General features: G+C 38.3%; 1 protein-coding gene across 1 annotated transcript; it reads left to right on the top strand.

Annotated features, from left to right (window-relative positions):
• Window positions 1-38,323: 38,323 nt before the first annotated feature.
• Window positions 38,324-38,818, top strand: LOC149146080 (uncharacterized). Its single transcript, XM_089452650.1, has one exon. The coding sequence runs from the start codon at window positions 38,324-38,326 to the stop codon at window positions 38,816-38,818; it is 495 nt and encodes a 164-aa protein (XP_089308776.1).
• The last annotated feature ends 105,361 nt before the right edge of the window (window positions 38,819-144,179 follow it).

Genomic DNA, 144,179 nt, shown 5'->3' on the forward strand with positions numbered 1-144,179 from the left:
AAGTTTATATGCCTTCATTTAAAAATAAAAATAAATAAAAATCAACGCCACATGTTCCTAAATGCTTAATTTTACATGCTTTGAAATAAATGATTAACTGGTAAAAATATGATTAATTTCATGAATTTAATAAAACGATAAAGCTATAATTTCAATAATGCTATTACCAACGTGGAAGTTTGTAAAAGTAATAATCGCCTCTTACTTAGCTCCCCAAACTAAAAAATAAACCTTGAAAATATTTACTAGACTTGTGGAGCTTTGCTTGTGTAGAATTTTTACTGTATGGAAAGCTTTGCACAAGAAAAGCTCCACGTGCTACTTCACATGCAAAGCTTCACATACTATTTAAAAACTTTAAACACTAGGTGTTAATGAATGTTTATGTTTACATGTCTTCCTTTAAAAAAGAAAAGAAAAGAAAAAGCAATGGCACATGTTCCTAAATGCTCAACCACCTTTCCATTTTTAAGATTTGATTGTTATATTCGACCTTCTAATTTATGAAACTTAATAGCAATTGATGTCATGATTTTGAATGTCCACTTTTAATTAATAATTTAATATATTGGAATAGAATTTGTTTTATGAGATGACGAAGATCCACGTGGACAAATAATGAGAGAAATGACGAGGTTTTTGGATTATTGGTTTTTATTATTATTGGAGTCGTTAAATGTTTTGGTTTTGTTTTTTACATTGTATTACCATGCCTATTCATGGCACTCAAAGTAGCAACAAGTTTAGCTAGTAAAAATATGATTGATTTCATTAATTTAATAAAATGTTAAAGCTATAGTTTCAATAATGTCATTACGAGCGTGGAAATTTGTAAAAGTAATAGTTGTCTCTTACTTAGCTCCCCAACACTAAGAAATAAGCCTTAAAATATCTACGAGACTTGTGCAGAGCTTTGCTTGTGTGGAGCTTTCATTTTGCGAAAAGCTCTGCACAAGAAAAGCTTTGTTATACTGGACCTTTTAATTTTTGAAATTTTACAGCAAGTGATGTCATGATTTTGAATGTCCACTTTCAATTAATAATCTAATATATTGGAATAAAATTTATTTATGAGATGAAGAAGATCCATGTGAACAAATAACGAGAGAAACAACAAGGTTTTTGTATAATTGGTATTTTTTATTATTGGAGTTCTTAAATGTTTTGATTCAACACTTTTTACATTGTATTACCATGCCTATTCATGAAATTCAAAGTAGCAACAAGTTTAACTCGTAAAAATATTATTAATTTCTTGAATTTAATAAAACGTTAAAGCTATAGTTTCAATAATGTTATTACCAGTACAATATATAATGTGGAAATTTGTAAAAGTAATAGTCATCTCCGCACAAGGAAATATTAATTAGAGATTTCTTTAGTCGCCCCCCTCTCGCCTATATAGAGAACATGCAACCGCATTAGTTTTGGTATCATTGGCATAGCAGTACCATAACAGTGTCAGTGTCAATGTTAGTGACGGAATGGCCAATCATAAAACTAGTTTTTTTTTAATGAATTGTTAGACACTGACAAATACCAAAATTAAAACACTCTCTAGCAAGGGAATTATGTCCCATCAGAGGCTAAGCCAATTGAAAATTAGAAATAATATTTCCAAAAAATTAGAAAATTATTTTTCAATTTATGAAAAATAGAAATATTCCACATTTTCCCGAAGCTTTGGTTAAAATTGTAAAAAAAAACAAAATAATCCAGAGTCAATGCACTTTGATCGTGAGGAAAATTCTATAGTCCCTAGTGAGGTAGGGACTAATAACTATTAAATACCATTAAACCATTTTTAACGATTTAAGTATATTTTCATTACTTATGGAATGGTCTTTCCATAATTGTGCAACTAGTTAATCATACCTTGAACTAGCCCAAAAAAAAACAATTATATTTATATTTCATTTAATTATTCTTAAATTATATTTAAATATTTACTAATCAAACCAATTTTAACTTATCTATATCTTGATAATCATATTGTCACATTCTCTAATATTTTTCATTATAATGATTAAAAAATGCTTCCAAATTATGTAAAATGTTTTGATAGAAAATCATTCAAAGCATTATTTGGTAGGATGTTATCACATGAACATATATCAACAATAGTACATGATAAAAAATTCTATGGCATACTATTAGAAATTGTTTTTTTATTGAAGCCTTGGGGTAGCTCACTTGGCAAATCATCTAAAAGTATTATGTAAAATATTATGAGATACTAATGTATTTGGTTCTATACCCTAATTAACCCATGTTCATGTGCACCTAGTGATTATAGTGCTATCTAATGGAATCAACCTCATGTCATGCAAGTATGAATCCCCAATTTTCCATTCCACTAGTTATATTAGTAGATGTGGTTGATATTGTTGATAAATCTAAGAGCAACAAGCATAGGTGGTTTCACTCCTTTGATAATTGCTTGTGAAGTCCTTTTGATTATCTTGATTATATTCTTCTTTGTCTTGATTATTATTATGTTATTTTCATCAAACATCTACCAAACTATAAATAACACTGAGACAATAGGGCACAATATGTAGACGATCAGCCAAGGTCAAAACCTCTCCACTTGAGAGGAAAACCCACAAGAAGTCTTCTTCTTATAGAATCTTTAATTAATGAATTCAAAGACCTATAACCCTTGAACAAGACCCTCCGAGACCAAGTCCTTTGATGAGATTTCCTTCTCAGCAACTCTTGAATTTTGACCTCTAGCAAATTCTTCTACCCAACAGATTATTCTGCAACTTTGACCCCTTCGGCATATTCTTCTCCAACTTCATCCAACATATTCTTCTAAAAAAATCCTAGGTGACATAATAATGAGGTAGACATTGATCTTCTTTTCTTCTTCGCTTGAGATGAGACCTCATTCTTATCAACTCAACTTTCAAGATATATTTCCTTTGACTAGAAAATCAGCCTTCTTGAAGTGATTGCAATTCAATTTCTATTGCTACAAGATGATTCGCTAACCTTCGCACGTATGGAGAATATAACCCAAAACAAATTAGGAAATTTTGCTTTTCTTATCTTCTTTTCAACTCTCTCCTCTTTGCACTTCTTACTCTTCCTTGTACGAATTGGTGAGTGAATTTTTCTCCTCCAAGTGAGGTTGAAGTCTTCATTATATAGGTCTTCCACTAGGTCGAATTGCATCTTTTAGGCCAACTTGTCCATGTGTGTAGGACGATTTGATATTTACATCATGACGAGGTCTTGGAGGGTCTTTTGACTTTATTTTGACTCAAATAATTTTATCCTTACCATATGTAACATGTCCAAATGGGTCTTCAATACATGACAATGACTCAATTTACTTTATGACAAACCTAGAAACACTCAATGGGTGCTTGACCTATAAAATAAATTTCCTTGATCATGAAACCCATGCCTCAAAGATATCAATAATAAATTTATTTTTCTCATTACATCAAATACATAAAATAATGATTACATATGTCATTATGAAGACTGAACCTAGTTACATATTTCCACACTCCCTCTTAACTAGGGAGGTATTCATAATCCATACCAGGTACCTGGACATTCTCAATGTGAAGAATTCTCATAAGAAGAGTCTGATTGGTAAGCCATCTGTTTAGAATCATACCAACCAACATTGTCACATAGAAATGTCTTGAATAACAACTCGATCTCTCCACAAGATCAGAGCACAATGCTAGCGAGATCAATGACTGATAGAAACCATCATCATTGTCTCTGAAGTCACGTACCCCAATCGGGTGTTCACAGGGTATGTCCTTCTAGGACTATTCTTATCTTGAATTCCTAGTCCTCAAAGAATATCGGTCCTCTACGACTACTCTTATCTTGGATGCACTATCTCATCCTCAAAGAGTATCAGAGATCATGTGTTTATCCAAACCTCCATTCGTTTTTCTCAAAGTGAAGACAAGAATGATCTTTTTGTCTCTCCCTCTCAATTAGGGAAGATATACCCATTCCTACAAAGGAATGTACCCAAGTTGCCTCTTATCCAAGGACTTGTCCAAGCTCCCTCTTAATTAGGGACTTCCTTTCAACAACTTCCTACTCTTTGGTGGAGATCATGGGACCTTTAGTTGCTTGTAGAGCTCCTCTTTTCGATGTCATGAATTTCATCTTTTTCATTATGGACCCTTCATCTTTGAGCTCTTCTTTGTAGGGAATTGACCATCCATCACTTTCCTACAACGAATCATAGGAGTGAAATAATACTTATGTCATCCTTATTTTAATCAGAAAGTGATATTCTAATCCACATCTAGCTTTTCTTCATACAACTACCTCTTCCAAGTAATGTTTCCTTCAAGATATTCCATCTAACCACATGAGTGTTAGTTGTAGGTGACATCTACAAGTCTTTTTTTGGTAGCCCTGTATCAACCCATCCAGATTTTTTTCAAAAATAAAAAATGAAAATCAAATCAAAGTTACCTTTTGTGATGGTCTTTCATCATGACATAAGCTTGCCTACAACATCAACATCCTACACATTCATAAACACATCTCGAAGACTTTCAATGTCAAGGGTCTCCTTTCTTTATAGACCTTATCAAGGTCTTCATGTCTTCTCTAAGGAGATGCCATGGCAAATTTTTTTAGTCATCATATGTTGATTTCTTTTCATACGTGATCATACTTTCATCTTTCACAGTCTCTTATTTCTTTCTTCACATATTGCATCCTAGGAAGTTCCTTCATCTTTGTCAACCTCCTCATATTCCATATGAGGTAATATTATGTTGATTTTCTCTTTTCCATATGTGGACCAAGTATTCATGCACCTTTTCAAGGAAGAGATTCCATTTCTTTGATCATTTCCATGAGATAAATAATTTACCCATGCTATCTGCAACTATATGATGACATGACTTAATATGTCAAATATATGCATACCTCTTTTCTGTTTTAGGTCATCTAGACTTCCTTTGATAAATTCCTTTCCTTGATTGAAATTACTTCAACCATCTTGACCTGCTACACTTGTCTGCCACCATACCACCATCCTTCTAAACAATGTATCCCATACAAGGTGGAATGATCAGTGAGACACTTGCTTCTTCCAATTAGAGGTGAATCTTCTAATGAAGATTCCAACGGAGGACCTTGATTATCCTCATCTTGCAAATGCTCCTTCCTAATGATGATATATGATGATCTCTTTTTACCATGCTAGATGACTTTCTTTCAACCATATAAACTATCTATTAATGTGGTTACCAAGAGCTCCTTCCTTTTTATGATGAATTCTACATATATGTAGACTTCTACTTCAGCTATCTTTCAAGCTTCTATAAGGATGTCATGAGCTCTTGCTTCAATCATATGCTTCTAATATGATGCCATATCCTAATATGATGCATCTAGTCATTCTTATAATGCTTTATACCATGATGAAAACTAATAAAAGAACATAGTGAAGGTGATTATCTTAGTCGTAGTAGAGATCTCTCACTTCCTCCTTCTTTGATTTCTTCTTTTCAGCTTCTTCCACTTCTTCGGTGACATGGGCTTTCCCCTTCCTCTTTTGTTGTTTTCCTTCTTGAGTTTAGGATAATTTCTCTTGTAGTGCCCATATTCATGACATCTATAGCATTGGATCTTTGACATATTGATCTTCTTCTTTTTCTGAGGAGAAAACTTCCCAAACTTCCCTTTTCTCTTAGCCATGGCAGCAAATGCTTGAACTTGTTCGCTTGGTCCCACATCACTTTTTATTTTTAACCTAGTTTCTTCAATTTTACATAATCACCAAAGTTCACTGAATTGGGTGGCTTCCTTCTTTTCATATATACTTGATACAAAGTTAACCCATTCATCAGGTAGTGCATTGAGCACCATGATGGTCATTTTTTTTTATCAAACATTATTTCCCCCAACTCTTGCAATTGGTCTTGTATTTCTGATACTCTCGTAAAGTATGAGGCTATTCCTTCTTCCTTTGATATCTTCATCTTGTAGAGCTCGATTCTTAATGATATTACTTCCATTGCAGTACTTACGAAGAATATCTCTACCAATTTGTCATAGATATCTTTTGACTTTTCCAATTTTGCTACATATGGGATGAGAGAATCCTTGATTGATTCTATAAGGATTCTTTGAGCCCTTATTCTCCCCTTAACATATTTTGTTAGAGCTTGAGATTATTCTTTTGATGATTCGACAATTAAACCTTTAACATGATCAATGACTTCATTTTCTATGAGGATCAAATCTGTCCTCTTTTTCCATGCAATATAGTTTGTTGACCCAACTAATTTGTTGCTTCCCTTGCAAAATGAAGTCATTTTGATAGAAAATTCATACATAAATATAGAGATACTTACTTGTCAAGTGAATATTCTTCCTAATAGTGATATCTTCAACTTTATTCCTTTCTTGATAATGTGGATGATAGAAAATGTCTTCTTGAAGATAACTTCCTTCAAAAGTGATCCTTCAAAGAAAGGGAGATCACCTTGATTATTTGATGATGATGATAACAACTCTTCTTGCTTCAAGATTCTTCAATATGTAGTCCTTCTTTGTGTGAGCTTCTTAAGAATGCTTCAAGTGTATAACCTTTCTTCATATGAGATAGGGTTTTGAGGTATTCTTCTCTTTGAGATGTGATGATCCTTGAAATATGATTAATGGCCCTCCTTAATGATCCTTAGAGTTTTGTGGTCCTTAAGTATCCCTGCTTGATGGTTCATTTTCCTCTTTGATACATTGACCTTTATTGATACTCCTTTTGATGGTCCTTCTTCAAGATGCCATTCCTTTATGTAGTCACCTTAGCTCTGATACCACGTTGAGAAATCTAGGAGCAACAAGTGTAGGTGATTTCTCTCCTTTGATAATTGCTTGTGAAGTCCTTTTAATTATATTGATTATTCTTCTTTGCCTTAATTATTATTATGTTCTTTTCATCAAATAGCTACCAAAATATAAAGAATAATGACACAATAGGACAAGATGTAGGCAATCATCCAAGGCCAAAACCTCTCCACTTGAGAGGAAAACCCACAAGAATTCATCTTCTTATGGAATATTTAAATGATGAATTCCAAGACCTATAACCCTTGCCCAAGACCCTCCAATACCGAATCCTTTGATGAGCTTTCCTTCTCAGCAACTCCTGCAATTTCGACCCCCAGCAGATTCTTCTGCCCAACAGATTCTTCTACAACTTCGATGCCTCTAGCAGGTTCTTCTGCAACTTTGTCCAATAGATTCTTCTACATAAGCCCTAGTTGACACGTGTGAGATAATGATGGAGACTGTGTCGTTATTTTATTCTTTGCTTGAGATGAGACCTCCTTCTTATCAACTCTACTTGCAAGATAAACTTCCTTCGACTAAAAAACAACCTTCTTAAATTGATTTCTGTTGTTGCAAGATGATGCCCTAACCTTCACACGTGTGGAGAATATAGCCCAAAATAAATAAATAAATTTCTCTTTTCTTATCTTCTTCTAGTCTCTCTCTTCTTCGCACTTCTTGCTTTTCCTTGTACGAATTGGTGAGTGAATGTGTATCCTCCAAGTGAGCTTGAAGTCTCCATTATATAGGTCTTCCACTAGGTCGAATTGCATCTTTTAGGATGACTTGTCCATGTGTGTAGGCCGACTTGATCTTTACATCATGACGAGGTCTTGGAGGGTCTTTTGACTCAAATAAATTTTTCTTTACCATATGTAGCATGCCCAAATGGGTCTTCAATACATGATAATGACCCAATTGGCTTTATGACAAACCTAGAAGCACTCAATGGGTGCTTTACCTATAAGATAAATTTCCTTGAGCATGAAACCCATGCCTCAATGATATCAATAATAAATTTATTTTTCTCATTAGATCAAATACAAAAAATCATGATTACATATGTCATTATGAAGACCAAACCTAGTTACATATTTCAACATATTTATGCCAATAAACATAATCCTTTTAAAATTAATAGCTTGAATATGTTTTATAAGATCTCATCAACCATATATTTTATAAATACATGTATCCACCCGATTTCATTTATTATTTGATAATTTATATGTGAATTTCATTATAAAAAGATAAACACCAATTTAGAGATGAAAAATAATTAATATTTAAAATTCCCATTGCCTTACAGGGTATTACCAAATATACCAATATTTTACATTAAAGATTATAAAATAAAAATTTAGATTAGGAAAAAAAATCTATCAATATTCTATAATCTATCTATATATATATATATTTTAAACTAAAGAGGACATCATCTAATAACTAGTAACAGAACCAAGCTCAGGTAAGGAATCCTGATTAGTGATGGTCGTGTGATAAAAAACTTTGGTACCTAAAATTCTGTGTTCATGTCCTCCCTGAGTGAACAATGTAATGATATGTAAATATTATATCAACCTAAAAAAACTCGTAACAGAACCAAATGGCAACATAACCTTAAGTATAAAAACATAATTCATGTAGAATAAGAAATGATACCCAACACACGAAATACTTTGTCATAGGAGAGACGATGTAAAATTCATTACATGAAGTTGTAAACAATGGTGTTTATTTATTTTTTTAAATTGGAAGACAAGATGCTCATTAAGATAACAAGGCAGCCACTGTCGTAGCGGTAGTCACTGTCATAGCGGTAGTCCCTGCTGGGGTTGAGAAACTCGAGTACTTTGAGCTGCCACAATAACTCCAAAATAAAATATATGTACATGCAACTTGCTTAGCGGTAGTCACTATCGTAGCGGTAGTCCCTGCTGGGGTTGAGAAACTCGAGTACTTTGAACTGCCACAATGACTCCAAAAATAAAATATATGTACACGCAACCTGCTTCATTGGATAATTTAGCCTTGTTTAACTATTATTCCTCCTTTACAGAATAATGTTATGTTGTAAATTCATGAGTCTGTCCAAAGAAGTTATAAGAGCCAAAACTTCATTGAAATACATCAGTGTGGATCCAGACTCCACAAAGTATAAATATGGTTTTCATTTCATTAACACATACTTGACATCTCCTTACAGGGCATCTAGCTTCTCTGGATCTGATTTTACTTCAGCTACACCTGTCTATATCTTACTGACAACAATATTAAATGTACGGTTACGTGCATAATGCTTCAGCTTTTCTGAACTGTTTTTTAAACATTAAATGATAGTGTAAATCATTAAAATATGGTTTTCATTTCATACAAAACACTGGACTATCTCTCTACCAGACCTGGAATTTCAAGTATATCTTGTTATCTCCCTACCACACCTGGAATGCCAAATATATCTTGTTATCTATCTCCCTGGCAGACCTGGAATTTAAAAAATATCTTGATCGAAGATTTGATTAAGGGGAATTTTTTTCAGGCATGTCATTTCAGGTATTTTAAGTGTCATATTTTTTTGGTATTTTAAGTGATACTTTTTTAAAGTTGTTAAATGTAATTTTTTTATAGCAATTAGGAAGAAGGTTCGAATATAATTTTTTTAGAAGAAAGCACATGTTATTAATCTTATTCTACAAGATCAAAAAATTTGTTTATGGTTATATGTAATTTCTTTATAACCATAAGAAGGGAGGTTTGAATGTGTTTACTTTTAAAAGAAAAAAGGTATAATAGCTTATTAATTTAGCTCCATAACATCAAAAGAATTATTTAATTGTTTATAAAATGTATGTAACCATGATTCGTTACTAAAATATTTCTCAGCATTTACTTTTAGTTCTATAACATCAAAAAAATTATTAAATTGTTTATAAGATGTATGTAACCATGATTCGTTACTAAAATATTTCTCAGCATTTACTTTTATCTATAAGACTCTCATTTCCAACCAATTTACTAAAAAAATCTTGACAAGAAATAGATATTACACCAGTGTCTAACTTCGTTTCTGTTTAAAACCACTCATTAAACTTTACTACTGTTTGGTCATCAAATTTACTGTTTCATATTTTTTTTACCCGTCACCTTTAGATGTTTCAAAATTTTCCTTACCGTCAAAGACTCTTATAAAGGCAAAATTCCAGGCCTGCTCCCTCAAAGGTTACCTAGCTTCTCTGAATCTGAATCTGAAGCTACTGAAGTAGGTCCATATTACCGGCTAACAATAATAAATGCACTGCTCAGGTACTACTGCTGCGTGAATAATGCTTCAGCTTCTGTAAGTGCAATGAAATTTTTTTGTTGTTGCAGAGTAAACCAAAACTTCATATATACTCACCCCAGATACTGTTGAAGTTCCGACTTCAGCAGCCTTCACAAACATCTGTTTCATCAGAGATAAGCTATATAGTACTTCCAAAGATTGGAAAAACAAGAAGAACAGAATTCATGAAGCATAGAAGATATATCAGTAAACATCGCATTTGTTACCTGAAGAACAAATACAATGATCACAAAATATAGGACAAACCACCTACTTGCAGAAGCCATGGAAGCTGCTAATACTCAGATGGGGTATATACACAAGTGAAGAACTTAGATGTCTTGATTCAGCAGAGAAGATGGAGGCAGGTTGAGTCAGCGATCAAGGTTCATTTCTGCGAGAGACAGAGCTTTTAAAAAAACACCTGTAACACATGAAAAAAAATGTATAATACAAAAATATATTTCAAACACGCAAAATCCCGTGGGCCCAAATTTTATCACCTGCCTGCCTCTCGTCCTTATTGCATACCCAACGTCTTTACTTCTGTTTCTTTTGCATGTCCAACGTGTCGCACAGCCATAATAGGCGGGCTTTTGAGGAAGCTCTGCAGGGATCTGCCTCTCGTGTTGCCGTGGGGCGTGTCCATGCCGGAGACTAAGCAGTTGGGATCGTTCCGTCTACTCGAGCAATATCGCTTGGACAAAGGTGGGTGCGGTCCGCGGAGGGGGCGCAACTCATTAAGCAAAACCTCAGATGCAGCTAACTCCCTCTTTCCATCTTCCAATTCCTCTTTGAAAAATCTGAGCCACCCACTTGAGAAAATCCTGGTTTCAGTGGCTGTTTGTTGTGAAAAATCTCAGGTACCCACCTGAGACTAACCGGGTGGTTTCAGTGGCTGTGCTGAGATCTTTGGGACTTTGGGTTTGTGGGACTCTGTTCCACCATGTCGATGTATGGGCGAGATCCGTGGGGAGGAGCCCTGGAGATCAATGCCGATTCAGCCACGGACGATGACAGGAGCAGGAACTTGCAGGACTTTGACAGATCCGCTCTTTCCAGGCAGCTAGATGAGACTCAATAGAGCTGGCTGTTGGGGCCTGGAGAGCAGAAGAAGAAGAAGTATGTGGATCTGGGATGCATTGTCTGCAGCAGGACTGTTTTCAAGTGGATTGTTATATCAATTTTATTGTCGGGTTCAATAGCCGGACTGGTGACTCTTATTGTCAAATTGGTGCCCAGACATAAACATTCTGCTCCGCCTCCTGATAGTTATACCAAGGCACTTCACAAGGCTCTGATGTTTTTCAATGCACAGAGATGTAAGTTGGGAGACCCACTCTTTTACATCTGGCTTTAAATTTTATTTTTTTTCCAATGCAAGTCAATTGTTGTGTTACAGATTGTCCTAAAAGTCCAAATTTTGCAGTTTTTGCGTGGTTAGGTAACCTGGTTCTCTTTTCCTATATTGATCTTTGATTCTCTTAGTGAAATGGTTGTAGCGATGTGGCTACAGTATAGAATTCATTTGGCTATAGTATAGGACCGATTTGTGTCAAATTGTGGCCTGTGTGGTTGATGAAAACTGGTAGTCAATATAGTTCCTTGAAAGCTGGTAGCTAATGTAGTCTTATCAGGGTTCAAGGTTTCGTTAAAATAAAACTTTCATGTAGTACAGAAGAAAGAGAAATTTCCTGAAAAGGTGAAGAATGCAAACCTAGGCCTAGAGTCTCCAAACTGTAGTATATGCAACAACGGATTAGAAGGGTTTTAGATGCAGCATGCCCGGAATACAGGGCCATGCAACGATATGCAATTCAAGCAATGGATTAGTATTATTTGAATTCCTATATCTGAATAGAACCATGAAGACATTTGTAACTGTGCATGAACATGGTAACCACCTGGAGAATGAAAAATCCTGCCCAAGCAAGGCATGAGGCAATTATCAAGAGAGAGCCCTTAGTTCAGTCTTTGCTCATGAGGCAATTATCAAGAGAGAGCCCTTAGTTCAGTCTTTGCCAGGCTGAGGCAGACTTTACATATTTGGTATTCCATTCCGAGTAACAGGTTTCCATAAGTCTCTGAAGACTTACTCCTCTTGTCATACTTCATTTTGGTAAGTCCATTTGAATTAAGTAATTAAGAAATTACAGTTTAACTGAATTTCGAAATTCAAAATTGTTTTTTGAAGAAGCATAACAAAAACAAGCTACTGTAATCATTTTTATAACTTGTTTAACTGAATTTCGAAATTCAAAATTGTTTTTTGAAGAAGCATAACAAAAACAAGCTACTGTAATCATTTTTATAATGAAAAGTTATGGTTTTTTTAGGCTGACAAAAAAAAATAATTGAATTTCGAAATTGTACCTCCAGGCGCAGATTAACCGGATAAGATAGGCATTGGGTGAAGCCGTGGATCGATGAAAAAGTGCAAATTAACTAAAGAAGTGTTCAGTGAAATAGTGGATCAACGAAGAAGTGCATTGTTCAGTGAAATAGTGGATCAACGAAGAAGTGCAATTAGGCTCTTGTCTTTCTCTGCTTTTCTTCTGTGAATTGAACCCGCTGGCTCTGATGCAAATTGAATTGAACCGACTGTGCTCTGATGCAAATTGAACTGTCTAGCTCTGATGCAAATTGAAGTGTCTAGCTCTGATGCAAATTGAATTGAACCAACTGTATACAATCTATTGTAAGCCACATGAGGATGCCTCTATCAATGTGACTACATGCAAAAAAACTCACAGATGGTCACCACCTATCTCGTCATGCAGTTCACTGCTCTGAACAATCATGTCAGCACGCAACGGTGACAAGTGTAAAAAAGAAAAAACTTAGGATAAAATAACTTGCCCTCACTAAAATCACATCGGGGCAAGAGACGCTTGCAATAAGAGGGTGAAATCGAAAGTTTGGTTAAAATTTTTTGGAGCCAAATTGCCAGCAATAAACTTTGCTTAAAATTGCTTAAACACTGAAAATTTACGGTCAACAAAAGAACTAATACCTGGTCAACGCTCGATCAAACGCTATAGTCCCTGCTATGCTGGAGGCAGGGACTAATAATATTTGATTCTTTAAATTATAGTTTTGAAAGTAGAAATAAATAAATAGAAAATTCAAATTTTATAAAATTAATAACTTATAATTATAATATTTTCAATAGATAATTAGATTTTGAGTTAAATTGTGTAAATTTAATATATATATATATATATATATATATAAAGAGTAATTTTCCATTAACTTTGTGTTTAGTCACAACAAAATATTTGGGAAAATTTATGTTGCAATCTTAGAGCAAGTTTTTCGTGAGGGAAAAAAATAGAAGAACCAAGATCTTCAACGAGTATATTGTTTTGACATACATATGGCAAACTAGGCGACAACTATAGATATGACAAAACTAACCACAGAGAAATACAACATTGCAGATTGAGGTCATGAAACAAGGATGGAGTATACAAAGATATTATCAGATTGGTCCTCATGGGAACTACTTACATCTGGGGGAGTATACAAAGATATTATCAGATTGTTCCTCATGGGAACTACTTGCAAAGATGTGATGGTTTCCTTCTTTTCTCAGAGTTTTCAATTTGACCAATTGGTTGCAGAGGGCGCCAATCTCAATGCCCTAATGATTTACTTGAAGCCGTTGCATTTCCTCAATTAGGTGTAGAACAAAATAATATTGGATTGTTGGAAAATATTCCCTTGGAAATCACCATTTTCCACATGAAAATTGATAGGAGGATGTGGGAAGAGGTTTCAAACACTTTTTCCACGTGAATTCTCCAAGTTCTCTTGTTTATATCCTTGGTTTTCCATAGTAATCCAGGGAAACAAGTGAGAGTTGGTGTCCGAAAACTGATTTAGCTAGAGAAGGGAATCTTAGGAACTGGGGGAAGGGCTCATCGTTGGTGAGTGAGGGCCGAAATTCCTCAGTTGACCAAAATTGGTATGTAAAATCACCCGTGACAACTTCCTTCTGACATAGCCTCCACCATCCAATAAGAGAGGGGCAAGGGCACACTAAATGGTAGAGAGACTTGGATTGTTTTAGCCTAGAGAACCACTGACAAACCAATAGAAAACAAAACCCATCTCCAATCCAAGCAACAAAGAGACTCACTGGCAAATATGCAGAGGAGAAACACCAAGAATGAGAGTCAGAGAGTGTTGAACTAGACACCATTCAAGATACAAAACAAGAGACCCATGCCATTGTTGAATTTCTTTGAACCTCTAGAGATATTGACTGTAAGGGAGCCCCGGTGATCAACAAGAGAGACCAAGCTTCCAAACTAACACCAAAAGGCCATTTATTGCATGTTGAACTTAAGGCCAACTTCCATGAATACAATTTTGGAACCATAGGACACACACACTACAAAGATCGCATCACCCTTATGGTTCATTAAATTTCGCATCCCTGAATCCATGAATGAATCAAGTACATAGGAATGCAAATAGATAGGGGAATGACTAACTGTTGAGTTCACCTTAGGTAAAAAGTGTGGAGGCCCATAGCCCACCACCTCACCTTTGGCAATAAGCTTGTACCAGGCCACTAATAAACTCATATGCAAATTATAAAAAAAAATGTGTAACTTATGAAGACGGATCTTAATAACCCCTCTAAAACAAATATTTTTATTCTTAAACTCAAGAATAACAAAATAAAAAATAAAATAATATATATATATATATAGATATATATATAATTTATTTACCCCATACATATATATATAACCTAACAATTTAGGCTACACATACTTTTCATATAACTTTGACCTCTTTTGAATAATTTGTGTCGTTGAACTTTTAAGCGAATTATAAAGTGAAACTTGATAATATGTTCGATGTCTTCTATTCAGGATTTATGCATCGATCCATGGAACAAGTATGATGTTAAACTTAAAGAATAGTATGCTAATTTATAATTAATCTATCTTCCTAAGCTATCCATGGGCCAAGAGGCTTCCACATAAAAGCGGCCATGAGTAAACTTTAATTGTAACTATCAGATATTAAGTTAAGGGTTGATTTGGTTAAAGATTCATACAATAAGTTAAGGGTTGATTTGGTTAAAGATTCATACAATAATTTAATTATCACCTCTAAATAAGTCAAGGTTTGTTTTATTGAAAATGTTAGGTCTACATTTTTAATATTATGGCTTGTTTTATTGAAAATGTTAGGTCTACATTTTTAATATTATGGCCCACTAGATATTTTTGAAAATTTCTTTAGTTTTTAGGTGTCTTTTGTCATGTCTACAGTCGGATATACACTAATATAGAGACAAGTGTAGTTAGTAGACATACAGACAAACTCTCCGTTTTTAAGTCTATGGATTTATTTTCTATATAGACAACGCAAAATACGTAGGGAGGCTGGTCCATAATCCAACTATTTTCTAATATAACATGAATATTCATTTCACTAAAAAGAATTAGTGTGATGTGTAAAAAAAGGGACCAATATTAATATTTAAAAATTCTTATAATAAAATCCAAAGACATTTTTTAAATAATAATATGATGTGTTCAAAAATAATGTTATTCTCACAATTTTTAGTGGTAATATAATACAATCCAACATGGACACGAATTTCTCGGTGTTTAATTTTTTTTAATGAGAAAATAGAAAATAAACAGTAAGTTGAAATGATTCATTTCTTAATTAGATAATTATTGCAGTATCAGAGTCTAGTTTTTGTTGGGGTTGTTCCAATATAGAGAAGACAAAGAATTGTTAACGTTGCTTTAAAAAAAATTGCGAACTAACATGATATTTCAATTAAATTTATTTTTATTATTAAAATTTATATCAAAATGAATTATCACATATTATTATGTTATTGTTTGTGCACTGATATTTATGATCGAGTTGTGGTTATTAATTTGTATGTATTGTGGAAAGTTTCCAAATTTCTATAAGTAACATTAGCTTTTTGTTTGAATTTTTTGGGTGACGTCAGCTTGCCACCACATCCCTGGTTCCAGATTTTGAGGATAGACATCATCTTTCTATACACGATTGACTGGGTTGATTGGATAGTATAGAGGAGAGTGATTTTGTGTACAATGGGAGTTAAGTTGGACCTGCTTTGAGCTATGGTGCCATAAATTTGGTTTTAAGAGTGTTGGTGGACAATTTATTAACGGCTTATCGATAATTACATTTCTAATTAATTGTGAGTTGTTTTCTTGGTGTTGTGGCGCTCATTGAAGCTCGAATTCCCATTTACGTGCCTGCATTTTCTTTGTGGCATAGCTCTCGCTTCTGAGGCTTCCGTTGTTACCGAGGAAGCTACTTGTTGCATATTTTTTTTACTTCACCGGGTGCGAACAATAATTTTTTCTGTGAAACCCTAAGGTGTTTGGTTATGTGCTAGGTCACAGGATTACCGACCTCCTCGACGACCATCTGACATGTAAATGTATGAACATTAATCTCTGGTTTAATCGTCGTGGTGCATAGTTTGGACTTCTAATGGTTCACTGTTTCGCAGAATTTCTTTAGAATTTAGACAACAACAATTGTTCGGGTAAGCGGATTGCTGGATTCTAACAATAGAAACTTGGTGAGTTTTTGAGATCTCCCTACGAGAAAACTCTGGTTTAATGCGTGATTTTATTTCTTAACAAAAAATTATGGAGTTTGTGGGTAAATATAAAAATAACACCAAAGTTTCAGTGTTAAATGCATTGCGGGGTCGAGTTTCGATGCTTTGAGTGCAATGTTGTAGGAGTAAAGAAGTAGTAACTGGCCACAACTAAGTTGGAAGTTGGCCCATCTTTGCATTTTTGCAAGTCTTGTGAGCAAGGTGCCAACCTCGATTCCATATGGTTTGCTGACCTCGATTCCATGTTTTTCTATAGCAGTTGCGAATAAGTTTTCTAGGAATTTAACGCTTTGAAAGTTGTGAAGTCAGAAGTATACACATCTTTGCATTTTCAGAAGGCTCGTGAGCAAGGTGTCGGCTCCAACTCCATATCATGGTGTTTTAGATAGTCGGGGGGTTGGAGTTCTATTGACATAAACATCTAGATGAGGAAGAAAATAACTTTGAGTTCAGTCAGACGTGACACATAAACACAAGGATGTGTTAATTATTTACTTTCTAAAATTTGCGATGTCAGAAGTTGAGCATGTTTTCGTTTCCACAAGACCCACGAGTAAGGTCTTGACCTCGACTCCATATCGTGGCCTTTTAAACAATCGAGGAGTTGAAGCTTTGTTGGCATAAATATCTAGATGGTGAATAAAATAAAGCCGACCTCAATCAAGCTCGATGCATAGATGCAACGTTTTAAGTTTCTAAAATTTGAGTGTCGGAAGTTGGTCGATCTTTCCATTTCCACAAGACCCTTGAGCAATAAATATATGAACAAATAAATAAAAAACGCTGCATATGCAAGTTTTCTCATGGCTTTCACATTCACTCCACTATCCATAAGACACATTGTTGCTACTAATTTGTTTTTCAAAACACTAAATTTACTGAAATAAAAATTATAATTTAACTGACGAAAAATTACAATAATGTGTAATTATCAATTAAAAAAACAAAAACATAAAAAGAATTAACCAGAAAAAAATCTTTAATTGTAACTCTCGGATAAGTTAAGGGTTGATCTAGTTAAAGATTCATACAATAATTTAATTATCATCTCTAAATAAGTCAAGGTTTGTTTTATTGAAAATGTTAGGTTTAAATTTTTAATATTATGGCACAGGTTTTTGAAAATTTGTGATTATCAATTAAAAAAACAAAACCATAAAAGAATTAACAATAAAAATTCTTTAATTGTAACTCAGATAAGTTGAGGGTTGATCTAGTTAAAGATTCATACAATAATTTAATTATCATCTCTAAATAAGTCAAGGTTTGTTTTATTGAAAATGTTAGGTTTAAATTTTTAATATTATGGCACAAATTAAATTATTATCTTTAAATAAGTCAAGGTTTGTTTTATTGAAAATGTTAGGTTTAAATTTTTAATATTATGGCACAGATTTCTGAAAATTTCTTGTTAGTTGTTTATATAGACTTCGATGTTAGGTCATTATAGGGAGTTTTTAGGTGTCTTTTGTCATGTCTACACTGGGATATACACTAGGATAAGTGTACTTAATAGATATAGAGACAATTTTTTTTTTTTTTTGTTGAGTCTCTAGATGTAATTCCTATATAAACAATGCAAAATAGGTACGGAGACTGGCTCCGAATCCAACATTTTTCAAATATAATATGAATACTCATTTCCTTAAAAGAAAATGAGGTTTAAAAAAAAAAACCAATATTGATATTTGGAATTTTTTTATAATAAAATCCAAAGACATTTTAATAATAATATGATGTGTTTAAAAATAATGTTATTCTCACATTTTTTTTAGAGATAATATAATACCAGCCAAGACAAGCTAGCATGGACACAAATTTCTTGGTATTTATTTTTGTTAATGAGAAAATAGAAAATATACAATATGATTAATTTCTTTAACTCTATAATAATTGTATTTAATAGAGTATCAGATTCTAGTTTTGTTGGGCTTGTTCCAATATAGAAAAGACAAAGAATTGTTATGGTCGCTTAAAAAAATTGCGAGTTAACATGATATTTCATTTAAATTTATTTTTATTATTAAAATTTATATCCACACGAGTTATCACAAATTATTGAAATATATTCGTTAATAAATTTATTTTTTCAACTTCTTTAATGTATATAATTCAGAGACATTTAATATATAAGAATTTAATACATTTAAATGATACATAAAAAACAAATTAAGCACCATATATAAACATCATGATATGTTTATATATATGGTTTAATTTAATGAATATAAGGATGCATATTGGAAACATATATTCATTAAATTAAGCAACATATTTATTACGAATCATTAATGAGGCATCGCCACTGTATGAACCATTAATGAGGCATCGCCACTTGAACAATTCCTGCACCTGTTTCTTAATTTCCTTCATCTCAATGGTCGACATCCTGTATATGCCAATATTTGGCAAAGGAGCGTCATGCTGCAAATGGATTTCGCGTTGGATTTCCCTCTTCGGAGGTAATCCCTTCAGTTCCTGAAACATCTCATCATAATTAGAAATTAATTCAGATAGTTCCTGTTTATGTTTCTGATCATAACCCTGGAAAGCATCAACGAATTCTTCCTCTGTTTCCCTTACAACCATAAGCATGCAACCCTTACTGGAATTCACCAGTCTTTTCCTTTGTCCAGCACTTACAAGGCTGGCATTGATTTTATTTCAATGAGCCCTTACTATATATTATACCCCATCTTTTGTGATTTGGTATTTGTTTTCATGACGGAAAAAGATTGCCTTTCTATCATACAGATATGGACTCCCTAACACCATGCCACAGATATCCAATGGTATTACACCCAGTTCTACTTCATCTACTAGCTTAGAATCGATCACAAATTTTACTTTACATTGCTTAGTTACATTCAGTTTTGCTTTATCATGTATCCATCCAAGTGGGTAAGGTTTCAGGTGTGGTTTTGTTTCTTAGCCGAGTTTCTTTACCAGGGATTCTGCGATTAAGTTTTCTTGGGTTCTAGTATCAAACATAGTTTCAACTTTAGTATGATTTACAACAACTCTGATATGAAACAGTTCAATTCTCTTTCGATCCTTAGGAAGGGACTCATTTACAGAACCAGTGCCTTCATGCGATACAAAATTAACATGAGGTGTAGGAGTACCTTTTGTTCCTACGGCTATGATTAATGCTTCATCTTCAGAATCCGATCCAAGGTCTTGTTGTGCAGTTGCCACTGTCTTTTGCTTCCCTTTTCCTCCATACTTCTTTGGACACTTTTCTGGGTGCTTTTTCCAACAGTGATCGTCATCGTGGCCTTCCTTTTTGTAGTGATTGCAATACGACTTTTCTCCTTCTTTGGCTGTTGCTGTCTTCTTCTCCTTTCCTTTCCATTTTGCTTTAGATTTTCCATTGGGAGGTTTGAACGATGTTTTTATGGACTGATCATCTCTTTCATTTTTGCCCCTGTTATCAATATGAATTGCCTTTACGCTGGCTGAGTCAATAGTGGTTGGTTCAAACAACAACAATGAATGCCTAATGTAGCTATGCAATAAGCCAATATACTTAGTTACAACTTCAGGTGTATCAAGTGCAATACCCAGATTAAGTGCTTGCTTTCTAAACTCCTCTATAAAACTCTGAACATCCTGACCTTTGCCTTGTCTTAAATAATGCCAATTCATTAATGCTTTTTGCTTGTATCCTAAGGGATAAAACTGTTCCTTTAACGCAGAAACAAAATCAGGCCATGAGGAAAAGAGGTTACCCACATTCTTATTTCGCTGCAATTTGCTCTCCCACCAAACGAGAGCGGTGCTACTCAGCCATAGAGAGGCCAGCTGAATCTTTGCCTCACCCTCCACAATCTACTGAGTCCTGCAGTAGACCTCAATCTGCCTAATCCAATTATTAAGCTTCTCTATGTTACTTTCACCATTAAACATGGGAAGATCAAATTTAACATCTAATTTAAAGAAAAGCTTCTTAGATGCATCCTTTGAATTTCTACGATTATGGTGGTGAGAGGAAGGAGAACCTTCACTCCCGGAAGGAGAAGGAGGGGGTTCTTCTCCACCATTCCCATGTGTTGAACCTTGTCCTTCTGGGTTTCTCTCCTCTACTTTCTCTAGCCTTAAAACTAGCTGACTGATATTCTCTGCCATTGAATAGAAGGTTTTGTGGAAATTGCGCTCCTCTTCAAGATGAGCTTCATCTTCTGCCATGTTTCTCCTTCGATGTGCACACCCTACTTCGGGATCGAAAGGTTCTAATTCCCCTTTGGATCTTTGGAGTCTGTCTCTTGTTAGCATACAAACATGCAATTCACATCTAAAAAGACCTGCTTTGATACCACTTGATCCTGCGATGTTTTTCTTATAGATGTATGAAAATATTCACATGTAGAAGTTGCAGCTTAAAAAAGAAATCTAGTGTGCACACATAAAAGAAGAAGGAACACATACGACACAAAAATAAGAAAACAAGACTTGATAACAGAGTTCGTCCAACTTGGACTACGTCTCTGGGCCCTGCTCGATCAATGGGGAGGCCTTCATATATTAAATGGCATGAAAAGAAGAGAATTACATTCACTAGTTACATAAAAAGAGGCTTATACCTCCATTTGGAAAAATGGTTGTGAAATGGAGACCTCAGATGGAGAAATGGATAGTAGCAATATGCCCGTGGCATTGAGAGGGGCTGAAAACATATAAAACTTGTCCAAATCAGACAAAATGCACTATCGGCCACCTGAAAGCTCTCCTGCCTTGAACTGTGTGCTGAATATCCTCCCTCTCCATGCTTTCTTCATTCATTGGGCTTTATAATCCTTGTTTTGTTACAAGCATGCTTAAATCAGGGGTTGTCTGATTAGAATAGAAGGTTGTTCTAACGGATGGATCAATCAGGCACGATGAATCCGCCCTTCCCTCACAAAAACCCTAAAATTGGCCTTTTTCCATTTAAACGGATAATACATAGAAAACATTGGAAAACCCGATCGATAGCCTTTACCCAGATTTCAAATTATATGAAATCGAGCTTTATAACATAATCAGGTTTGTGCTGATCGCAAATCACAATGGCCCTGGGGTCGTTCTTCTGACTGTGCCGATCACCGATCATCGATACGCCGATATTGGCGTATCGCATCGCTGTGGTCTAGGGTCCCAGTCCTATCCCTTGGGTTTCGCTGACCCGATCCGTCGATCCGATGATCCTCCGATCGCCAATGTCGATCGCATGTCACCTTCCTTAAGTCCCGATATCGAAGATCGCTTGCCCCCCACCTCCAACTAATCGGAGATCACTGATCGGGGGTTTTAGAGGCCTTACCTTAAGTCCACCGCTTTGGACCCTTCGATTGCAATTTTTCCCTTTAAAGGCTTAAAGCCACTTTTAAGAGAAAATCCCTCAGTTTCAAAGGACCTAAGGCAAACTCTTTCTATCACAACTTCATCATCCAGACTCGGATTGGAGTGTCGTTCACACCGTTGGAATCATGGCGACGAGCACTTCGATCCGATGTCAAGATACTGGCTTTTCTGCCACTTTGAATTTTGAGATTTTCCATGCCACTGTATCTGAAGATCCACCTTTATTGGCTAAGGCTAGATTTTCTTCATCATCATGCTTAGATGAAGAACCATCTCTAGTGCTCCTCCTGATCTCCTCTTGCATCAGATCCGACCATAGTCGTTCCCAATCTGACAGTTTCTCTCTTCCATTCACTGAGTCCTGGTAGCTATGCCAACTCTTATGAAGACTGAGTAGAGCAAGACTCACCATATAATCATCGGTTGTCATGATTCCTACATTTCCAAGCTCATCTCTACAGGTGGTGAGCTTGTTTAGATATATAGAGATTGTGTCGCCCTTTTCACACTTGATTTTCTGAAGCTTGTCCTTCAGTGCCAGCTTCCTCTGGTTGTTGTTGTTCTGGTATAGGTCCTTCAATGTCTTCCAGATTGAAAATGGAGTCTCCTTCCCATGGAGACTCGAGACAATATGGTCTCAAATTCCCTCCAGAAGAATCCTCCTTGCTCTCTCCACAGATTTCTTCCATTCCGCCAATTCTTGGGCATTTGCTACTGTTGGCTTGGGGACTTCTTGATCAAAGAAGTCCTTCAAATCATTGTCTTCTAATATTGCTTCTGTGCGATTGTTCCAGGCTCTGTAATTTGATCTGCCATCCAGGGCATACTCGAGTCTCAAGCCATTGAACGCCATTGGTGAACTTTGAGATGTGATAAGAAATCGGTTTTTGATCCTAATTTAAATAGGAATGCAACGAATTATAGAGATAACCATAAACACAGAGATGCAGTGGAAATAATACTTCATTTCATTAATGTAAACTACTGAAATATGCTTACAAACAACAATGGAAATAAACTAGCTAGGGCAATGGTAGCTTATCTCTGAGAAGAGATGTGGCAGCTACATGCCTCTGAACTGTGTTACAATGAGGCTCAAAGGCCTATTTATTGTTGAGAAACAATGGAAAATCCTTAACACCCCAAAACCTAACCCTAGAAGATGAAACACCAAATTGTGGGCCCCGTTTTAGGTAAGTTGGCACATCAACTTCCCGGGGTCATAACTTTGGCACCTAATCTTTGTTTGATGTGTACAATAGCTCGTTAGAAAGATCTATCTGAGAACTAGAACTTTGGGAAGAACAACAACGGTCCATGGACCCATGTTTCTCCTAAATTTCCCAAAAAACGTCATTTAGGGCCTCAAAACGGCTTCGAAAGTTCAGGACCTAAAAAACTGCTAAAAATAGTAAATTGTGCTACAATTAAGGAAACTGAAAAACTGAAAGAGATAGTTGTGGGGGTCCAAATGGGATACGTGGGTGGCCACCAACGTCCACCTGGATCATTCCTCCCCCCCTTAGGAAGAAATGCACCCCATTGCGTTGAGTTCCTCCATCTGCTGAACTTGTTCTCGGGTGAGCTATTCTGCAATCTCAGATGTGTCTAGTAATGGTGGGAAGCATGGTCGAGGGTAGTACACACTGAAAACTTGGTGCAGGCGAAGAATGGAGGAATGTTGTGCTCCAAAGCATTATTTCCCATAGCCTTGGTAATGGTGTAAGGACCAATTCGGTGTGGTTGAAGCTTCTGATGGGATCTTGTAAGGTGTTATTTCTACAGATGCAACCAGACTTTGTTGCCGACCTGAAGTTTATGTGGTACCCCTGTGGGTGAGGGGAAGTTGTTTATGTGTTCCGTCATGACCGTATCCCTTTGTTGCTGTTGCTGCGTGGAGGAACCCTTCGCAGGGGTCATGGATGTGGTGACGATCTTCCCCTTAGTTTGGGAGTGAACTAGACAAAAAATGAATTTCCTAGTCTAGGAGATAAGCTTGCTGCCTTTCTTAGCAGTGATCAAAGAGGTGGTAGTAGGTGGGGCTACCTCCGATATCCTGTATAATGAATTACCCAAAGAAATAATGACAGCGTGAGGCCTTGACTAATACACAGTATGTCCCCTCCACAAGTATAGCTGGCCTAATAGTACATCACAAACATCCAGAGGTGTAACATCACACAATACCTCATCTGTGAAGGGCTTGATGCTGTAGGGAAGGCAGCACTACTGGTGAACTTTGAGATCTCGTCCTTCACGAAGCCACCCGATACTGTACGACTGCGGGTGTGGTGTAGTCGGTAGGCCCAACTGCTTCACGACCTCTGCTGAAATGAGGTTCTTTTGGCTACCACTATCGACAGTGAATTGCAGCGGCGAACCCTTCACCCACATTTGTGAGTGGAAAAGGCACTCCCCCTCCTCTGGGTCTTCGGGTTCATTCTTCTGGATCTTGGCGATGCTGGGCTCCATATCAATGATCTTCTTCCCTTTTCCATTCCCCTTGTCGGGTTTTGACTCAGGGTCAGAACATGCATTTGATTCTGAAGCCTTCAACTCGGCCACCAACGACTGCTTGGTCCAACACTCACTTGTGTTATGAGTGGGACTCTTGTGGAACTCACACCACTTTCCTGTGTCCTTCTTTGACTTCGTGGTGTTGTTATTTTCTTGCGGCTTCGATGGGTTGTCTTGGGTCACCCCGCCTTGGCTTTGTCCTTTGGTCTTCGGATTTGCAGATCCAAAGTCTCGCTTCTTCTGTTTGAACTTTTGCTCGATTTTGACAGTGTATCGGTACGCCGTGCCGAGCGAGGAGATGTTCAGGAACTCCATCTCTTCCTGGATGTATCTATGTAGGTAGCCATGGTATTTGAGTACCAAATGTAGCTTAGAGTCCTTGATACCCAACTGTGTGCAAAGGGTATGAAAAATGTTTGTGAACTCTAACACATCTTGGTCCCTTCCCTGCCGTAGTGTGGTCCATTTGATGTATTTGTCCTCATAGCTTTTGACAGGGTAGTATTGCTCCTTAATGGCATCTCTGAATGAATCCCAAGTGAGTATGGCTGAAAATAGTGAGCCCGTACTTTCATTCTTCTGCTCATAGTAGGTTTCCCACTAGTCCTTGACGTGGGGGGCTGCTTTGAGAAGAGTGAAAACAATCTTTTCCCGACTCGAAAATTCATGAACAGAAAAATACCCTTCTACTAGATTTAACCATTTATCTATGGCATCTGGGTCTATCTAACCCTCGAAGATGGGGATTTCAAAGTTAGCTTGTACCTTAAATGGTGTGGCATTTCTAGAGTAGTTGTTGGAAGTTGATGTGTTGCCTCTGGGTAGCCGCTGAAGGATCTGCGCAAAGTTGTACATCATCGTGTTCCTTTGTCACTCGAGGGCTTCTTCGAGAAAGATTTAGATAGGATCTCCTACCCCCTCGTCTTTCTTTTCATCCGCCATGGGAGGCCGTCAGGATTTGCGAAGCTTCTCTTGCAAAGGTTTGACCAGTTCAAGCCCTAACTCCTTATATCTCAACCTCATTGGGGACATGCAAAGAAAAAAATAGAGAAAAAGTAGACTGCTCTGATACTAATGATCCAGATTTAAATAGGAATGCAAAAAATTATAGAGATAACCATAAACACAGAGATGCAATGGAAATAATACTTCATTTCATTAATGTAAGACATTGAAATATGATTACAAACAGCAATGGAAATAAACCGATGGTAGCTTATCTTTGAGAAGAGATGTGGCAGCTACATGCCTCTGAACATGTACAATAGCTCATTAGAAATATCTATCCGAGCACTACAACTTTAGGAAGGGCAGCATCCATATGAACTGATTCTGCTCCTAGATTTCCCGAAAAATGTTGTTTAGGGCCTCAAAACGGCTCTAGAACTTCAGGACTCGAAAAACTGCTAAAAATAGTAAATTGTGCTACAATTAAGGAAACTGAAAAACTGAAAGAGATAGTTGTGGGGGTCCAAATGGTATAGGTGGGTGGCCACCAACATCCACTTGGATTAGTTTTGTACTTACAATCAAGAACTTCAAACTTTGAACTTCTCCCTTCTTCGTATACTGATCTCTGCTTTGATCACCTTTGCTCTGATACCATGTAGAAATTCTCACTGTAGATTAAATTGATTATGCAATGTACTAAAGAAAAATACTTAATTTACTTCTACTATCAAACTTGTGGAAGCTTAATCAATTTTTAGCAAGATCAAACAGAACACAGATAATAGAGAAGAAGATTCAATCTCACATGAAACACTAAAGAATACTCTAGGGAAAGCCTTAGCTAAAAACCCCACTACTTGTATTATCATACAAGTGGAAATATCTCAGGATTTCATAAAGCTTTAGCTCTCAAGCTATCCAACTTTCGGTACAATCCCTCATTGCTACTCATATACAAAATAGACAACACATATGCCTTCCTTTAGTCCTCTAAGCCTCCTATTTCCTTGCGCATTTTCTCCTGGGTCCTCCAGCTGCCACCTGTGTGATTCTCACCTCACACACTGCTCTAACCTTTGAAGTAACTGCGCAATCCTCAAGGAATGAGTTCCTTCTGCATGAAAGAGATATTCACATGGGAATATTCTAGCAACTGATGGTACATTGCCCCTGCCTTTAATCTCAACTGGGTCTTTGTCTGAACTGACATGCATGAATTATTTATGAGAGAATATTCAATTATCTAGAGAACACTAGTTTCATTCATGCATGCATTAACTCACTGAACTCACAATTAGTTCCACAAACTGTTGGGAACTAATTTAACTGGACTTAACTCAGTTAATTGAGATAACTAATTACAACTCAAATACAACTCATCCTTGTCTCCTTAATTAAGGGATAACTTCCTCAATCAAAGGGATAACTGTTGCATGTCTTCACAAAGACTTCATGTTTGAATTTCTCCAACTAATTAACTCAAGATGAAATAATTAATTATTTTTCAACAACTGGTGAGACTAAATTCGAATTTTAATTCTCAATTTTAATTTCAAGGACAAATTAAAATTGGAATATATCCTGAAATGCTATCTATAGCAATGCTATTTTTAGCATTTCTATTTTTATCATTCTTGTTGCTATTTTCAACAGCCACTCTAGAGACATTCTGAAGGATTGGGTAAAGGATCCATCTCGTTTCAAGATGACCCCCAATAAGAACTATAAGATGAAGATATTGAGGAAGGCATACCAATACATGGTCATATTTGCATGTTGACTGAGCGGCCAAGAAAGAACGGAGACCTTCCCTCAGAGTTGGTTGGTCACACTGGACCAACTAGCTAGAGAAGGAAGACCATGCAACTAGTCTGGGATACTGGCTCATTGGCTGAAGGAGCAAGTCACGAAGGCTCGACAGTCACCCAAAGGCATGCATGCAAAGATTTACATGTTTGCCTACATTCTAGATGCAGTCTATGCCCGACATGAGTTCTCGGGCTTAGCGTGGGCATGGTCACCAACAAATACTATTGTGAGCATGTATTTCAAGTTATTGTTTGAGTGCAGCTTCAGAGGAGTGATCATACAACTATCCAACCATATTTTCACCCTAGTGTATAGGTTGATATTTGAACAGGATCCACCCTGCATGTCAAAAGAAGCGATGAAGGCATTGTTAGGCAATGCAAATTGGTATGCCTCAATGGACGACACATTCATGTGAGTGTTCAGTGTGGAGAATCCTCTGCATGTTCTGCCAAAGTTTGCGTTGGACATGATTTTCATGCACGAAGTAACATATCATATCTCAACAGGATTAACAGTCAGGTTGCAGTGAAATAAGAAGGCATCTTGGCCCACTCTTCCATTGGGGATTGGGTTATACGAGATCCAAAGCATCATGCAAGCGGATGTTGAAGTTGAACAGATGAAGAAGTACCTGTTCCACCTCCGAAGTTTCAACCTATATGACCCACATTGCATTGTGAAGGATCACTGCATGAGAGTTTAGTTCAATTGGATCCATGGGGCATGTCATTAGGCTGAGGAGGACTCATGGAGGTATTTCTTCAATTCCTCCAGACCCACTGAACAAGTCGGTTTCGCCGTAGAGTGGCTAGAACAACAACGTGAAGCAGCATCACAGAGAACACCAACAATAACAACAACAGTAGAAACAATGGAGCCAAGCATACCTATGCGTGGCAAAGGGAAGAGAAATATTGTCGACCGCATGGAGGAGGAACAAAGCTGCAAGTTTCAAGCAGATCCACTTGTAGAAAAAGAAGCTATGGCTATTTAATAGAAGAGGCAACAACGTGACAAGTGAATCACGTGAAGGCAGAGGGATAAGAAGAGAATGGAAGAATCAGAGAAGGAGTTGCATGAGCTGAGGGAGAAACTCTAGAAAGAACAAGTGCCGCCCCAACATGAGAAGGGAGTGCAACAACAACAGATTCAGCAGGGGGTGCATCACGTGCATACAGACGAAGTGGCACCTGTACAAGTAATTTATTCTCTTGAACAGCTGGCATCAAGTGAATAGGGTGAACCCCCGCAGGGGAAAGAATTTTCTCATGAGATAGAACAAGCCCTTGAACAGTTAGATGCAGACATGGAGAAGCAGGAGTTGGAACATGATTCTGACCTCATGCCTCACCAAAGAGAGGTCGACTCACCTTCTTCAATGCATCCAGATGATGAGCAAGTCTCGGATGAACAAGGAGGTACTGAGATTCTTGGTGGTCAACCAAAAGCAGAGATGCACAACATCTCCTTTGATGAATCTCATCATAGAGTTGTGCAGTCTCAGAGAGTACCGATTCCAGAAGGCCAAGCATCCCCTACGCAATTTGAAGAGAAAGTGATTGTGACTGATGTGCACAAGCATCCAACTGTATTGGCCGATGCAACTAGAGTGTATGTCAAAGCCACTATCTCAAGTGTTCATTTTCTCATAGCTGAGAATGAGCAAATGACGAAGTAACTACAGGTGGCCAAGCAAGGAGGAGACCTCATGACAATGTCTGCCCAAACTGAACTGAAGAAGGCAATATTGGATGAAGTGTTGTCCTTGGACACATTTATGTGAGCATTGTACTCCAAGTTTGGTACAGCGCATCAAGCAGTCGTTCCCTGGGCCAGCAGTCCAACAGGAGCTTGACCAAGAAGTAGGGAAACTGGTAAACTAATGAGCAAGTTTGCTCAAATTTCACTGGGAGGCTGAGTGATTGGCTGCCATAACTACTTCTTGGTAGGCCACTTACCCGTGAATCCCATAGCACATCTAGGACTCTTCGACACATCCAACTCAACTATTCACGGGTAAGTGGCGAAGACCAAGAAGCAGGTCCAATAGGAGCTTGACTCGTACTTTGACGAGCTGATGCGCACCGTCACCAGCCCAGACTTGCCTATCAGTGCAGACATTATGCACAAGTACGTTGCTGGTCCAACCACACTAAAGAAAATGATGCACATGCTCATAGACGAGTTGGAAAAAGGAGCTCGAGCAATGTACCCAGATGCTATGGAGGCAAGGTTTAGGTTTCAGACAGATGTCACAGCAGAACACATAGACACTCTCAAGGACTACCAATCTTGGCATCAATATGTCACTGTTGATCAGCATGAGGATGTCGAGCAATTGGACTTCTATGGTTGTCTAAGTCCAAATGATGTCTAGTTTGGCTTGTCCAAGCCATTGTTCACATGGGTACATGTGCATTGTAATGTTGAGTCATGTCAAGTGTAAGTCAAGTGTCAAGAGTGGATGTAACATTCATAGAGTAGGTGAAGAGTCATGAGGGTAATTGAATGGTCACAAAGGGGAATGTCAAGGGTCACCCCACCCTTTGCTATAAATATTCCCTCATTACTCATTGTATAGCTTTTTGGTCATCCAAGCTTCTACTAAAACTACCTTCAAGAAGGCTTGGACAGTATTGTAACGCGCCTTGGCTTCTCCACTGCACGAAGCTAGTACATCTCTTTGGAGGAGTAGGCAGATGTGGCTGTAACATTCCACTGTAAAATGCAAACCCAAAATTCCTTGGAGATATAAAATTTGTTTTATAAGTTGGAATATGGAATTAGATATATGGTAAGTTTACTTATTTCATTTAAAGTGCAATTGAATAATATGCTAGGTTGTTTTCATGCACATAGATTTGGGATTTCATGTAAATTTGAAGGCAAACTACCTTAGAGTAAAATGCATGGCCCTAGTTAGTTTTGACCAAAATTGAGTGGTTGAACTTGAAAAATGTGTAATTTGTGATTTCATGCCTCTTTATAACCTTATATTTCCACTTGTAGACAAAACCTACTTGTGCATAAAGGCTAAATATTGCCTTGTAAAATAAAGGGGCCAAAATGTTAAAATTGACTATATGAAAATGCATGCCCAAAGTCTGATAAGTCTCCATAATTTGAAATTTAATTTGTAAATTGATGATTACAATATTGATAACATGTTTATACAATTCACCAAATCGGGTGCCCAAGGTGGAAAAAGGGAAAGAGGTGGGGACTGGGGGAGCATGTTTCCATTGCCTCAGTAGCCCACATACCAGTGGGATGTGGCAACAAACACCCCTAGAGAACATTTAAGTATTACATGATATTTCCATTGTTGTCAAAACACCACATGTGACAGGTGTCAAGTATAAATTAGGAATCTAAACTAGGACATGATTTTATAACAATTGGATGTTTGTAAACTTTGAAGGACACTACAGTATGCAATATGAGTTAAGTTAGATGGGTTGTCACTTCTAAGTCAAAATTAGAAACTAAATTTAGGAAGCATGAAAAAAAATTCTTAACCTATTCACATATACTTGAAATGCAATCACTCTTAATTGACCTAAGAATACTTCAAACTAGGCATATACTGGGATCTCTCACAAAAATCCAAGTTCTCTATGCAATCATGTCCAAAATGCCAAGTGTTCACTCAAATGATGGGAATATGGTCAAAGAGGTTTTCAATCAAAGAGGTTGACTAATGCACCGGGGCCTTCCTTGCTAGTGGAGGAAAGTGGACCCTCTAGTTGTATTTTAGTCAACTTAGTCAATCTAGAACTAATACTAGTTGTAGAGATGAGAATGCACTACGACCTTCTTGATCTATGAGAGTGAAGATGAAAAGTCACTCATAGTCTTCTACTCATCTCTTTAACTAGCATGTACTTGAATCATCATTCTATTCTTTGAAAGAGGTAAATGGAAGCATGAAACTATGGCCTTTGAAAGGTTTAAGGAAAAAATTCAAAGTCCTCAAGAGGTTGGGGCCTTCTTCTCCTCGCAAATTGGTGAATGGAACTCTTGATGCCTTGGTTACTTTTACCACTTAAGTTGATTTTTAGAAAATAACTCACCTATGATAATCAAGAATCGAAAACGAGACTAAAATATATGGCTATTGGAAGAAACACAAATTCAGCGATGCAATATAATTTCCACTTAACTCATTAAAATACAACTATGATCTCCATGATAGTCAAACCAAAGTATACCAAGCCAATGAAACCAAAATATATTTAAGCTAGTAAAACCTTAATCATATCAGAAAATTCTAGTCAAATCTAAGTATGTTTAATTAATATATAATCTAATAACTAATTTTTAATCAAAGTTTAAATGTCTAGGAACTAGGAATTAGTAGCTAGTATAACTAGTAACTATGGACTAATGACTAGTACTTAGTGTAAAATAACTAATAAATCTTTATTTTGGACTATAAAAATTACTAAAATCATTTAATTATTAAGTAATACTCCTTAAATGTATTTATACTTTGGCAAGTGATGCCTTGCATTGAGACAAAATTAAACAAGTATCGTTGCTTATTTAGTACTAAAAGACTAAGACTACTCTAATAACTATTGTACCAAATGACCAGCTAATAAAAAGAATGTTGGAACAACATTAATAGCTTTGATAAATGAAGATTACATTCAGAAAATAAGAAAGACAAACATATATAAACAACAACTTAGAAACTAGCCTTTAATTCTATGTACACACTATCTAATTAGCTAATTTATAGCTTGATTGAAATTTGAAAGTACATGAATATGGACAATAGATATAAACATGAAGATATGAAATAAATAAATAATAAATGAGAAGTATATACCATATATTTGCACAATGAAAGAGAAATTGCACTAACTCGAGATATGAGGGCCCTCCATGGTTCAAGCAAGCACATGCAATAAAAATTAGGAGCTAAGACTTCAACAACACTTCATTACTTGACGAAAACAACTATCAATTAGTTTAGAGCTTAATTTTAAACCTATAGGTCGAAATATGAGTCTTTGATCAAAATAAAAATATAACATGTGTTTTGGAAACTCAAGTCTCTTGCGTTTATAGGAATATTTCTAACAAAATATGTGTATATCGTGTTCATAATATGCATATATTTCTAATAGTCTATATTAAGTTATCTATTCTACATTTTAACAACCTATCTACCTTCATTGATTGTACATTAACTGGGAATTCGGGGATAGTTTTAGCTCGAATGAATATGTATTTCACCATCCTTAGATACCTATGAGAAAAACCCATGTCTCCATTTTAGCCAAGCTTTCCTCTAAATATGACAATGAATGATGAATTGCAAAATCTATGATTTGGTTTTCATGATGCATTTAATTATACAAAATTTGAAAAAATAAAAATTTAATAAAAATACCTTTTCAAGGCTTGCATTTCTTGGAAAGTATTTTTCAATTTCTTAATCCTTTTTTTATTTTCCTCAAGAGCTTGTTGTTGTGGAGATATGACCTATTTAGGTGAAGGTACACAAGGTATTTCAACTTGCCTTGGTGATTTATTTTTGATCAATTCTCTTATCTGTTCCTTCATGGTTGTATATTCTTCTTCCTCATCAACATAAGTGTACTTTTAAGCTAGTTTTCCCTTTTTTGTGGTATGTTGTTCCTCCTTTTCTTGAGTTTCCAATGATTCAATATAGTTGTATAGGGTCTACTAATCTTTATCAATATTGTCAATCATCCTCTACTTGAATCACAGGATGAATTTGAACTTTATCTTTCTTGTCCTTTTTGAGAGGTATAACCATCTCCTCCTCTCTATTTCCCTATATTGACATAAATATGTTTATTCTATTTGGAATTGATTGCCTCTCTGGTTTCTCCTGTCTATATACCCACTCTTGGATATGTACTTGTTCAGGCTCCTATTCTACCTATTCTAGCTCCTCTTGCACTTGTTCTTCATTCTCATTCTATTCTACAGTTTCTTTTTCATCTATTGTAGCAAATTGAAGCCTCTTGAGTAAAAATTCCCATGTTTCATGCATGTTAGTAAGCTCCCACTCAAAGATCATCTTTATGAGTCCATAGTGATAGATATGCTTATCACTGCTTGGGTTATTTTGTGCTATTTTAGACATCTTGGTCATTCTCAAGAAATAATAAGTTCAAAGTGGTTTCTTCCTTTAGATATTGAAATATTTTAATATGATAAAAGTAGATTGAGCTAAATATTCCATCCCACATGACATACCTTTATATTATTAATGCCATTTCATCCCAAGGATGCATTAGCCAAGTGTTGGGCATCTCTTTTTCCCAATCTAGCCTTGTTGTGGACCTTTTGATGAAGAAAGGCGAGGGTGTATCTTGCACATGTTGTGTCTTAAACCATTTCTCTCCCTATTCAGATAACCCTGTGATTTGGCACAATATATATTTAGATAAATGAATAGTCACCTGAGCACACTTACCATAAGATATTAACACAAATACTTTTGAGACATTTTTGTTGTGGCCTTGAAACTTTAGAAGAAAATCTACCCAGTTTCTCTGCTCCAATATTTTTAATTGTATCAATATGGTATTTGCTCATTTGAAAACCATAAGGTTCTATCTTTCTACTCATCTTGTTCCTCTATCTACTGCCCCTTTAATTCTCTGTTTTCTCACTGTCTTTTTAGCCTCGTGTGCACTACTCTTGTCATTCCTATAGGTTCACTGTTTTGTCAACATATTCTATTTACCCTCTTCTTTTATAGAATATGAAAACATGACATTCTTAAATGTTATGGCTTAAAGTCTTATCTCTTTTGAATTTTTAATACCTCTTTTGTTATAAACACTTGACTTCTAGAGTAAAAGGGAATTTTCAAGTCTAAGACAATGACTGTGAGATATTTCCCTGATATTCTAATTACAAGAACACAATGCTCTCTCTGTTGTTTGATTGTGCATGTATCCACTAAGTTGAAATAAATATAGGCTTTGAAACATTCTTCACATAAAAGTTTTCAAAATTTTCTCATTCCTTTCACACTAATAAAAAAAAATGATAGTTAAACCTCTGATATTTAAACCATTGTGTTGATCTTGATTTTTCTTAGAATTTCTTAAAAATGGAAAATTTCACTGAGAAATGGTCAATTTAAGGCAATAAATCATTTTTAGGGTTTTTCATTTTTGGTTTTTCCAAAATAAATTTAACCAATACCCTATGAGAAATGTATTTTTTTTCGGAAAAAATGTTCTTCTAAACTCTAACTTCAATCATTGAGAAGGAAATTTTGATTTTCAATTTTCCATGAATTGTTTTGCAAACCCTAATTTTATTTTTTGAGAATAGAGTACAATCCATTCCTACTTGATGAAGGGTTTAATGAGTGGTGAATGATTTCCTGAGTGGTCAATATAGTTTCATAAGGGGTCAAAAGTTTGTTCTTTCCTTCAAACTCCTTAGACTATAAGTTTATTGAGTATTTTTTCCATTGGCATACATATGGAAAAAAATGCAAATGCATTTTCAAGACAGTCACAAATATATGTTGTAAACAAAATAGAGGGTTTTTTCATAGTTACCTCTACCCTTGTATATTGTTTGTTGGGTGTCACTGTAGCCTATTTTATAACCAATTTCCTCATTAAAAAACTGAATTCGCATGTTGTAGGGTTTACTACAACATTTCACACTTGACTCATATATTTCTTGGAGTTAGACATCGTTTAAAATAGCAAGAAAACATAAATTTTTACCTCTGTATATGCATAGAATTGCTTGAGCTAAAATTATTCACATTCTCATACCTTTATGGGAAATATGACTAGATTCTCAAATATATTTCCTTTAGCTTGATTCAAATTAGTTTTTTTGGTTGACATGAAGACATATTTAGGTTGATATCTTTCAAATAAGGTCTTCTCTTATGACAAATATTTTGACAAAAATTTCACATACTCTTTTTAAAATAGAGCTTCAAAGCAATGTTTTGTGTCAATGTTGAAATGTTAGATCTCATGGAGATACTTCTACGTTTTTGACAAACAATTTGTTTTCTTTTTGTGACCATAAAATATTCAACACCTAAATTTTGTAAGGATTGTTTGTAACCTTATTCTCCCAAACAAAAAAAAGTATGTGATAGTGGTTTAAAACTCACTCATTTTGCTCTCAATTGAAGACCAATTCAACCTCAAACATCAGCCCTAGCACTTGAATTTACTAATCTCGATTTTTCTTAAGAGATGATCCTCATTTAAACATAATATAACATGTTTTTTTTTTTAAACTTAGGCTTTCAAAAATAATGGTGTATTTTTCAAATGCAAAGTAGTTTTCTCTTTTGAGTGAAGCTCAGTTCTCTAGCTTTAGTGCTATGTTCTCATGAAAAAACTTGTTTTTTCAAACTTGTCATATGTATGAGCTCTTCAATAAGTCATTATAACACCATTTCATTACCATTTCTTGTGTCATGATTAGGCTAAGTTCTTTATCTCTTAACTGATCTGTATTCTACTTTTCAAAAACTAACCTTGATACATGAAAACCTTATGATATCAAATCCTATTTTGAAAAAAATATTTTATATGTTCATAAGGTGAATTAATAAAGTAACAAAATATTGGCTTATGGATTTAGTAATAAAGTAAAGGAAAAATAGGAATGGTAATATAAGAATGAAAACAGTTTAGGGAGTATTTAAGGTTTTTAAGAGAAAGTATTAGGGTTTCTACAAAATTTTACATTTTAAACCACACAATTTTGCAGCATGGAAGATTTTGTTTCAAGGAGAAATGTATTCTTATTAAAAAAATTAATTCTAAAATTTAATGTAATAAACTAAGCATTGTAAAATAAATTTCAAACCATCAGTGTAGATGAATATGTATCATTTTTAGATCACGAACTTACTGCGAGGAAGGATTTTACTTCCTCTGAAGAGCGACGACAAGATTGAAACCCTGCAGAACCCTGAGCTCGGCTCGGCAAGCTAGCCTGCAACACTAACCATTACAAGACAGATCTGCAACGATGCTCTCACCTGATTCGCTCCATGCACAACTCCGGGGGGGGGGGGGTTCGACCCCCCCTTCTTTTACACCTTTCATTTCGGCAGCATCCATATGGAAACCCCCAACTTCTCTACTAGCTCCAGATCTGAGGGAATCAGCCACGAATCAGAGCCAAAAGGAAACTGCATCAGCGGGGCACAATCCCAATTAACACAACGAGCAAGAATCATCCCCATGCAAGCCCATCTCGAAGGAAATACCAAGACTAATCATTGAAGATCCATGGATAGATGAATATAGAGACCACATGAGCAAACACGCCCTGATCTATAGATTCATGGGGGTTCGACTGAACGAAAAGGCTCTATGCTGGTGGATAAACTAGAAATGGAAACCCAAAGGGGATTTCGAGCTTCAGCTGGGATCGAGGAGCTTTTTCACCGTCATCTTCGCCCACAGGGATGACCGAGATCATATCTTCGAAGGAGGACCATATTTCTACAACTCTGCCGGACTATACGTCACGTACTGGAGGCCAAACTTCGCTCTAGAACAGGAGGATTTCAAAGAAGTTCCAGTATGGATTCGCCTTCACTCTCTGCCTGTGGATTACTGGAACAAGCGAATCTTGGAGGCCATAGGAAACCAGCTGGGAGTCTTCATCAAAGCCTCAGATCTAACATCACAAGGTAAGTACACTGCTTATGCTAGAATCTGTGTTTACCTGGATATTTTAGGACCCCTCCCAGGCCATATGGAGCTGATCCACAGAGGAGTGCACTGGAAGCAAACCATTGATTATGAAAATATCCCATTCAGATGCCGAACCTGCCGCCAGCATGGACATCTCAGCCACGGATGCCCTGTCAATCAACCACAGCCCAAAGCACAACAAGAACAAGTGGATACTCCAGCACCTGGCTTCACCCTCGCTTCAAGAAAGAATAAAGGGAAGAGAAGCAAAAAGGCTCCAAAACAACCCACCAACACTACCCCCACTAATAAGACCTCCACCCAGCAAAATAGCTTTGAAATTCTGGGCAATCTTGACTCATCGGAGCACCCATCAGCTCCTCAGGCCCCCACTAATCATGATCTAACAGATTCAAGCCAACCCACGCCTACCACCAAAGCCCTAAGCTCAACCTCTGACCCAACCCATGCCCAGGCACCGCAACACCAACATGACTCCTCTTCCCTCCAGAATATCACCAGCCAAACCTCAATGCAAACCCAGCAACGCATAGAAATGCAATTAGATCAGCCCTCCACAACCCCCTCAAACAATCCTCTGGAGGAGATCCTTGGTGATCTAGATCTTCAAAAGGTCAACGAGCAATGGTCCAAATTAGGAGTCGATGCCATTCCTCAAGACCATTTGGAGAAGATAGAAATGGCCTACTTGCAGCTGGAATACATCAACCAGAATGCAGCCAAAAAGCAATGGGGAAATAGCAGCCAAACAGGTATACAAGCCAACATGGATCTGGATCAATATAAACCACAGGGACCAGGCAGAAAAAGAGGGCGCAAATCCACAAGACAGCAGATACAAGAGCTGGGCAGATGCCTAATCAATGAGGGGAAAATCAAGGCATTGGTCCTTTCTGCTCCAAAGACTGCTCAATGAAAATCACAACCTGGAACATCAGGGGGCTCAACGACACCTCCAAAAGAAGGATCTTGAAAAACCACCTATTCTCGCAGCACCCAGACATCGTCCTACTGCAAGAATCCAAATGCTCTTCCAAGAGCACGGAAACTCTCAAAAAACTTGTTTCCAATAGTCATCAATGCATCAACATAGATGCAATCGGGCAAGCAGGAGGGTTGATCACATTCTGGAACAAAAGCAAATTCATAGTACAAAATGCTTTGTCCACCAAGCACTCTCTATCGGTGATTTTTAACATGCCAGATTCAGGGCAATCGATCTGCATTACCAATGTATATGGACCCCAACGACTTCAGGAAAAGCTGGAGATGCTGCTAGACCTGGATGAAGTCAGACAACACCATGGGGCAGATCACTGGATTTTAGGAGGAGACTATAATATGATTACCAATCTAGCAGAGAAAAAGGGAGGCCTACGAAGACTGGATAAGGACTCGGAAGCATTCAACACTTTTATTGCTGCTTCCAAACTCATTGACATCCCCACCGTCAATGGTCTACATACCTGGAACAATAAGCAAGGAGGAAACCGACAGATAGCTTCAAGGCTTGACAGATTCCTCATGTCGGAATCCATTCTGTTGCAAAACATAGACATGGAGGCCAGCATTCTGCCCATAGGAGGATCGGATCACTGGCCAGTGCAGATCCACTTCACCAATTTGGATAAACCCCAAAACAGACCTTTCAGATTTGAGGCCTTTTGGACAGAGCACCCATCATTCATGTAGAATATACAAAACTGGTGGACTCAAGCCACCATAAGGAGCGACAACATCATGTACATAATCCAGCAGAAGCTCAAAACCATAAAGACCAACCTCAAACAATGGAACAAAGATACCTTTGGCGACATAATTCAAGCCAAAAGAGAACTTGAGGTAAAAATGGCAAACCTCCAGCAAACTTTGATCACAGAAGGGCCCAATGCGGAGCAGAACACTCAAGAATCGATTCTGCAAAGGCAATGGGAAGAAAGACTAAAACAGGAAGAGCTACTATGGAGACAGAAATTGAGAGTGAAATGGTTAAAACAGGGCGAGCGCAACACCAGCTTCTTTCACAAGTCTACCATCCAGAATAGAGCTTTTAATCGCATCCTATCCCTCAAGACTGCAGATGGCGATCAAGTCTTCTCAAGGGATCACATCGGATCTGAGCTCAACTCCTATTTCACCTCTCTTCTCAGCGAACCCCTTCAAGATCGATCCCAAGCCATAAAGGAAATTTTGGGGGCCATACCCAGCTTAGTTACAGAGGATCAAAATGCCCTGCTTCTAAGAGAGTTTACTGAGCAGGAGATTGAAGAAACCGTCTTCTCCATGGCCACGAACAAGGCCCCTGGACCTGACGGATTTACAATTGAATTCTTCAAGGCGTGCTGGCCCATTATTAAAGTTGACCTTCTTATTCTTGTAAGAAACTTTCACAGAACCAAGAAAGTCCTACCTACCATCAATGCCACTTTCCTTACCTTAATTCCCAAATCGAACCAGGCTGACTCCCCTGACAAGTTCCGCCCCATAGCCCTTTGCAATGTCCTCTATAAAATCCTTTCCAAATTGATGGCTGACAGACTTAAATCCGTCCTCCCCTCAATCATTTCTCAAGAGAAAACTGGCTACGTCGAAGGAAGACAGATCACTGACAGCATAATCCTCACCCAGGAAGTATTGCACTCTCTCAAAACAAACAGATCTCCAGGCATGTTAATCCAGCTTGATCTGTCCAAAGCCTTTGACAGAATCAGCTGGCAATACATGAAAGCAATCCTCCAAGCTTTTGGATTCAGTCAGCTATGGACAAACTGGATAATGGAACTGGTTTCAGGTGCCTTCTTCTCTATTCTACTAAATGGAGGACCCCTACAACCCTTCAGTCCATCTAGAGGTATAAGACAAGGAGACCCCCTGTCTCCTTTTCTCTTCATCATAATGGCAGAAGGGCTAGGAAGATCCTTAACCAAGGCAAAGCAGTAGAACCAACTCAAAGGCATCAAACTAGTACACCAAGGACCCACTATAACGCATCAACAATTCATTGACGATACCATGCTCATGGGCGCCCCCACAGTACAGGAAGCTCGCACCATCAGCAAGGTGTTAAAAACCTTCTCGGAAGCCTCAGGTATGGAAATCAATCTAACCAAATCCAAACTTTTTTTCTTCAACACATCCATTCCTGTGCAGAGAAATCTCAGCAGAATTCTGAATATTCAAAAGAACTCCCTTCCAACCAAATACCTTGGTATACCGCTCTCGGATCATGCCTACAGATCGAGCAACTGGGAAGCCCTTCTCAACAAAATGAGAGCTAGGCTAAGCAGCTGGACCCACCAGGCACTAAACATGGCCAGCAGACTGATATTGATAAAGTCCATCCTTCAAACCATGCCAGCCTACATGTTCTCAGCACTTGCAGCCCCTAAGGTGGCTTACAAGACCATCTGAAACATTCAACGCTCCTTTCTCTGGAATGGACCCTCTAAGAAATCCAAATGGGCCCTCCTCAAATGGATAGACATCTGCAAACCAAAAATGGAGGGAGGTTTGGGCCTCCGAGACCCTGAGATATTAAGCAAGGCCGTAGCAGCAAAAATCTGGTGGAGATGGGTTGAAAATCCTGACTCCCTCTGGGGCGCCCTGTGGAAAGCGAAGTATACAACCCAAATCAGGGACAAAGACCTCATCCGGCTTACAGGCACCACTCAAGGATCCCCAATCTGGAACAAAGCCTGGGAAAATAGACATATTGTTCAGCAGCATAGCTTCTGGGAAGTACACCAAGGCAACACATCCCTATTCTGGGAAGATGCCTGGCAGCAGCTTCCAACCTTGGAACACCTAGACTGGAACACTCTTAAAAGAGCCATGCAGGAGGAAGGAAAGATTACAGCAGTAGACTACTGGCAACCGACAAGCGAAGCAACCATATGGCAGAACTAGATTTCCAGAGAACAATGGCATACCCCAGCAGGCCCAAGGGATGTAGACCTTTTTCTACAAGACTTGGATAAAAGAAGAATCCTCAGATCCAACAAAGAGGACATCCTAAGATGGGGAAGTAACCCCAAAGGCACGTAATCTCAAAGAAGCTTATAAGCTCTTGGCGGCCTCCTCGGATCAGTAATCAGACCACAAGTGGCAAACCTTGTGGAGCAGAGGAACTTGGCCAAAAATCACACTTTTCTCTTGGCTAGTCTTGCATAACAGGGCTCTCACTTGGGACAACCTTCAGAAACGAGGTTTTGTAGGCCCTTCTCGATGTATGCTCTATGAGAATGGTTTGGAAACGCTCAATCACCTGCTCAATACCTGTCCCACGGCTTGCTCTCTGTGGGATGACATGGACATGGTCTTCAGACAATCAGATAGAGACAGAAACTCCATCCAAATTTCACTAATCCAGTGGAGATCTTCCATATCCTCCAACCCCCTGGTCAACAGTGCCTGGAATCTAGTTCCGGGCGCATTAGTTTGGATCCTATGGAAAGAGCGAAATGCAAGAATATTCAAAAACATAGCCACAGGAGTACACATGCTGATAAGGAAAGTTCGACTGCTCATCACAGAAACAGTCAATGCCATGGGCATACAGAAGATAGAGGGCAACGCTTCTCCAAACGAGGCAAGAATAATACAGATCCTGCATCTTCAAACAAGGACCAACTCTGCTGGAAGGAACCAGACCTCAACAGGAACGACACAGGACAAATGGACCCTGCCCCCCTTTAACACATTCAAACTCAATTTCGACGGGGCTTCAAGACAAAACCCGGGCATGGCAGGCTATGGGGGAGCAGTACGGGATCACACAGGAGCAATTCACCTCATCTATCACGACAATCTCGGAGTGAACACCAATAACATTGCAGAACTAATCGCTCTCCTCCAAGGCCTCACTCTGGTTGGTCGATACAAACTCCTACCTCTGATAGTGATGGGAGATTCAGAGATAATAATAAGGCTGATCGGGAAACTCCAGATGGGCTCACAGGTGCACAAAGTAACCCCAAGCTGGCGGCTGTCAGCAATACTAAAAGATCTCCAAGGCCAACTCTGCAACATGAAAGGGATCACCTTCCAAGCCGTTTGAAGGAAAGCAAACAAGCTAGCTGATGCATTGGAAAATGAAGGGATCGACTCCAATCTGGCAGAGTACCACAGCCTTTGGCAGGATCAGGAGGCGGGAGAACTCAAAGCCAACTACCACAATATCCAACAATCGGATCTGCAAGCACAAGCCTAGGCCACAAGGGATCCTCGTTACAGGAAACCATGGCAAACTCAATCAATGCCCGATCGATTATGAGCAAGTCATGCCCAAGGGAGAACACAACCAACAGGATCGGGAAAAATCAAGTAGCATCCCGTCACACCGGTCTCTGGAAACAAAAATCCGCTTTGCAGAATGCTCAATCACAATCTTCAGACAAAGCAGCTCTGTGCTGACCGGACTTTCTGGGTGCGCCAGAGCGTATTGAGCTACAAGGACAGTTCTACTGGCCAAGCGACCTCAATCTTCAGTGAATATATCCATTGGAAGCAATATCTCTGGGAGGTCACATTGACTCCCAAGAATCTATGTATTTTTATACAACAAAACTAATATAATCTGCTTAACTTTACAAAAAAAAAAGAATATGTATCATTTTGTTGCTTGAATTTGTTGTTTTCTTTTGGAAGGTCACTCTCTAATGTTGATTTGATGTTTATTGTAGGTCCTTCATAAATTAAAATATTAATGAATCAAGTCCCTCTGAATATGGCATTTTTCAGGTCCCTTTGAGGTTGGCTTGAGCTGAGAATACTATTATGTTTGATGATGAAATGAGGCAGTTTTCAAGTTCATTTGAAAAGAATAAATTGAAGTTAATGATGCTTCTATCAAATCCTTCCATGGCTAAGAAAATAGAGTTTCCAAGCCCCTCTGATGATAGAATTAAGCGGTCAAGTCCCTCTAAAGATGGAATTGTACAGTCAAGTACCTCTAAAGATGAAATTGAACTATCAAGTCCCTTTGATGATAGAATTGCTTATGTGCTTGTCATGTCCCTCTGTAATTTGAAGATTGTCTTTAGATTTTTGTTTATGAGCTTGAGTATCTTCTTTATTTGGTGGATATGTTGATTCTCTTTCTTCAATTGTTTATTTTATTCGCTAAGGTTCTCAATTTATTTGATGAAATCCAAGTTTTGCTAGGATATAATTTTTTTTTTTCTCGTTAAAATTTTGTGGAATACTCCCTATGATATCATTGAAGGTAGTGATCTCATTTAGAATGGAAGACAGAACTTAATGATCTTGTTTTCGTTAATGAATGATGATGCTTCTTTCTTCTATAGTCTTAGAAGGACTTTTCATTTTGATCAAGCCATATAGAGCTTTATTACAAGAAATTCAAATTCTTGAATATGTACAAATCCTACAGAATTTGCAAATGAAGATATATACAATAATTTAAAAAGAAAATTTTCCCCATGTACTTGGATTCTCCCAATGATCGTTAGAAATACGTACAAATTTTGAAACAAAATTTATTGGATGGATGTTTTATTTGGATTTTCATTGGTCAATTGTTTGGTTTTCCAATGAAAATGCAAGTTTAGGATGTGGTAGGAACCTATATTTTCACAATGAAACTATTTTATTTACTTTGTACTTTTTCTATATATTTTTTCTTCTTCTTCTTTTTTATTGGAAAATTAAATTTCCAGATGGAAGAGGGGTAGAATTATTGTTGTTGATACCCATAACCTGAATCTCGTCTTGCTGAAATATTAGGGAAATAAAATCATCTTGAATTAATAGCTTGTTGTAGAGCTTCAATTTGTGCCATTATCCACAAATGAGACTCCCTCCTCACCAATTTCCCTTATCTTGAGAGGTCCAATATCAAATACTTATTTTACTTCATAGGGGCATAACCATTGAGTGGTAGATTTTCCCTTGAAATATTTGAATTTGGATTCAAAGAGAAAATCCCAATCACCAACTTTGAATTCCTTTTTTCTTAATGATTTTTTCATGTCATTTTGACCTTTGTTGTTGGATAATGATGTTGTGTTGAAGTCCTTACTATCTAGTTTCATCAAGATGATTTAATTACACAATTCTTTCTTTTGAGCTTGATACAAATCTAAGCCTAATTATGCTGCTAGTCTAAATGTTTGGACTTGGAATTCAATAGGAAGAAGAATTTTCTTACCAAACACTAGTTCATAAGGGGTAAAATCGATAACACTTTTCCAAGTGGTTCTATATGCCCACCATTAGAGAAATTTTGATGTCTAAAATGGGCCTCCTCGGGGTTATTATAAAATAATAGTGGAAATGATAAAATAAGATTATATTACATCATCAAATTTTAGAGGAAAAAATAAAAGATTAGTTTTTTCAACTCATACTTTCAACTTATCTCCCTATAGTTTTACTCAAATTTCAAGTGGGATCACTTGTTGGATGAAAAATTTAATTCCTCATCCAAGGAGTACCCATGTTGCATAACTTTGATGGACCCTACTACACGAAAAATGAGAAATACATGAAAAACGTGATTGCAATCATGATTTTCATGTATTTCTTATTTTTTTTGTAGCAGGGTCCATTGAAAGTATGGAACAAGGGTACTCCTTGGACGAGGAATTAAATTTTGCATCCAACGAGTGCTCTCATTCAAAATTTGAGTAAAACCATAGGGATGTAAGTTGAAAATACGAGTTGAAAAAATAGTTTTTTATTTTTTAATCCTTTTTAAATTTTTACTCCAAAAATGGTGAATCATCCCCCGTGGTTGACATCATCATATTAAATCCTATTGGTTCTTATAAAGTTGATTTTGGTTGTAGATTTTTGTTTTGAGGCCCAATTTTTACCTCAAAATTTCTCTAATGAAATTGTTTGGAAGCCTATCTGCCTAGTCCTTGCTATGCATTTGGACTCTCTTGGTCATGATTTATTCAAGAATATTATTAGTTGATTCAAATTTTCTATTCTCTTGTGGGTGTTAAGGAGTGGATTTTATATGCTTGATCTTGTATCTTTCCACTATTTCTTGTACTAGCCTGGAAGCAAACTATGCTCCTTCGTTAGTAATAATTTCTCTAGGAATTCCAAGTCTAACAAAAATATCTTCAAAGAGAAAACCGACTACTTATTGTTTAGAAGCTTTGGATAATGCCTTAGCTTCTACTCATTTGGTAACATAGTCAATACATATTAATATATAACTAGTTCCTCTTGATTTAGGGTTCATAGGTCCAATAAAATCTAGAGCCCATTTTGCAAATGGATCTAAAAGAATTTGTGGCTACAATGGAATTTCATTAGTTGTTGTTCATCAACCCATCCTTTGACAATGATCACAACTTCAAACATATTTTCTTGTATATTTAAACAAGGATGGCCAATAATAGCCTTAATTAAGGATATTGTATGTCATTCTTTTTTCTGCAAAATTCCCATCACAAGGTTCATCATAACAATATTTAAGAATATAAAAAATGTCATCCTCTTTACCACATAGTCTAATAACAAAATCAAACCCTGTGTAGAAAATATTGCCATTAATCGAGTTGTAACTTGCACTTTGCTTGATTATTTTATTTTTCTCCTTAGAAGTAAAATAAGGGAGAAATTTCCCTAAGGACAGATTATTGGTTACATAAAAAAACCATGGTATTTTAATTTCCATAGAAAATAAATGTTCATATGTAAAATCATCAAATAATAGAACGATCTCACTAAGTTTTTTCAAGTGAGATAGAAAGTTTGCTACTTGATTTTCCCTTCTAGGACAATCAATAATAGTAATATTGAATTCTTACAATAGTAACAATTGTTATGTAATTCTACCATTAGTAATAGGTTTATTTATTAAATATTTAATAACAATGTGGTTAGTGTGGATAAAGAATTGATAACCCATGACATAGTGTCAAAATTTATTTATGGCATGCACAAATGCTAACATTTCTTTCTTAGAGACAATATAGTTTAACTCACCTGGGGTTAATTTTTTTCTAATGAAGTAAATAGCACATGTCTTAAGATCTTGTTTTGGACCTAATTCCATCCCTACTGTAGTATTAGATGCATCAATGGAAATATGGAATGGTAAGGACCAATTAGGTCCTTTTAAAATTGGTGCACTAGATAATTTTTCTTTGATGACTTCAAAGTAATTTGATAGTTTTCATTCGAATAAAATTCTACCTCTTTGGAAATCAATTTTTTTGGGTCCTTTGTTTTTTGGGTAGTTTTGACCAATTTTGGCCAGAAAATACTTGTAGAAGTGATTAGCGAAGCAAGAAACGAAAATGGCAAAACAAGTTGGAAGTAGAGGAAAAGAAAGAGAAAGTAGCAAGCGGAGATCAAAAGAAATTATCTTGGGACCTACTAAAGTCGGAAAAGAAGGATCAAAGCACTAGTTTTGAAAATATCAAGAGGATATGGGCCAAAGCACTTGGATTTCATCAAAGGGATCAAAGTGGACCGGATCAAGCGATCATGGATCGATGTGGAGAAGAAAATATATATAAGGCCACATGGAACGAGGTGAAGGAGAGAGAGATAGAGCTTATGCCGAAATGTTGTTGGAATAAATCTGAAGCTTCATGCCTGTATTTTGATTGTAATATGGCTTTGCCATGATTTAATCTAATATTCTCCTAAAAGATCTTGCGTATTTTCACAGATTTGTTATGTAATGGTCCCATGCTGATAATATGAAGAAGGTGTTACAGGGTATTATTTTGTGTTTCATGGAATGTATGTTGACCTGTTATGCTAGCTTTTAAAATTTTTATAATACTATGTTTTGTATCTATTATGGTTTTTTTTACTATGCACAAACTATTTATTTCCCTACATATATAAATTAATAATGAAAAATGTATGTTGTAATTCAAACATCGATGTTATCTATCATTTCACATTATCTTTAGATGTATCAACGTGCCTTGGGTGAGACATTTTTCCTTCTCAGAGAAATGAAAATGCTGATGTTGTGCTAGATTACAACGAAATTCTTTGTTGGCAACTTGAGGTCAAACCCACAGTTTGTGAAGTAAACATTTCCGCCAACAAATGGTTCTATTGCAAAGAATCGAGTATTCTGAGGGGATCTAGATCATGGTGTCAAGGATTCTTAAAGGTGATATTCAAGAGTGGTGGTACAAGAAGCTTGATTCGTTTATCCTACAACAAGCCCAGATAAGAAAAAATAACTTAGAGTGGATTAAGGAGGAAATCTTATTTGCATAACCTATAGGCGATTGGTATGAAATATTTTGGTGTAAGTATCCTAAGGAGTTATACAACTAGTTGAGTAGATTTTGGCATAAAGTTAGAATTGGTTGTTGTGGCTTCATAATCATAAATTTGACCATAGATGACTTGGCCACATTACATTAGTTAGAAACTAAGTTAACAAAAATTATTGACTTTTGGGTCCACACAACCTTGGAAGGCTATATTATTGAATTTGATGCGGAGAACCACTAGTCCTTTTCCGAAGTTGAAGTAATATTCAAGTACAGGTTGTAGGGAAGATTGTTGAAAGAAATCCCTCTATGGATCAAAGTTTTTATGGTTGAAGAGAGATCACTACCATTTCATTGAACTAACATGGCAGCTTAAAACCCTAGGTACTAAGGGTAGGGTTTAGGGGAAAGATGTTTCTTAGTTGTGGAATATGAGGGAAAGTTTTGATGGGTGCAGATGAGTTGGAGAGAGCTCGATATTTTAGGGCACTAAGAAGGACATGAGTAGCTAACAAGTGGTGAGAAAATAAGTTGTGAGAGATTAGAAGGAGAAGAAGTGAGTTGTAGCAGATAAGTGAATCTTTGAGTAGTTGGAGGTTATAGATAAGAGGAATGGCTAGCCTAGAGTTGCAGAATAGTGAAGGAGAAGGATCCCATTGTGGAGAAATAAGAGTAGTCATAGGAGGTGTGATAGGAGACCAAAATAGAAGTGGAGCCTACTAGGAGTCGGGAGGAATCTAGATGCCCGAAACACCTAACCAGCCAGTTGTGATGAGTGACGAGAATAATCTCGTAGATGATGAAATGCATTTTTTAATGTGACGGTTATTCTTTGAAGATGATTTAGTCCCCACAAGCAGAAGTCCACAAATTTGTAATGAAATTAACTCTCTCCCTAACCTCCCCCTGGTACTATATCAGAATCCTATTAATTTTCTTTCCAAGCTAGTCAAAATTTTAAAATTTTAGAATGTTTATAATAGATACACATTTGGTAGTTCTAGTGGAGGTGGCATTTTTTGTAGTAGTGTTCAAACAAATTTTCATCTTTTTCACAATCAGGTCTACAAGGTTTTGTGTTGGTTCCATTTAGTGAACCTGGCCAAGAATGTAGTAGGTTCATTCACTAGATACCCAAATATTTCGGGCCGAGGAGACGAAGATGTTGAGCAACAATGGTATCTATGTGAAGCCATCTAGAGGGCTAGATAAACCCTAGATTCTACTAAGATCATTGAATTTCATATGAATTTGAGGTATCACACACTCAAATGGTTTATTAAGTGGTCTGATTTGAACCCAAATCCAACTCTTGATGTGATTAAACAAGAGCTTATTAAAGAATTCAAGCTCCCTCATATAGAACAACAAGGCATATCAAATTTATGGGACATTAAACAACATGAGGGTGAGATTTAATGGGAGTGTATGTGATCCAGGTGCATGTTGGTGGCCACCCACCTATACCACTTGGATCCCCACCACTGTCTCTTTTAGTTTTTCAATTTCCTTAATTATAGAAAAATTTACTATTTTTGGTAGTTTTTTGGGTCCTAAACTTTCGGAGCTATTTTGAGGCCCTAAACAATGTTCTTTGGAAAACCGGGGCCAACATTGAATTGTGCACAAAAAATGAAGATCATATGCCAAAGTTATGACCACGGGAAGTTGATGTACCAATTTACCCAAATGGGGTCCATAACTTTGGCGCTTCATCTCTTAGGGTTAGGGTTTTGGATGTTAACGGTTTTCCATTATTTCTCAATAATAAATAGGGCCCCTCCAAGCCTCATTTTAACATATTTCAGAGACATGTAGCTGCCACATCTCTTCTCAGATATAAGCTACAATTGCTTGATCTAGTTTTATTTTCATTATGTTTGTAAGCATATTTAAGTATTTGATATTACTGAAATGAAGTGTTATTTCTGTTGCATCTCTGTATTTATGGTTATATATGTAATCTGTTGCACTCCTCTTTAAGTTTGGATCAATATGCAATGGTTTAAAGATGCAATTAGGACGCTCACTTACCCGATTAATCATCATAATAAATGAGATTGGTTCATTAAAGTTTTGCTTCCATTAACTAGAACTCTTTTGACGCAACAAAAGATCAACACTTTACAAGTTGCATTGGAATAAGCTATGAATATTCAAGCAATGACGAGATATGCACATGATTATAGGCCATATACTACTTCTAGTGATCCTTCTATTATTGGTTTACAACATAGGATTACCAATTTGATGGAGAGATTGAAGGATATGCATAATGCACAACCTCTTCATCCACAAGTATGGTGCACTAATTATCATGTTGAGGGGCATCATGCTACTGAGTGCCCAAGGTTGCAGAGCATGAATATGTCTATTGTGCCTATGGGATCACCTCCACCATAGTTAGGACCTACGACTAGAGTTTCCAAAGCTTCCACAAATGTTCCATATTAGGAGAATACTCAATATCATGCATTTCCTAACCTTTAAGGTACATCAACTACTGAATAGAGTGAGACTTTTCGCACTTATAGGAATGCACCTTGGCTTTGTCCTATTTTTCAAAAGTAATCTAATGTTCCAAATAATATGTTTTGTAATTTTTTTGGGTCTTAAACTCACCATATGGACTAATGTAGAGCCTTGTATTCTTTGGTTGATCGTCTTGACCATAATGCATTTCGGGTTAATGAAGTTCATTGAGGATGAGGAGGAGGCGACTTAAGAGGGGGGAGATCTAGAGGAAGAGGCCTTATTCAATGCTACAATTGTGACCAAGAGGGCCATGTTACTCGTGATTTTATGCTACCAAGTAGGAACTAGTGTTTCCACTACTAGGTAAACACTCATGCTATTGAAGATTGTCTCGAGTTGATTGCTTGTTGGGAAGAGTGTAACCAACAAAGGGGAACTAATTTAATAAATACAGAACCTAGAGAGAGAGAATCAGTTCATCAACTAAACATAAATATTATCACCAGAAGAGGAAAGAAGACTAGAGCAGATAAGGAGGTACCTGAACGACATGTTATAATAAGGCCTACATCTCCAAAGAAGTCTTATGACTCTACACAACATAAAACAAGGATGTTGCAATTTTTTATAGATATTTGGATTCTTCTTATATCCCATGAGAAAATTGAGAAGGAAAGGAGAGGTTGAAGATCCCTCAGTCTTTGCAAGAAATATCTCAACATGTCATGGAGTGGCTTAAGTTGTTCCTACACGTTGTGAGTGATGAACAATTGTGTAGTCAGTTGCGCAAAAAGCTCAAAACTCTTGTCAAAGATTAATAGTTTTTAGAAAGTAATATCTCTGTCAACTTACCTAAACATCATTCCATAAGTTTTTTTTTTTTGTAACAAGAGGATAATAGGAAGAGAGTTTTGCAATGATGCCCAAATTGTAGGATTTAAGATTAAAGACTTTGTTTTGGATTTGGGATTAGATATAAACATTTTGTCAAGGAACATTTCGGAGGCATTGGGAAAACCCAAGTTGGTGTTTTCTCCTATTCAACTATGTATGGATAACCAATATTGCATTATCCCCATTGGACTTCTAGAAGATTTTGAAGTTGATATGGCAGGAGTGAAAAAATATGCAGACTTTGAAGTAATTGATATAATGGGTGAAAAAAATTTGGTTTCTTGCCCAAAATATGATCAAGTTGGGTTGACCAACAGTTTGTATGCAAATTTTTTGGGAATTTATTGGGCCTTAGGAAACTATGTTGTTATCGACCTCAAGTGAGAGAATATGAATTTTGAAGTATATGAAATTAGAGTCATACAACCATTGGATCCTTATCAAGGAACAAGGTTTATGGATCCTATTGATGATGTAGAAGATCCCAATATTTTGGATCAGCTATATCAACTTACTGCAGGAAGAGGGAGGGCTACATCAATCCTAAAATAGATGGTTCTCTTAGTAAGGAGTGTTCAACACACAAAATTTGGTTCAAATGTTGCACTGGATGATTGGCAATAAGGAGACCATGAGCTGCACTCTAGATGCTATGCAATTGTTCGACGTGCTCACTGTATTGGTACTAAGATAAGGGATTTCCCTACTTTCAATGGTATAGGATCTATTGTCAATTTTATTAAATAAGTTGATTCAAATATTAAAGAAACACAAAATATTCCTTTGATGGATGTTGCTCTGAAAGAAGCCCCTATGAGATGGTGGGTAGATCATCAAGACCAATTTCAAAACTAGGAATGAATAAAAATGCTATGTTGTGTCAGTTTATTGTTCTTGAGAAGAATTCATAATTTATTCCTATATATGATGGTTACACTAATCCTCAGAAGCATGTTCAGACCTATAGTACAACATGTATAGAAATTGGACTTCCTATTGAATTATGAGTGCATAAGTTCATTCACATATTAGTGATATTTCTACAAATATGACACTTAAAAGAAGAAAAAAAGAGGCAAATATCCAATTGGGACGCGTTGATAACTCAGTTTAGTAGTGATTTATCCTTTTCATATGAGGATGAAAAGATATATGTGGCATTAAAAGAAATTAAGAGGTTTCTATTCCCCACTAGAAACATGTTTCCAAATGTAGCAACTATGAAGGTTGCAAACATCTGTATGAATATGGATTTCATGAATCTGTTTCTTGCGACAAGATTATCAAGGAGCCCGAAGAAGATGACTTGGAAGAGTTAATACATCTAACATTCAAGGAATATAAAAATGAAAGAGATATCAAATATGATCTTGTCAGGGATGCTTCACATCTGGAACCCTTAGAGTTGTGGAAGAATAACATCAGAATTGAAGACAAGACCAAGCTAGCTTCCATTGGTAACTATCGGGACACCAAACCACAAAGGGAATTTTAGATCTATTGAAGGAATATGAAGATCGTTCTCTTGCGTTAGTTTCATAACTTAAAAGGATAAAGGGAGATTTAGGATAAATGAAACTTATCCTAAAACCTGACACAAGGCTGTTAGTTTTTGTAGCATCGTATGGTGTTCTAGCCTCGAGACTTTGTGGAAAGTACAAAGCACATGATTTCTCCAAAACCTAGAAATCATTTATGTAAATTCCACCTAGAGATGGCCCAATTAAATTAATTTACCATAATTAAAAATTTCCTAAGTCTAACTTAGGAAAAATGGTTAATTAATAGTAATCAATTGAGAAAGGTGAGAATTCTCTAGAAACTCACACAGATAAACTTGGAGATGATCTCAACCATCGATTAAGTTTTAATATTTGACATTGGAGTCCCAATTGGAGATTAAAGAAGAGGTCAACGGGTAGATGGAGAAGAAACTAGTACATATACTCAGTTGTCCTTGGGAGTTCAAATTCCCAATAGTAGGAGTGATTCAATAGTGGAGCTCGAGCCAGTGGGTAAGTTGCAGGTGGCAGAGAGGTCAACAATATTTGGAGGAATGATTTCCAGTTCTGGAGAGTATATTGTAGAGAGGAAGAAATAGCCACAGAGAGGTTGCATAGCAGCCTCTAGGAGGTTGTTCAATTTGCAGTTTCGGGAGGTCTTTTCAAAATTTCGGAGGCTAGGAAATTTTGCAGAGGTTGGAGACACACTTCCTCAGTCAACAATAGACAAGACGACTTGAGTAGCAGTTGTTCCAGACATAAGATGTGGTAGGTTGTGCAGGGTTGACGCAGGGCCTACACAGAGGTGTTTGGATGACTCACTTGGAGTTGGTAGTCAAAGCCCATATTTCTTGTGGGGTGAGGAAAATTTCCTCACAATATTTTTCCAGTATTTTCTCTGTAGGATTGCCAGTTTTTGGTATCCATATTGTACTCATATTTTTTTTTTCTGCATATAATAAAATATAAACCCTTAGTTTTTGTACTAGTTTTCCCACATTGGGATTTTCTGGGGACATTTGTCCCAAAATAATGATGTCATGTTTTATGTGTATTTGCTAGCATCTCTCAGTTTCTAACATTTTTATTTCCGTAGTTTTTATTTTAATTTGTGAAGAAATTGTAGTGTGATTAATTCGATATTAATCATAAATTTAATAAATTGAATAATCAGTTAGGATAATCAATTCTATTTGTTACATTTCGAGGAATTTTCACATGGTATCAGAGCATATTTGATGGACGGGAGGCTTAGAAGTAGAAGAGAGAAATTTTTGTTGTTCAGAGGGAGCAACATGTTGAAATTTCTAGGGGTTGTGTAGTGCCTAGCCAGGAAATGTGAATTTTTGGACAGGGGTTTGATTTTTAGTTGCAGGGTTGCAAAAAATTTGATTTGTCCAAAAAAGTGATTCCAACAGGGAGAGGGAGCATCGAATTGGTATTTTTATTGAGAAAATTTCTTGTCCAGACATTGAAGGGTTTTACTGCAAGTTGTTAGAGAAGAATCAACAACAGGTGGAAGTGGAAGCACACATGCATAGGTAGATTTCTCTTAGAGGGTTTATAGCTTCAAAAATCCAACAATTTCCAGAAGAAGGTAAATTTTCTCACTCTAGAAGGGAGTGTGAATGGAAGTTCCAACAATCAAGCAGGATAAAGAGGGATATTTCCACCCTAGCTCAAGTTTTTACAGAGATGACCACATTTAGGAATGCAGATCAGGACATGTTGGAGGGAAATTCTAACTATATCATCTAGAAGGGTAGGATGTCCTTCCTTCTAGATGAGAATGGCCTGAAAACCTATGTAGATAATATTTTGGCAGAACTTGTTGATCTAAATCAACTGAAAGAATTCAAGAAAGAGATGGCTAAGGAGAAGCAAATGATCTTAGATGGAATCCATGATCATATAGTCTCACACATATATGGCAAGAACAAAACCAAAGAGATGTGGGATGCTCTATCTATACTATATCAAAATCCTTTTAAGCAATAGAAGACGTTCTTGAAAGAAAAGTTGAGGACTATTACAGTGTAGAAGGGTGAAGGCATTGATCACTTTATCACTAGACTTTAAGATATCTGGGATGAGTTGTTAGCCATAGGATAAGCACCTCTAGATATGGAGATTATGTGTTTGACCTTAAACAATGTCTCCAAGGAATAGGAAATATTCATTCAAGGCATTTTCGGATGAGATACATTACTAGGGTGGGGCCGGATGTGGTCAAACTGGCAAAGGAGAAGAGGAAGTGATCTCTAGTAAAGAGCTCCATCAACAAAAGTAGCAGTAAGGGATCAAAAGGTATGAAGGACGAAGACAATGTGGTATTTGAATCAAAGGGGAAAGCAAAAAGCCCCTGTTAGGGACAAGGCTCACACGAGGAAAAGAAGAATAAAAAGGATCTATCTAATATCAAGTGCTTCAGGTGTGGTGAGTTTGATCACTACAGTACTCAGTGTCCTCAAAGGAAGAAGGATAAGAAGGACAAGTAGGATTAGGTGGAAGCATCCCCAGAGATAGACAAGTTGTCCTCCAGGTTGGAAGAATAATTTACCATGTAAGAACCTATACCTCTAGGAGAGAGGTGGGGCAATGTGGAGCTTTAGTCCCAAATTTTTGCAGATATTTGGACAGGTTCCACTATGGTAAGCATCAGATGGTGGTTCCTCATGTATCATTAGCTTTGCTACAATGGCCACAATATGCAGTAGTAGGAGGATAACTTTCATATGTTGTAGTCAGTTCTAGAGTGATAGTTGCATACTAATGGTAGTCAAATGTTGAGGATCTCAATGTAGAGTTGACAAAAGAGCAAGAGGCTCAGTAGAAGAGTCAACAATTGCGCAGATTTCTCATTGGATAGAGAAGAAGTTAGTAGAATTCAAAGGCTTAGGAGATAGTTGCAGCATAAAGATAAAATTGATTCAATATTTTGGATGCTTCTCAGTTGCAGTAGCAACAACAACAATTGAGAGAGAGTGTTAGTTGAGTTGCACTACAAATGCAGAGTTGGTAACAATACAGGATGTACAGTGTAGTGTCAACAACAACACAGATATAATGATTTGGTTTAGTTATATTCAGTGGCAGATGAATCAGAGTTAGCATAGTGGTTTGTCAACAATGGCAGGTACTACAATTGTTAGACATCAACAACATGTATGGGAGAGAAAACTTCTTAGATAAGAGGGAGAATTAGTTTTTGTAGAATCAGATGGTGTTATAGTCTCAATACTTTTTGGAGAGGCTAAAATACAAGAGTTCTCCAAAACCCATAAATCGTTTCTGGAAATTCCACCAAGAGAGGGCTCAATTAACTTAATTGACCATAATTAAAAATTTCCAAAGTCTAACTTAGGAAAAATGGTTAATTAATAGTAATTAATTGAGAAGGGTGATAATTTTCTAGAAACTCACATGGATCAACTTGGAGATGATCTCAGCCATCGATTAAGTTTTAATATTGGTCGTTGGAGTCCCAACTGGAGATTATAAGAAGAGGTCAATGGGTAGATGGAGAACACACCAATGTAGATACTCAGTTATCCTTGGTAGTCCGAATTCCCAGTAGCACGAGTGATTTAGCAGTGGATCTCGAGCCAGTGGGTGAGTTAGAGGTGGTAGGAGAGATCAACAATGTCCAGAGGAAGGATTTATAGTTATGGAGAGTGGATTTCAAAGAGGAAGAGATAGTCATAGAGAGGTTGCGCGGGGGTTGCGTAGTATCCTCTAGGAGGCAGTTCAATTTGCAATTTCAGGATGTTGTTTTAGAATTCCAGATGCAGGGAAATTTTGTAGAAGCTAGCGGTATACTTCTTCAGTCAGCTGCAAATAGGACAAATTGAGTAGCAACTATTCCAGGAAGTGTGTGTGGCAGGCTACGTAGGGTTGATTCAAGGCCTGAACAAAGGTGTTTAAACGACTCACTTGGCACTAGTAGTCAGATCTAAAATTTCTTGTGGGGTGAGGGAAATTTCCTTAGAATATTTTTTCTAGTATTTTCTATATAGTATTTCCCTTTTTTGGCATCTAGATTGTACTCAGATTTTTTTTTCTGCATATAATAAAATTTAAACTCTCAGATGTTGCACCAATTTTCCCACATTGGGATTTTCCTGGGTTATTTGTCCAAAAATAATGGTGTCATATTTTTTGTGTGTGTGATATCATTTCTCAGTTTCCAACACTTTTGTTTCCGCGGTGTTTATTTTATTTTGTGAAGAAATTCAGTGTGATTAATTAGATATTAGTAAGAAAATTAATAAATTGAATAATTAGTTAGGAGAATTAATTACAGTTGTTTCATTTCAAGGATTTTTCATAGAGGCCAGTTAAGCATCGACCCCATCATTTGAATCTATGGGTTAAAGAAAAGGTTAAGAAGGAGATAGACAAAATTTTAGATGTAGGTCTCATATTCCTAGTTGATGAAGTTGAGTGGGTCAGTCCTATTGTTATTAAGTATAAGAAGGATTGAAATGACATCAAAGTCTGCGTACATTACCAAAGCCTTAATAATTCTTTTTTCCATGATCCATTCCCAACTTTGCTTAACGATGAATTCTTAGAAAATGTTGTAGGTAATGAAGCTTATTCATTTACAGATGGATTTTCTGGATATCATCAAGTTCATTTTGAAGAGGAGGATAAGAGGAAATCCACTTTCAAAATTGAATGGGGTTCATATTCTTACCATGTTATGTCATTCTGCCCAAAATATTCTCTAGCTATGTTCTCGGGGATTGTTGTTGCAACTTTTAGGGAGTATATTCATAAGTTTCTCAAAGTTTATATGGATGATTAGGTAGTCTATAGTCTCTTTAAGAAGCATTCTAGCTTGTTGTGGGTTATGTTTGACCATTGTAGACAATTGTAGATTTCATTAAATTTGAAGAAATGTATCTTTGCGGTGTCATTTAGGACTTTACTAAGACATATTGTCTACAAAGATGGTGTGTGTGTATACTCTCCCAACTTTGCATTGATCCTAAATATGTCACCACCCACTAATATTAAAACATTGTGGTCCACTTTGGGGCATACATGGTATTATCATAGGTTCATCCATAAGTATGCTTTGATTACCACACCATTGGATAAGTTTTTGAATAAGGTTGAGTGGTTTGTTTGGACTAAAGAATGTAATGTTGTTTTCAACACTTTGAAATAAAATCTTCCCAATTCTCCAATATTAGTTTATCTAGATTGGAACAAACAATTTCATGTACACATTGATGCATCTAGAATTACTTTAGGTGTTATCTTGGCACAACTGAGTGAGGGTAGCCTTGATCATCCCATCTGTTTTACTGGAAGGAAACTTTCTAATGCTAAAAGAAACTATACAACCACTGAGAAAGAAGCTCTTTCTATGCTATATCCACTTTAAAAGTTCAGGCATTATTTGTTGCAGATGTTGTTTTTCCACGATACTCGAGTCTAGGTTAGAATCTTACAATCACTAATGCTACCAATCCAAGTATAAAAAAAAAATACTTTACATAGCGGAACAAACTACAATAGTAAATCTACTAGTGCAAAAATAGAGTCAAATTTTTACAATTTTTACAATAACCCAACTTCATAAAATTAACAAATTAATAACACAAATTTCTAGGGCTCTCGTTGTTAGAATTATGACTAATTTGTTGTCCTGGATGGAAATCTATTTGACAAATATGTCCTTGATATAAACTTGGTTATGGAACTAATGTAGATAACATGAATATTGGTACATATATTATAGAGGATATGGAAGAGAATTGGCAACTTGGTAACTTAGTCATAGGATACGTGAAAAATGTGAAGTTTGAGTAGTATACATGGTTCCTATGAAGAAGATCCACGCACATATGTAGGTTTTGTGAACAAAATTCATGTACATAATCAGAACCATGGAAATCTAGATACCAGGGGCCATTACCATGGTAATTTTCCATAGTATTGTGATGGAAATGACTATTTGATCCCATCAACGAATACTAAAAAAATCACCAAAGCATTTTCTTGAGGTATTGGAAAAGGAATAAGCTATATAAGGAGATGGAGATCAAGGAGTTAAGTGTGCAAGTAATGGATTATTGATATGTAATCTGATTTGGTATAGGTGTGCACTAGGGAGTAAGGAGAAGACTCAGATATGAATATATGTTGAAATATATACTTGATTGATCTGCTTGTTGAAAATATTTAGGTAGCTAATAATGCAAGAGTTGTGGTTATATTAATTTTGTGATTTGGATGTTTTTTCAGAAATTTGTAGTTTTAACAGTGAAGTATGTGGAATGTGAGTTTTGTTTATAGTGAAGGTTTGATTTAGTAATTTAAGGTATGTACGTAGGTTTTCTTCTGGATAATTACCTATATACACAGATTTGGTTCAATATTGTTGTGTATAAATTATGTGATAATATATTCAGTATGTTGGTATATACATCTGCTTAATGCTATAAATTAATTAACGGAGCAATGAAATACACAAAATATTGCGGAAACACAAATACCAAAACACATAAAATAAGAGAGACATATATATATAGATATATGTGGTTCACCTAATTTGGTCTACATCTACGGAGAAACAACCATTCCTTCCTTTCATATTATCCATTAGAATGAAGAGATACAACCTACAATAGATTCATTGTAATTTCCTCTTCCCTCTCACACAAACTCCTCTCTCTCTCTCTCTCGCTTAGAATAATAAAACACAACCGCAATACAATTCCCTCATATAAAAAGAGGGTTGCCTTCTAGGGAGTAAATAACCTAAATTAACATAAATTCTACCATCAGATCATCCACCTGATGAATGAACTAGATTGACTACGAAATTTCAATATTTTACAAGGCAATTTTACATCTATTTTTAGCTTCAAGGGCGCTGCTCCCAAAACCCCCGCCAAGGGGGGGCTCATAAAATTCATTGTCACTCCTCCCTAGACCCCCCTGACGATGATTAAACAGGTGGTGTTTCTACCCTGTTAGGAACAGGGATCCAATGTGACTGAAACAAAAACCTTTAAGAAATTAGGAAGATAATTAGGCTCCACACCCAACACTTAATAACTGTTATATATATATTCTGAGTTAAATCTTGTCCGGGTTTGCAGCATTGCTTGATGATGAAAATTGATTAATTCTATTGTATTTTTTGTTGTATGTCAATGATGTGTTGATTAAGATGGTTTGTATCCATTTTGGATTGGTTGTGCATTGATTTGATCTGGTTGGAGTGCTTAGTTTAGTATTCAGTCTTAGTGATTTAGCTGGTTTATAGTGCTTCAGTGATTGTATTTTATATTCTATGATTCAATATTCAGTTTGGTATTGAGCATAATGTTGAGGGTGGTTCCAGTTTGAAAATATGGTGAAAGGTGGCATGCATGCTTTAATGTGTATTTGAGACAGGTGGATCCAGTATGAAATATTATGAAACATGTTCCATGAAGGGTGTTGAGGGTTAGAGTCTTTAGGGAGTTAGAGCTTCCTTCTAGTGGTAGTTGGTAAACTTGTTCATGGAGTAGGTGCTCCCTTCAGATAGGAGCTAGTAAACTTGATCATGGGGTTATAACTCCTTTCCAGTGGGTGCTAGAGAATAAGTGGAGGTTGTAGCCTCCTGTAGGTGGGTGCTTACATGTTGGTAACGGTCTGCACCAATACAAGATGTAATGAATATTTTCTTTATAATAAAAGAATAAGACAAAGACAATAATAACAACGGTTTTCTCCCACATTGGGTTTCCACCTAAAATATCGACATTCATATGTGTTGACATGTTTCTTGTGTGTTGATGATTTACCTACTCTTTATTTTTCATGGTTACTTGTCAATAAATGGATAATTAAATAATGATGTACTGGTTAAAGATAAATATCTAATGAATCATATGGATATATGTGGTTTTCATTCACTAGAGTCACCTACACACACAAGTTGCATGAAGAACAATAGCGTACAAATTTCTGAATATGAAATTGAAAGTTAAAGTGAATTAAAATATTGATTCACCCCCCCCCCCCCCTTAGTATTTTTTCTAACATTTGGTATTAGAGAAAGACGCTCCAACAGAAGCTTAACTGCTTGAGAGTGGATCATGGACAATGGGAAAGAAGAAAAGAAGAAGGCAACTCAAAGGAATAAGTCAGTTTAATAAAATTGTGGTAGTGAAAGAAATATATCAGATGAAGTGGTGATTATATATGTCAGCAAATATTCAGCTTTAGGAACACCCCGCTTTCTATTGATCATGAATGCAGAAGATAGTGATAACGAATTACCAAGTATTGCTTCTTGTCTTAATTTTGGAAGTAATAGCCATTGTAAAAATGATTGCACGTTTTCCATCTTATTTAGTGATGATGATAATGAATCAATTGATATTACCCTCTTGGGTAAAAGTGAAGATAATCGTTATGTAGAAAAATCAGATTAAAAAATAGCAGCCCTAGAAGTAGAGATTAAAAGTTTCACAGATGAGAATACAAATCATCAAAATTTACTACAACTATTTGATGAAAGGGATTGTACCTATAAAGAAGAGATTATCAGGTTAAAGAATTAGTTGGAAGAAGGAAGCAAAATTGAAGAAGGAATGAGGAAGCAGTATAAGGAAAAGGAAGATCAATGTCAAATACTGGAGGATGAAGTAGTGTCATTAAGAAATAAACTTGGAAAGAAAGTAAATGAAGAGGATACAACAATCGAGGAGATTAAAGAAAGAATCAGTTACTGTGAAGGAGATCTTGAAACGTCAAATGAACAATACGAGGAGATTCTCCAAGTATTTGAAGAGCAAGAAAATGAGCTAAAGAAGGAGTTCATTGAGTGGAGAACTCAATTGGAAAATACTAGAGGTGAAAAAGAGGTTGAGGTAAGTATCCGAGAAGGAAAATTAGCAGAAAAAGATACGCAATCGAGATTTCAAGATAGTTCAAAGATGTTTGATAATCTACTTGATAGTCAAAGATCTCCCTCCATTAAATCTGGTCTTGGATTTCATGAAACTGTAAAAGGAGAATCCAGTTTACAAACTTGTGTAAGCAATATTGAGGTTAACAAAGAAAAAATTTAATAAACATGGTAAAGAATTAAGAAGTTAACCAAACCAAAAATCAAAGAAATAAAATTTCAAAGGAAACCATTTTCTCCCAGCTATAGAAGTATCAATTGATTCTCTCCTTTGGACAATGATGTTGAATGTTTTATTTGTCATAACTGTAGAAATTCCCACTATAGATCAATAGATTATGCAATATACTAAAACACAATACAAGACCTATTTCTACAACACTTTGCGGAACTTAATCGAATTGAGCAAGATCAAGAGAACACATATAATTGATAATGAGAAATCAATCACACATAACATAGAAGAAATAACCCAAGGAAAGCCTTAGCCTAAAACCCCAACTTTGTATTATCATACAAGTGGAAATATAATCTGGATTACAAAAAGAATCAGATCTCAAGCTATCCTGCTCTCTCTACAATCCCTCTACTACTCATAGATAGTCAAAGGCCTCTCTCAAACCTTCTCCTTTTCCCTCCGAGCCTCCTATTTCTTTGTGAAATTTTCCTTGGGGTCTAGTGAAGCCACATGTGTGAATTGGCCTCTTCACACACTCACTAACCTCTGATCTAACTGTGCAATCCTGAAGGATAAATCCTTCTCCATGGATGAGCTTCCTTTATAGGAAAAATCCATCCAACTAATAGTACATTGTCCCTCCGCTGATCTCAACTGGGTCTCTGTCTGAACTAACATGCATGAGTTATTCATGAGAGAATATTCGGTTATCTGAAGAACAACAGTTATATGCAAGCATTCATTACCTAATTGAACTTACATTAATTTAAACAAACTGTTTAAATCAATCTAACTGGAATTTACTCAGTTAACTAAGCCAACTAATTACAACTAAAATTAGAACTCATCCTTATCTCTTTAACTGATGGATAAATTCCTCAATTAATGGAGAAACTGTTTCATGTCCTCACATAGACTTCATGTTTTATTTTTCACAACTAATTAACTCATGGTGAATTAATTAATTTATTTTCAAACCACTGTTAAGTTCAAACTCTAATTTTACTTCCTATTTTAGTTCAGGGACTGACTAGAATTGGAATCTATCCCGAACTACTAAAAATAGAAATGATATTTTTAGCACTTCCATTTTTCATTCCTTGCTGCTCAGTCTAGCACTGGTACTTGAAGTGCTATTTAGCAGTGCTATTTTTAACACTTCTATTTTTAGCATTTCTTGTTGCCATTTTCAACAATAACTTTGGACACTTTGTAGCCAATTGTTGAAGTAGTTTCACAGGAAGATCACCAACTCCTAGGTACTCAGGTTTCTTTAAGGTACAAAGATGTTGATTGCAATAGGAAGAACATGAAATAGAAATATTATGACTCTTCTACTCCCTTTTCTATTCAATGTGTAATATGTTATACTTGTACCAAATTTGGGAATGTAGCAAAAGAATGTAGGAACAAGTCAATGGATCCACACAAAAAACAAGTTAATTTCCTCCAATGCAAGCAACCAAACAAGAATGTTGTTACGAAAAGACCTAAGAAAGATGGATCCACCAACACTCCTCATGTTACACAGAAAGAAGAAGAACAAGGTGTGCCCTTGTTTTGTGCTCATTTGAAGAAGATGAATGGTACATAGATAGTATATGCTCTCATCACATGTCTAGAGATAAGAACAAGTTTGTGTCTCTCAAAAAAAAAATATAGTAAAGTTATTCTTGGAAATAACACTCCAGCAAAAGTTCTAGGAAAAGGTAGAGGTAAACTTGATAAGCATACATAAGTAATTTATGCATTATTAGTTCAAGGGCTAAAGCATAATATTCTAAGTGTAGGAAAAATAGTTGATAAAGGACATACAATTGTGTTTACATAAACTAAATTCATAGTTATAGAGGAAGACACTTGAAAGGTTACAACAAGAGGATTCAGAAATGCAAAAAAAATTATTTGTGCTAATGAAGAATCCAAGCATAAATAAGAGGCATGGTTTTGTTTCTACATATTTAGAGTAAAAGAAGACAGTCCCCACTACAATCTATTTTACTTAATGCATACTTTTAACAAAGACTGTAGAAGTGAATCTGATGTGCATAACCTCATGGAGAACAAATGATGACTATCAGGTCCATAAGATCAATAGTGTATGATCTTAGGGGGAGCTATGCATGTGTATTTTGATATTGTTATGTTATTTTGGTAATGTTTATATCGTTGATGTTGCATTTGATGAAGAGAATGTGAACATGAACATGCATGACATATTCAAGGGGAGTTGTGGCTATAAAAAATTAGTAGTTTATATTATGTATGTGATTCTTATGAAAGACAGTCACGTGGATACATGATTTTTTATCTAGATAGTTTCCTATGATTTTCTATGATAAAAAATAAGTGGCACAAATTCAGGGAGAGACTCTCATATGATTCCATCAGTTCACTATTTCCATTCTGGCTTTGACATTGGTTTGCTGCATTCTACTTAAGATGCCCATATGCTACTTAGTAATGATGTTGATTAATGGTGAATTTATGAATTGTTGCGAAGTTTTATTACTGCTGTTGAAATGGTTATTTGGTGCATTTGTTGATTGATGATATGGATATAATATTAGAATTGATTGTGAAGAGTTGGCATAGGTTTAGGGGGAGCATCTTCTATGCTTATAATAGTTCATTGTTGGCATTATGGACTTTTGAGCACTCCTTATCTGTGTGGTGTTTCCTATGATGAATTCATGGTTATTATTATTATCATCAATCTTATTTTATTGCTCACTATTGAAAATACATGTTGTTGTCTCTATGTCATGGATGTTTGGATTGCATGTGGTGAAGTTATGGATGATTCCTATATGTTTCTTAAGTTTCATTTGGTGATGGTGTCTTAATCCTACTTAATACACTTGATAAGGAAGATATGTATGCTATGTTATTTGAAGATGTTGGTTAATGATGTTGTTGATTAGTTCTATTCTACTTAATGGCTTGTGATGCTAGAGGTACTCTTTGTTTGCACATATGTTGTTGATGCATGCTACGCATGGTGTTTTAGTTCAAGGGATTGATATTGTTGCTTGAGGAAAATGGATATTCCTATATGTGAAGAGAGCATGTTGACCTTCATGACATCAGGTCAAGGGGAAGAGTTTTTGATAGAGTTTTATTACATAATATTATGCTTCTACTATAGTTTCTTGGTGATGCTTGGAAGCATTGCATATTTAGTCATGCATTGATGATATTGGAGAGATTTATGCTACATTGTCTTATCTTACATTGCTTCTTGATGATGGGGATGTTCATCTTGTTGCCATTATGACATTTATGTTGTTGTTGTTAGATGATTGTGCTACTGATTCCTATATGGTGTATGTGGTGGTTGATGATTATCATGGTTTTTCTACAAAGGATACATCAATGTTGAGATTCCTTTTTATGGTTATGAATGTCATGTATGTCTCTTGATGTAAAGTTCATGAAAAAACCCATGTTGTAATCATTGTAAAATTCAGTCATATATGGGCTATTGGGATCAAATCATGCTATGTATGTAATCCCATTATTTTGGATGACATAAAATTTAGGTCAAATATGTAACCCCATTATGTTATATGGTGCATCATAGAGTCATTGGTGATAGGAAAGGTCATATTTGTTTATGGTTAGCCATATATTTCAAGCCTTGTACCTTTATTGCATATCTTAGAAGGTCTAACATATGCTCAGAGGGAGCATGGTCAACATGTGGATTTCATGATTCATATTAGCAGATATGATTTACCTTAATGAGAACTACAAGGGAAGTACTTTATTTAGCCTCGTTCATCCCTTTACTTGATGTCAAAGGGGGAGAGAAGTATTGGTGTTTGAAGTTTCTAAACATAAAAAATTGTTGCCATCTAGTCCAAAGGGGGAGATTGTTAGCATTATGGCTAATGTCTTGTCCTTGATGGGAACCTATTTGACAAATATGTCCTTGATATATTATATGATGATTTGGAACTAATGCAGATAACAGGAATATCGATACTAATATTACAGAGGATATGGAAGAGAATTGACAACTCAGTCATAGGATGCATGAAAAATGTGAAGTTCGAGAAGTATACACAGTTCCAGTGAAGAAGATTTTCATACATACATAGGTTATGTAAAAAAAATTCGCATACATAATCTGAACCATGGAAATTTGGATACCAGGGGCCATTAGCATGGTAATTTCCCATATTATTATGACTACAACGATTGTTTCATCCCATCAAAAAATACTAACGACATTACCAAAGGATTTTCCTGAGGTATTGGAAAAGTCAAAAGTTATATAAGGAGATGGAGATCAAGGAGTTAAGTCTACAAGTAATGGATTATTTATGAGTAACGAAGTTTTAATTCAGTAATTTAAGATCTGTACGCATGTTTTCTTCTTGATAGTCATGCACATATGTAAATCTAGTTCAATATAGTTGCATATAAATAATGTGATAATATATTAAATATGTTGAAATATATATGTGGGTTTAAAAAATGATAAGAATGTATATACGCAGGTCTTCTTAATAACAATCGTGTATATATTCTGAGTTAAATCTAGTCAGGTTTGTGGTGCTGCTTGATGATGAGAATGTATGAGTTCTGTTGTATTTGTTGTTGTCTGTCAATGATGTCTTGATCAGGATGGTTTGTATATCTTGTGGATTGGTTGTGTATTGATTTGATCTGGTTGCAATGGTTGGTTGAGTATTTAGTGGCTTAATGTTTTAATGATTTAGTTGGTTTACAATGCCTCAATGATTGTAATTTAGATTCTATGATTCAGTATTTAGTTTGGTATTGAGCATAATGTTCGGTGTTGGTCCAGTTTGAAAATATGAAGAAAAGTGGCCTACATGTTTTAATGTGTATTTGAGATAGGTGGATCTAGTATGAAAAATTATGAAATTTAGTCCACGAAGGGTGCTGAGGGTTGGAGCCTTGAGTGAGTGAGTCAAAGATTCATTCCAATGGTAGTTGGTTAACTTGTTCATGGGGTAGGTGCTCCCTTCTAGTAGGTGTCGATAGATGAGATAAAGGGGTTGTAGCTCCCTTCTAGTGGATGCTAGAGAATGAGTGGAGGTTGTATCCTCCTACAGGTGGGTGCCTGTATGTTGGTAATACTTTGCACCAGTACAAGAAGCAATGAATATTTTATTTAAATAAAAGAAGAAGACAAAGACAACAACAAGGGTGCTTTTCTCCCACAATGGGTTTCCACCTAAAATCCCATTGTTCATATGTTTCTTATGTGTTGATGATTTATCTGCTCTTTATTGTTCATGGTTACTACTTAATAAATGGAAAACGAAATCATGATGCATTGGTTAAAGATAAAAATCTAATGGATCATAAGAAAAATTAGTTATCCAGATATATGTGATTTTCATTCATTAGAATCGCGTACGACACGGGTTGCATGAAGAATGGTAGCATAAATAATTCTGAATATGAAATTGAAAGTTAAAGTGAATTAAAATACTAATTCATCCCCCCTCCACCCCTAGGTATTTTTCCTAACATTCATACCAGGGATAATGGCCCTCATACATCCACTGATATAAAGACTAAAAATGGGACTTGGTATCATAAAATATGACAACCAAACTACTCGAACCAGATACATTGACCATCTGGTTGATGTAGCACTCTCTTTCAACTCCTCGCAGAACAAGTCTCACAAATCGACCCCTACTCAAGATCAAAATCGACCCTCAAATAGTCTAAAAGGAAGATAAAATAATTTCCTTCTCCTTCAATGAGATCTTCCCTAGATTTGTAGACCTAAACACAACCAAAGAAGTCAGAAGAATGCTCCTTCCCCTCTTCGCTTGGTTTCCTAGGGTTGTGGCCTATTTCATATGTGTCTACTTTTAATTTGATGCACTTTGGATGTGTCTTTTAGCCTCCACATCCTCCTTTATTTATATGTAAACCATGGGTGTCAAAAAACTACCCTTGTGGGCTTATCTTAACTCAATCCAACCTAACTTGTTCACAAATTAACCCACCAACATATAAATAAATTCATAATTCCATTTCTAGACCTATGATTTGGATGCTTTTTGCTACCCCTATTTCCTCTAGAGGTCCTCTATAATCTCCATTGGTCAAACCAATAAAATTCATCTTTATTTTGACCCAACTGTTTTGGGTGAAAAACCCCCATCTTTGGTTCTAAGTCCACAAACCTTATTTGTGTGCCCATTCCTCTGAAACCCTCTAGCCTAGGGGTTGGAGTACCTCTCAAGCTACAAATATCGACAGGAGGTCCTTTCACGTTCTTCACTAATCATTCTGCATTGAAATATCTTGTCAATAAACATGTTCTTAAAGGAGAATCTATAGATGGTTGATTTTTTCCAGGAGTTCTCATTCGAAGTTGTTATCAAGTTAGGTCATGCTAATGTGGGGCCATATCACCTTTCTCCCTTGGAATTCTAGGAAGCGGGAGGATCACTTTATGATCAATTGCCTAATGTTGACTTGTTTAGGATTGAAGTTGTGCCAAATTATCTTGAATACATTGCATTGTTTTTAGAAAATGATAAGTGTTCAAAGGACTATACTACAATGTAGAAGAAACATTTGGTGGTGCATGCTACAGACTATCAACTAATTGTAGGCAAAGTTTACAATATTGGACTTGATCATATCCTACAAAAATGTATTCTTTTATATGAGAGATAGGTTTTTTTTTATGGGAATGCCATTTTGGTGTTGCGAGAGGACATGTTGGAGGAAAGGTGACTACAAGGAAGGTGCTCCAAGCTAGAATATTGTGGCCGACTCTTTTCAAAGATGCTGAAAATTGCAATGTATGTTAGAGGGTAGGGAGACCTTCACATCAGGATGAAATTCCATTGCATCGAGTCAGAGATCTTGAAGCCTTTGAGAAGTGGGTTTTTGATTTTGTTGGGCCCATAAATCTTCCCATGCGATATTCACACACTCGCTATATTATCACCACAACTGATTACTTGACGCGTTGGGCTCAAGCAGCCCTTGTTAACGATTGCACTGCTAATATTATTTCCAAGTTCATATTTGAAAATAGTATTACATGGTTTCGATGTCCAAGGAGTCTCACAAGTGATTAGGGATCACACTTTATTAATGAATCTATTGCCACATTGTTTCAAGAGTTTGTGATTCATCATCCCAAGAGAATCCCATATCATTCACAAGCAAATGGGATGGTTGAAGATTTGAACAAGATTATAGAAAAGGGGCTTACTAAGTCTTTTTCTGTGAATAGGGATGATTGGGATGATAGGGTTCCAGCCACACTATGGGCTTATCACACTATTATCAAGCACTTACATAAGTATACTCCATTTCAGCTTGTATATGGTAGAGAGGCAGTGGTACCTACAAATGTTATTGTTCCAAATCTATTCATTGCACAAGCCACCAAAATGTTTGATGATGAATCTATTATAGAGCGAGTGCAAGAGGTATGGGGGTTGAATGAACATCATTTTCTTGCAGATTTCTATCAAAGTGTTGAGAAGGAGAGATATAATTCTTGGAACTACTGAAATATTAAAAGAAAATATTTTTCTATGGGAGACCAAGTTCTGCTTTATGACAGTAAGTACCTTAAACATCCTGGAAAATTGCAAATGCATTGGTTGGGTCCTTTCTTTCTTACAGAAATAAGAGACTCTAGAGTTGTTAAGCTCACACAACTTGATAGAATTCTTCTACCTAGTTGGGTGAATGGTGCACTACTGAATCCCTACTATGGTCATTAATATCATTGGGATTTTTACTATTCGCAAGGGGACATTAATGAGGTTTAGGATTTATTTAGTTGCATTAGTAGTTAGTTAGTTTTGTTGTGCCAGTCATTGTTTTGTTTCTTAGTTGTGACCCACCGCAACACATTATGGTTTGGGAGGTATATAGTGGCACTTCCATCATTTATTCATTCATAAATATGAGTATTTTCAGTCATTAAGTTAGTTTTTCCTCATAGCAGTCACTTTTCAAAGATTTGGTTTCCACTTTAAGTCATTAAAGTACTTTCCATTAATTTATTGTTGTGGAATTTCCTTTTAGGTCATTTGCATCATGTCATGGGTATTTGTGTCCTAGTTGTCATCAATATCCAAATAAAGCTCGATTTTTCTCAAATTTTGCATTTAATCCCAAACAGTTAAGTTATTTTGCGCTTTGTTATTGCTTTTCCTATAAATTTCACACACCATAGTTTTATTTCTCAATTGTGTTTGTGTATCCCTTGGAGTTTTTCACACTAGCGTATGTGTCTAGTTCCCCTATATCTCAAGTTCATCATCGTTCTCCCATTCACATTGTCTATACTTTCCATTTGTCTTCCATGGGTCATGTTACCAAGTTGTAGTTCCTTTTAATTTCTCAGATGATCGAATTGTTCCTACCAAAAATATCTTGGGAAGTATGAAAAATCCACCTTCGTCAAAAATGAATTATCTAACCTTTCTCTATTTCTAGCTTTAAAATCAGAAGTTTGTATGGATTTTTTTGTTTCTCCGGATGGTGGTTCTAATATACAGCTCAAGCCTAAGTTATGTGCCTTGCTGTTGGTTTCTGTTATATTCTTTCCATGAATAGCCCCATTAGATAAACTGCGGGGGTTAGAGGGGGGGGTGAAGCCCCCTTTTCATTGCATTGAGGGGGGTGGTTAGCCCCCCTCTACGGGGTCTGGGGTAGTGCCCCGATGAATTTTTTTTTTTCTTTTTGACCCATGGTTTTATCCATGGTTTTCGCACATGGTTTTGGACGCGGTGGTTTTCGGTCCAATGTATTGGATTCTTCGGCATGTATATATATGTATTGTAACATTGAAAGGAACATAATGAAAAATCAATCTGGTAGTCCTGGTTTTGGGATCCAGGGGAAATATCTGTATATATTTGTTTTATGTGTTATTCTCTCGCTATTCTTTATTTTTTGTTTTTAGGATTCGTATGTAGTTAATTTATGTACAGGGTTAAAACCTACATTTGGTATTAGAGCTGTTTTGGATTCAAGGGGATGCTTTTATTGTTGAGGGGTTTCGCTCTAGCCTGTGGTAGACCTTGTTCAGTGGGAGATCCGCGGGATCGATTTTGGTGGTGAAAGACGATGGCAAGTAGTGGAAAGATAGAGATAGAGAAATTTAGGATCTGTTGGTGGATAAAGATTAGTGGATCGCAGTAGATCAGGGTACTAAACCAATGGGAATGTCTGATGAAGAATGGAAGAAGTTGGATGTGGATTGTGTTTCTTAGATTCAGTATTGTTGAATGTATCAGGGGAAGCTACAGTGAAGGTTTTGTGGGACAAGTTATGGACTTTGTACCAATCGAAGTCTCCAGTGAATAAACTGTTCCTACGGAAAAAGATGTATAACATGAGGATGGAAGATGGAGACTCAGTGGTAGAGAATATGTACGCATTTAATACCGTGGTAAGTTAGTTATTATATATTGATATTAAAATTTTAGATGAAGTTAAGTGCATCAATTTGTTGTGTTCTCTACCAGATTTGTGGGATAGTCTGGTTATTGCAATATGTAGCAATGCAACTGCCTTGGAGTTTGATGAAATAGTCTCATCCCTACTAATGGAGGAGATGAGATGGAAAAATATGGAGAGTCAGAATGGTGATGCCTTTTCTGTACGAGGACGGTTCTAGAACATAAACAAAAGTAAGTCATCGAGTGGGAGATCTAAATCTAGAGGGAGATCTAAATATCCAGGAAAACCTATAAAGGTGCACTGGAAATGTGGAAAGGAAGGGCACTACAAAAGGGACTGTAAATCTAAAGCTCCTGACAAAGGAAAGGGATCTGATGATGCTCCTTCTGTAGAGGCAAAAGCCACCTCAGATGAAGGTGGGGATATGTACTTGGCTTCTTCAAGTACACATGTAGATCATGAGGCATGGTTGATTGACTCAGGTGCATGCTTTCACTTTACTCCCCATAGACAATAGTTTTGCGAGTATGAGAAATATGATGGTGGTGATGTCTTCTTGGGGGATGACAGGAAGGCTAGAATCATTGGTCGCAGAAAATTCAAGTTGAAGTTGCAAGGTGGAAGGATTAAAACACTTCTAAGTGTTCTGCATATTCCCACATTAGCCAAAAATCTAATTTCTGTAAGCAAGCTAGATGATGTAGGTGTAAAAAAAGTGTTCCAGAAAGATACCTACAAGATGGTTCGGGGAGCACTGGTATTGATGCAGGGAGTTTTGATTGGAACTCTATACAAGCTGCAAGGTAGCACTGTTGTTGATGGGTGAAATAGTTTCGTGGTTCCTAAAAGTGGAGCAGAAAATCTAGTGGTCTCTAGAGAAAAGACCATGCTATGGCATCAAAGGCTTGGACTTATTGGAGAGAAGGGCCTTCAAATGCTCCATGGTAAAGGTATGGTAGAAGGTATGTTTCCGGGAAAACTAGTGTCTTTTCAATCTGCTAGCTCTCTAGGATTGGCAGCTATTCTAGAAACAAACAATCAAAGCAATTTGGGATTTCCTTTATGTATGATAGATAAGAGAGAGGCAACGAAACCAACCTGGATCTTCCGCTCGATTCTTTGCTTGATTTCTCTCTCCCTTGACAAAGCTTGCAACTCCTCCCCTACTTATCCCACTTTAGAGAATACCTGTAGAGACAAAGTAACAAAACACCATCAAAGCATCTTGATCTATTATGTCATAAACATTGTAGAATCAGAAGTACAATGAACATACAATGGCATTCACAAATAACAACATTCACAAATACACAATTGTATGGAGGAAAACTCAAAGAAATTTATTAAATATGAAGGGAGAATTACACCCAGCTGTCTGATCCAACATCATCCTCCTAGCATCAAAGCCCTCTTCACCTCATGAAAAGCAAGATCACCCAACAATACAATGCTCCTTCTCAAAGACAAACTATCAACAATTCCTTACAAGTTACAAAATTCCAGCCTCTAGATCTCTCAGATGAGGGATCCATTTATAGAGGTATGTAAGGGTGTGAGTCATCTCTGGGTTTTTTTATTAATGTCATTCAATTTTTTGTTCTTGGTTCCACTTGGAGATCTCTTACTCATCCATGGGCGAATTCAGAGAGGCAAGTGTCCTAAGAGAAGTTTCTAGAAGATTCCATGAGCATCCACTTAGCAAACTGTCTTGGACATTTGTCCATCCTCGCTCATTACACCCTACAGAAGGCCTCATCATTATGCATCACACCTGGCTAGTGTAGCAATCAGTATGCATCGTACCTTGATAGTGGAGCAGTTAGTATGGTCCTGTTTTTGCCAGTTCTGAGTGGTTTTTCAGGTGGAACTTTTGGGGAATGATGTAATCAGTTGACCATGATCTTTTAGGGTATAAAAAAACAATTTTAGGGGTTAAAGAGCCCTTAGTTTATCGACATGTAAGATTGGGGTTGCAGTGCCCAAATATGTCTATAACAGTTTCCCCCTAAAGTATGAAGCCGTAAATCTTTGATGTCGGGTGAAATGCTTTATCATGAGGATTCGAGGTTTTTGAAACTGGAAGTTGACCTATATAAGATATAGTACAATACATCATCATAATATAATTTTCATGATCTAGTTGAGGTGGGCATTCCCATGCTCAACTTTATAAATTCATTTCATGTACGTAGAAAAGATAGTCGCCTGTAGTTGTAGATAGGTGATTCTTTATACGTAGAGTCATCATCTCTAGCTTGGATGACTATCTGTATATCTTCTGTGTACATTGATGTCTTCATATCCTTGAATATATCACAGCTCGTATGGATGAAACTAGATCCGGGGTCTTCAATCTCGTTCAATCTTCGCTCAAAGTACAAGTCGATCCATGTGAAGAGATGTTCTGAAGTCGAACATGGAAAGACATCACCTAATTACCAGCCAATAATGTAAGCTGTTAACATACGCAAGAGGTATCACCGATAATGATAATGACCCTCAAGGTACTACAATACAGTTCACGTGGTGTGAATATATGATCCGGTGTTGAACACCATGTAAAATCTTTCGGTTGAAGGCCAGTGATGTCAACCTGTCGCCGCAAGTGAGAAACTTGTCATTGAGACATGCAAGCTTCAAAGTACTGAAAGGGTTGTTCCTAGGTCAACTTCTTGGATAATGAGCTGATGTCGACAAGAAGTGACTCATCATAGGAGGGCCCTAATGTATCCCACATCTATGACATGAAATGAAGCAAATGATTTTCTGGAGGTGAAAATGATCTGATGACACAGGGTTCAGAAATGGCGGTCATGAAAAATAGAGGGTGAAGGTATTGCAGTGGATGAGGCATTAGCTGGATGGTGGTTTCTCAATTGAATGACTTCTCTTGAACATATCAACAACACTGAGATGGATTGGTAGCGTTAACCCCAAATGATGGATAGTGTGTAAGACCAATGGTGAAATGACCAGTGAACGGAATAACCCAATCCGACTCAATCATGGTGATGGAATGAAAGTGTCATGTTCAAGAGCAACCTACTACCATAAAATTCTTTGAGTTTTCTTCCCTTTTTTCCCCAGTCATTGCTGACTAGTACCTCTTTATTTTTGTCAAGCTTGAAGAGGATAACATATGCTTGTTCTATAATTTTCCCTTTAGGCAAACCCATCGCTACGTTTTGGCGAGTCTAGCAATAGTGAAACTTGTTCTTGCTTGGGTGGACAAGTTCTTTGCTATTGTTTTAATGAGTTTAACGACAAAGACAACTCGATCCTTTTCATATTTAGAGAGTTTGAAAAGGGACGAAAAGGAAACTCTAGCAGTTCCTTTTCATACCATAATCCCTTAAGTCCGAAAAAGGATAAAATAATACAAAATGGATGAATTTTCGATCACTTTACCGAGCCGAGAAAGACAAGCGCTCGAACTTTTTCATGAGATAATCCATCAGGTCTGAAAAATATTAAAATATACAGGAGGGATGGCATTTTGATTACTTTAACAAGCTGGAAAAGCCAATAGCTCGACAATCTTTTCATATTTAATGAGTTTGAAAAGAGTTTAAAGGAGAGTCGTTTTTGAGGAACGAGTGGCGTTTAGGGTAGCAACTAGTTCCGGGTAAGCTTGGAACTTCTCAAAACATGGTGATGTGAAGAGGTTGGCTAACAGGACCACTCGCCACAACTGTTCCTTAAAAGGGTAAACAATCAAGTGGAAGCGTTTGACTGGCCAAAAGGATAGAGGTGATGGCAGAACACAACCAAGGCTCAAAAGGCTGATAGCATGGCAATCACAAAGGTTGTTCACCGAAGGCGGGCTTATTTTTTAACGAGCTTGAAGCTTGTGGTAACATATGCTTAGTGGTAGGTTTATTTTTTAATGAGCTTAAACCATGCGAAAACATGCTCGGTTTTAGTTTTTCTTTTCACGTAAGCTAGAAACGACAAAACTAGAAAAAACAAAGCTAGAAGAAACTAAAAGCTAAGAAAATACTGAGGTTAGGTAGGATGCTTTCATCACTAAGTAGACAAAACACTTCCTTTGCCTCGTCCGCAATGCAAACAAAGGTGAACGGTGTGTCAGAACAATCACCTAACCTAAGAAGTTAAAAAAAGAAAAGAAAAAAAAGCTAAAAAACTAAAAAGCTAATAGGCTAGAAAATGCAATTGAAAAAAGTTTGCATGCCCCTAGCTTAATGAAAAGGAGAGTCTTATAGTAAGCATATGGAAATCACTGTGGTTAAGCAGGATGGTTTTTGTCAACGTTTAGAGAAAACACTTCCTTGGAAAACACAGTAACAAAACACTTCCTTGGCTTCGTCCACATAGTGGACAAAAGTGAATGGTGTGAGATGACACTTCCAATCACATAACCTACAGGGACACCTATCTTTTCAGCTAGGTTCGTCTCAAAATAGACAAGGGTGCATGCCCCCTAAGCTTCGTTACATTCACCAGACTACTTGCGGTAATTAGGTGGATGGAATGAAGGTTGAAGAGACATTCTCGACGCAAAAGGACCATTTAGGGATGATGATTGACTTGGAGCTATGCTTGAACCGGGAAATGAAAGCTGGTCAATAGTGACAATTTTTCCTTCATGTGGGAAACACATCACTTGAAAGAGTGTTGAAACAATAGCTTCCATGTTATAAACATAGTCACGTCCAAGGAGTAGATTGTAATCTAACGATCCTTGGACTACCATCACATTCAGGTGAATGGTTTTCCTTCTCAAAGTTATGGGTAATTTAAGAAGGATCCCTAATGGTTTACTGGTTTCTTTGTTAAAGCCCAACAAATTGTGTATGGCAGGCATAAGCGATGGCGAATCAAGCGCTTTGCAAGCAGTTGAGGAAAGGATACTCACTGATGCCCCTCCATCCATGATAGTGCCATACAATATCATTTTGTAAACTTGTACTATGATTCAGAATGGTACATTAGAAGGAAGGCAGGATCTTGCTAGTTGATTCCAATCAAAGGAAGTGACCAGACTGCTTGGAGGTGGAACTGAATAAACGGTTGAATTAACTTCTTGAGTAGCGGGAACTGGGGGATTCTCTTCCTATTGTGAAAGAACGGGTGGATTGCCCCCAAGTTCATCGGACTCTGAAGTAACAAAAAGAATTTGAACAGTATCGTTCTCACTCTCTTTGGGAAAGGTATCATATGAAGGTGGACCTTCTAAAGGTAAAACTGGGTCGACTGCCATTTCGACCTGTTAACTTTGGTTTGGTATGGACTCAGAAGATTCACTTTCAACGATAGGTGTTTCGACTGACGGTTGAGTTATGTCAGTCGGATTTTCAACTAGTAAAGGATTTGGGGAGAGTTTCTTATATCCAGGTGGAAGTCGCTACAGTGAAGCAGGACGATTATGCAAGACTCTTTTGGCTTCATCCAAAAAGGGACAATGGGGGAGGGTATGGTCCCCTTCGCATAATCTACATGGAATATTGACCTTTCTTTTCTACCCATTGACTTCACTTTTACTAGTTGATGGTGTGTTGTCGACATGATCATCAGAGGTTGATGACACCGGTTGCTGCGAACGGGGGGACCATTCTCTCAAGATCCGAGGAATTCACAGACATTCTCGATGAAAATGGTCTCCTCTACAAATTATGCATGGAAATCTGGGTTTGGAAAGTTCAGTGTGCGGATTTTCACCAGATGTTGCATGGTTTCCCCCTTGCTTAAATGACTTTTTCTTCTTCTCCTTTCCTTTCTTCTTCTTCTCAGTTAGTCGGTTACTAGCATCGCTATTTTCACCAAGTGAAGAGGAGGAAAGGGAGGGAGACACAAACGAAGAAGAAGACGAAGGATCAACTTCAGTATCGACTACTTACTAATTCGATTGCTGAGGAATCACGATATTTTGAACAACAGAGGTTGAGAATAGCCAAACCAGCTGGCCAATTGTGATTCCTGGAAGGGACAATGTAGCCATATATGGTGCACCGATATTTCCCCAAGAGGAAAATGGACTAGGATTCCCTTCAAAAGGGATTCCTTGATTGGTGTTTCCCGGATTTGTCTCCATATATCTCAACCTAAGATCAATGAAGGAACAGGGATGTTATTCCGAATTTAATAAATTTTAATGACGCTTTGACACAACTTTGCTTTTTCAATTTTTAAGAGTTGAGAAAAAGCTAAAGATGACTCTAGTCCCCTTCGATTTTTAATGAGCCTGAAGTGACAAGTGCTCAGATGGACCTTTTCTTTTAAGGAGTCGAAAAGGAACGAAAGTGACTACTTTGGAAATCTATACAGAGGGATTACCAAACCAATCACAAAACTACAATATACACCTTGGTGATAAATTAAAGAGAAATTACCAAGGACTTATGTACAACAGTCAATCTTCCCAAATGCTATGTTTAGTGCATTGCGATCGATAGGGCGGTGTTGAAGCCCTGAAAATCGGGTCGACAACAAGGGGGATACCCACCTGGTCCGAACCTTGGTTGGCAGCTCCTTATCCGTTTGGTATAGCGGGTCCGACTGGGGATAATGGGACCAGTTTCCCAATCTAAGGGTGTGTGTGTGTGTGCAGAGTTGGATGTTGCTGATCTAAGAATACTTAAAGCTAATCTAATTCAAACTTTTAAACTAACTCTATGCTATTGTAATCTAATGAGAAACAACACATCTAATCTATGCTAACCCGGGATGTATTTCTTCTATTATGCGATCTAAAAAGATTTCAAACAATAACTGGTAATAAAGATCATTCAACTATCATAAGAATGGAAATCAATTAAGGTAAACCAATTTGCATAAAAAGTTAGGCAAAACAGTGGTGAACAGCATATCGCATAATAAGTTATTCATATATCAGACATCAATAAATGGCTCCACCGTACAAAAGTGCCAAATGGTAACTCACACATTCATGCAATAACATATAAACAACAAAAAACTGTATATCACTTTAAGAATATAAGCAGAAATGGTCAAGAGATAAAAGTACCATTTATGACTGGTTCTACTCATAAGCTTCAAGCAACAATGATTTATCTCTCCTTGCTCTAACATCTACTAAGAGTACAGAAGTGAAACATCAGTAGCAGATATCAAATGCAAACATTAATAAACCTTGATCCATCCATTCATCAAAACCCTCTCCGAGGGTGCAAAAGTGCATGTTCTGAGGACAAGTTTTTTGACAAATTTCTGGACCCTTCTCCAAATGCATGAGAAGGGTTTAAATACTGCTAACTAATTAACTTAATTACATAAATTTAGGATATGGTTTAAATGACCGCCCTTCTTCTAAAGCAAAACTATTTCTAAAAATTGAATCTAATTCCTAACTACTTCTGTATTTGCTCCTCAGTGCTGCGAGCATGCAACATTCGCCTAGGAAGAGTCGGCTGGTCGTCTTCTGCTTTTGTTTGAGCTACGGAAATAGAAATGGCGAGCGCTGGCACCACTTTCTAGTAAACTAGAAGATATTTTTGAGAATCTTCCTTTGGCTGGGTGGATTTACTGCATGTATACTTGGTAATAACCCAAATTTCTCTCAAACTGCTTCTGCTTTTGCTATTTCGGTTTCCGGCCTTGCGAATGACTAAGCAAGTTAGGGACTTTGCTTTCTGAACAATTTTCTTAGCGATGCGCGATTAGCACCTAGCGCTAATCGCGGATCGAAAACTGCCTCCGTTCTTTGTTCCGGGCTTTTCTGGTGCGTTTTCCTTCTTTAGCGCCTTTTTCCTTTACCGAGCATAAGCTTCAGGATCTTTCATAAACATGCTGCTTTTGTGAGCTTTTGACTCTGAGTGTTGAATGGCCTATTGATATCAGCATCTGTTCAATGATACTCTGGAATCTGCGTTTCTCATGCACGCGTTATCCGTTTATGAGGGCATTTCTTCTCCGTTCTCCGAGCATTGACGCTTTCCCCTTTTCCTTAGATGTTTCCTGCTCATTGCTTCATATTGTTTCCTGTATTTCATTCCTGCAGTTCACGCAAAGGAAAAGAGTAATGATAATAAATACTGATACAAAAGCTCTAACCTCTATGAATGCATAAAATCATGACACTCATCGTGAACTGACTCTTCGAAAAACACAAAACTGTCCTTCTTGAATACTTTGGCGTACATTCATTTATTTCTTTTAAGGAGCGCGCGCCCAATTTTTGGTTTACGGACAGCTTTCCTTGAATACTGCGCCGAGGAAATTTGCGATGGGCGATAGCAGCATCGCTTCATCGCATTACCTGGATGTGTCATCGCAAATTTTTCAGATTAGATTATCGCAGATCGCAGATCGCAGATCGCGTTTATCGCAGATCGCAGATCGCGTTTATCGCAGATTGCAATGAGTCGTTAAATCATTGTGTGCTGCTTATGCGATATTTCGATATGCGACGTCGCATGTCGGCCATCGGAGATTTCTTAAGATTTTCATTTAAGAGCGCTTCATAATGTATGCGATGCGATGAATTTCGCTTCGCTTCTTTACAGTTTATTATGCTCATAAGGAAATGCTTTATTCTCTTCTCGCGATGCGATATAGTTTTAAGGAGTTAAATGCAAATTTTTTTTATAAAAATGTTTTTTGGATTTTTTTATTAAGGGTCCCCATTTGCTTAGTGTTATTGCTAATACTAAACAAAGAGGGGGGTTGTTGATGGCCACAACAATGGCGATTCACCTGGAAGAACCAGTTATCTCTGTTTTTCTATTGAATTTTAACTTCCAAAACAGAAAAATTTTCATAAGTCTAAATTTCGTTATGGACAGATAGAGTACATTATGCCTTATCCTATTAATGATATTTTGTTTCAACCTTTTTCTATTCTAATTGCTTGCTTCCTCAGGCTTTGTCCTTGTATTTACATCAGCCATTACTTGGTCTTGTAAAGGTAAAATAAAGTCTTCTCTGTGTGCCGGCTTTAAAATATGCTCATTTGTCGTAGGTAGAGCCTCTGCTGCCAGCAGGCATCCATAGCCTCGACAGGGTTACCTGTTACCCAGCAATGATCCTTTATCCTGCTTAAGGCTATCTACAACGTTCGAAGAAAAATCCACATTGACACTTTTTCCTTTTTTATTCTCTAAAGAACAATGTCTTGGTTTGGTAGCCAAATTATGACACAGTCATTCACTTGATTTACACTTTTGCTGAACAAGCTGGCTCGTGATGAGACCCCTTGTCTTTTGATTGCAACAATCTTGAGTCATTGCCCTGTTTTGGTAGACAGTATTGGCAAAGTCAGCAAGTTATAATATCTGTGATCATGATAAGCCGGCTCGTGATGAGACCTCTTATTCTTTTAAGAAATAGTGTTTCTTGGATTGTTCCTTTGAATGCTGCGATTTTCTTTAGCGGGGAGGAAGTCATTGTTTTTCCTTAAGAAAGCTCTGGACGACAATAATAGAGTTTGAAAACAGCAGTTTTACAGAGAACCCTTATTTTGCTATTGATACCTTTCATTGTGCTGATATAAAACAATTTTTTTGCTAAAGGTTGCTTTCATCAATTTTTTGAAGTTGAAACTAGTATCATATCTAGGCCAAAGTTTTTTAACTCTATCTGTTTATAATAAAGATCAGATTTATGAAAATTTTTGTTATTTATACAAGCGAAAAGCTCAAAATCTGAAAGAGAATTGGTTTCTTTTCCATGAATACCTGTAGTAACCATTTACAACTGGTTTTATTATGAAAAAGAAAAGAAAAACTAAAACTATTCTACAAAATAGAAGAATAATCTTCTATGGAAAGTATATTTTGAGAATTTGTCCATTAACAGGCAAAGAATCCCTTCTACCTGCTAAATCCTGCAACACAAACGTTGATGGACCTACGACTTCAACAATCTGAAAAGGACCAAGTGACATCTTTTGAAATTTCGTATGTTTGCCCTTTTCTTCATGAGCCTTATCCCATTTCAAAACTAAATCTCCCATCTGAAAATTTTTTCTGGTCATTATGCTTGAATCAAAAGAGGATTTTATTAGCGCTTGGTGATGAGCATGGGTTTTCTTAGCTTGTTCTCGTTGTTCTTCTAATTTAATTATTTCCATTTGTCTTAGTTGTATGGAGGAAGTAGATACTTCATCGATGTATTGTACTAAAGACAAAAAGGGGATCAGTAAGTGAGTTGGAAGAACCACTTCTTTCCCATAAACTAAATTAAAGGGAGAAGTGCCGATTGAAGCTTTTTTTGTTATTCTATCTGCCCATAGAGCATTTACCAAAGCTTTGTGCCAATTCTTTTGGTTCTGGTCAACTGTTCTTTTAATAATCCTGATTAGGTTTTTATTTGTTGACTCAGCTAACCCATTACCTTGCGGATAGTAGTTCGTCGAATATTTCAGTTTGAACCCTCTTCTAAGTGCAAACTCAGTCATTGCATTCCCAGAAAAGTATGATGCATTATCAAACATTAAAGTCGTTGGCAATCCAAACCTAGTGATTATAAATTGATCTATGAATTCAATAATATTTTCATAATTAGCTGTCTTGAGAGGAACTGCTTCTACCCATTTAGTAAAATAATCTGTTGCCGTGAGGATGTATCTATGCTACTTAGAAGAGTGAGGAACGATCTCACCTATTATGTCCAAGCCCCACTGACTGAAAGGTTGCTCGATGTTTACTGGCTGTAGTGGCAGGGACGGCTTCTTTTGTCTTCCAGCAGTTGTTTGGCACACTTGACATTTCCTCACGTAACTATGTGAGTCTTTGAACAGCGTAGGCCAGTAATATCCTGCACGTAAGATCTTATGTGCAGTAGCATCTCCAACATAGTGTCCGCCTGCTGGTCCGTCGTGGAGTTCCTGCAAAACTTTTTCAGCTTCCGTTTTCTCAAGACATCTAAGAAGAACAGAATCATAATTCTTTCTAAAAAGAACATCATTTATGAGCTGATATTGTTTAAATTTCAATCTCAGGGCTCTTTTCTTAGTGTGATCCAGGTGTGATGGAGCATACCCGTTCTTAAGATAATAAATGCTATCAGCGTATAATGATTCTGCATCGTTTAGGCTTACCTCATACATTTGTACCTCTTCGGATGGGACTTCAGGAATTTGCGATGCTCCAGCCAACATTTTACAGAAGCCTTGACCTCTTACAATGTTTGCTGGTTTGATTTCAAGGTTGTATTCCTGTAAAGCAGTGATCCAATTTGCTCTTTTCTCACCCACATCCTTCCGTACTAGAAGATTTCTTACCGCTGGAAACGGTACTATGATCTTAGTATGGGTTTTAAGTAAGAAAGGTCTGAAATATTTGACCGCTTTGAAAACAGCATAGGCCTGTTTCTCCACGTCTGAATAATTGAGTTCAGTACCTTGTAAATTCGAGCTAAAAAACACAACTGGAGCTTCCGCTTTTTCTTGATTTGCTTGGGTTAGAATTGCAGCATATGATTTCTCTGAGGCAAATGTGTATAAGATAAAAGATTCTGAGAAATTCGGGGTTGCTAAAGATGGAGCATTAATAATAGCTTGTTTGATCAGGTTGAATGCTTCATGTTCATTTTGACCCCATTTAAAATTTGAATTCTTTTTAATCATGGTTTGCAAAGGAGACACAATTCGTGAAAAATCCGGGACAAATCTCTTTACAAAATTGATTTGACCAAGGAAAGATTGCATGGCTTTTTTATTATGAGGTAGGGATATTTCAGAAATTTCTTTGATTCTGTCAGGCTCAATGTGAATACCAGATTTTGACACTATGAATCCTAGAATTTTTCCTTCACTTAATGCGAAAAAATATTTCTTTGGGTTAAGTGAAATCCCATACCTTAAACATAGTTGAAAGATCTGTTTTAAGTCTCTGAGATGGTCACTTCGCTTCTTGGAGTACACTGTTATATCATCCAAATAAATTACTACGGATTTATTGACTAAACCCTTGAATGCGATGTCCATGGCTCTCTGAAATGTAGCGCTGCATTGATCAAACAAAATGGCATCTTCCAATATGCGTATGTGCCCCATTTAGTCCTGAATGTGGTTTTCAATTGATCATCGGGATGTACCAGCACTTGATTATATCCTGAAAATCCATCTAAGAAAGACATCAGTTCGGAGCCTGCTACTGCCTGTAATATCTGCTCCATATGTGGGAGAGGAAAATTGTCTTTTTGACAGGCTTTGTTGAGATTCCGAAAATCGATGCAGATTCTAATATCTCCGTTTTTCTTTCTAACGGGTACCATATTGGAGACCCATTTGGAATGTCTGACGGGGAAAATTATTCTGGCTTTTAATAACTTATTTAGCTCAGTTTTTGTCTGATTTTCTAAATTGGGGTGGATCTTTCTCAGTTTCTGCTAGACAGGTTTTTTGTTGTCAATCATAGGAATAGTGTGCTGAATGATAGAAGTGTCATATGTCTTCAGCTCATCGTAATTCCAGGCAAAGACATTTTTATATTGTCTCAAAAGACAAATATAGGCTAGTTTTTCTTCCGGGGCCAGGCCTATGCCTAGAGTAACGTTTTGTGGTTTATCATCGGTCCCTAGGTTTACTAATTCGTAGTTCAGAGTCGAACTGTAGAGCTTTGAATTGGCAGACCTTTTAAACCGATTTTTCAAATCATATAAGTCTTCTAACTTAACCACCGATTTAGGTATAGCATTATCAGTGCCATTTTGTTGTATTTGTCGATCGTGATGGTCTTCGTCAATTATCTGATTGGAGTAGGATCCTTCGGAAGTGAGGAAATTTACAATATCAGGATCGTCGTTGAATACTCTCCAATTTGTAATGTTGTCAGGGATGGATGGTCTAAAGATTAATTCTATTGAGAATCTATCTGGACTAAACTCTTTGGAGGGAATAAGCCTAGAGGCTACATTAGCCAAAAGGTCTGCGCTTGCGTTTTGGAGTCTTGGGATTGAAGAAATATTGAATGCTATGAAATGCTCAGTCAGATCTTGTACTAAAGATTGATAGTGTTTTAAATGACTTGATAGGCAATGTATAGTATTACGTACCTGTTTGACGACAATCTCAGAGTCTCCGAAGACTTGAAGATACTTGACATTCAACCCGATTGCTTTGTATAGGCCTTGCACCATGGCTTCATATTCTGCTGTATTGTTTGTGCAATCGAATTCGAGTCTGCACGTAAGCATGGTCTTATTTCCTTCTGGACTAATCAGAACGCATCCTGCTCCTGCTCCTTCGTTAGATTTAGAGCCATCAAAATATAATTTCCAAAACAAAGATGTATTTATAGGTTTATCTACAAAATTAACACACTTTGAATTATCAGTTTGGGAAAAAATTTCGACTTGGGATAAAACTGAATTTTCTAAGTAAGGTGATGTATGAGCATTGAAATTGCCGAGAAAAGAATCTACCGAGTAATTGCCTATGATACTGCTGTTATACGCTATTGCTTCATTTTCTCCCTCCAATTCTGTTACTATGTACTTCTGGTGTAATTCTCGTTCAACCTTTATTTGATTCGGTTTGCCATTATAGGGTAACCACATGTGTGACCAGTCGGTTGAAAAGTATCCATGGAGTTTCTCGGACCAATCCCTGCTAAGAATCAAGCCATAGAATTCTGGGATATTAGCCACTAGAATGTCAATAACCTGACATACCTTCGGGTTGGATGCCAATCTTATGGTTACTTGATTAAGTTCACCAATCACTTCGACTTGAGATCGATCAAGATGAACTATGCGCACTGCGGATTTTTGTGGTTGAACATTTAACTTGGCACATATTGATCTGGGTAAAATATTCGTTGAAGCACCAGAATCTACCAAACAATTGTGCACATTTTTATTGAAAATTTCGTAAGTGAGAAGAAAAGGGGGAGTGTGAGACCTTGATCTTCCTCCAATCAAGGCGATGTCATTTGGATCAATCTTATTGATCGTGTTGGTTGGAGGTCTTCCCATGTTGTGGGAAGCTACAGCTGTAGGCAAAGATGTAATAGGCACGGCATGTAATTCTTTCATCATTATCTTCTGTTGATGTTTCAATTTGATCAATTCGTAAAGGGTAATATTAGCCCTAGTCTTTTTCATCTCGTCAATAATATTGTATTCCATTTCATTCGAAACTATTAGTGTTTTTGATGGAGTTGTTTGATCTGATTGGACCGGGTTAGGTTGAGTCGCTTTAGCGGTCGTTTTCTTTGTTGCGACTTTATCTTTTGTTGCAGAGCTTGTGCTCTTCTGCTTAGGGGTAGTTTGGGGAGGATCAAGTTGATTTTTGCTTCGTGTGCTAACCGGAAATGCTTCTTGATATTCTTCTTGTGGGAGGATGAAATCCCACATTCCTTGTAATTCCACAACTTCTTCATCATCAGTCTGCCCTTCAGTGGTATTTTCTTCTTCTTCCTCTTCTTTGGTTTTGACATTTGAAATAGCGCTGGGTGGTTTCACATCCATTGAAAGACCTCTTTTAAAAGCTTTGTAGGGATTTTTTGAAGAAGTTTCTGCTACTTGTTTTTTTATGTCAATCATCTCATTGGACATGGTATTTAATACTTTCTGCAATCCTTCCAAATCGAAAGGGTCTTTCGTTTGTTTCTTCTTGGAGTCTTCCTTGAGGGTGACTTTTTTAGACTTGCGTTCCTCTATTGCAGATCTCTTTTCCAGGGCTATTATGCGTTTCTCTACTGCTATCGCCTCTGTCAAGTTTTCAACTAAGGTTGTTTTATTTTCCCTATCCACGAAGATTGCTAAGTTTGATGGTAAGGCCAGAATATACCATTCACATCGTACTTCTTCGCTGGGTTGGGAAGCAGTGGGAATTTTGTTGAGGATATTATTGAACCATAAATTGAAATCTTTGATGGGTTCTCTAGCCTCAGCGTTAAGATTGGATAGGTCATTGATTAACGTTGCCGTTGATCTGTCATCACCAAACTTGGTAAGGAATTGACTTTGGAAAATGTCCCAACTTGTGATAGACCCGGAGGGTAATGAAAAGTACCATGACCCGGCTGTTCCTTGCATTGTATAGGGAAAAAGCCGAACAACAGCATCTTCGTTAGTAACTCCGTTGAGATTGACAGAAAGAATGAAATTGTTTATGTGTTCTTCTGCTAGCATGCCTACTTCTGGATTGAATTTGGGTAGCCATTTCTCAGGATGGGCCGGTATTTGACTCAAGGGTGGAGGCATTAAAACTGCCCCAGGATTGTTCCATGGAGACTGGGCCATCGTTGAGTTGCTAGTGAATGAAAGTGCAGAAGATGATCCCTGTGGCTGGGAAGATGAGGATACTATGATCTTAGACGATTGAAGAAGGGTTTTGGAAGATGGATGGATGATGGTTTGGAATGAAGGTGGGGGTGCTGACTTCGCTGTGAGGGAGTTGAAATGGACGATGTAGATGAAAGAGTCTCACTGTCAGACTCTTGTGGTGTTTTCCTTGCTCTTTTCTTGGTGGGGAGAGGGAATTCAGTTGGCTGGATGCCAAATTTTTCACTCTTTAATCTGGTCAGGGGATGAGCAGGATTGTACTGCGAAGTCACACTGCTTTGAGATTTATCAGACCTCTGAGTAGAAATGGAAAATCCTTGGAGTTTGTGAATCAGAGTTTGAACTTCAGGGGGGTCAATGGTAGATTGGTCTGAAATATTAGGGTGTGTAGCAGCGGTTAATGCTCGAGCGACTTCTGACTCAGGATTTAAACTTGCTGGGGAAGTTGGGGGAGTTGATGAGGGCGATTTACTCTCAGAATGGTATTTAGATTTTCATTTAGGTGCCATTCATAGTTCGGGCCCTCCTTCTAGCGCCAAATATGTTGGGGCCCCGAAAATCGGGTCGACAACAAGGGGGATACCCACCCGGTCCGGACCTTGGTTGGCATCTCCTTATTCGTTTGGTATAGCGGGTCCGACTGGGGATAATGGGACCAGTTTCCCAATCTAAGGGTGTGTGTGTGTGTGTAGAGTTGGATGTTGCTGATCTAAGAATACTTAAAGCTAATCTAATTCAAACTTTTAAACTAACTCTATGCTATTGTAATCTAATGAGAAACAACACATCTAATCTATGCTAACCCAGGATGTATTTCTTCTATTATGTGATCTAAAAGGATTTCAAACAATAACTGGTAATAAAGATCATTCAGCTATCATAAGAATGGAAATCAATTAAGGTAAACCACTTTGCATAAAAAGTTAGGCAAAACAGTTGTGAACAGCATATCGCATAATAAGTTATTCATATATCAGACATCAATAAATGGCTCCACCGTACAAAAGTGCCAAATGGTAACTCACACATTCATGCAATAACATATAAACAACAAAAAACTGTATATCACTTTAAGAATATAAGCAGAAATGGTCAAGAGATAAAAGTACCATTTATGACTGGTTCTACTCATAAGCTTCAAGCAACAATGATTTATCTCTCCTTGCTCTAACATCTACTAAGAGTACAGAAGTGCAACATCAGTAGCAGATATCAAATGCAAACATTAATAAACCTTGATCCATCCATTCATCAAAACCCCCTCCGAGGGTGCAAAAGTGCATGTTCTGAGGACAAGTTTTTTGACAAATTTCTGGACCCTTCTCCAAATGCATGAGAAGGGTTTAAATACTGCTAACTAATTAACTTAATTACATAAATTTAGGATACGGTTTAAATGACCGCCCTTCTTCTAAAGCAAAACTATTTCTAAAAATTGAATCTAATTCCTAACTACTTCTGTATTTGCTCCTCAGTGCTGCGAGCATGCAACATTCGCCTAGGAAGAGTCGGCTGGTCGTCTTCTGCTTTTGTTTGAGCTACGAAAATAGAAATGGCGAGCGCTGGCACCACTTTCTAGTAAACTAGAAGATATTTTTGAGAATCTTCCTTTGGCTGGGTGGATTTACTGCGTGTATACTTGGTAATAACCCAAATTTCTCTCAAACTGCTTCTGCTATTGCTATTTCGATTTCCGGCCTTGCGAATGACTAAGCAAGTTAGGGACTTTGCTTTCTGAACAATTTTCTTAGTGATGCGCGATTAGCACCTAGCACTAATCGCGCATCGAAAACTGCCTCCGTTCTTTGTTCCGGGCTTTTCTGGTGCATTTTCCTTCTTTAGCGCCTTTTTCCTTTACCGGGCATAAGCTTCAGGATCTTTCATAAATATGCTGCTTTTGTGAGCTTTTGACTCTGAGTGTTGAATGGCCTATTGATATCAGCATCTATTCAGTGATACTCTAGAATCTGCGTTTCTTCTCCGTTCTCCGAGCATTGATGCTTTCCCCTTTTCCTTAGATGTTTCTTGCTCATTGCTTCATATTGTTTCCTGTTTTTCATTCCTGCAGTTCACGCAAAGGAAAAGAGTAATGATAATAAGTACTGATACGAAAGCTCTAACCTCTATGAATGTATAAAATCATGACACTCATCGTGAACTGACTCTTCGAAAAACACAAAATTGTCCTTCTTGAATACTTTGGCGTACATTCATTAATTTCTTTTAAGGCGCGCGCCCAATTTTTGGTTTACGGACAGCTTTCCTTGAATACTGCGCCGAGGAAATTTGCGATGGGCGATAGTAGCATTGCGTCATCGCATTACCTGGATGTGTCATCGCAAATTTTTCAGATTAGATTATCGCAGATCGCGTTTATCGCAGATTGCAGATCGCGTTTATCGTAGATCGCAGATCGCGTTTATCGCAGATCGTGTTTATCGCAGATCGCAGATCGCAGATCGCGTTTATCGCAGATCGCAACGAGTCATTAAATCATTGTGTGCTGCTTATGCGATATTGCGATATGCGACGTCGCATGTCGGCCGTCGGAGATTTCTTAAGATTTTCATTTAAGATCACTTCATAATGTATGCGATGCGATGAATTTCGCGTCGCTTCTTTGCAGTTTATTATGCTCATAAGGAAATTCTTTATTCTCTTCTCGCGATGCGATATAGTTTTAAGGAGTTAAATACAATTTTTTTTTATAAAAATGCTTTTTGGATTTTTTATTAAGGGTCCCCATTTGCTTAGTGTTATTGCTAATACTAAACAAAGAGGGGGGTTGTTGATGGCCACAATAGGCGGCAGACACAACTTCCTATAGATAAGGATGTAAGCCTATTGTGGTCTCCCAATATATAATCGACGGTATAGGGAGCACAAGTCTATGCTAGCACTTGTCGTATCAAAGAGGAGGAGTCACCCAACCTTCGATGAAAATGATAGTTACTAGATTTTACGACACCAGAACACATCTCTAGCCTAGACCTCTAGATGTGATGCATTAGGTTCCAAAGAATTATTAGGTTCATTGAGATTTATTTTAGAGTTGATCTTGCTTAAAAGTTTGTCTTTCAAAGGTTCACCGCATGATGTTGATCTGAAATTCCTAAAAATGCAATCTATAATGATAAGCAATCGTTGTTTATTTTGATTAATGAAAATCCTAGCTACTAGGGAAAGAAAATTACGATTCTTTCAAACAAGGAACAAAGAGCACACTCTAAATGCACTTTCCTAAATCATTTTTTACACACAAGCTAAATGCAAATGAAAAATGCATGTATTTTTTTTTCATTCCCTTAATGTGAGAAATGCCAAAAGGAAAACTAAGTATAGATCTGAAATATTTCACTCAAAGTGACATTTCGACAATTTCTTTTCAAAATGGAAAGGAAGACTGAATGACACTTTTCAATTTCAAATAGAAAACTCTTTCGACACTTTGAATAACAACAAATAAAATCAAATACATGACAAAAAGTTCAATCGACTATTCAGAGAAGGGAGACTCGACGACGCTTCTCTTTTTGACACAAAACGACAGTTACGACACTTTTGTAACAAAATGAAAAATTGATTTAAGCAACTTTTCGACAAAGGATTGTAAATGATAGACAAATACATAAAAACATTTACTAATCCTAATCAATGGAGGCTGATCTATGAAATGCAAGCAGGCTTTAGTAATGAGGTATTGTTCATAAGCAGCAAATCAACTAAATAGAGTTGAAAACAAGGACAAAAAACCCAAATTTCAAGGAGGAAAATAGACTCAGTCAGTCATCGCACATGGGCTTCACTGAAACAGGGATGAATCACACTTTTTAGGCTCGAGAGGTGCGATGCATACTGGTTGATAGTGACAAACAGTGCGATGGGCCAGGGAGTGCAACTGAGGTGGGTTTTGGTTCAAATTTGCAGCTAATTTCAGTGATTTAAGCTGAGCTATGATGGACAGTAAAGAGAAAAGTACAGAGGAATGATCTTGGGAGGTTACTGAGCTACCACAAGGGCATCTAGAATGCTTGTAAGTCAGATGTTTAGTTCATAAACTAAACCGGAGATTGACTGAAGCAACATTCATCTACTATGCACTTACAGAGCAAGAGCAGTTCGAAGGCTATCTGGCTAACTTCAGGCTCCGTCTATAGTTTATAAAGCAAACAACAATAACAAACAATCACCTATTCGCTCCCCAGTGGAGTCGCCATTTTGTTTCTGGGAAAACTAGTGTCTTTTCGATCTGCTAGCCCTCTACGATTGGCAACTATCCTAGAAACAAACAATCAAAGCAATTTGGGATTTCCTTTATGTATGATAGATAAGAGAGAGGCAAAGGAACCAACCTGGATCTTCCGCTCGACTCCTTGCTTGATTTCTCTCTCCCTTGACAAAGCTTGCAACTCCTCTCCTACTTATCCCACTTTAGAGAATACCTGTAGAGACAAAGTAACAAAACACCATCAAAGCATCTTGATCTATTATATCATAAACATTGCAGAATCAGAAGTACAATGAACATACAATGGCATTCACAAATAACAACATTCACAAATACACAATTGTATGGAGGAAAACTCAAAGAACTTTATTAAATATGAAGGGATAATTACACCCAGCTGTCTGATCCAGCATCATCTTCCCAGCATCAAAGCCCTCTTCACCTCATGAAAAGAAATATCACCCAACAATACAATGCTCCTTCTCAAAGAAAAACTATCAGCACTTCCTTACAAATTACAAAGTTCCAGCCTCTAGATCTCTTAGATGAGGGATCCATTTATAGATGTGTGCAAGGGTGTAAGTCATCTCTGGTTTTTTGATTAGTGTCATTCAACTTGTTGTTCTTGGTTCCACTTGGTTACACCTGGAGATTTCTTGGATCTCTTACTCATCCCTGGGCGAATTCAGAGAGGCAAGTGTCCTAAGAGAAGTTTCTAGAAGATTCCATGAGCATCCACTTAGCAAACTATCTTGGACATTTGTCCATCCTTGCTCATTGCACCCTACAGAAGGCCTCATCAGTATGCATCACACCTGGCTAGTGTAGCAGTCAGTATGCATCGCACCTTGACAGTGGAGCAGTCAGTATGGTCCTATTTTTGCCAATTCTGAGTGGTTTTTCAGGTGGAACTTTTGGGGAATGATGTAATCAGTTGACCATGATATTTTAGGGTATAAAACAACACTTTTAGGGGTTAAAGAGCCCTTAGTTTATTGACATATAAGACTGGGGTTGTAGTGCGCAAATATGTCTATAACAAGGTATGACTAATATCTCTCTAGATTTTGATTTCTGTGAAAAATGTGTATATGGGAAGCAGAATCGGGTGAATTTCCCCTCTAGTGGTAAGAGGGTGAAACAGATATTAGAGCTTGTGCATAGTGATGTGTTTGGACCTGTGAAGGTTCCATCACTGGGTAAGTCCATGTACTATGTATAATTTATAGATGACTTCTTAAGGAATACATGGATATATTTCCTTAAGAAGAAATCTGAAGTCTTTGATAGGTTTAAAGAAGTTAAGGCTCTGGTGGAAAACCAAACAGAGAAGAAGATAAAGGTACTGAAGACAGATAATGGTGGAGAGTTTTGCAAGAAGGAATTTGAAGAAATCTGTAAGAAGTGTGGTAATATAGCACGAAAAAAGACTACTCCATACACACCTGAGAAAAATGGAGTTGCAGAAAGAATTAACTAGACGTTGATGGAAAGGGCAAGAAGCATGCTCAATGGTGCCAGGTTAGGATAGGAATTCTGGGTAGAGGTGATGGAGAGTGCATGTTACCTGGTCAATAGATCACATTCATCATCGTTGGAGGATAAGACTCCACAAGAGGTATGTAATGTCCCATGATAATAAATAATATAATATAATAATAATGTCCCACAATAATAATAATAATACATAATATAATATAATATAATATGAAAATATAAGAAAATAAATAATAAACAATAAAGAAAAGATAATAATAGTAAATAGATAATAAATAATGCAGAAATATAATAATAACAAATAAATAAAATAGTAAATAACAAGACTAGGGTTCTAAATAAGTATATATAAAAGTAAAACTATAAAATAGTAACAAAAAGTAAAGTTAACAAAAAGTAAAATAAAATAAGAAAGAGTTAACTAAGAGAACCATAAAAATAGGAAAAATAAGTAAAGTTATAAAAAAGTAAAAAGGAATAAAATAAGAAAGAAATAAATTAAGAGAAAATCTAATTTAAGTAAAACTTAAAATAAAAAAATAAAAATTGCATGTTGACACATGGAATGTGTTAGCCTCCTATACCAATAGGGTTTCATTTTTCATGATTGACAGTAGGAGGGCCAAAAATGTTCATCTTTGATGATACAAAGGTTCCATTTTTTGTGAATGAAGCAAACAGTTAAAACATGTAAAGAGGGTATGCCTTAAAAGAATAATCAAAAGGCAAGAAAATGAATTGGTCAGAAAAAATAATGGAAATGAACCCCAAAGAAAGACCAAGAAAGTGGCCAACCCAAATGCCACTGCTATCTTGATGGATGGCTCAACAGTTCAAACTGGGCCATGCCATGTTTTAAATTGCCTGTTTTAGACTAGAGAATGAATACCTGTTCAAACAGTTCAAGCTTGACAGATGAGTAGCTGGATAGAGAAAGGAAGGAGCCCATCAGCTTAATCTGGGCCCTTGGAAGATATAAGGGTAGATTTAGATAGGAGGGCAGCAAAAAGAAAAGAGCATATGAGGGTTTGCAAGTCTAAGTGCACCCTCCCTGAAGTAACAAAAAATGTTAGGTACTAAGCTGGGTAGGTAGCCAGAAGTTGCAGAAGCCTGATTCTATTCATGTTTTGGCCTTGATCAAGAAGGCACATATTAGCATTTGCAGAGGTATCGATGCAACATTTTGAAGACAAAATATGGAAGCATGTCTAACTTCCCTTGTTTTCCCCAGAGACTCTCTTTCTAACATCCCTTTGAGGACTTTAAGACCTCCCTAAATAGTCCTCCTTGTATTTCTCCTTGGAAAATTTCATGACAAGTCTTGACCTTCTTCTCCGAAAAGAAGCCACATTTCTGGTGTAAAACCATTCCTCACTTTCAATTTTTCACATCCCCAATTCACATTGACTTCTAACCCTATTATCTAACTCCCTAAGTGCTCCTATTCCCCTACTATTATAAACATTATTGTGAAAAAACCAAAAAATATGTAAATACCCCCCCTGGGCATTATAGCCATATATTCAAAGTTCGGCAAACGTTACAGGATCAAGGGTTTTCATGAATTTAGCTTATTCTATAATTGGGGATTAAATTAACATTTGGTTAGTTTAATAACCCTTATCCACCTTATAAACCGCAATATTGCATTGTCCCCGCTCATTATATGAATTTTTGGAAAAAAAAACCCACTTTAAGCTGCTTTCCCAATGTTTGTATTTCGGCGCGCCTCACCAAAAAGCAGAAAATATTAAGAAATACCCGCCGGGTCCCGCCGTATCGTGCTGACATGTTCGCGGCCCGTCATCCGTCGGATCCGGGCCCTCCCATCCGACGGTCCACAGCAATTTCGGACCACCCCCTCCGCCCGTCCTTTACCGCCCGAAATCTGTCAGAGGGTGACGTAGGGTCTGGGACGCGTGCCCATTTGTTACTGGAGCAGGCGGCCTCTGACCATTACCGGCCTGTACCTTAAGCGGTCCGATAATACCGCCAACCACCATTCGTTACCGCTCTCCCTTTCCGCCCCACGTCATCTCCGCATCAGCATTACGTCACCCTACCTTCCGCCATTTCTCCGACCTGTCCGCCACGTAGCTCGTCCATGTCAACCCAATCACCAGTTGACACGTCATTCCTCCGTACCTGACTGGACCAATGATGTCATGCTGACGTCATCCATCAAAAAGGCGCCAAATACCAATTTTCCTATATTATCGCGCAAAAATCGTTTTTTCCCATTTTTTTCACCAAACGCGCACTGTATTTCCTGCATGCCGTTTACGTCGCCTGTCCGCCAACTCCAAAGCTTGCTCCCTAGCTGCCGACGCCATGAGTTCAATCAACCTTCAACACCGTCGGCCATACAGTTCCCAGGTACTTATCAAATTCCCTCTGCATACCCTGGTCCTTGCAAATTCACTGAATTAAATGAGAGAAAAGGGAAAACATAAGAACTGCTAAAAAATCCTATGCAGGAAGAACCTCCATCTCCCACTGTAAGCCCCAAATTCACCTGTAGGGGCTCCCATTGTTCAAATTTACCAAGCTTCCACAGCTTATTGCACATTTGTGACTTAAAGCCATTACTAGACAAATTCCACTGTAAAAGCAGTACTCAGTCCCAGCATTGGCTCTTTTAATCTCTCTCAGGAGCATTTTAACTCTGTTTCACACCAATTTACCTGTTTTCTCTCTGCAAATCGCCTTATCCATTGAAATTCACTGCTCTGTGTTGCCTTTTCTAGAAAGTCAAGTTTAATACAACTCCAAATAATAGTTAAACAATGGAGACCCCTGTGGCATTGAATATTGCACCTTTGAATGCCCCACATAAGCACCTAGAATGGTTGGCCCTTACTGACAGAGATTATCAAATGAGAGAAACTGTAGAACTGTGTAACAAATACCACATAGAAACCATTTGTGAGCTAAAGAAAAAACACAGAGATGGTACTGACCTCTTGGGAATCTGGAAATCCCACTTACCAATCTATTATCTCCCTCAGGTCAATGAGTTCCCTGATTTGATTCACCAATGCTGCACAAGTTATGAACCCAATCAAAGGGCTGTTCTGAGTCCTTCATGCTCTGTATTATTCCATATCACTCCTGAAGCCATCAACCAAATGCTACAGTTTCAATCTGCAAAGCCACTGACTCCTCTTTCTATGCAACTTTTGCTGGAGCAAGGTGCCAAGCTGTCCAACTCACAAATTACAAGAATTGGCCAATTGTTCATGCTCCCAGGATTCCAGCCCCAGCAGCCTCCCCCATATCTACATGTCTGGTTCAATGACATAGGGAGACTGCTAGTAGACATGATATCCTCCATCTTAGGATTCAAAACCAGTGAGTTTGTGGATGAGAAAACCTTGGTAATGCTATCCATGTTCACTCCAGGACAGCCCCCTGCTGTCCAGTATGACTATGCTACATTTATAGCCGACAAGATTCATGAACAGTTCATGAACTTGGAGAGAGAGAGGGTATTCAAATACACCTCCTATATATATCATCTGCTATTGTACAATCAGCCTGATAGCTTTCCTGTTTTCCTCAAGAAGTTAGATGCAAAGGGAAACAGAAGATCTGTAATGTTCTGGACATCAGTCTGTCATCATATTCATTACTCACCATACAACTACTGTGAGTTTATTGACCTCTTCATTCACCCAGCCTTGTCCCTGCTGCAGAGTTCCCCTCCTCCTAGACTCACTGATGATATGCAGAAAATCCTCCAGCTTTCTAAGAACTATAGCATTGGAGATTGGTACTTCTACCAAGACCACACAGTGATCAGAATATATGGCTGTGAGCTAGCCCCATACAGACTACCAAAGTATGTTCCCATGAGACTTTTTGCATTAGAATACTTCCGGCAGTTCGGCAATGCAGATATGATCCACTTTCATAGCAGAAACAAGAAAGCACAGCTGAAAATTAAGCACCAGTTGGGTCCATTTATCTTTAACAAGAGGGAAGAAGCTTGGGAAGAGGCAGACAAAATTCTAAAAGGCCTCCTCCTCAAGACAAGCTTCTATTGGGCACCCTATGACCCTAACCATTTCATAAGCCTCAGAAGAATCAAGTATAGGCTTGCCACCTATGATCACTTTAGCATTCCAGAAATTGAAAAACATGCTAACCAACTAGAGTGGAGAGAAGGCACATTAGTGGAGGATTATTCTGAAGAGGAATTAGCAGAAAGAGCCATTAAAACTTTAGAAAAAGCAGTTGACTTGGAATATTTTGGACAGGTTTGGTCTTCAGCCCCTCAGCATCTTGGAGAAGCTGCCTCTTCGTCCACTGTTCCCCAGCAGTCTGCCAAAACAACTGATCAAGCAGCAAACATGGCTAAAGGCAAAACAGTACAACAAGAGGAGTCACCTCCTAATTTGGAACAACAAGTAGAACAGCAAGAAGGCATAGCTAAGGCACCTGCCTCCACAGAGCAGCAAACACAAGAGCAAATCCCTCCAAGGCAGGAGGTAACAGTTGAGTCTTCAGTTTTACAAACACCTACTAATGAGGAAAGAATGAGGAAAAGGGATAGGCAAGAGGACACTCCTCCTACTACTTCAACGGACCAACAAGGTGAGAAAAGACAGAGGCTAAATCCCTTTTCGGAGGAGGAATTTCTAGAGAGACCAACCGATACTATGCTCCCTCCTAGCATTGAAACATCGGCCAGCTCCTTGCAGCAAGGACAAGACATGCCACATGGGGCAGAGGTGAGTTCTTCAAGGCAGCGATCCAAGGCGGACTCTAGCATCAAGAAGCAGTTCATAGACATCAAGAAAAGAAATGAGCCTCTCAAATACCAGATCTACAACCAACTCTTGAAAATGGCACCAACTAATCAGCAGAGGCTAATGTCTGCTTATGATATTCAAGAACAAAAAATGACTCTTAGTCATTTTAGGCCTACTATGCAGCAACCTCAATCAGCTGCTGATTATATCAGAACTAATTTGGAGATTTTTGCCAAAGACATCCACCCCATGGACCAGATCGAGCTACACAGGCAAACAGGGGAGATGCTCTATTCCACATTAGCTGATAAAACCCTATTGGCACACCAATTGCAAAATTCTCTACACAATACTACTGCTCAGCTAGAATTAGAAAAGGCATCATCTCAAGCCAAGGACAACAGAATCAAGTCCTTGGAAGAAATTATTATAGAGCTGGGACATGATCCAAAGGACCCTAGGGGTGTGCAGGCACTATTAAAGAAAAGAGATGAAGACATAGCAGCTATGAGAAAGCATATCAAGCTGCCAGCTACCCTTCACCCTCAGACTGGAGAGGTTGCAGAGCAAAAGAAGGATCAGGATGTGGTTGCTTTACTCCTGAGTTTATATAAGAGATTGATGGAAACAGAGAGTGCATTGGAGGTAGCATTAAAAACAAAACAAGGTGAAGTACCAATTCAGCCAGCACAGACATCTGCATCCACTGAAGGTGTGCCACTTTCTACTACTGCAGCAGGTCCTCCCACCGGACAGACATCAGAGGCAGGCCCTTCAGGCTCAGCACCAGCTACAGGAGTATCAGCACCAACAACAACATCAGAACAGGTGCCCAGCCTCAGCATGCAGAATATGATGAAGGAGCTTGAAGCACTAGAAGCACAGATGGCTGAACTGAATGAGACTAAAGAAAAATTGGCTGCTATTGAAGAAAAATATGATAAATCAAAGCAGAGCATAGCTGAAAGAACAAGAGAGGTAAGGGCTCTTGAAAAAAGAATAAAGGAACTGGAAAAAGAGCTTTCTCTTGATAAGGTTATAGTTGAAATTAAGAAAATCCTATGGGCCAACATTGGTCAATCCATTACAGACCAGTGGCAGTATATTGAAACTATCCATGAGCATATGGATCTCATAGGCAGGGCCCAATCAGAAAATCAGAGAGCTAGGGCATCTCTAGGCAATATGCCTGAAATAGCCAACAGGATGATTAATGTCCTTAACAATCGCACTGGCCCCCAGCTGGCAGGAATGGGTATCACCAGCAGAACTGATACCATTTTACTAGTAAAGAGGGTGCTTACCTTGAGAAATTATGTGCAGACATTGGACAGAAGGTGTCAAGAAATGCAGGCAGATGTGAATAAATTTATTGAAAAAATCACAGCATTGCATAACAGAGGTCTTCCCAGCTTGGTAACTAGTGCAGGAAGGTTACTGTCACATGAGCACTATGCCAAAAGAGTCAATACCTATGCCACAAACCAGATCACTGCATCAGCAAGTGCCCCAGAGGAAACAGGGCGCAAAGTCTCTATGACAAGCTAGAGAATTTATTCTTTATTATGAATGAGATTAAACATCTTTTTGAAGTGCCTCCAAACTATTACAAATACACTGAGGCAGATGAGACCTTAGGCAAAATCCTGAGACACCAATTGCCTACACAGGAATGGTGGATGGGCATGATACAAACTTTGCTGTGAAGAAACAGGTTTATTCACCAGGTTTTTGTGTATCGATCACAAGTCAGCATTTTCAGAATATTGATATAGTTGCTCTGACTGGGAAAGGAGCGGAAAAGGCCAACTCAGCAATCAAATTTGGCGACCAAAGCAGGACCTATAAATGCAGATGACGGGGCTAAGGCAGCCACACCATGACAAGGCAGTAAAAGGCAGATTTCTCAAAATCAAAGCAAAGCACTCGACCGACCCCGGTTGCCTCCAAAAGTCAAAGGATTTCTGACAGAAGTGAACAGTCATTCATTGTTCATTTAAAGTAGCAATAACTATTGCATCTGCTATTTTTGAGAGTTGGTAAAGAAAGTTATTAAGTGAATGACTCATCGTTAAGATATTTTTGTAAAACAGTTGTATATATATCCCCACGCATAAACTTGTTGGGGTTGTTGATTTCTCTTCTGAAGAGCTATACTGTAATTTCAGACTTTTAATACAAGAAGCTGATGGAATTTCTGAAGTTCTGCGTTGTTTGAAGTGTTGTGATGAGCTTGCTTGCTGCTGCAGGATTCCTGCGTTATTTCATGTTACAATAAGTTTTTCTGAACCGTGTTATTATGTTCTCTTCTCTTTCATAATCCGCTTATGCTGTATGTTTCTTAGGCTTAGCATTAGAGAAAAAGAATAGTTCAGGATTTGTTTATTGAACACCCTAAACTCAATCTCTGTTGTTAATTATGTCTTCTTCAGAATTAGTTATGAATGTGAAATTCTTAATTGCTCACATTTACACTGAATCTTTCATAGTAAATACTGTTCAGGAATTCTGAGTTGCTCCTGAGTAATATTTCATTTCTCCATATCACCAGCATAGTGAAAGATTCTTAGTTGCCTCTCACTGGCTGGAAACAGTCCATTTTCCCAAATTTGAAGATTGTTTCATGAGTGCCCATCTGGCCCTGCAGTATCATCATTCTCACTAAATACCTCAAGCAACACATAATCACAGACTCCAATGCCCAATGGACTAAAAACCTCTGAAAATTGCATTTCAGCTGTTAGAAGACATCATTCAACCAAAACTTTAAACAAAATTCAGTGCATCATAACTAGCCTAAAACATTACAAAACAAAGCTAAATTCTAAAGAGAGAGCCCTCTCTGATTGCAGGTAGGCTAGAACCTGTGATCCAAAGATTGGTTTGTGGTTACCTCGGCCGTATTCCCTTAGGAGTCAAAGGGAACAACCTGAGTGATAACATAACTGGCGACTCCACTGGGGACAGAACGAATTTTTCAACTGCTGTCTGCTTTAGATAGCGGTTCCAAAATTTAAGCAGTTCCTTGACCATTCTAAAATATTCTTAAAAATACCAAAAACAAGTTCAGAAGCTGGCTCCTAAAAAGAGAACTAGGCATACCAGGTCAAATCCTGACCCAAATCCTCCACCTGTTTTCGATAATCCTAATTTGATTCCCAAGACTCTTAGGAACCAAAAGGAACCAGAAGAATCTGCTGAGTCCAGCCCTGAGGCAGTTCAGCAAAGTTATATCCCAACCCCTGCCAAACCATCGGTTCATCCTCACATAACCCGGTCTTCCCCCTCTTCCTCATCCACTTCCCAAAATATACTATTCACACCCCCACCCAATACACAAACTGGTATTGTTGTCCCTGTTGTTCCAGTTGTTCCCCTTCTACCTGTTGTCCCATTTATCCCTGCAAATATGGCTAATCGTTATGCTCCCCTTCAGCTACCTGCTAATCCTGGGGTCATGCCTCAGGACTACCAAAGCAAGATCACCTATTTTGATGGAACCAATACATACACTGCCTTACAGCATACCAAGAAAATGCAAGATTACTTTGAAAACTATGAAATAGACGATGATGATGTGAGAATGAAAATTTTTGTCCAAAGTTTAACAGGTGAAGTAAGAACTTGGTTCAGAGCACTTGCTGCAAATTCCATAGCTGATTCGGGCGCTCTTTATCAGTCCTTCCTGAACAGATGGGAAAAGAAAAAGGATCCTCTACACATTTTATCTGAATATGACACCATAAGGAGAGGCCCACAAGAAACTGTCCTAGATTATTGTACCAGATTCAACACTGTTTATAATGCCATTCCTCAAAATCTTAGGCCTCCACCTGATTTAGCCTTAATCAAATTTCCGGATGGGTTTGATGCTGATATGGCATATCAACTAAGGGAAAGAGCCCCTGCAACCCTGGCAGACATGCAAAACATAGCTGTAAGTGTAGAGGCAAATCTGATTGCCAAAAGAAATCGGGCAAGAGCTGAAAGAAGAACTACTTTTAAGGAAGAACCCTCAGCATTTGAGCAAAAGCTAGATGCAATCATCAAAGGTATGGACAGACTTGGGGACAGGGTAGAAACCATAGAAAGAAAATCATCATGGGAAGGTCAACCAAGCAATGCTAGAAATCCAAATTTTAGAAAGAATCAAAATCCTAATGTTGGAAGGACTGATCCTGACCAGCACATTAGACCTCCTTTCCAAGAAAATTATGTTGAGGCCTCAACATCTAACGAACCAACTGAGGAGCCTCACATCAACCTAATGGGTTTAGACAGTGAACATCAGGTCTTTTTAACACAAGAAGATCAAGAGGTCTTTAATGACAATCAATTTCACACTAAGTCAGGAGAATCATTTGATTTTAGAGAAGGTTATGATGCAGCAGTTTATGAGGTACACAAACAGTATAAACTAAGGAGTAGAACTATAGATGTACCTGAACCTCTTAAACCAAGGGACAGTAAGCAGCCAAAAAAGACCAATGACAAGACTGTTCTTCCACAATCCGTTGGCAACTCAAACCCACATACCACAGAAGTCACTGTGGAGGATATCTCAGAACAACAACCCTCTGAAAACCAGCCAGCCCCACTCCATCCTGCAAAGGCAAGGGCAGATACCACCCCGGAAAATAAATATGGTACCAATTTCACTCAAAATCATACCAACCATGAAGAAAAGACCACTGACAACCCAGCTGAAAAGGAAAAACCTGTTGCACTTAATGCCAAGATTCAAATAGAAAAGCCCTTTAACTTGGAAACAGAAATAAGTAAGCTAAAGATATCAGTCCCTCTTTCTGAATTGGCCAAACATCAAGTATACAGACAGCAGATTAACAGGTCACTCCAAATATCAGACAATAAAGATGCTGTGAATGTCCTAGATGATCAACCGGAGTTACTGTTTGGTCCTGAGGTTAATGGAAAAACAGCAAATGGAGGGGTTCCACCCTTCTATGTCAGTTTAAACATTCATGATAAGGTTCTACACAATGCAATGTTTGATTCCGGGGCCTCACACAACTTAATGCCCAAATCTGTAATGGAAAAACTCGACTTAGACATCACAAGACCTTATAAAGATCTATTCTCATTTGATTCAAGCCAAGTCAGGTGCTTAGGCTTGATTAAAGATTTATGTGTCTCCCTGGTCCAATACCCAACCAAAACAATTTTGATGGATGTAGTAGTAGCTGACATACCTCCTAAGTATGGTATGCTCTTGTCCAGATCCTGGGGGGCCAAACTCCAAGGATCTTTGCAATTAGACATGTCCTATGCTACCATTTCAGTCTTTGGACAACCAAAGAGATTATACTGCGAAACATTAATGAAATATGTGGTAAGCAGTCAAGAGAAGCCCCAAAACTTCCCAATCTATTCAATACACTCTGATATGGATTCATTTATTCTCTATAATGCTGACATCTGCAACAAGGCTTATTCTGAACTATTAACTGCAGCAGAGACAGAGGAATTAAATGAACAATTTGCCCCCCAAGACCAAAGCACTTTAGGCATAACTGATATAACGAAGGAGCACAATGTATCAAACAACTTGCAAGAAACCAATCTGCCCATGATCCAACTTTCTAAAGATCTCAATCCAAATCTTGATCATGAAACCTTATGGTACTTAGAATTTGATGGTTCTGTAAACAAGTTAGGAGCTGGAGCAGGAGTCTGGATCCACAATATGCACAATGACCAGGCTGAGGGTCATGCATATAGGTTAAACTTTCGATGCACAAACAATATGGCTGAGTATGAGGCCCTTTTGTTAGGTCTCAAACTCATAAAAAATTTGGGTGCAACCAAAGTTTCAATTTTAGGAGATTCAGATCTGATCATACAACAAATGAAAGGAAACTTTACCACAAATGATCTAAGGTTGAGAGCATATAAGGGAGCAGCTATCCAGGTACTTGATACCTTCTCAGAATCCCAGTTAACTAAAATTTCTAGAGAACTCAATCTACATGCTCATAGCTTGGCAACCTTTGCCAGCACTTGCAAGCTGCCTTTCAAACCCAATCACACTTTCACTGCTGAAATCAAACATAGACCTGCAGTTCCGGACAACATCAAGAATTGGCAAGTCTTTGAGAGTGACACACAGATAAATAACTTCCTCACTCTAAAAGAGGAATTCTCTGGCATTAACATTGATTCAACCACTAGAGATGATCAACAACAGGCACACACAATTACACAGAATATATCAGCTGAAACAGCTAATCTAGTTTTGCATCCTACCACCTTTAACAACGAAAGTATACAAAAGTTGAGGCAAATAGATGGAGATGAACTGGCTGAAACAGAAGCAGAGGTAATTGAGTTAAAAGATAATTTTCTGCCCACAGGTTTAACCCCTTTGGAGGATCTGTTTGATTCAAATGATATCTCAAGAAAACCAAAAATGCAACCGCTGAATGCTGAAATTGAAGATTGTAATATTGGAACTACAGAAAATCCCAAAATGATAAAATTATCTAAAGCATTACCACCTGATCAGAAATTGAAATACATTGAGTTGTTTAAAGAGTTCCAAGATGTCTTTGCCTGGAGCTATGAGGACCTCAAATCCTATGATACCTCAGTCATCCAGCACACCATACCTTTAAAAGAAAACCAAAAGCCTTTCAAACAAAAACTTAGAAGAGTGAACCCTGTGCTCCTCCCCCTCATTGAAAAAGAAGTGAAACGTATGTATGAAGCAGGAATCATTGCTCCAATCAGGTTCTCAGAATGGATTTCAAACCTAGTGCCTACTAGGAAAAAGACGGGAGAGATCAGACTGTGTGTTGACCTAAGAAATTTGAATAAAGTCTCTCTCAAAGACCATTACCCCTTACCAAAAATGGATCATATCCTACAAAGGGTAGTGGGAGCCTCTAGGATCTCATTATTAGATGGATTCTCTGGATTCAATCAGATTTTAGTACACCCGGATGATCAAGACAAAACTGCCTTCACAACACCTTGGGGAACTTTCAAATATGTCAAAATGCCTTTTGGGCTTAAGAATGCAGGGGCCACCTTCCAAAGAGCAATGGATATAGCCTTCGCCAAGGAAATCCATGATTTTCTGGTGGTCTACCTGGATGATCTTACTGCCTTTTCAAAATCAGACCAAGAACACTTAGAACACTTGAGGCAGGTTTTCACAATTTGTAGAAAATATGGCATATCTTTAAATCCAAAGAAATCACTGTTCGGCCTGGAGGAAGGTAAACTCCTAGGGCATATAATCTCAAAAGATGGTATTAGGATCGATCCAGACAGAATTCAAGCTATCCTACAAGTACCTCATCCGAGAAACATCAAAGAACTACAAGGCTTTCTAGGAAAAATTAACTTCTTGAGAAGGTTCATTCCTAATTTGGCTGAGCTCACAAGACTGTTAAACAATATGTTGAAAAAGGATTCCAAGGTCAAATGGACCATGGAAGCTAGACAAGCCTTTGAGGATATCAAAAGAGCATTGACAAACACACCAGTCCTAACAAGCCCTAGGTTTGATAGAGATTTCATCATTTTTTCTTTTGCATCTGAGCATACAATTGCTGTTGTTTTGTTACAAAAAGATGACCAAGGCTGTGAAAAACCCATTGCATTCTTTAGCAGAGCCCTTAGAGATGCCCCCTTGAAGTATCAGATTATGGAAAAACAAGCCTATGCATTGGTAAAAGCAATCAAAGACTTTAGAATCTATATCTTGTACTCTCATGTCATTTCCTACGTCCCAAATGCAGTGGTGAAGGACATTTTAACCCAAGAAGGAATTGAAGGTAGGAGGGGCAAGTGGATTGCCAAAATCTTAGAGTATGACATGGAAATCAAGCCTACCAAACTGATAAAAGGACAAGGTCTAGCCAAGCTGATGGCTGAAACCAATTTCCAAGCCCTTGACATTAATGAACTGGACAACGAACAGGAGATGGCGACTCCACAGATCAACCAAGCCTTTATGCAATCTCCCTGGTATGCTGATATATGTTTTGTATTGTTAAACCTGCAAGCTCCTCCAGGGTTGTCCAGAACTAAGAAAAGGTTCTTGAAAATGAAAGCATCAAAATTTTGTATTATAGACAATGTTTTGTTTTGGAGAAATCATGAAGGAATTTTACTTAATTGCTTAACATTGGATGAAACTGACAATGTCCTCAAGGAATTTCATGCAGGTGACTGTGGAGGACACTTATACTGGAAATCCACAGCTGATAAAATCCTAAGGGCTGGATTTTATTGGCCTTCCTTGTTTACTGATGTGAGAAAATTTGTAATGTCTTGTCACAAATGTCAAATTTTTGAAGGCAAGAGAAAGCTGCTGCCTTTACCACTAAAACCTGTTTCAACTGAGAGACCATTCCAGCAATGGGGTTTAGACTTTATTGGTGAAATTCACCCCCCATCCTCTGGCCAGCATAGGTGGATTCTGACTGCTACAGACTATTTCACCAAATGGATAGAAGCTGTCCCTTGTAGGCAGGCCAATGACTCCATTATTATACAATTTCTAGAAACCAACATCTTGTCCAGGTTTGGTTGTCCAGACAAAATTATCACAGACAATGCCGTCGCTTTCAAGTCCAAAAAAATGATCAACTTTTGCCACAAATATCATATGACCTTAGGTCATTCCACTGCTTACTATCCTCAAGGTAACGGCCTAGCTGAGTCTTCCAATAAAAGCCTCATCAACATCATCAAGAAAGTTTTGGAGGAAAATAAAAAGAATTGGCATAAGAAGTTGGTGAATGCACTGTGGGCAGATAGATTGACCACCAAGAGATCCATTGGTACAAGTCCATATGAACTAGTTTATGGAATGGAAGCAAGGTTTCCTTCATCTTTAGGTATTCCTGTAATCAAGTTGCTGCAAGAAATACAAGCTGAGCCCAATGACATTCAAAGAAGGATCAATCAGACAATTCACCTACAGCAAACAAGAGAGGAAGTCTATCAAAGAACCCAAGTACTGCAAGAAAAGCTCAAAAGAGTATTTGACAAAAGAACCAAAGCTGAAGACTTCTTTATAGGAAACAAAGTGCTGAGATGGGATTCCAGGAGGGAGGACAAAGGAAAACATGGTAAATTTGACTTCTTGTGGAAGGGGCCTTATGTAATTTATGTTGTACAAGGTAATAACACCTATTTTCTAAAGAGTTTGGATGGCTCAAACACTGAGGAAGGCCCAGTCAATGGGAGGATGCTCAAGCATTATTTTGACCCCCTTTGATCAAGCACTGCTCAATTGTATATTGTACATAAATTTGTATTTTCAGTATGTTTATTTACAGCGGATAGATGAAGGTCCAAATGAAGTAGATTTTGAGAAAGACTAAGGTGCTGCATTTTTTTTGATGTATATTATTGACCTTGTCATGGGAAAGCAAGAGAAGGTACTTGGGAACTATCTAGGTGATGAGAAACACTCAGAGAAGAAAGGTAAGAACAGTGCTGTGATTTCACAGCAGATCAGCTTAATGAGTATTTCATACAAGTTTCTTGGATTCAGATGGATAGTCTTTAACAAATGGAAAGTTTCAGATTGCAAAAAGAATGAAAAAACAAGGCAGTCTGACCTGCTGATCTTGACTTTTCATCTGGAAAAGTCATCCCCAAGTGGAGCCACTGTTAGCCTCCTATACCAATAGGGTTTCATTTTTCATGATTGACAGTAGGAGTGCCAAAAATGTTCATCTTTGATGATACAAAGGTTCCATTTTTTGTGAATGAAGCAAACAGTTAAAACATGTAAAGAGGGTATGCCTTAAAAGAATAATCAAAAGGCAAGAAAATGAATTGGTCAGAAAAAATAATGGAAATGAACCCAAAAGAAAGACCAGGAAAGTGGCCAACCCAAATGCCACTGCTATCTTGATGGATGGCTCAACAGTTCAAACTGGGCCATGCCATGTTTTAAATTGCCTGTTTTAGACTAGAGAATGAATACCTGTTCAAACAGTTCAAGCTTGACAGATGAGTAGCTGGATAGAGAAAGGAAGGAGCCCATCAGCTTAATCTGGGCCCTTGGAAGATATAAGGGTAGATTTAGATAGGAGGGAAGCAAAAAGAAAAGAGCATATGAGGGTTTGCAAGTCTAAGTGCACCCTCCCTGAAGTAACAAAAAATGCTAGGTACTAAGCTGGGTAGGTAGCCAGAAGTTGCAGAAGCCTGATTCTATTCATGTTTTGGCCTTGATCAAGAAGGCACATATTAGCATTTGCAGAGGTATCTATGCAGCATTTTGAAGACAAAATATGGAAGCATGTCTAACTTCCCCTGTTTTCCCCAGAGACTCTCTTTCTAACATCCCCTTGAGGACTTTAGGACCTCCCTAAATAGTCCTCCTTGTATTTCTCCTTGGAAAATTTCATGACAAGTCTTGACCTTCTTCTCCGAAAAGAAGCCACATTTCTGGTGTAAAACCATTCCTCACTTTCAATCTTTCACATCCCCAATTCACATTGACTTCTAACCCTATTATCTAACTCCCTAAGTGCTCCTCTTCCCCTACTATTATAAACATTATTGTGAAAAAACCAAAAAATATGTAAATACCCCCCCCTTGGGCATTATAGCCATATATTCAAAGTTCGACAAACGTTACAGGATCAAGGGTTTTCATGAATTTAGCTTATTCTATAATTGGGGATTAAATTAACATTTGGTTAGTTTAATAACCCTTATCCACCTTATAAACCGCAATATTGCATTGTCCACGCTCATTATATGAATTTTTGGAAAAAAAAAAACCCACTTTAAGCCGCTTTCCCAATGTTTGTATTTCGGCGCGCCTCACCAAAAAGCAAAAAATATTAAGAAATACCCGCCGGGTCCCGCCGTATCTTGCTGACATGTTCGCGGCCCGTCATCCGTCGAATCCGGGCCCTCCCATCCGACGGTCCACAGCAATTTCGGACCACCCCCTCCGCCCGTCCTTTACTGCCCGAAATCTGTCAGAGGGTGACGTAGGGTCTGGGATGCATGCCCGTTTGTTACTGGAGCGGGCGGCCTCTGACCATTACCGGGCCCGTACCTTAAGCGGTCCGATAATACCGCCAACCACCATTCGTTACCGCTCTCCCTTTCCGCCCCACGTCATCTCCGCATCAGCATTACGTCACCCTACCTTCTGCCATTTCTCCGACCTGTCTGCCACGTAGCTCGTCCATGTCAACCCAATCACCAGTTGACACATCATTCGTTCGTACCTGACCGGACCAATGACGTCATGCTGACGTCATCCATCAAAAATATGCCAAATACCAATTTTCCTATATTATCGCGCAAAAATCGTTTTTTCCCATTTTTTTTCACCAAACACGCACTGTATTTCCTGCATGCCGTTTATGTCGCCTGTCCGCCAACTCCAAAGCTTGCTCCCTAGCTGCCGGCGCCGTGAGGTTCAATCAACCTTCAACACTATCGGCCATACAGTTCCCAGGTACTTATCAAATTCCCTCTGCATACCCTGGTCCTTGCAAATTCACTGAATTAAACGAGAGAAAAGGGAAAACATAAGAACTGCTAAAAAATCCTAAGCAGGAAGAACCTCCATCTCCCACTGTAAGCCCCAAATTCACTTGTAGGGGCTCCCATTGTTCAAATTTACCAAGCTTCCACAGCTTATTGCGCATTTGCGACTTAAAGCCATTACTAGACAAATTCCACTGTAAAAGCAGTACTCAGTCCCAGCATTGGCTCTTTTAACCTCTCTCAGGAGCATTTTAACTCTGTTTCACCCCAATTTACCTGTTTTCTCTCTGCAAATCGCCTTATCCATTGAAATTCACTGCTCTGTGTTACCTTTTCCAGAAAGTCAAGTTCAATACAACTCCAAATAACAGTTAAACAATGGAGACCCCTGTGGCATTGAATATTGCACCTTTGAATGCCCCACATAAGGACCTAGAATGGTTGGCCCTTGCTGACAGAGATTATCAAATGAGAGAAACTGTAGAACTATGTAACAAATACCACATAGAAACCGTTTGTGAGCTAAAGAAAAAACACAGAGATGGTACTGACCTCTTGGGAATCTGGAAATCCCACTTACCAATCTATTATCTCCCTCAGGTCAATGAGTTCCCTGATTTGATTCACCAATGCTACACAAGTTATGACCCCAATCAAAGGGTTGTTCTGAGTCCTTCAGGCTCTGTATTATTCCATATCACTCCTGAAGCCATCAACCAAATGCTACAGTTTCAATCTGCAAAGCCACTGACTCCTCTTTCTATGCAACTTTTGCTGGAGCAAGGTGCCAAGATGTCCAACTCACAAATTACAAGAATTGGCCAATTGTTCATGCTCCCAGGATTCCAGCCCCGGCAGCCTCCCCCATATCTACATGTCTGGTTCAATGACATAGGGAGACTGCTAGTAGACATGATATCCTCCATCCTAGGATTCAAAACCAGTGATTTTGTGGATGAGACAACCTTGGTAATGCTATCCATGTTCACTCCAGGATAGCCCCCTACTGTCCAGTATGACTATGCTATATTTATAGCCGACAAGATTCATGAACAGTTCATGAACCTGGAGAGAGAGAGGGTATTCAAATACACCTCCTATATATATCATCTGCTATTGTACAATCAGCCTGATAGCTTTCTTGTTTTCCTCAAGAAGTTAGATGCAAAGGGAAACAAAAGATCAGTAATGTTCTGGACATCAGTCTGTCATCATATTCATTACTCACCATACAACTACTGTGACTTTATTGACCTCTTCATTCACCCAACCTTGTCCCTGCTGCAGAGTTCCCCTCCTCCTAGACTCACTGATGATATGCAGAAAATCCTCCAGCTTTCTAAGAACTATAGCATTGGAGATTGGTACTTCTACCAAGACCACACAGTGATCAGAATATATGGCTGTGAGCTAGCCCCATACAGACTACCAAAGTATGTTCCAATGAGACTTTTTGCATTAGAATACTTCTGGCAGTTTGGCAATGCAGATATGATCCACTTTCATTGCAGAAATAAGAAAGCACAGCTGAAAATTAAGCACCAGTTGGGTCCATTTATCTTTAACAAGAGGGAAGAAGCTTGGGAAGAGGCAGACAAAATTATAAAAGGCCTCCTCCTCAAGACAAGCTTCTATTGGGCACTCTATGACCCTAACCATTTCATAAGCCTCAGAAGAATCAAGTATAGGCTTGCCACCTATGATCACTTTAGCATTCCAGAAATTGAAAAACATGCTAACCAACTAGAGTGGAGAGAAGGCACATTAGTGGAGGATTATTCTGAAGAGGAATTAGCAGAAAGAGCCATTAAAACTTTAGAAAAAGCAGTTGACTTGGAATATTTTGGACAGGTTTGGTCTTCAGCCCCTCAGCATCTTGGAGAAGCTGCCTCTTCGTCCACTATTCCCCAGCAGTCTGCCAAAACAACTGATCAAGCAGCAAACATGGCTAAAGGCAAAACAATACAACAAGAGGAGTCACCTCCTAATTTGGAATAGCAAGTAGAACAGAAAGAAGGCATAGCTAAGGCACCTGCCTCCACAGAGCAGCAAACACAAGAGCAAATCCCTCCAAGGCAGGAGGTAACAGTTGAGTCTTCAGTTTTACAAACACCTACTAATGAGGAAAGAATGAGGAAAAGGGATAGGCAAGAGGACACTCTTCCTACTACTTCAACGGACCAGCAAGGTGACAAAAGACAGAGGCTAAATCCCTTTTCGGAGGAGGAATTGCTGGAGAGACCAACCGATACTATGCTCCCTCCTAGCATTGAAACATCGGCCAGCTCCTTGCAGCAAGGACAAGACATGCCACATGGGGCAAAGGTGAGTTCTTTAAGGCAGCGATCCAAGGTGGACTCTAGCATCAAGAAGCAGTTCATAGACATCAAGAAAAGAAATGAGCCTCTCAAATACCAGATCTACAACCAACTCTTGAAAATGGCACCAACTAATCAGCAGAGGCTAATGTCTACTTATGATATTCAAGAACAAAAAATGACTCTTAGTCATTTTAGGCCTACTATGCAGCAACCTCAATTAGCTACTGATTATATCAGAACTAATTTGGAGATTTTCTCCAAAGACATCCACCCCATGGACCAGATCGAGCTACACAGGCAAATAGGGGAGATGCTCTATTCCACATTAGCTGATAAAACCCTATTGGCACACCAATTGCAAAATTCTCTACACAATACTACTACTCAGCTAGAATTAGAAAAGGCATCATCTCAAGCCAAGGACAACAGAATCAAGTCCTTGGAAGAAATTATTATAGAGCTGGGACATGATCCAAAGGACCCTAGGGGTGTGCAAGAACTATTAAAGAAAAGAGATGAAGACATAGCGGCTATGAGAAAGCATATCAAGCTGCCAGCTACCCTTCACCCTCAGACTGGAGAGGTTGCATAGCAAAAGAAGGATTAGGATGTGGTTGCTTTACTCCTGAGTTTCTATAAGAGATTGATGGAAACATAGAGTGCATTGGAGGTAGCATTAAAAACAAAACAAGGTGAAGTACCAATTCAGCCAGCATAGACATTTGCATCCACTGAAGGTGTGCCACTTTCTACTACTGCAGCAGGTCCTCCCACTGGACAGACATCAGAGGCAGGCCCTTCAGGCTCAGCACCAGCTACAGTAGTATCAGCACCAACAACAACATCAGAACAGGTGCCCAACCTCAGCATGCAGAATATGATGAAGGAGCTTGAAGCATTAGAAGCACAGATGGCTGAACTGAATGAGACTAAAGAAAAATTGGCTGCTATTGAAGAAAAATATGATAAATCAAAGCAGAGCATAGCTGAAAGAACAAGAGAGGTAAGGGCTCTTGAAAAAAGAATAAAGGAACTGGAAAAAGAGCTTTCTCTTGATAAGGTTATAGTTGAAATTAAGAAAATCCTATGGGCCAACATTGGTCAATCCATTACAGACCAGTGGCAGTATATTGAAACTATCCATGGGCATATGGATCTCATAGGCAGGGCCCAATCAGAAAATCAGAGAGCTAAGGCATCTCTAGGCAATATGCCTGAAATAGCCAATAGGATGATTAATGTCCTTAACAATCGCACTGGCCCCCAGCTGGCAGGAATGGGTATCACCAACAGAACTGATACCATTTTACTAGTAAAGAGGGTGCTTACCTTGAGAAATTATGTGCAGACATTGGACAAAAGGTGTCAAGAAATGCAGGCAGATGTGAATAAATTTATTGAAAAAATCACAGCATTGCATAACAGAGGTCTTCCCAACTTGGTAACTAGTGCAGGAAGGTTACTGTCGCATGAGCACTATGCCAAAAGAGTCAATACCTATGCCATAAACCAGATCACTGCATCAGCAAGTGCCCCAGAGGAAACAGGGCCTCCATCTGGGCAGAGTCTCTATGAAAAGCTAGAGAATTTATTCTTTATTATGAATGAGATTAAACATCTTTTTGAAGTGCCTCCAAACTATTACGAATACACTGAGGCAGATGAGACCTTAGGCAAAATCCTGAGACACCAACTGCCTACACAGGAATGGTGGATGGGCATGATACAAACTTTGCTGTGAAGAAACAGGTTTATTCACCAGGTTTTTGTGTATCGATCACAAGTCAGCATTTTCTGAATATTGATATAGTTGCTCTGACTGGGAAAGGAGCGGAAAAGGACAACTCAACAATCAAATTTGGTGACCAAAGCAGGACCTATAAATGCAGATGACGGGGCTAAGGCAGTCACACCATGACAAGGTAGTAAAAGGCAGATTTCTCAAAATCAAAACAAAGCACTCGACCGACCCCGGTTGCCTCCAAAAGTCAAAGGATTTCTGACAGAAGTGAACAGTCATTCATTGTTCATTTAAAGTAGCAATAACTATTGCATCTGCTATTTTTGAGAGTTGGTAAAGAAAGTTACTAAGCGAATGACTCATCGTTAAGATATTTTTGTAAAACAGTTGTATATATATCCCCACGCATAAACTTGTTGGGGTTGTTGATTTCTCTTCTGAAGAGCTATACTGTAATTTCAGACTTTTAATACAAGAAGCTGATGGAATTTCTGAAGTTCTGCGTTGTTTGAAGTGTTGTGATGAGCTTGCTTGCTGCTGCCGGATTCCTGCGTTATTTCATGTTAGAATAAGTTTTTTTCTGAACCGTGTTATTATGTTCTCTTCTCTTTCATAATCCGCTTACGTTGTATGTTTCTTAGGCTTAGCATTAGAGAAAAAGAATAGTTCATGATTTGTTTAATGAACACCCTAAACTCAATCTCTGCTGTTAATTATGTCTTCTTCAGAATTAGCTATGAATGTGAAATTCTTAATTGCTCACATTTACACTGAATCTTTCATAGTAAATAATGTTCAGGAATTCTGAGTTGCTCCTGAGTAATATTTCATTTCTCCATATCACCAGCATAGTGAAAGATTCTTAGTTTCCTCTCACTCGCTGGAAACAGTCTATTTTCCCAAATTTGAAGATTATTTCATGAGTGCCCATTTGGCCCTGCAGTATCATCATTCTCACTAAATACCTCAAGCAACACATAATCACAAACTCCAATGCCCAATGGACTAAAAACCTCTGAAAATTGCGTTTTAGTTGTTAGAAGACATCATTCAGCCAAAACTTTAAACAAAATTCAGTGCATCATAACTAGCCTAAAACATTACAAAACAAAGCTAAATTCTAAAGAGAGAGCCCTCTCCAATTGCAGGTAGGCTAGAACCTGTGATCCAAAGATTGGTTTGTGGTTACCTCGGCCGTATTCCCTTAGGAGTCAAAGGGAACAACCTGAGTGATAACAGAATTTATGCATGTTGTTCCCTTTCCAATGTTTGGTCTATTTAATAGACGATGAGGAAGATGAGAAATCATTCTATCATCCATTCTCTTTAGAGAAAAGAGTTGTGAGACAAAGGATTCCCTGGCAATAGTATGTTGATTGAGTGCTTGAGGGTGGCTAGTTGTAGAAAGATTATATGCAGCTGAGCCTACGATTGGGTGGAGAGTAATCCCCAAAACTTTGTCGTGGTTAGCGAGATTCAAATAATGTTCAAATTACAAGTAAGGAATATCATCTCTACAAGTAAGTTTCCTTTGCTCATATTTCTCAAAAATTCTATGCTAATTAGTTGAATAGAGGTGTGTTGATTGTAAATTGCATAATTGATCTAATTAGTTGCATGTTTTAATTTCGGGGTTGTTTTAACTATTCCATACACACCTAAGAAAAATGGAGTTTCAGAAAGAATGAACAAGATGTTGATGGAAATGGAAAGAAGCATCCTCATTGGTGTCAGGTTAGGACAAAAATTTTGGGAAGAGGCAGTGGAGACTGCATGTTACCTGGTCAACATATCATCTTCATCAGAATTGGAGGATAAGACTCCACAAGAGGTATGGATTGGTAAGAAACCCTGTCTTTCAAATCTGAGGGTATTTGGATGTGATGCATATGTACATGTTCCAAAGGAGAAAAGAACAAAGTTGGATAGTAAATATGAAAAATGCATCTTTATTGTGTATAAGGATGGTTTAAAGGGTTATAAGCTTTGGAACCCAGTAATAAGGAAGGTTGTGTACAACTGAGATGTGGTGTTCAGAGAGGTGAAAGATGTTATTAAACATGAAATCCAACCCAAGGAACTTGAGAAGATTGAGTTTGAGCTTAAGGAGGAAGAATCAAACTCTACAACAGAAGAGGAATCAAAAGATGAAGAGCCACAAACTTCGGTTGTGAGAAGATCAATTCGGTAAAGAAGGTAGCCAGAAAGGTATAGTCCATTTGATGTCTGTTCAAATTTTGCTTTATCTATTACTGATGATGATCCCATAACCGTGAAGGAAGTAGTAGATTCAGAGGATGGAAAACTTTGGAAAGAGGCCACAGTTGATGAAATGGAATCTTTGCACAAAAATGTGGCTTGAGATTTGGCGGAGTTGTCGGTTGGAAGGAAATCCATTAACAACAAATGGGTTTTCAAGAAGAAGAAGGATGCAGAAGGAAAGGTGGAGAAATACAAAGCTAGGTTGGTAGAAAAAGGTTATTCCCAAGTGTCGAGAATTGATTTTGGTGATATTTTTTCTCCTATTGCCAAGGTAGCTTCTATTAGATTAATTTTATCTGTTGCTGCTACTTTTGATTTTTAGGTAGAACAGATGGATGTGAAGACAACATTTCTTCACGGGGATCTGGAAGAGGAGATCTACATGAAGCAATCTAAAGGCTTTATGGTGAAGGGTGAGAAATAATTGGCATGAAAGTTAAAAAAGCCTTTGTATGGGTTAAAACAGTCACCAAGGATGTGGTATCAGAAATTTGATACATTTATATGGGGACTTGGCTTCAACAGAAGCAAAGCAGATCACTGTGTGTATTTTAAATTAATTGGTGACCGTGTTATTTATCTAGTCTTGTATGTGGATGATATGTTTCTGGTTGGAAATGACAAAGAAACTATCCAGGATTTGAAGACCTAATTGTCCTCTAAATTTGACATGAAAGATCTTGGTGCTGCAAACTATATTTTGGGCATGGAAATTAAAAGAGATTGGGCAAAGAGGAAGATCTGGTTAAAGTAGAGGAATTATGTTGAGACAATACTGTAGAGGTTTAATATGTAGGATAGTAAACCGGTGAGGGTTCCTATTGCTGTAGGTGTAAAGTTATTTGCTAAACAGTGTCCCAAGACACAAGAAGAGGAAGAGGACATGTCCCGTGTTCCATATGCAAGTGTAGTCGGTAGCCTGATGTATGTGATGGTCTATACTAGACCAAACATTGCACATGATGTGGGAGTATTGAGCAGGTTTATGTGAAAACCAGGGAAGGAGCATTATACAATAGTGAAGGGGGTTTTCAGGTATTTGCGTGGCACTAGTGATTATGGTTTGTGCTACCAAGGAAGACTAGGATTGGATAGAGTTTTTGATATCCATGGCTTTGTTGATGCAGGCTGGGCTAGAGATCTGGATCAAAGAAGATCTACAAGTGGGTATGTGTTTAACCTATTTGGGTGTGTAGTCAATTGGATGAGTAAGAAACAATCTGTAGTGGCACTATCAACTACAGAGGCAGAATACATGGCAACCACTCATGCAAGCAAGGAAGCAGTTTGGTTGCAGAGATTGTGTTCAAGTATGGGGTTAGTACAGTGAGCTATAAGGATAGACTGTGATAGATGAAGTGGAATTTTCCTGGCAAAGGACCCTGCTTATCATTCAAAGACAAAGCACATTGATGTTCAGTATCACTTTGTGAGGGATATGATAGAAGACAAAAAGATGTTTCTAGTAAAGGTGGATACTTTGAAAAATACTGTAGATGCACTGATAAAATCTGTGATCTCTGAGAAGTTATCTTGGTGTAGAGAAACAATGGACATTCTAGGGTTGGATAAATGACTAAGCTCTCCTGTGGAAAGAAAACAACAAGTGGGAGAATGTTGGGTTGTGTTATACTCTTTCCATGATTAGCCCTAATAGTTAAATCAGGGGGTTAGAGGGGCGACGGAGCCCCCCCTTCATTGCGCCAATGCTAGCGAGGGAGTCATAGGGGGTTTGAGGGGGGTGGTTAGCCCCCCTCTACGGGGTCAATGGCAGCGCCCCAGAGATTTTTTTTTGGACCATGGTTTTGGGCATGGTTTTCGCACATGGTTTTGGGAATGATGGTTTTCGGTCCATAGTATTGGATGCTTCGACATGTATATATATGTATTGTAATATTGAAAGAAACATAATGAAAAATAAATCTGGTAGTCCTGTGTTTGTGATCGAAGGGAAAATCTCTGTATATATTTGTTTTATGTGTTATGCTCTTGCTATTGTTTATTTTTTGTTTTTAGAATTTGTATGCAGTTAATTTGTGTACGGGGTTAAAACCTACACTTGCAACGGTCCACTCTCATGAAATTGTGGGATTTTCCTATCTTTGCCACCACAAGTGAAACAATTAGATGTAACAAGTTCCTTATACATAGATTGTATTGAGGTTTTCTATGGATCGACAAGGAATATCTTATCCATGTAGATGACATTCACTAGCTCACATGATTAACCATTTATGGTCCAAATTTCTTAACTACATTCCAAAGCATATTGAAGCAGCGCAAGAAAAATGGTGAAGAAAATATATGTTCAATCCCTATACTAGTGTAGCCCCATTATTGTTATTGTTAGTGTAGCCCCCTTGTTGTTATTTTTGTGCCCATATTGTTATTGTTGTGCCCCGTAGAAGCCCACTATTGTTGTTATTGTGCCCTTACATTATTATTTTTATGTAGGCTCTGATCATATTGTGAACCCTTAGACTCCTATATATACAAAATACGTCTTGTCATTTGTATCATCCAAGCATTGTTCATTTATGTGATGTAAAGGAGGTTTCACCCTCAAAGAGGTTATTTCTCAAGGTGTTGATATATATTTTCTTCTATTTTGTGAGTTGGTTGCATAACATTTGGTTGCATTTTCAAATCCTTCCTTAGAAGATTTGTGTTATTATTTTTTGATGATATACTAATTTACAAGTAGTCTTGGAAGGATCGTGTTCAATATGTTGACAGGGTGCTCAAACTATTGGAGGATAAATAATTGTATGCAAAAAGATCCAAATGTTTCTTTGGGGTATAGGAGGTGAAATATTTGGGTGATATTGTATCTCATGAGGTTGTTAGGGTGGATCCTAACAAAATTAAATCCATCAAGGAATGGAAAATTCCCACAACCCTAAAACATATTCGAGGATTTCTCAGGTTGACAAGGTATTATCTCAAGTTTGTTAAGAATTATGGGAAAATAAAAACACCTCTAACAACATTATTGAAGAAAGACGCATTTTTTTGGACTTCAGAAGCAACTAAGTCCTTTGAACATCTTAAAGAGGAAATGTGCCAAGCTCTGGTTTTAGCTACTCCATACTTCACAAAAACATCTATGGTGGAATGTTATGCCTCAGGAAATGGAATTGGAGTTGTTTTAATGCAAGAAGGAAGACCCATTTATTTTTAAATTCATGTAACCAAGGGAAAGTATTTAAACAAACCTATTTATGAGAAGGGCCTTGAAGCAATGGTGCCCTTCCATAATGGGAAGACAATTCAAGGTAAAAACAGATCATGATGTCTTAAATACTTTTTGGAACAAAGATTATCTTCAGAGGAGCAGCAAAAATGGGTCACTAAGATGTTGATTTATGACTTTGAAATCATCTACAAAAAAGGGAAGCAAATTGTTGTTGCATATGCAGTCTCAAGAAGGGATGAGGATGTGGAAGCATTTCTCTATTCCACTAGAGGAAATTTTAGCCTAAAAGTGCCCATGAAAATTTCACGTAATTTTCATGTCATAATATGTAAACCAATCAAAATCATTTAAATTTAAAAGTGGTACATGTAAATATTTTGGAGCTGTTAGCCTCCTGCTGCAGTAGGTTAATCATCTTTCATGATCGACAGTTTTACATGCCAAATATGTCGTGCTATGCATGCTGCAATGCTCCATATTTGCTACAGATGGCCAGATAGGATCCATGAGAGCAGGCTGGGCCACTGTTGTGTTCCCGTTTTTATAAAGCAATCCATTTTTGCTTCGAGGCAGTTTTTTCAGTTGGAGGTATTCAGGCTGGAGTTCACTAACATCTTTCTTATTATATAGCTCCCTATTTGTTTTTCCCTTCCCCTATTAAAATCATATAGATAAATCCCCTATGTAAATACCCCTCCCTGGCAATATAGCCATATTTTCTGTCAAGTCTGGGAAATCTCAGTCCATCTGGGACTATTTTTAGCCCATCCGCGTCATTTAGGAACTGGTTTGACATCTGGTCAGCCAGCAACCTCCCCCTTAAACCCCGCAAACCCCTAAAAACCCACATTTCGCCCCTAACCCCAAAGTCCCTGTACACAGACATTAATCCGCGCCTTTATTTAACCCATAAACCCTCTTTCCGAAAGTTTATAACCCATTCCCCCGCGCATTATCAAATTCGGGATATTCCTGCGAATATTCCCCGCACTAACCCGCCATCACCTTGCATCCGCCGCCAACCGTTAGATCCCCCGCCCCACAGATCTACGGTGGGCGGGCCTCCCCTTCCCCGACCTGCCCAAAGGTTAGCGTCCGGGAGATGGGCGGTATTGCCGCTGTACCTCCCGCCACGCGTCACCTCCTGGGCTGTGGCAGAGCCCCTCCCACCGAAACCACCATCCCCCATAAGCGGTGTGCCATTTACCGCTTACCGCCCTACCAGGTGACGTCACCCCCCCTGCACAGTCATGTCCACGTCATCTCCCGTGTACAGTCACCCGCCTGCGTGGCCTCCTGCCACATCACTGCCACGTGTCCCGCCACCGTACCTGCCACGTCATCGACCGTACGTGATGACATCATCCTGCCACGTCGCCCTGCTGACGTCATGCTGACGTCACCCGCCGTACAATGCTGACGTCATGCTGACGTCATCAATCCCTTTTTTTGGCACAGAGGCGCGAAAATCGCACTTCGGAGCCCCGGAATCAAATTCTGAGGTAGTTTTTGATGAGCGATTTGCGCCTAATCGCTCATCGCAGGATTTTTTGGGCCAGAGGGAATCTTCATGGAATCTTCAAGGAATCTTCGCCCCATACGGCCCCAGGAAGCCCGAAAAGGCGCAGAAATGATCCATTTTCGTCACAGAACATATCAAAATGATCAGAGGACAATTCCAGATGATACAGAGGCCTAGCAACGGCCATTTACTGGTGATTAGACACATAGCACAGCAGATCAGCAGCCCAGATTTGTCAGAGAGTATCAGTGGAAGAAATGACGCCAGAAAGGATCAGTCATGATTTTGTAGGGGCTCGAGGCACCTGAAGCATTGATGAAGCCCCCAGAAAATCAGAATCGACAAGCAACAGCCCATCCTTGCCTTCAAATCACTTGTCAAAACATTTAAAGCACCAGGACAGCAAGGAAGCAGAGACCATACCCATTCATTGCAGAAATTACTGCAGCAAGCCACCGAGGACAACAGCATTCATACAGTTTTGACACATCGGCCCTGAGCACGGCCCGAGACATTCTTTGCATTTATTTTTAGATAGACTTAGGTCAAGTAGTCATTCTTATGACCTAATTAGGTCAAAAATGTAATAAAGGAAACTCTGCAGAGAGTTTTGCCCTATATATACCACACTCTGTATAGTTTTAAGTGTGGGTTAATTGGTATTTTTCACTAGAGACTCGCTGTGTATACCTGAATCTTTCTGTAATCAAAGATTGCTTAAAGCTTGGAGAAGGACTGTCTGTTGTTGATGAATGTGTTGAAGAGTTGGAGATGGAATTCTTGCGCTGCGGCCTGAAGCAATAAGTGCCTCTCATCTCTGTCTATGTGTTTGCCATTATCTAAATAGCAGGAAAAAAGAATAGCCTAGAATTAGTTAACTACTCTCTATGCTCAATTCTTGCTGTTTCTTGATGTTTTCTTCTAAACGAATTGGTTATGAACATTGAATTCCGTTTGGCTGATATTTACCCCAGTTTTCCTGTGTTGGCCAATTATCTAGGAATTCTTAACTGCTCCTAGGTAGCGCCTTGTTACCCCTTTGCTAATCTGTTGGAGAGATTCTTAACTGCCTCTCTTTCTTTAGCATTCTTGCCATCCCTTGAATCTGAAAGTTGCTTCTGCCTCAGTTACCTTGCTCCATTTTCCCCTCTCTGTGTTTAAGGAAAAACAACAGCAGTTCCTCTCCTCGACTCCATGCCCAATGGTTTGAAACATTCAGTCTATACTCATCCTCTCTACCTGAAAGTATCTGTTTTCCCGCCAAAACTCAATCAAACCCCTGTGCAGCATATGTAGCCTAAAATCACCCCTTTGAAACAAAGCTAAATCATAAAGAGAGAGCCCTCTCTGACCGCAGGCAGGCTAGGGCCTGCGGTCCAAAGTTGGTTTGTGGTTACCTCGGCCGTATCCCTTTGGGAGTCAAAAGGGACAACCTGAGTGATAACAGGAGGCAAAAGAAGAAAAAATACTTTTTAATTGTATTTTTGGCATATCTCCTTATAGGTTTACTCGAATTTCAAGTGTAGACACTCGTTGGACGTGGAATTAAATTTCACGTTCAACGCGTACCCATTATGTATACCTTTTAGAAGACCCACATTGATAAAAAAATTCAAATAAATTAAAAAAACATGTCCAACACACTTTTTTAATGTATATTCATTTTTTTCAATGCATGTCTTCTCAAAAGTATGCATAATGGGTACTCGTTGGATGCAGAATTAAATTCCCCATCCAACGAGTGTCTACACTTGAATTTGATTAAACCTATAAGGAGACAAGCCAAAAATACAATTAAAAAAATAGTTTTCTTCTTTTCCCTCCAAAATTTATAACTCCTATTTTATTAATTTAACTATTATTTTATTATTTTTCCTTAGGAGGCCACTTTTAGGCTGAAATTTCCTTTAATGAATTTCAATTATCCAACTTGTCTGGATAACTGAAGCAAGGGAGGAATGGAAGAATGACGAAGAGGTGTGGACACTCATTTAAAAGTAGCAAAAAAGCTGCGATACATCAAATGCATTTATCTATAAAAATGACTCCTTATGGTACAAATATTGCTTATATCTATGTAAGAATTCCCAACTCAAACAAAATATTCTCTTGGAATTGCACACCTCACCTTTAGGAGGACACTCGAGATTTTTAAAAACATACCACGGGGTCAAGAAGGAATTTTTTTAGGATGACCTTAAATTTTATATTCAAAATTTTGTGGCATAATGTTTGGTTTTCCAACAAGCTAAAGTTGAAACAACTAAGACCCCGAGTTTGTTACAATCTTTAGCCATTCCAAGTCAACATTGGGAGGAGGTATCAATGGATTTTATCACAGGTTTTCCCAATTCTGAAGGAAAGAGTGTCATCATGGTGGTAATATATATACTTACCAAGTATGCACACTTTTGTGCATTATCCCATCCTTTTAAAGATAATATAGTTTCTATTGAATTTATGGAAACAATTCAAAATATATATGGAAACCCAAAGATTATTGTAACTGACAGAGAGCCCATTTTCACTGTATTTTTTTGGACAAATTTATTTTCTTTTCTTGGTACTCAATTAACTCACAATTCATCTTATCATCCTCAATCTGACAGGAAAACTGATATAGTGAAAAAATGTTTGGAAGGATATATTTGTTTCTTTATATATGATAAAAAACACAATGGGTAATGTGGTTACCTCCGGCTGAATGGTTTTATAACACTTCCTTCCAAACTACAGCAAAAATGACCCCATTTATGGCACTTTATGCATATCATCCACCATCCATCACATTATCTTTTAAAGAGAATTCTAAGGTTCAAGCAGTGGAAGATCACATCAAACATCAACAACAAGTTCTCCAAATCTTAGAGGATATCCTCACTCTAGCACAAAATCAAATGAAACAATAGGCATATTAGGATCATAGTGAAAGAAGTTTTGATATAGGTGACTGAGTGTTTTTATGGCTACAACCATACAAAACCATGTCCCTCAAGTAAGCTAAGAAGGATAATAAATTATCACCCAAGTACTATGGTCCTTACAAGATGTTGCAAAAAAATGGTACTGTGGCATACAAATTGGAGCTTCCTACATCTTATCGAGTACACCCATTTTTCCATGTTTCATGCTTAAAGAAAGTTATATTTGACAAGTTCCCAGTTCAATCAATATTTCTAGAATTTGATGAGGAAGGAAAAATCATATTGGAGCCTAAGGCAGTCACAGAAACAAGAACCCAACAACTATGGAATCGATCACATTCAGAGTATCTCATTAAGTGGAAGAACTTACCCATTGAGGTTTCCACATTGGAGGATGAGAATTTTATACAGAATCATCCAAAACTACTCAAGCAATGAGGACAACACTTTTTTGAAGGAGAGGAGCATGTTAAGTCCCTATAATACTAGTGTAGCCCCTTATTGTTATTGTTAGTGTAGCCCCATTATTGTTAATTTTGTGCCCCATAGAAGCCCACTATTTTCGTTATTGTTCCCTTACATTATTATTGTTATGTAGGCTCTAATTATAGTATGACCCCTTAGACTACTATATATACAAAGGAGGTCTTGTCATTTGTATCATCCAAGAATTGGTAATTTATATGATGTAAAGTAGGTTTCCCCCTCAAAGAGGTTATTCCTCAAGCCGTTGATCTATCTTTTCTTCTATTTTGTGAGTTGGTTGCATAAAAATATGTATGAGAAATATGGCACACTTTGAAAGGGTCATGGAGTTGTCATCGAAGAAATCAATAATGAAAATATTAAATTTTCATGCTACATTATCGCATGGGAAACTCATGTGTCACTACACAGAAGGTTAATGTACAATGGATACAATTTATGTCATAGAAGCTTGTGTGTGATGTGAGCTATTGAATTGGTGTATCTATCTTATGAATTAACTCTTTGAGGCCTATTTAGATGTATATAAATGAGCAACATATTTCATTCATGGGTACCTAGTCGTTGTTATTGAAATGTTGAAATGGTGTGCCCCAAAAGGTTAAGATTTAGATGAAGTACTAGATGGTGAATCCCTTGCTCTTGCCTATGTCCCATGGAAGAATAAAGTGGATGTTTATGACAAAGCATTTAATGAGAACGTTTTTGAGATATGGCACACTGAAATGCTTGATGTTACTCAACTTAATATCGGGGTGCCTAAGTCAATTTTGGATAAGTATGTAGAGAAAATGTGGTTTGGTATCAGCCATGAGCACACCTATGTTTGTCCCAAGGTTTTCCACACAAAAAAATTCAAGATGAAGCCACTACCTTATTATATGCTAAAGCAATCATTCCACCAAAAGGTATTTTCGTGGTCAGGAATCTAGTGTATGAAGAAGAAAAATGAAATTATCTATTCTCTTGATGCATTGCAACCTCGAGTTTTGACCTCTGATGCATAATCATCCTCTAAGAAGCACATAGCTGATACTAATCATGATTTCCAACCTATGATGAAGAAGTTGCAATTGTTTGTGTCCTTTTCCCATAATACTATGCCAGAATTCAGCTCCCTAGTAAGCTCCATTATTTCAACTTCCCCAATACCTAATCCTATTCCTTTTATTTGTAAGTCATTTAAGCCTCTAGCGCTTCCATTTTCTTTTATATGCCCTATTTCATCTTCTCCTCCTACAATCAATGATACTCACCCTTTCACATTTGATGCTTTCACTTTCACCCAAGCTTATGTCAAAGCTACTTATATGTTTTCTAATCTTCCTGTTGTCTTTTTCATGTTGTTGATCTCGTTGATGATGAGCCTAAAGAACCTGCTGAGCCTACCAAAATTTTTGAACAAGTAGACTACATGTTGGCTTCATGGGGCCTGACCCAGGTTCAAAGTTAATTAGCAAAACAAATCCCTACACTACTGGCCCTTTCGGCATCAGCCTATGGTGCGCGGACTGAAGTCTCACTCAAAGCAGTATGGGGGGATGCTGGAACCAAGTTTCCGCACCCTTGAGATGTCTGAGGGGTCGATTTAGTCCAACTATGCCTACCTTCATCCAGTTTACTTTACGCACTGTTCTGACCTGTGATACCATCACGATCTGTTATAGTTGTCCTTCGTGCAGCCCTAACTAGGGGGCTGAGGTGATTTCGCGCTGCTATGGTAGTGATTTGCTCTATTTCCCCAAGTTACGCCATGTATCTTAATTATCCTCTTATGTATGTTAGTCAGCTTCACGTAACGAGATACTTTAACTCATATTCACTTAATAGACACAGTTATATATGTTCACGCACTATATAGGCAGCAAAAATGTAATTTATACCCAATATATTCAATACAAAAAAAAGGAGATAAATACACAGAATGAGGTAAAGCTTCTCTTTATTAATTATTCAACAATTACAGACTTGACTCGCCCTGCGCACTCAGTTGTAGGGGTCTGCGCACTCAGTTGTAGACTACTAGGTCTCTGCGCACTCAGCTGCACAGCCTTCTCCTACTCTACGACCCAAAGACTCGACTTACACTTAGATCTTCTACTATGCTTCTATTCCATGATCACTACTTGAATTATATTATCTCTCAACTACTTAGAGCCTTGCTCTATTTATACAATCCCATGGTTCGCGGACCATGGAAAGAAATCTAAAGATGACATTACATTACAAAATTGAGGGTGAACAACCCTATGACTCATTTACAACTTCACGCTCCACGTCCACAAAATGCGGAGTCTTTACATTAGATTTACACTTTTTAGCCAAATCTAGGCTTTAAGCCCCAAAACTTTCCTTGGAGGATCCCGTGCCCAACAGGCCCCCAACACAAACATCATGACTCGCCCTCAAGTCACTTTGTCGGTGCGGAGATATTCACGTGGAGACCTCCCAACTCCGCCTAGACTGCTGCAAGATTGGAAACACACTGAGAAGCTACTTACTGCACTTCCTGGACACGTTGATGAGAGACTGTTGTAGCTTAATCGCTGCCCTGCACCTGTTCTTGTGTTCCCTGCATTGGCATCAGATTGGCTTCAATTGAGGCTGTAATGATGAACGCCTCATCGATCCATGGTTTTATGCGCACCTTCAAGATAAATTCCTTATGTCGCACAGTGTCTACCTGCTCCTTGAGCACTTTTTCCTGCTGCATCCACACGAGCCTCTGTGTAAGGGCCACCGTCTGCACGGTCCCTTTTATTTCATCGTACTATTATTGCAGCTCGCGTGCCTCTGTTTCTAAGTGTTGTATGTTTGGGTCCTCCTATAGAGTGGTGAGGACCTCAAACGTCTCTTCAAACAATTTGGTGCAGTCCTTCCCTGCACTACTGATCTCAGCTATTCCTCCTATAATGGTGCTGGCACACTGTTCCTTCACCTCAAGCGGAGTTGAAGGCTTTGCCTTCAATTGCACCTAAGTTATCTGAAGGTTCAGCTTTAGCTAAACCTTAGCCATTTCTTCTTTCGCCTCACACACCCCTGCTGCTAGTCACCGAATTCATGCCTACGCTGGTTCCTCTACTGGGATGGCCAAATTAGGGACCAGTTGGTAGGCTTCCTCAACCACCTACACTAGCTGTCTGTTCTATGTCATGACCTCGTCACACTGCAGTCTCAATTGTTCAATATTAATCTATTTCTCACTCATCACCTGGAGTGCGTGGTCCTCCCTCTCCTGTAGTTTTGCAGTCACTCATCGTGCAGAACATAGAGCATCTCCCGAGGGACCGCAACCATGTTTATCCCAATTCCCTTTAGTGTACTGAGCTGTTCGGCCTCATTTTCTGTAACCAGTGTGCCCTCTAGTAGCACTATGTTGTTGGTCATGTGGGCGTGCAACATTTCCTCAGCCGCGGCCATGCCTACTACGAGGCTGGTTGATAGAGTACCAGCCTGAGGAGTGTGCATCTACAACTCTTGTATCTGTGTTCAGAGGCCCCCCAACACCATCTGGTTTTCCTCCGCGAACTGTTGGAGGGCATTTGTGGTGACATCTCACACCATCTCCCCTATGTCATGGAGATCCCCCTCAGTGAGGGTGATCAGGTCGAAAGAAGTCTTGGAGGCTTTCAAATTCTTCTGCAGCCCCACCTGCTCTCTCGGGCACTGTCGCTTTAGTTGTGTGGATGCTCTCTATGGGTATGCGCCACCTTCCTCTGGATCTATCTCCTATGTAAGCGAAGGTGACTTCTAGGCCTCATGCTCCTTCTCTGCTGCCTTTTTTTGTTGTTTTGTTGCCTTCATAGCGTCCTGTGCTTCCTGTGCCTTGGCTGCTGCTGCTTCATTCCTTCTCTCAACTGCGCCATCCATAGTTTTTCCTCCTCCTTATTCCTCTATGCAACGAAGTTCTTTGATTCCACCACGAAGTTGGCGGGAGTGCGCCACTCTGGCAGCCACGACTCAAGCATGGCAAATATGACATCGTCCATTTGTAGATAAGGTAGATCCTTCCATGCCTTCGTGGGGTCCTTCCTCACCCTGATGTACACGTGATGAAAGTCCACCTTGAACTCCATGAAGCTCTACAAACTGTTATAAATTGTGGGCGATAACCACGCTTGTGGTTAATCCCCATTTTGATGTTCATCTCTATGAACACCTAGAATATCTTGTAGTCTCTAATCCTCTGTGTGTCTTTAGTTTCCCATAGAAAAGCATAATTTTTTACCTCCAGAAGATCCTGTGCAATTGTGGGGAACTGGCTATCCTCAAGCAATTCCCAAGCCACCAGCACTATGGATAGCAAAATCCATGCATAGTGGAAAGTCTTCCCCTATTCCTGTGCCTCACGGTAGTTTTCCAAGTACTCCCTGCACAAGTAATCCACCCAGTTAAACTGGACCCCCTCTGCGCATTGTGCAGCAAGTACAACCACCGGCACAGGCACCTAATCCATGCGACACTTCTGCATGACTTTCCTAGCCAATATCTACGTTGCAACTTTGACCGCAACATTATTGATACTGGAGATCACGTACCCTCTCTTTTTCTTATCCATCTTGAACTTATTCTTCATGGCCTCCGCGATGGCCAAATCATCACTTTTACCCTCGGATATGTTCGCTGGATCCTCCCCTTTGCAAGGGAGCCACATAATTCTATGAATTAGGTGGTTTGTGATGGGGATGGACTCCTCCAGCCACAAACATCTATCATGCACCAGTCAGAGCAACTGCCTGATGACGAAAATAGTCACTCGGGCATGATGGTAATGCAACACCCAGAGCAAGTTTAACAATCCTGCTTTCTCTACTCCTCGCAACCACTTATGCGATTCTAACTCTATAAATCTTGCCACTATATTTTTCTTCAGCCACATTCATTGTGCGGTTGCCAAATGTGGGAATTTCTCATGGTCTGTGAGATCCTAGTCTTGAAATTTTAGAACCAACACCCATCCCAAGTGTGCTCCATAAAAAATGATATCATCGGGTAGCAGCAAACTCTGTAGAGAGCTCTTGCTCTCAACTAGGTCCTTGGGCACCCTTTCTTTCCCCTTTCGTGGAGGAACATACATGAGCAACCTGGTCAGAGGGTCTGTACCTTGGGATTCTTCCTCCATTTCTTCATCCTCCTCCTCTTCCACTAGGATTTCCTCAAGATCTTCCTCTTCCTCATCGGCTTCCAAATTGATAGCCTTCCGCTTTTCTTCCATCGTAAATTTAGTTATCAACGGGTTTCTAGGGGACATGTGCACTGGAAACATAGGCTGCTTGTCTTTCTTAAGTCTTGGCATGCGTGGCGATTTAGGGATTTCTACGACTATCCTAACACTTTCGAGGGCATCTCCTATTGTCATGGCCTGCGAGATCTCTTCAGCGATCAACTCTCCGATATACATGGCTTCTTCAGATGCTGCCGTATTGCTGTTCCACAAATATCTCAACAGCTCAGGTAAGTGCTCAAACAATGCTTTCGACTTCAAAAGATCAAACAGATCTGGGTTCATAAATCCCTGGGCACACAATATCTCAATTCTCAAATGGCCAAGTGTTGTTTACTGGGTAGCCCTTTGCAATTTATAGCACCTTTTGAATTCGAATTCGACCATTCCCCCCAAATCCAGTCCATTAATTCTCCCTTGGCAGCAGATTTTCCCAAATCTAGCCCATAAAGTTCACCTTAAATGCCTACCGCCCGCTCCATTTGGTCTCAAACCAAGCATCACATCGTGAATAGTGACTATAACTGTGTTGGGCGCGGGATCCCCCAAGGCAAGTTTTGGGGCTTAAAGTCCATAGTTTGACCAAATCCGATGTAAAGACTTCGTGTTTTGTGGGCGTAGAGTGCGAATATTGTAAATGAGTCATAGGGCTGTTCGCCCTCATTTTTGTAATGTATTGTCAGGTTTAGAGATCTACCCATGGTTCGCGGACCATGGGATTGTATAAATAGAGCGAGGCTCTAATTTAACAGAGTTCAAAAGATCTAATGATGAAGGATTGAGTCTTATCTAAGTGCCGAGTCGAGTCTTTGGATCGTAGAGTAGGAGAAGGCTCTGCAGCTGAGTGTGTAGAGGCCTAGTAGTCCGCAACTGAGTACACAGACCCCTGCAGCTGAGTGCGCAGGGCAGGTTGAGTCTGTAACCTTTGGAGAAGCAATAAAGAGAAGTTTTACATCGTTTTTGGGTATCTTTTTTCTGTTTTTTGCATTGAATTTATTGGATATAAATTGAATTTCTATTGTTTATATGATGCGTGAACTTATATGAATGTGTTGATAAAGTGAATATAAGATTAAGTATCTGTTTACATGAAGATAACTAATTGTTATAAGAAGATGAGTAAGATCCATGGTATAACTTTGGGAAGTAGTGCAGATCGCTACTAGGGCAATGCGAAATCACATAATCCCCTGGTTAGGGCTGTGCGAAGGTGATTATAATAGATCGCAAAGGCCTCGCAGGTCAGAATAGTGTGTGAAGTAACCTGCACCGAAGGTATTTACAGTTGGACTAAACCGACCCCTCAGACATCTCAAGGGTGTGGAAACTTGGTTCCAACATCCCCCTATACTGATTTGGGTGAGACCTCAGTCTGCGCTCCGTGGGCTGTTGCCGAAAGGGCCAGTAGTACAGGGATGTGTTTGGTTAATTAACTCCAAGCCTGGGTCAGGCCCCCTCAAGCCAAAAAATGGTTTCGTTGCCGGGATAAGAATCTACATAGATATGTATGATGTCATATCATTAAAATCCAACTAAGAAGGAAATTGAAGCTTGGTTGGACAAAAGAGTTCACGACTTCAGGGCACAGGAGAATTGGAATCTGCGACTGACAAAAGAAGAGTGGTTAGACTGCTACCTGTACACAGAGATCCACGAAATCTTTTTCACATCTTTCCCTACTGAGTTGTACAAGTGGATCGTGAAGCTAGAAGATAGCCAAGGAAGGTGGAAACTCGACAATCCTATTGTGTGGACCCTAGAGTTGGTGCATAGATTGGAAGCATTGGAGGATAAGATCGCGCGTGTTGTTGATCACTAGCTCGATCGGATTATAGGAGGATTCATTACTGAGTTCACGATAGATACTTCAGCTAGCTATAGCGAAGCAGAGCGACGCTTTCTCAAAGGACCGCAAGGTAAGTACGTAAAGTCTCTGAATACTTGGATTAAAATTCTATTGTGTGAAAAGAGGGTTATGTAATTACCTTGATGTCTGGAGCTACACGAAGTGGAAAAACCTACAGAAATGAAGGAAGTAACGGACTAGAGAATATCCCTTTGATTTCACCTTCACGAGGGGACGAGGAAGAGCTCACAAAGGTCTCACCACAAAGTGTGATCAATTGGATAAGGCAAAGGATTCCGAACATACCACCCCCACTCACACCACCACTAGTTTCACCCCCTTCACCTCCATCTTCACCCGTACCACCTCTGCTACCACCGCGAGTCAATATGGAAAGCATGATAAAGTTTCATGTGTTAAAGGGAGTAGGAAATGAAGATCCAGACCGGTTTTGGTTCGTGATAAGAGCTGTATGGGAAGCGTAGGGAGTTACAGATGATAATATAAAGAAAGTAGCATTGGTCAGTGCTTTGCAGGAATGCGTGTTGACCTGGTAAATTAAGCATTCTAATGACAATTCAAATGTGGGAATTGTGGATATTCGAATTGCGCTAAACAGAGAATTTAGCAGGCCAAAGTCAGAAGCGCAGTCGATCATTGGATTCAAAGAGATCACAATGCTACCAGGCGAGACTCCTTGGGAGCTGGATTAAAGATTAAAGTATACGATTCGTGAAGCTAATATGACTTTGACGGATGGACAACATTGCGAATGGTTTGTAGCATCGCCAATGCTGCATTTGAGCAATGCGTTGTTGCAACAGAGGTTAACAACTCAGGTAGAGGCCTTGGAAATCGCGATGAGGCTGCATCAAATGCTGATGCAGGATCCTAACTTGGGAGTTCAACAGATCCACGCATAGTTGAAAAACTTATGCCTTGAGATGCGGAGTCTGAAATAGGACAGGATAGCCCAAGTAGAAGTATGTGGAGAGGTGTGGTGCATAAAATGCAAGGGTCAGGGACATGATAAGGACCACTGCCCTATTTTCATGAATTACCTCATGGGAGGAATACCAATGCCTTTAAGACCGAAAGCGCAAGAAGGACCTAGTGCAACACCTACTTTGTGGTGTGAGATTTGTCAAATAGGAGGAAAGCATGCTATGGACAAGTGCCATTTGTTACAAAAGTACACACAGAATTTGCAATAGTTGTTCTGTAATTTTTATAGATCGGTTGGAAAGGATGAGTGCACTTGTAGAAGCTATGAGCTGATGATGGATAGAACTCCCACCTATAGAATTCAGGCCAAAACATGGCCCCTAGACTAGAACATAGGAGTGGCTCGAACCGTATTTCAAGGGCATGGACAAGGCTGAGGTGTAGGAGGACCTAGAAGAGGTCGCAGATAGCTGATATGCTACAATTGCGAAGGGCCAAGACATTATTCCTATGATTGTATGAATCCAATGCACCCATCATGTCTATATTGTACCTTGTTTGATCATGAGATGGAAGATTGTCCTACGCTGCTAGCTAGGATACGCGACAAGGGAGCACTACCACCTCCCTCAACTCGAACATGCAGATGATGAGGTCTGAGCTGCACGAGGAAGATCCAAATGTGAACATTGTGCTCTGAAGTGGAATCATGATGAGAGATGATAAAGGAAAACAACCTGAAGATAGTACTTGAGTTCGTAAGGCTCCGATGAAAGAAGTAGAATTTGATTTGGAGCGTGCTAAGGAAACCTTCATGGAAGCTAAAAATAGCTTCGTTGTAGCCTCCACTTTAGGAAGCAAAGATAGATTGGAGCCGGAAATGGACCCATCTATGTTACGATGTTCTTGGAAACATGCATGAAGAAACTACGCGAGAGTAAGGCTGTAAAGGGACTACAGGAACTCATTAACAGATGTGCTGGGACCACGCTAGGAGAACTACACGTAGTCAGAAAGATTGGAAAGCATGCGAAGAGGATGGGAAGAGAAATGAGGCTAACCACACAAATTGGAGAATATGAGATGGACCAAGTAATTCTAGACTTAGGATTGGATGAAAATGTTCTGTTGAAGTAGACATGGGAGCACATGGAGAGGCCTACCCTGAAATAGTCTCCTATTCAACTACGAATGGCGAACCAACAGAAGATAATACACATGGGGTGAGTAGGGAATCACCGTGGATATTGAGGGAGTGAGCACGCTATTAGACTTTGAAGTAATAGAGATTGTTGATAATAGCAATCCCTACCCCGTTCTCTTAGGAATTTATTGGGCCACTCATATGAACGGGGTGATTAATCTGAAGAAGCACAAGATGATTTTTGAGAAGAACTCTTTGCGCGTAGTTATACCCTTAGACCCTACCGAAGGATCGCGCTATACAGAGCCGGTGTGCGACTATGAAAGTGACGTTGATTTGGACTACATATACAAGATAACCACACGAGAGCGAGACTGGGTAAATCCCACCGTGGATGAACAAATATCATGGGAGTGCAAAAGCTCCTATACTTCTGATTCTTATGAGGAGATAGAGTGATGGCAGAACCGGTTACATGAGGTAACCACGCTGAACTGTAATATGATGACAAGATTGCTACGCTGTGTATCGATAGAAGTGAGGGATCTACCTACTTATGATGGGTTAAGTGAGGTAGATACTTTCCTAGATAAGTTTGAAAGGAGTGTCGGAAAGGCAACGTTTCCAGGCCTTAAATTGGGTACTGTGCGCTACGCCCGTAAGGTGGTGGGTATGCATAAAGGAAGCTTTGAAGACTGGCGCGCATGTAGGAGAATGATGTGCACACAGTTTGGGAAACCTATAGTGTGATTGGCAGATAAATACAATGGATGGGATGGTCCACATGCACATTTGTCCAGGTGGGTACAGGAATATGGTAAAAAACCTACACGAATGCACATGAGCTTTGCGTTGGGAAATATGGGCAATAAGCATGTGTTGGGGGGGAAATTTTGCGAATGGTTCCTTAAGTTGGAATGACAGGGTGTAGAAAGAATGAGCGTGCAGAAGGTTATCCACGTGGAAGCATTTAACGAGGTGCACAGAGCGCTGAATAAGGTATATAATGTGTAGCGAAGTGATTGGAACTTGTGCGTACTAGCAGTTTTATGGGTTTATAGGCAAATGTGCAAGAAACCGATGGAACAAACGCCTTCTAGGCTGATCTATGGAGTGAATTCTGTAATACCAATGGAGTCTATCATGCCTATTTTGCGCATAGTAGTGCTCATAGGTATGACAGATCGCGAAGCCCTAGAGGAAAGACTCACACAGTTGGAGGAACTCGAGGAAGAACGATTTTTGGTCGGCTTTCACCAACAGGTACAAAAGAAACGTGAAAAGGGGTGTCCTGATCGACATATTAAGTTGCGCACCTTCAAGGTGAATGATTTGGTGTTACTGTATGATAGTAAGTTTGATAAATTCCTGGGAAACTTTTGAATGCATTGGCTGGGACCATATGTTAGCAGAAGTCAATAAGATCTAATGATGAAGGATTGAGTCTTATCTAAGTGTCAAGTCGAGTCTTTGGGTCGTAGAGTAGGAGAAGGCTTTGCAGCTGAGTGCACAGAGGCCTAGTAGTCTGCAGTTGAGTACACGGACCCCTTCAGCTGAGTGCATAGGGAAGGTTGAGTCCGTAACCTTTGGAGAAGCAGTAAAGAGAAGTTTTACATCATTTCTGGGTATCTTTTTCCCGTTTTGTGCATTGAATGTATCGCATATAAATTGTATTTCTATTGTTTATATGATGTGTGAACTTATATGAATGTGTTGATAAAGTGAATATAAGATTAAGTATCTGTTGACGTGAAGATAACTAATTGTTATAAGAAGATAAGTAATATCTGTGGTATAACTTGGGGAAGTAGTGCAGATCGCTGCTAGGGAAACAAAAAATCACCTCAACCCCTAGTTAGGGCTGCGCAAAGGTGATTATAATAGATTACGAAGGCCTCACAAGTCAGGATGGTGCGCTAAGTAACCTACGTGAAGGTATTTACAGTTGGACTAAACTGACCCACTAGACATCTCAAGGGTGCGGAAACTTGGTTCTAGCATCCCCCCATACTGCTTTGGGTGAGACCTCAGTTTGCGCTCTGTGGGATATTGCTGAAAGGGCCAGTAGTACACCAATTTGTTTGGCTAATTAACTCTAAACTTGGGTTAGGCTCCCTCAAGAAAACAAATGGTCACTTTCCAGCCAACCTACGTGGCAACACAACTACCCTTGCTCTGTCGCGGACCCTGGGACTCCTTGCTACTGCGTGCAGTCCTGCCATTACGCAGTTCTCAGGCAAAGTAGTTTATAGTCCTGTTCCTCCTTTCAACTACCTGGAGCCCTAAGACTATGCTTCCCGCAGTTAGTCAGATGGTCGGGCCACCTGTGTAAGGCTTCAAACAACTGCCATTTACTTTTCCTAAGAAGTGTTCACCTTTTAACTTCTCCAACTGCACCACACCACCATCTGTGATTTCCTTAATAACATACGGTCCCATCCAATGCATCAAACTAATAAACTCTCGGCCGTAGTCCCCAAGTCTGTCACTTTAGTTGAGCTCATTTTACTCTATCACCATGGTCTATCTATTAAAAAAGTCCTTCTTTATTCCTTCCTCAAGCTTCTTGACTTCTACTTCCACCATGGCACTTTTCTCCCTCATTCGAACTCTTTCATTCATGAGTTATTGGAGCCTAAGATCACCCTGCTGGATCTCTTCATTGAGTCCCAACCATTCTTCTTCGAGCTCTTCCAACTACGCGAGCCTTTCTTCCATGGCTCCGCCGTCTATTACCCCTGTGAGTGCCACATTGCATGGACTAGACATGATAGACTCCATAGGCATTACGACTTCTACTCTATCGACCAATCGAAAAGGCATCTATCCAGGCACGCACAAGTCCCGACCACTTCGCTACGCGTTGCATGCGTTGCACACCTTGTCTAATGCTTCTGCGTTGATAACCTTCTATGTGATTGTTCTTCCTACATATTATCTATCCAACCTTAAGAGCCAACTGCACATCTGCCCCCCCAACACATGCTTATTGGCCATACCTCTCAACACGGAGTTCATGCGCATCTACGTAGGTTGTTTTCCATATGTCTACATCCATCTGGCTAGCTGTGTGCGTGGATTATCCTGCCCATTGTATTTGTCTGTCAATCGCACCCTAGGCTTCCGAAATTGTAAGCGCATCATTCCCCTACACTCGTGCCAGCCGTCAAAGCTCCCTTTGTGCATACCCCACCACCTCGCAGGTGTAGCACGCAGTACACAATTCAAAGCCTAGAAGCATTGCTTTTCCGACACCTCCCTTTCAAATTTATTTAAGAAGGTATCTACCTCACTTAGGCTAGCATAAGTAGGCAAGTCTCTTACTTCTATTGCTACACAGTGCAATGATCTTGTCATCATATTACAATTAAGTGTAGTTACCTCATGTAACCGATTCTCCCACTACTCCGTCTCCTCATTTGAATTCGAAGTACAGGAGCTCTCGCGCTCCCATGCAAGTCATCCATATGTAGTGGGATTCACCCAGTCCTGGTTTCACACTGTTATCTTATAGATGTAGTCCAAATCATCATTTCTTTCATAGTTGCGCACCGGCTCTGTATAGTGTGATCCTTTAGCAAGGTCCAAAGGTATAACTACGTGTAGTGACTTCTTATCAAAAATCATCTTGTGCTTCTTCAGATTAATCACCTCGTTCATGTCAATGGCCCAATCAATTCCTAAGAGCACGGGGTAGGGATTTCTGCCATCAACAATCCCTATCACTTCAAAGTTAGCTAGCACGTTTGCTCCCTCAATGTCCACAATGATTCCCTGCAATCGCCCCATGGGTATTATCCTCTACTAGTTCACCATTCAGAGCTGAAAAGGAGACCATTGTTGCATAGGTCTCCCCATTCACTCCCATGTCTGCTTCGGAAAAACATTCGTATTCGACCCTAAATCCAAAATTACTTGGTTCATTTCATATTATCCAATTTGCATGGTCAACCTCATTTCTCTCCCCATTCTTGTCTTATGCTTTCCAATCTTTCAGACTATGCGTGGTTCTCCTAGTGCGGTCCCAGTGCATCTCTTAATGAGTTCCTGTAATCCTTTTACAGCTTTAATGTCATGTAGTAAATTCATTCATGTTTCCAAGAATATTGTGAGCATGGATGGATCCATCTCTGGCTCAAATCTATCTTTGCTTCCTGAAGTGGAGTCCTCCGTGAAGCTCTTCTTAGCTTCCATGAAATTTTCCCAAGTGCGCTCTAAATCAAACTCTGCTTCTTTCACCAGGGCTTTGCGAACCCAAGTACAATCCTCTGGTTGTTTGCCTTTGCCATCTCCCATCGCGATTCCACTTCGGATCACAATGTTCACATTTGGATCTTCCTCGCACGACTCAAGCCTCATCATCTGTAGGTTCTGAGTCAGGGGAGGTGGTAGTGCTCCTTTGTCGCATATCCTAGCTATCAATGTAGGAAAATCTTCCATCTCATGATCCAACAAGGTGCAATATAAGCATGATGGCCATGTTAGATTCATACAATCGTGGTCATAATGTATTGGCCCTTTGCAATTGTAGCATATCAACTGACTGCGGCCTCTTGCAGGTCCTCCTCCACCTCGGCCTCATCCACACCCCCGAAATCTTATTCGTGCCACTCCTGCATTCTGGTCTAGGGGTCACGATTTAGCCTGAACTCTATAGGTGGGAGTTATATCCATCATCAACTCATAGCTCCTACAAGTACACTCATCATGTCCCACCGACCTACAAAAATTACAGAACAATTGTTGCGAATTTTGTGTATACTTTTGTAACAAATGACAGTTGTCCATAGTGTGTTTTTCACCTATTTGACAAATCACGCACCATAAACAAGGCACCACGCTAGGTCCTACTTGTGCTTTCGGCCTTAACGACATTGGTCCTCCTCCCACGAGGTAATTTGTGAACACCAGGCAGTGGTCCTTATCATGACCTTGACCCTTGCATTTTACGCACCACACCTCTTCGCGCACTTCTGGTCAAGTTGTTAAGTCCTATTTCAGACTCTGCATCTCCAGGCATAAATTCTTTAGCCACGTGGATCTACTAAACTCTTAAGTTAGGATCCTACATCAGGGTCTCATGTAGCCCCATTGCGATCTCTAAGGCCTCTGCCTGAGTCATTAACTTCTGCTGCGATAGCATGCTCCTTAAATGTGGTGTTAGCGATGCTACAAAACTTTCATGATGTTTTCCATCAGTCAGATTCATATTTGCTTCGCAAATCATACACTTTAACCTCTGATCCAACTCCCAAGGATGCTCACTTGGTAGCATCGTGATTTCTTTGAATCCAATGATCGACTGTGCTTTAGACTTCAGCCTGCTAAATTATCTGTTTAACGCTGCTTGGATATCTATGATTCCCGCATTTGGATTATCATTGGAGTGCTTAATATACTAGATTAGCGCATGGTCCCGCAAGGCACTAAACAGTGTCGCTTTTTTTTATATTATCGTTCGTAACTCCCTGTGCTTCCCATATGGTTCATACGACGAACCAAAATTGGTCCAAATCCTCATTTCCCACTCCCTTGAACACAAGCAACTTTATCGTGCTTGCCATATTAACTCGCGGTGGTCGCAGAGGTGGTATAGGTGAAGATGGAGGTGAAGGTGGTGAAGATGGTGATGGTGTGGGTGGGGGTGGGGGTGGTATTCGCAAAATTCTTTATCTTATCAAATGGATCACACTTCCTAGCGAGACCTTCGCCAGTTCTTCCTCATCCCCTCATGGAGGTGAATTCAAGGGGCTAGTTTATGGTCCCTTATTTCCTTCGTTCCTGTAAGTTTTTCCACTTCAGGTAGCCCCAAACATCAAGGTAATTGCATAATCCTCTTTTCACACAATAACATTTTAATCCAAGTATTCAGGGACTTACGTACTTACCTCATGGCCCCTTGAGAAAGCATCGCTCTGCCTCGCTATAGTTAACTGAGGTGTCAACTGCAAACTCAGTGATGAATCCTCCTATAATCCTATCAAGCCAATGATCAACGATGCACACAATCTTATGCTTTGATGCTTCCAACCTCTGCACTAACTCTAGGGTCCAAACAATAGGATTGTCAAGTTTCCACCTTCCTTGGCTATCTGCTAGCTTCACAATCCACTCATATAGATCAGTAGGAAAATACGCAAAGAATATTTTGTGGATCTCTATGTACAGGTAGTAGTCTAACCATTCTTCTTTTGTCAGTCGTGAGTTCTTATTCTTCTGCACTGCGAACTCATGAATTCTTCTGTCCAACCGGCCTTCAATTTCCTTCTTAGTTGGATTCCAATGATATGACATTAGAAATCTTTATGAAGATTCTGGTCCCAGCAATGGAACCATTTGTTGGCTTGATGGGCCTGACCCAGGTTTGGAGTTAATTAGCTAAAAAATCCCTACACTACTAGCCCTTTCGGCATCAACCCGCAGTGCGCGGACTAAAGTCTCATGCGAAGTAGTATGGGGGGATGTTGGAACCAAGTTTCTGCACCCTTGAGATGTCTGAGGGGTTGATTTAGTTCAACTGTGCCTACCTTCGAGCAAGTTACTTCGCGCACTATTCTGACCTGCGATACCTTCGTGATCTGTTATAGTTGTCCTTTGCGCAACCTTAACTAGGGGGCTAAGGTGATTTTGTGCTGCTATGGCAGTGATCTATGCTATTTCTCCAAGTTACACCATGTATCTTAATTATCCTCTTATTTATGTTAGTCAACTTCGCATAACCAGATGCTTTAACTCACATTCACTTAATCTACACAGTTATATATGTTCGCACACTATATAGGCAACAAAAATGAAATTTATACCCAATATATTAGATACAAAAATCAGGAAATAAATACACAGAATTGAGGTAAAACTTCTCTTTATTAATGCTTCAACAGTTATAGACTCTACTCGCCCTGCGCAATCAGTTGCAGGGGTCTGTGCACTCAACTTCGGACTACTAGGCCTCTACGCACTTAGCTGCAGACTACTAGGCCTCTGCGTAGACCCAAAGAATAGACTTACACTTAGATCTTCTGCTATGCTTCTATTCCATGATCACTACTTGAATTAGATTATCTCTAAACTACTTAGGGCCTCGCTCTATTTATACAATTAGTTCTCTAAAGCCAACATTACATTACAAAATTGAGGGCGGACAACCGTATGACTCATTTAGAAACTTCACACTCCGCACCCACAAAATGCGGAGCCTTTACATCAAATTTACACCTTTTAGCCAAAATTTGGGCTTTAAGCCCCAAAACTTTCCTTGGGGGATCCCGTGCCCAAATCTACAACTAAACTTGAGCTGAATATAGAAGTTGTCTCTATACCTCTTATGCAATGTTTGTCTATATCATAGCTAGATCCCAACATGGTTGTTTTTTTAAGGTCAAATTTCTTTCCTCACTTGGGATTAGAATTATTGTCAAGAGGCATTACATTTATTTGTGTAGTCACATGCTATAGTCCCTCTTCTACCTTCACATGTTGTTTCCAAAATTCAAGAATACCTCCAACAAGAGTAGAGTCAAGAACCTAAAACCTTGCCTCAAGGAAAATCAAAGAAATCTATTGCAAGTGGCCACCCCTTGCAGGCCATATTTCCCTTAACTAACCGTTTGACTAGCAACAATGTTCATACTTGGTCTTCCCAACAACTATTTCATTTTATCAAAGATTCATCGATCCATCTTGAATTTTGGTTAACTCCTTCCAACTCGAGATAAAATGGGCTTGTCATTGTTCATGAGCAACAACAACAACAACTCCTCATTTTTATTGAGGAATGAGATCAATTGCAAGGAGAAAAAAAGTAACTAGTGAAACAATTTGAACATCTCAGTTTTAAATTCTAGTAGATGTGATTGACCATCGCCTAATTTTTGCCTAATGCTCCATAATATTTTTCTATATTTCCACCTTCCCAATGCATTGAATTCCTTGAAACTGCTTGTACAAAGTTAGTCATTGCAAATAGAGAGTTGTGGGGTATTGTTGCTTAGTTGCATAAATTGCTTCATGATCCTATGGACCAATTCAAGCAACAAGTATTCAAAAGATTTAATATGGATCTTCATTTTTTTATACTCTTTAGCAGCTCACGAGATATTCCAAGGAGATCTTTGAGCAAGTATGAGATTGGCCAGACTTACTTGCCAAACGGAATCAACCTCTTTATCAAATGCGAAAACAAATGCAACAACACATTGAGCAAGATATCTCCACTCCTAATCTCACACAACAACAAAATATATTTGGTTAATTTGAAGTGATTGAAAAAAAAATTCATCTGTTGGAGGAAGAATCACATACGACCAAACTATGTTACGATATATTTGGAACCCAAGTCAAGTTCACTTTATGCAATCTCTTAAGTTCAGTTATGACACTAATTTCTAGAGGTAAGAATTTATACTTCTCATCATGGGCAACCCATTATAGAGAATAAAACCCAATTTGTGGATTTATTTACTTCTTTGCTTGCTACTTAGAAATCTATTGCAGAAGATTATAACTATTTTAAAGCTTAACCTCTGCAGACAGTATCAGAGTTGGGTCCTTTGTTTGGAGGAGAAGTATCAAAATAGGGAGGAGAAGTGTCAACAGGAATTGTGTAAGCATAATAAGAGTTGAGTGTATAGATAGAGGATTGACTCCAGGGTGAGTCAATAGGTTGTGGTTAGGGCCTATTGGATCCTTCAACTTTTGGACAATTTTGACTAATTTTGGTCAAAAAAGACTTGCGGAAGTGATTATGGGAAGAAGGAAAGAAAACTGGTAAAATAGGTTAGAAGCCAAGAATAGAAGAGGGAAAGCGATAGATAGAGAACCAAATTAGTTGTCTTGGGACCTATTAAAGCCTCTAATGAAGGATCGAAGCACTAGTTTTGAAAATATCAAGAGGATATGGACCAAAGCACCTAGATTTCGTCAAAGGAATCAAAATGAATTAGATCAAGTGAGCATGGATAAGAGCAGAGAAGAAAATCTATATAAGGACATCGGTAACAAGTTGAAGGAGAGAGAGATAGAGTTTATGCTGAAATGTTGTTGGAATTAAGTCTAAAGCTTCATGATTGTATTCAGATTATAATTTGTCTATGTTCTGATTTAATCTAATATTCTCCTAAAAGATCTTTCTTTTTTTCGCAGATTTGTGATGTACTACTCCATTGTTGATAATATGAAGAAGGCGTTACACAGTATAATTTTTTGTTCCATGAATTTATGTTGAGCTTTTATGCCAGCTTTTAAAATTTTTATAATACGTTGTTCTATATCTATTGTGGTTTTTTTATTGTGCACAAACTATTCAATTCCTTGCATATATAAATTAATAATGAACAATGTATGTGGTAATTCAAACCTCAACACTATCTAGCATTTCACGTTATCTTTAGATGTCTCAACATGCCTTGGGTGAGACGTTTCTCCCCCGTGGAGGAATGAAAATGTCGATGTTGTGTTAGAATACAACTGAATTCTTTGTTGGCAACATTAGGTCGAACCCAGGGTCTATAAAGTAAAACTTTCCTCCAACAAATTTGAAATTTTACTATACCTTTTAATGAATCTACGATAATATCCTCCACAACCAAGAAACTATAGACTTCTACTTGATGAAATAGGCAAGTTAATGATAATTTCAATCTTGGTTGTGTTTATAATCATTCCTACAACAGAAACATGATGTCCCAAAACAATGGCTTTTGTTAGTAACATATAACAATTTTCATTTCTTGGGCCAGATTAGTTTCTATGCATATTGTCAAGAATTTTTCAAGATTAATTAAAGATTTTTGAAAACTATCACTATATATAGAGAAATTATCCATGTAAAATTCAAAACATTCATGAATTAGATCAACAAATATGGCTAGAATTGCTCTTTGGAATGTAGTTGGTGCATTACACAAGCCATAGGGTAATACCTTATAGGAATATGTTCCTAAAGGACATGAAAAAGTAATTTTTTCCTATCCCTCTAAAACTATATTTATTTGATTATAACCACTAAATCCATCTAGAAAAGAGAAATATTCCTTTCATACCAAAGTATCTAAAACTTGATCTATGGATGGAAATGGAAAGTGATCTTCAAGAGTGGTTTTATTCAATTCTCTTTAATCAACATATACTCTCCATTTTACATTTTTCTTAGGCACTGCAACTAAGGGTGAAACCTACTGACTATCAAATATAGGGGTAGATACAGTCTACTTTTTGAAGCTACAGTCAACACCCTTCAAAATTTTGCTTACACCTGAATTTTGGAGCTTGTTGAAGATTTTACGATCTGTCATCCCATAGTCATTTCATGGTCGATTGATTTTTTTCTAAATGATTAAGTCTTCTTCTTAGATTCTAAGTGTTAAATGCGCTTTCTCACTCACGCTTGGTTCTTGATAAATGCATGAGCATACCTTTCTTATGGAAGCCTAGATAGTAGACAGTCAGTGTGCACTTTCATTGGACAATCTCGTTCTCACTTTGGTTGCAATTATACTTCTATTTCAGTGAGTTTTCCTAACTGTCGCTTTTGCACACATTTTCTTTCTTAAGTGTCACTTTCATGTTCGTGGTTGTCATTTCTAATTTCTTTCACTTTAAAAAGTGTCATTTTCATGTTATCTTCGCTCTAACATGTGTTTCTTTCAATTTCCTTAGCTTTTGCAAGTGTCCTTTTCACGTTCTCTTATGGTCACAAGTGTCACTTTTAGTTGTTTTAACTCCTATATGTGTCGCACCTTCGCACATCACTAGAGGCAGTTTTAGTTCCCTATTATACACTAGATTTCCCTATATATCATGAGAATATGTTCTATACACATTCCTACATCTTAGTGCACTTTCAGGTGATGATCAACACTTTGTTAACAACTTATATTCTAAGTGTCGTAAGGTGGTGTTTTAACTATCACACTTAGAAATAAGTGTTGCCTTGTTGTGGTTTCAAGGTGTGATTTTTGTTCATGAGTCCTATTCATTTTCTTGGCTTTTATCAAGGTAACTCATGTGGGTGATCCATGTTTGAGTTTCCTTCGAATGAATTTCCATTTCTTACCTTAGTGGTCCCACACTTAGCCATTTTGGAGCTATTATTGGTTCTATTTCCCAGTGCAAGTTATGAATACTCCTAGGTGATGAGTATATGTTAAAATTGGAAACCAGGGCAAAACTTCATGTGGGTCATCTTATTCATGGCTAATAATATTTTTATTAGATTCCTCTCGTCGAGAGGTGTAGGATTGATATAAACATCATCCAATTCCGATAAGTATTCATGGAGATATGAATTTATTTTGATTATGGAATTATTATCAAGCCGACCTACAACTCATGTAGGCTCAGAAGCCCAACAGTCGCATCTATTCACCCACCAACGTTGTGTATAAATATAAGAGGAATTTTCCTCATTTGGACTCACTCATCCCATCACATCTCTCTCTCTCTACTGCACAGATATGAGTCTCTTCTCTACTGCGCTGAAATGGGTCTCTCTCTCTCACACATGTGAAGCCGGAAGCTAATGAATTTGGAGCTGCAACTGCAGAAGTAAAGATTGAATTGCGTGGCCTAGAAGATCTCCTCTTTGGAACTATGCTGTATGTTCATCTGAACCTCCTTTGGAAGCTGCAACTTTTGGTGGTGGAATGAAGTCAATCCGACGAATGGTTTGCAAGATATCGACTGCCCTAGTTTGAAGCCAGAAACTGCTGAAACTGAAGCTGCAACTGCAGAAGTAAAGATTGACTTGCGTGGCCTAGAAGATCTCCTCATCTGAACTACGTTGTAGGTTTATCTGAACCTCCTCTGGAAGCTGAAACTTTTGGTGGTGGAATGAAGTCAATCCGACTGTCGGTTTGTGAGATATGGTCTGCCCTAGTTTGATAATGAAGCCGCTAATGCTGATGCTACTGATCTAGGGTTTGCTACTGCTGATATGAATCATATTTATTGTACTATTTTTGTCTACTGAATTATTGAAGATAAAAGAAGATTTGATCAAAGGGTTTCCCCACACATTGTGGGGTTTGTCCCTGGCTAGCCGCCACATCTTGTGTCTCTTGTCTTGGCTTGTTTTCTGTCGATCGTTTAATGTTCTATCTGCACTTTACTTTATGTACATGTGATTGCTAATCGGTGGAATATAATAAGAAAAAGAAGTAAATTGTTATAAGCATAGAACATACCATAATTTAACATGGTATCAGAGCTGAGGTGAAGACAAAGCCCGAGCAAGAGCAAGAGGAGTCATCGAAGAGAATATTGGCAAGGCTATCCTAAAAGAACTATGGGGTCCTCAACACTCTTTCCTGCTGAAGACAAGCTCCGTGAGAAAGCTGACTATCACGGATGGAAGATGTCTATCGATCTAACCCTTGAAGATCAAGGAGTGTTGGACCATGTAAGAGGCAATATTGTTGAGCCTTCATCAAATGCATCTGCTGCTGCCTGGAACAAATGGAAAAATGGAGAAGTCAAAACAAAGAAGATCATCTGGGACTCTATCGACAAGCACTTGGTGGCCTACATCTCTGATCTAGACACCTCCAAGGAATTCTATGACAGACTGGTGAGTTTATTTAAAGTTAATGATGCAAATCAAGTTTTGTTTCTTAGAAATAAGTGGAGGGAAATCAAGAA

This window comes from Pinus tabuliformis, chromosome X (genome assembly GCF_031772625.1).
Source record: "Pinus tabuliformis cultivar Carrire ecotype Pingquan chromosome X, CPIR1, whole genome shotgun sequence".
NCBI lineage: Eukaryota > Viridiplantae > Streptophyta > Pinopsida > Pinales > Pinaceae > Pinus > Pinus tabuliformis.

Excerpts from the sequence above, each read along its gene's own strand:
- LOC149146080 (XM_089452650.1), top strand. The coding sequence starts at position 38,324 with ATGCCAGATTCAGGGCAATCGATCTGCATTACCAATGTATATGGACCC.